Genomic DNA, 144179 nt, shown 5'->3' with positions numbered 1-144179 from the left:
AAAAACATGGTCCAGATTGGTAAGAGCCAGAGCCAGGCAATGGATACTGCAAGATTAGATTTACATATAGTATATTAGCTTGCAGAGACAATGATTGATTAGTTCATAAAGGAGAAGAGTCAACATAAATCAGCTGAGATGCCCATAATTCTGAAAGTGACGCTGAAAAATTATCAGTTCTTTATTTTTTGCTTTTCCCATAGCTAGAGGAAGAGTAGATATAGAGAACAAAATGGATAATAATTTGTAACTAAAAATGTTTCATTTGGATTGTAATCTACCAGTTGGATTCATAGTGCAGCTAGTCATCAGACACTATTATGACAGACCAGTTTTATTACTTGAAGTAACATGGATAGTTCTCCAAGCTAAACTGACGTGCGGAAAACGGACTCCACAATCAGTGAGATTGTAAAGTAGGTATGTTCATTCAGCGCTGGGCCGCACGGGGGGTAGTCCCACCAAAGTCATGCGTGCCCGACTCGGCAGTTTGTCTCAAGTTTATACAGTCAAGTGTTACATATTCTCAATACGCCTATACATATGCATGACCTATCCCCGCTTCATATTAAAATTAGCTCCGAGAGGTCATTTCCATAGTCTCCTCTCAACTGCGCTTGCGCAGTGCCTCTTTATGGTGGTCACAGAGATGAAGATAGGTGAGTCCTCTTCGTCACCGCTAGTAACCTTTTTTCTTGCGCAGGCTCAGTGATTTCTTGGTATTCACCCAAGCCGCAAGACCAGTCTTAGCTGGCTCTTGGGGCCTGCTCCTGCTTCTTATCAGGAGCTGTCTTTACCTCATTGGCTGGTCCTTGGGACTAGCTCTTCTTATCAAAGACTGTCTTTGCCTCAGCTAATTTCAACAATGTAAGCGCTAAACATCATCCTTCATCCCCCCTTATTATGTCTACTGAGATTCTTTTGACTCTCCTTGTCTCAAAACTAATCAAAATAACCTGGTTGTGCTTCATGGCACTGAAAGAGGGGCTGCTGAAATTAAGCATGACATTTTTTGTAAAGTAACATATAAATGGACTTGATAGATATCTTAAGAGAATTTACTGCACCTCTGAATCATCTGTCACTGGCCAGGATTAAAAAAAGAAAAATTTTCATAGGTGTCCACTCTACATAACCAAATATAAGATTGCAGTTTTTTCCTCCCTGCTTATGTCTGTGCACAGAATGTATTTTTATAAACATCACAAACATTTTAAATAGCTTTTCTTATGAGGTAAGTTGAAAACATTGGTCAATAACATATGCATGCTGTAATATTGAAATTAATAATGTTAATAACACAAACACACATTAGCATTGCCTTTCCTTTTTTCTTGTTTTCACTTTTAACAGGCCACTCTGTCCAGTTATGATTTCTATGCCATTCCATCTCAGTTCTTATTTCCATTCCAAGTGATGGAGAAATAGTAAAGGAGGATTAAGCATTTCATTTCTGAATTTGAGTTTTTCATAGACTTAATGTTTTAGGATTTCACAACCCCTCTCCTTTCTTCTTCCTTTAACATTATTATTCATGTGTTTTCTGCCACAGACATTTGCAGGCACTGTATGCTTTTGTATAATGTCTCACTTTTTACTTTATTCTGCTTTTTAAAAATTCATGTTCTGATGCTGTTGGATTACTGAACACTCTTCACTGACAATAAGGCTTTCTGAAAAGACCTGACAAATTCTTTTCCCACTTTTAAAGATTTTTAAAATTATGTTAACATAGAATGAAGCTTTCTGATTTTAACCTATGTTGTCATGAAAGCCAAAGATTTTTCCACGACCACGTCATTAACAACAGAGACTAGCAGTATTTCCATCCTATGCTGTCTGACATAGCCAATAAGGAAATGAGCTCACTTTATTTGTATTGCAGTAGGTATGCAAATACGTCCTACACAAACCTGTCTACCTTTGAATGTTACTTGGAGCCAGATGGTTTGGAATCCCAGAATATATTGTGCGTAAGCCAATTATATTTTGTGACTTTCTTAAGGCAAGCATATAATAAAAATAATTATTTTAAAATACCTGATATAACTGAAACAATGGAAAACAGAAGCAAGTGAAGCTGCATGTGTTCACAAGGCAATGGGACACAAGCCTTTCATATAACATGGAAATTATTCTTTAGCATATGTTATGAAATGTCTGTATTAATTAAATTAGAGTTTTGTCCAGCTGTGGTCTCAGTCTGCCAAAAAGCAAGTTTCCCCTTGTAAATAGGCTGAACTACATAAAACACTGTAATCACTGTATCCCTAGAGATCTAAAGACTTACAAGGACCTCTTTGAAATTCTGGAAATGAAGAGATAAGCAGAAGTTTATCTTCTGTTTGAAAGTCTGTTTGTCAGAGAAGCAGCTGATCTATTTTTCAGTAGAGGAAGCTGCTAATGCTTTTGGACTGTTAATAGTAATGTGTTTGTAGCAGCAATGGTAAGGGTTTGATGGTGTATCTTCTCCAGCAGCAATGCTGTTAAGACATTAAGACAGTCCCAGCTTCCTGTCAGCTCTCACTGATTCCAGCACACACCAATTCTTCCTTGACACCTATTTGTGGAGCTGCACAGTAAGCTCATTCAGCAACACCCTTTTCCCACAAAAACAGTAACAAAACAACATAAAAATCCACAATTTTTCCACTTGTTTTTTTAAAGTCTGCTTGTTTCATGATTTGGTTTGTAGCATGGTGCACAAACAATCTTGAAAGTAGAAAGGAAGCAGGGCAAGTGTGGGGAACACCACAAACAGAAATAACATGCTGACTAGACAATACTGCCTGCCTACCCACAGCTTAAGGATATAAATGAGGCAGAGTTTATAGGAAAAGGTGGTAACTTTTATTACACCTATTAGTGTTTTTGTTAAAACCCACAGGTATGCTTCCAGGCATGTAGGGAGAGCCCAAAGTTGGGTTCCTGACCTTGAAAGCTTACTCATTTTTCAGAAATGTCAACAGATTTAATAAAAGACATTGCTTTTTGTTATGAAGTACTGAGATGCTGGAAAAGGGACAATTTACATCTTAATTGTAGAATAAATGGCTGAAATGAGTTTATTTCCCCTTCAATAAAGTTTCTTGGACAGGCAAGTGAGGTCCTGTGGTAGTTCAAGAGTAAGTTATTTAGCAGATATACATGGATGATACCAATAACAGGGAGAGCTAACTATCCTCTCCATTCCTTCACAGGTCCCATAGGAGGGTAGATTACACAAAACACTTTGATCATTGAACTCCAAGGGAAAAAACAGCAAAGGAATTGGTGACTGACACCACTTGTTTCACACTAGAGACAAACTCCAGCCTGAAAGAATTTTTTTTTTAAATGAAGGATTTCAGCAAAACAATTGTGCTGAAAAGGAATTCAAGCTATACTATTGTCACTTAACTAGATCAGATCAATTCACTATATATCAGTCACAAAAGGTTTCAGAGACAACCACTTTTCACAAAAGTGTTTCTACATTCTCCTCTTCTCTGCACAGGCAAAGGTTTTATTTTGCTTTGACTGACTTCTGTAAATGGAAACTCAAGACTTTTTAGGAATTCCTTTCTACCTGGTCCGAGAAGATACCTCATTAGAGAGGTAATTAGGTAGGAAGAATTAATTTGGTGTGCAAGTTAAAATTGAGTAAGAAAGGATGTATAGGTATAGGTTGAGAAGTACAACAGCTGAAATATTTCAGCTGCATTGCGAGAGTGATTTGGCAGAAAATGAGGCATGAAACACAGCTTAATTGTAATTAGAGTAAGTCGAGTGCTCATTTTGGCCCCATATTGAAAGATGTGGAGATGGAGCTTTCAATGAGCTGAAAACCTAAACTGAAAACGGAGATAAGGGTGTAAACACACTGGAAAAATTCAGCATGTATTTTAAGCATGAAATTTTGGCACATAAAAATAAATATATTTATAAGCCTGTTGCTAAATATCCAGTTTTGAAAATGTGAACAAATAGATTGTAGGATGTTTTAGGATTGTGCTGCTTTATATATTTTTTCCATAGTTTTATTTCATTCAGGTAATTTCCACTCAGTTTGGAACAGAAAAAGCTGATAGACTATATGAAGATCTGGCTGGCATGGAAACAAACAAATGATGTTAGTCCTCTCCTCAAACATAATCTGTGGTAACCTAAGATGGAAGGACACAGTTGTAATTTACTGAAAACACTAGCATCCCATACTGAGAGCTGAGATTAAAAGCTCAAGAAACTGCACAGTCAGCCACCTGGATAGCTTGACTTGGGTGCAATAAGCAGTCTAAATGTGGAAGCTGTATAGCTGTATAATCATGGCTTGCAATACAGAGTACACATCCTTCCCAGGAGCTCTGCCTTGTTTTAAAAATAAACCTAGGATACTACCTACCCATAAAATTATTTTTATGGGTAGCGGTTATCTGTGGCGATTACTCATATCAAAGTCAATAGGTCCTTTCAGCTTCTCTGATCTTTTGTACAATCAGTAAGGTTTTAGTGACCATCATTCTATTCAAGTCTTCCAGAATATCTTTTCATTTCCAGTCTAAATTTGCTTTTATGCACATTTTAAAGCTCCCGTGCCTTTGTGTCTTTGAATCCTATCAGTGCTTTTGCATGCTGAAGGCACTCCATGAGCAACACTCTCTTAATATGAAAGCTATGAGTCTTTCTGACTTTATGACTTGTGGACATAAAAAGGAAACTGTGAAGAAAGTGTTCGGGGTTTTTTGTGTTGTGGTTTTTTTTTTCCTCCCTTTTAATAGTTTGAGATGCCTTTCTAATGTTTAACAGCTTTTTTTTTTTTAATCTGTCTTCCATATGTTATAGAATGTGTAGTATATATGCTGGTAATATCAATTTTTGTGACTGCTTTCTCTGTTTCTATTGTTGCAAGTGGTAATCAAATGTATGTACAATCTTGCCTGTACTTTGTTATAGGGGAGTTTTTGAAAGATATAAATATTCTTCGTTCTGTGGAATTCCCTAATGTATTTGAAAAGGCTGAATTAGACAGGCAGCTATCAGGCTTAAAGCAAGAGAAATAGAAATACCAGGATTGTATTATAGCAGATAACATTTCCCATGGAAATCAAGATAATTATTTTGAAACAAGTAAATGCAAAATACTAATAAGTGTCTTATATCCATCTTTTATTTATCTCATTTGAAAAGAAGAGGATATTACATTTGCTTTATAACTGAAAAGACCACTGTCTAGGTTTTTTGATGAAAAAAGTGCTCTGTCAGGTCTGGACAGAATATTGATATCCTGATTTTAGTGAGAGGAGTTCAGTAGATAAATAAGTATTTCGGAGAGGTCATTTTGGTTTACTGTCAAAATTGAATTATTTTCTGGCATCATCAGAGGAAGGATTACTAATCATTTGGAAAGTCTGAACTTCTGAAACTTAATGGCAGAGCCATTGTTACTAAAGTGTTAGTAAAGTGAGTTAACTCACTTTACCTTGTGAGAGCTAGTGCTCTTAAATGAGGAAGAAAAAGCAACTAGAAGGTCCAAATATCCATCTCTTCACAGAGCCATTAAAAAAGTGAAAAAATAAAAAAAAAATTTTTAAAAAGGGAACAAAGACAAAAAGTCAAACGACTGCCCTTAAAATCAGATACATCTTTATATATCTGTGCATGTATGTGTATATAAATGTAGGTAAATGTCTTGTAAGAACGTGCAGATAAAACAAGCTACAATTTATGTAAGCAGTGAGTAACTCAAAACAGGGGACTTAAGAAAGAAGTTTGGAACTGAAAAGTCATGATCTGGTCTGTAATGTACTATAGGCAATGTGTTACTCTTCTAAGGATCCTTCTTCAGAGCCTAATCTTTCAAGAGTACAGCATAGGTCTCACCCCTAAAATGCTGTAAATTTTCAAAAAATGTTGGCTACTGTAACAGCTTAACCAAATGCAAAGTTCAGGGGCTTTACAGCTTTTCTAAATGGCCCTCTGGGCACAAACTACACTTAATCACACATTGTGCAACAAACTACTTAAATTGCATAGAATGGCACTGAATGACCAGAGATTCTATTTTAAAAAGTTGGAGGGAACAAACCCAAAAACTAGTAAGTGCTTTTCATGCAGAAGAGCTGTCAGCTGGAGAGGTAACATGAAACAAGGAACTCAAGATAATTATCTCTGCCTAATAAATGTTAAATGAAGGGTCACTCTATGAATCCAAAACACATTTCTTGATTCTCTGGACAGAAAAGTGCATGTTGCAGAGACACCTCAGTTAATCTGGATGGAATCAGTGAGATCTAGACATCTTGACCCCTGGCCAGTGTATTCAAGGACATGCAGCATCCCCAGGAAAAGGCATGCAGAGATGGTGAGGGGGAAACTTTGTGCGGAAAAATGGTGTAGAAATCTGACCTACTAAGCCATGAAGCATTGCTAATTTTGTCAAGGCAAGCTTTGCTGTAGAAAGATTGTTAAGAAACATAGGGAAGTAGCTAAAAATGGCCACATCTCAAGGATACTAAAGAAAAGCTGATATGCTACAATCTGCTTCTCCATGTTTCTCCTTTCTCTTCAGCCTTCTCTAGAATTTTCTCCTGCAAACTCCACAACAACAATGTATTTTGAATAGCAGAGAAGATAGAAAACAACCTTTGGATTAAACAAAGTTCAATATAATTTGTCCTTAAACCCAGAAGGAAAAGTTCTGAATCAAAATACTTTTCTTTAGAGGAAAATAACTTGTACAAGCAGATTTATTAGGAAATGTCACATTGAAGGAGACTAAAATGGTTACACAAGCTCAATTCATGTCACCCTTTTTTGTGGAATTAAGCTCCCAAATCATTATTTATCAAAGAAATATCTTTTACTTTCATAAACCATGTTAAGTATGCATCCTCCTCATGTACATATTTGTTTGTTTCTTCTTCTGGGGATTTAAATGTCAGGAAAATGTTTGGAAGAAGAATGAGGACCTCATTACCAAGTTTGTTGGTCTTCATGTTTAAAAACTTTTTTGCCATGCTTAAACAAAAAACCTAGTCAAACCCTCAGACTAAGAGCAGAAGCACCATGTAAGTATGCCACAATCTGTTCTCTCATTTAATATTCAAGAGGCTAGGCTGGCTGAAATCCTCAGTGTAAACTTTCCATTTCCTATTTCGTGAAGCTTTCGTTCACAGTAGGAACTTTATAGCTTATTCTACAAAATAAAAACTACCACAGCGATGCACTGAAATGTAGTAGGCTGGTATAAATTCCCTCTGAAAATTCAAACATTTAAACATTTCAAAACATTTAAAGTAGTACATTCAGTGCACTAAGGCTGACAACCTCTGCATATAAACTCTGTATCATGCAACCAGTGGCACAGGGCTGATCAAGATAAAATGCATATTGCTACTTGATTTAATAGAGTACAGTTCCAGTAGTAATGGAAATGGAACCATACACTTGTTCTTTTCTTCAGTTGAGGTTTTTGATTCTAATAGTTTTGGAAATATAACCTGTAATCTTTTTTTCTATATCAGAAACAATTATTAATTATTTCCTCTTGGTAACAATTTCTGAGTGTGGGCAGACTGTGGACATGAGCCAGGCTACATGCCAGGCATTTTGGTGAGATTAACCTCATCTAAATTTAGCTGTCCAGATAAGAAATACCTGCCTCCCCTCTATATTACCATCTCGTAATCAGTCAAGAGAAAAAATACATTCCAGAGGAAGATTCATCCAGTCCTGTGAGAAATATCTGATAGAAGCCAGACAGGATGTTCTAGAAGACTTTTCTTTTTTTTTTTTGTTGTGGCACACTGTGAAGTCAAAGGTCTTTAAATTCAGGATCCAGAGAACTGGGGTTTTAAACTAGGGTTTAAACTGTTTTTTTAAAAAGTAGGGCTAGAGCTTAAACTGCTGTTAATATATATTGCAAATATAGCAATAAACATATATAGAAATATCAGATTTATGGTCACTGTTAGTTAAAACTCTGTTAGATCATTAAAGCATATAGGAATGTCTGTGTGAATGTCTGTCTTATTAAAAGAATTGTTAGACCAGTTCCTGAGTTCATGCAAAAAGATGAGTTTCTACTTCTGATGTTTGGTCCTCCATGATAATGTCTCCAAGTATGATTATTTCATCTGAATGTACATTATTATTATAAGGCACAACACACCACAGGAATAGTTCATTCCAGAAGTACTTTCCACACCTTTCTTTAAAAATACTTGAAAGGACAGACAGGATTCTTCATTTAATCTATATTTATTGAATGAATTATTGATACCGATTGAGAACCAAGGTAATTTTTGACAGAGCACATTTGTGGTGGAGATGAAAGATTTTTTTTGTCCTGCATAGAAATAATATAAATTGTTTTGCCACATCTAAATAATCACTTAGAGAAGAGAAAATTGACTTCTTAAAAAATCTGTGCTCACTGAAGTTTGAAAGGAGTTGAGCATTCTCTCAGAGGTGGTCAACTGTAATTTTCATGGTTATGACATTCTAGCAAGCAAACAATATTAGAAGAAACTTGCCATGGCTATCTCAGTCATGATGGGAAGTATGCAGCTGATGTTTTCTTTTCACCTATTATTTTTTAATATTATAGAATTATGGAACTACTTTACCTGTCATTCCTGTCTTTGTCAACAAGTGGTGACAATTATCTTCTGGACATGAAAAATTGCGATCAAATATTGTCAGCTAAGGGTTTACTCTGCACAATTTTTGTGAATTAAGTGTTGAATAGTATAATTATTTTTTTTTTAGCTATTCATTCACTTGTGGCTTCTGAGGAAAATTGTAAATGCTGACAATGAAAAACAGCTTGTTAGACAATGAGCCAACATTCTACTGCTCCTTGCAGTATATGGCTGGACAAGGTTGCATTTGAGTAGAAGTTCTAATTATTACCACCCTATTTTGACTGTGGACATTTCTGCTTGCTTTTGAGCAGATATTTCAATTCTTTCTTAATCCAGTTTATTTGTTCTGTGTATGAGTCCTACAGGAGAGACTTTTCATGCATAACATCAAATATTTCCACCCTTTGAGGTCTGCTGCGCAATAATTGGTTCATGCGGATTTGTGGTTACTGTGATCCAGCAATGTTTGTGGTGTCAAAATAGCAAACAACAAGAATTATCTGTACATGCTTGTGTTAATAGCAGAATAAATAAATATTTGGCCCCAAGATATCAGCCAGGATTATGTAGCACATCATATTTTTTACTTTCATTTCTTGCAAGCTGATTAATAAGAATGTCTCAAAAAAAAAAAAAAGTTTTTCTCTAACAGTAGTATTTTGCATTCTGAATTTTGCCCTCTTTAGGACCTTTCACGAAACCCTTTGAGCTTATGCACATGAGAAGAGCTGCTTTTGAGATAATTTTTCCTCCCTGCAATCTCCAAGAGAAGCACTTCTTTCTGTATCCAGGACATTTTTGTTGAATATTGATCTTGGAAGTGATTATATAAAAGAGAAACTATTCATAATAGGTGGATATCCATATGAGTGTGACTGAAATGGAAGTTTCATTTTAAACAGAACTCTGATTACAATATTATACAATATCCACTTCATATTTAGAATTAATGAAGCTCTACTTGAGAATATTGGGGGAGAAAAAGAGGAATTTTTTTTTGTAAGTGTAATTTTCTGGATATAATTCTGTTTGCTTTCTCTCCAGTTTTTGTACTGTTCTTCAACTGCTTTGCTGCAGTTTGAAAAGATGTACCTATAAACAATACATCAACAATTATGACAACAAGAGTTTTGTCAAGTAGTTATGTGACTTATATCGTTTTTCATCATCAGCAAATAAAAGTAGAAAAATATTACCCATTTTGTTTCCTGTTATGTTTGTGTTACGGTATAAAACTCAAAGTACAATGCTAGAGCAGAAGTTTGAATTCCAAATGAGAGTTCTAATTCCAGATGAATCCAATTTTACTTTTTGAACCTCATGTGAAGATATGTCTAGTATCAGTCATGATAAAACATTTAACAGAATGAATACTAAAATAAATATATTATGATGTCCGTTTGCCAATTAAAACTATTAAATAAATCTGAGCTTTATAATAGCAGGCTATTACAGAAATCAGAAATTATTACATACCATGCAACTGACATAGCTGGTAAGGTTACAAAAATAAATTTTAAAATATTTGGGACCAGTAACTGCAAAAAATCTGAAGTTTTTGAAATATTCTCACTCATAAGTTTCTTATATTTCAAGAACAGGGCTGTGAACTGTTGTTTATCCAAATTATTGGAAACAAACAGCTTGTAGATAAAATGAAATTAAATCTTTCAGCTTTAAAGACAGTCCTCAAAAAGAAATTAGTAGATCTTGAAGCCTTGGTGGAAAAACTAAAGGTGGATCAAGAAAATGCTGATCAGATACAAAGAACTGTTTTGGATTATATATGAGATAACATGTTACTGCTCAATAACTAACAGCGGAAATTTTATATTTAAGGATGAGTAATTCTGGGCAATATGTTTTTCTTTATGTGACACAGTAGAAAAGAAAGTCAACAATACAAGAATAAGCATTGGCATGGGAGTCTGGGAGGGAAAGGCAGCTAGATATCATATCACCTTTTTCTGTGCTGCTGTTTTCATCAGCATGACTGTTCCTGTGAAAGGATGACAGACTTTAGAATGCTGCTTTCAAAAAAATTTCACATGTGTTCTTTACTGGTGCTGCCAGTAAAGAAATGCTGTCAGAGTAGAACTGGCAGTGAGGTACACAGGACTTGGCTTGGCTTGCATATCCTTCACAGTTGTTTATGTTGGGGACAGTGGGGTCTATCCTAACCAGGACATTCAAACTCATTAAAATCTTAGCTGCAATGTGCAGTGGTGACAGGATGCTACAGATACTTAAAATAACAAGATCATTTGAAGTGATATCATATAGATTATTCATCAGCAAGATAAAACTATCAAGATGAGCATAGGTAATTGTTACATATTGAAAAACAAAGTAGAGGAATTTTCTTCTGTAAAGGGTCGTACAGCTCTCTCCTATGTGCCTCTTTTTGCATTCAGCCCAAGTTGCTACTTGCTAGGCTCTGTGAGTTTGGGAGTAACCAGAAAAATCCTCAACAAGAAATAATTTACAACAAGAAAAAGCTATTTACAATATGTAGATTTGTTTTTTAAAAAATCCATAGCTTTTCTTTTGTTTGTTTGTTTGTTTGGGGTTTTTTGTTTGTTTGTTGGTTTGTTTTTTCAAGTAGCCCTTACCTACATGTCTTATTTTTGTGTGTCTGTGTAGTGAGGATTTGACTGGCTATCCCCAAGCTTGTGGAAATTCACCTGTGTCAAGTCAGGCTGACTGTGAAAAAGGACACATAGGAGAAAGTTATAAGGCCAGCTAAGGGTAATTCTTTTACATTGTCCAGCATATAACAACTAAATATTCTCATCTTGCTAATATGATCCTGAAATTCATAACTTGTACCTTTTTTGTTTTGTGTAATGTTGCTCTCTTCTATTTCCATGGTCTTATATGCAAGGACACATGCTTGCATAAAGTATACAACAAAATTTACTTTTGGTATTGCCCACCAGCTAACAAGCATGACAGCTGCTAATGCTGTGAAATAACAACATTGTATCCTAATCATCATCTCAGTTTTTCAGTACTTAATGGCTGGCTACAAGGAGCATGGAGGTTCTTTCTTCAAAAGGCACCATATGGAGAAGACAAGGGGCAATGGGTGCAAGTTGCAGCAGGAGAAGTTTCATCTTGATAAAAGACAGCAATTTTTTACAGTGAGAACAATTAATCACTGGAACAACCTCCCAAGGGATGTGGTAGAGTCCCCATCACTGGAGGCTTTCAGGATGCAACTGGATGGGGTGCTAGATAACCTCATCCAGGCTCCCTTTCCCATGAAAGGATGGTCCAGATGATCTTTGAGGTCCCTTCCAACCTGGGCAGTTCTATGGTTCTATGTTTCTAATTCTCTAGTGGCTGCTGCTGTGCATGTGGAAGGAAATAAATAATTGTTTCCCCTCTCTCTCTGTACACTCTAAGTGGAGCAATGAACATTAATAGTGAAGAATAAACTCTTCTAAAAAATACTGCATTTTGAGAAATCTTGACTGCACATTTAATTTCAGGTTTGTTGTGTTGTTCAGGAAGATGAAGCTATTGCTAAAGCAGAATAGACTCAAGCAATAGCTAAAGATTCTTTGAGAAACCTGGATGAAGTCCTCTCAGCTTTAGAATCTGTAAATAAGGCTTTTGACTCCTTAGAGAAAGCATGCATTTCTGAAATCGGAGTTTTTATGAAACCACCAGTTCCTGTCATGACGGTGATGTAAGCTATTTGTATTCTTTTAAATGCCAAATAAGCTGTTCAACATTTCTTACTGCTTTCCTGTCTTTCCTATTGGCCAATCACCCTTACATTTAGTGTGCTGCTTGTGTCTATCAACACCTTTCATAGCAAAAATTACTCATCCTATATTTATTTTTCCTCAAGCAAAATACCCACTAGCCATTTAAAATGAAAGATGGGTTTTTTTCACCATGCTCTATTCATTTATGAATGGATGCTCCTGGACCATTGAACTTAAAAGAAATTCAGTATTGACATTCAGCACATCTAACTGGCCTCACTCAGATATGCAGGCTTTCTGAACTTCACAGACATTCAGAACAAGCTGCCAACTTTGTGGCTTACCTTCCTCTCTAATTTCTAGGACTAAATAGGAACAAGAAGATAGAGTAATCTAAAAAAATTAAATGTGTATGACATGCATTGATGTCTGTTACATTTTGGTTTGTCACATTTTGATTAATTTTCACACATAACATTTTCAAATAGTCTCACACTTTGATCTGTATGCACTCAGCTCCACTTTCTTGCTCTAAATCAGCAGTCATTTGGGACTGTACTGACAGAATGTCTTAGGAAAAAATTACAACCAGCATCTGAGAGGTAAGCAAACCTCTTCTGTCAGGGAAGTGTCATTAAAAAACAAAGTGCAGGCATAACTTCTAGTTGATGATATTGTAAACAATACACATTTTACAAAACTGAGAACAACAGAAACCAGAGAAAATAAAAGACCCTTTTTTAAATATGTGTAGCAGTAGGGGGTTTTGTTTCTTGAAGTTTGCTATACTTTTTTAGTTTACCTGTTCATAAACTACATACTCCAAGTGTTTTTAAATACAACAACTGTGGTATTTAATTTGACTAAGTTATTTGTTTACATTGTTTACCGTGTTAGCGATTTCTCATGATTTGGCCAATGTTATTAGGATGGTCTTTTGTTTTCACATAAACCTATTAAGTTTTTAAAATGTCTTTAAGAACTTGTAAGAAAGTCTAAATGCATAATTTTCAGTATGAAAAAGGGCTTGTTTATTTTCTGTTTGTGGGAAGCATGATTAGACGTTCATGAAATTTTTGGAATTAAAACGAATGTCCAGTTCTTTAGTTAGCAGACTGTCGTGAGAGTTCAAACCTGTTGTGACTGGCCTGAAATTTCAGTATCAGAAAGCCATGAGGCCCATTCTGCTAGTGAACAAGCAATTTTGGAAGTTTGCCTTTGAAATGTCTGCATTGATTAATTAAAACTAGAGAGGTGATGACTGTACTTCGGTTCATGCTTTTATGAAGCAGTAATGTCTGAAATCTTTCCCTGCTTGCACATCTGCTGTCTTGCTGCATATAGTATCCTTCATTTTCCTCAGGAGGAGGGCTGCTCCTCAGCTTTCAGATGTCCTAAAGCAGAGAGGCAATTTTAGCAAATTTATATTATATCTACAGTAAAATAATTTAAAAAAAAAAAAAAAAGGCCCATTGTCTTTATCAAGTATTTGTTGTGGTAAATCACTTCAAAGCACTATACATGAAATCACTCAAAATACGCAAGTCTGTTTTAGTTAAAACATTGTTTTCTAATTTTATATCACTGGGTTTTTAATTTCATCTCTTAAGCCTCTTATCCAACTTCTTGGATATGCTGATATTCTTAGAAAGCTTTTAGAATAAGATAAAGAAAATGTAAAGCCTCAAATATTGTCAAAAGCTGCAGAGATACATCAATAACCCAGATTTTGTACCTGAAAAAGTAGAAAGGATTTCAAAAACATGCAGGTCCATGTGTATGTGGGTGAGAGCTATGGATTTTTTCTGTCAGATACTCAAAGAAGTTGAACGAATGAGACACAAATTTAATGCTGCACAGGTACTCAATTTATCTTACATATGATTTATTTCTTCCATGACTTCATGACTTTTTAGTCATGAAAAGATGAATTATTACATTTAGTTATGTAATTTAGCAGCATGGTCACATTGAAAGCTAAGATAGCATTTACTCAAGCCTGCATGAGCAAATACAGAGCTGTCATTCTTCACTGAAGCAGGTCACAGTCAAACACAGACATTCTCACCTCTGCTTTTCCTCCATCCCCTGGACCCCATCCCTGGGCTGCTGGCTTCTCCAGCTAGAGAAGCTAATTCTGGTTCTAAGCCTCATGTATCCCATTTGTACAGAGTAAGAATTTGCATGAGGAGACATGGAGGAGCTTTATTATTGGGACAGAATCACCACAGCAATCCACCTGTGTATTTGCAGTGATATTGTGAGCTAGTTTTTCCAGGTTGGGTGGACAAAATGATCTCAAGATGAGTTTCTGAAGATCTGTGGTCCAGAAGAGACTTTTTCCCTTACCTCTATGCCAAATTTCAATAAGCTATTGAAAAGAGCAGCTTGACAAATACAAGCATGAGAAAAGACATCTGTCATTATGAGAACACTGTTTTACAGACAGGACAGAAACTGTCTATATTACAGCCATTTGACTGAGGGCAGATTTATTTCACTTGGCATTAGGCTCCTAATTACATCTACTATTTGTATATGTGACCTGTCACCCCTGTTAAAGGATTCTAAGTATCAAGTCAATGGTCTGGGATATCTCATCCCAAATGTTTGCTCTGCCATCTTAGGCTGAACTTAATGCTACAGTGTCTAACCTTTAAGATGAACAGATGAAGCTGAGACAGGTGTAGGATCAGAAAAAAGCATTCCAAGGCCAGTATGAGAAAAGTCTTGAAGAGAAAGCAAGACTTGGTGATCCTTTTTTCTTTAAGCCAGAAAAACTGAAACTTTCATTTTCATACTGCCAGCATAGAGCTAGCTGCCCATGCTCACATAAGGCTGTAAGAGCTCTGCATTGGGCAGTCCTATGATATATGGAATACGCAGTCAATGGTAAAATATCTGCATGCATGACACCAAGAATTCACTGGTGTGGTACTTTACTGGCCCTTACCCTTTTTTAAAATATACACTACTGTATTTGAGAAATCCAACAGCCAACAGTTTTGCAACTTCTTCCGTATCCCCTCAGCAAATGTTGTTGTATATTAGGGACTGAAAGAAACTGCTAGGAATGTGAAGAGGAGATTAAATGTATGTATGGCTCAGTGTCCTGGTTTCAGCTGGGATAGAGTTAACTGTCTTCCTAGTAGCTGGTACAGTGCTATGTTTTGAGTTCAGTATGCGAAGAATGTTGATAACACTGATGTCTTCAGTTGTTGCTCAGTAGTGTTTAGACTAAAGTCAAGGATTTTTCAGCTTCTCATGCCCAGCCAGCGAGAAAGCTGGAGGGGCACAAGAAGTTGGCACAGGACACAGCCAGGGCAGCTGACCCAAACTGGCCAACGGTGTATTCCATACCATGTGACGTCCCATCCAGTATAGGAACGGGGAAGTGGAGGCAGGGATTCGCCGCTCGGGGACTGGCTGGGTGTCGGTCGGCGGGTGGTGAGCAATTGCACTGCGCATCATTTGTACATTCCAATCCTTTCATTATTGCTGTTGTCATTTTATTAGTGTTATCATTATCATTATTAGCTTCTTCTTTTCTGTTCGATTAAACCGTTCTTATCTCAACCCACGGGTTTTGCTTCTTTTCCCGATTTTCTCCCCCATCCCACTGGGTGGGGGGGAGTGAGTGAGCGGCTGCGTGGTGTTTAGTTGCTGGCTGGGGTTAAACCACGACACTCAGGTATGTCTCTCCTTGTCCATAACAAGTAAGGGAAAACTGCCAGTCAACAGTGCCCTTCACTAACCTACTAATGAGATTGGGAATAAACATTAGAGCAAACAGAGAATACAAAAGGAGGTAAGCAGGGAAAAAAAAATCTCTTAGAAAATAATCCAAACCTTGTATTTTTCAATTAGTTACCAAGAACCACCACTCTCACTCAAGCTCACCTGACTTGAGCTGGAGAGCTTATAGCTGTGCTGGAGGTGGGCAGGTTTGATGAGATGAGAGCATGAATAATTTTGAAGATGAAATTTCAAATATCATAATTGAATGTGTTCAGAGCAGCCACTTATGTGGCCTATTATGGAGCTTTTAAAACTCTACAGAGGAAGCTTGTAAGTAAAGTTAATCTTCCTTTTCTTTCTTTCTAGAACGTTCTTGTGAAAGGTATCCAAGATCAGTTTGTATCCATTTAAAATGAATTATTATATCCACATGTGGTGGGCTGACCCCAGCCAGTAGCTAAGCTCCACACAGCAGCTCACTCACTTCCCACCTTTCAGTGGGATGGGGGAGAGAATTGGAAGAGCAAAAGCTGAAAACTCGTGGGTAAAGATAAAAACAGTCTAATAGGTGAAGCAAAGCTGCATGCACAAGCAATGCAAAACAAGGAATTTATTCACTACTTCCCATCAGCAGGCAGATGTTTAGACACTTTCCTGGAAAGCAGGGCCTCAGCATGTGCAATGGTTACTTGGGAAGACAAATGCCATAACCACAAACATTCCCCCTTTCTTCTTTCCCCCAGCTTTTATTGCTGTGCATGAGGTCATATGGTATGGGATATCTCTTTGGTCAGATGTGGTCAGCTGTCCCAGCTGTGTCCATTCCCAATTCCCCTAGCCTGCTTGTGGTGGAGGCAGAGTAGGGAAAAAAACCCAAACAATACAACCAAACCCAAAAGATAAAACCTTGACACTGTGCAATCACTTGTCAGCAACAGCCAAAATATCGACACTGGTTTAGTCACAAATACAAACCAGCACCATATAGGCTGCTATAAAGAAAATTAACTCCATCCCAGCCAGACCCAGTACAACACTAAGCAGTCCTACCCTTCTACCTAATGTTCCTCAGCCTGCTATTAGTTCTTAATAATACAGTCTCAGACAGATGTCTTCTCTGAAAGGAGGTGAAGCCTGTAATTTTCTAGTCCTGTTCATGGCCTTTCAATGGCAATAGTTTTCATTCACTATGTACTCGTATTCAACTGTTTATTGTTACAAATCTCTCTAAGGAGTACCTACACATCTTGTTTAACAACTAATATTTTTCAGCTGATAGACTGCTGTATCAAGAAATGCCAAAATGTAGAGGTTCCAGTAAGTCTGGATTTCAGTCTTATAAACATATTGGGAGATCTTCCAGATCAGGCGAAATGTATAAACAAGCCGAACTGATTTAGTCAAAAGCTGGACTCCCATCACAGGGTATTGAGAGTTTCTAAAAGTCAGGTGAGCCCAGATCTTTAGATGTTGTAACATGATAGAGAGGTCCAGTGAAGTGAATTCAACTGTGGATATTAAAAACAGCTGAATTTTCAGCTCCATACTTTCAGAATACTAGATGAGTGACAAAAGTGGCTCAACAAACTGAACAAAATTCTATGATGTATCTTTTCCATCTTATGAATTCCAAAACCCAGCTAATATAAATTGTCTCAGGATCACATTGCCTGCCCTAGAAGAGGAATGGTATGTGCTTTCAACCAAAGAGCTCTGAAACACTATCTTCCCCCTCTCTGCCAGGTTGCATCTAGAGGGTGTCTAAAATTAACGGAAAAATACATTAAGCTAAGAGTTCTGCATATGTGCAGAAAAGCACAAGATTTGCCTTAGGGTAGTATGTTCATAAGCACAAATCATTCGAAAAGTAGCATGCAAATTCCCATTTCTTTTATGTCCATTTGAAGAATTAACTGCATAATTTAGTGTGTCCACTATCATAATGTGTTAGCTTCAGAAACCATGGTCCAGTGGAACTCCCCTCAAACCAATTCTCTTTTCAGATTAGATCTGTTACATGATTTGGATGACCTGAGTCTGCAAAAAGGAAAATGTAGGCAATATAAAGAAAGTTGAAGATCCCAAAGCGTAGGATAAAAACTGTAGATTTTAGGGAGGCGGGAAGAGGCAGTATCATCTGAGGAGGCTTAAGAGAGAAGTGATGTTTAACAGAGAAGTGATGCTTAACAGAGAAGTGATGTACTCTTCTGATAAAACCCCCTCATTTTAATAATTGAAATTTTGATAATTGTGGCAATATGGTAATTTCCCTGACTTTAGCGATGATTATTCTATTTTCTATGAAGGCAAACTGTTGGATAAAACCCAAAGAATCTAAAAATGGCTTAAAGATAATTAATCTTAGTAATTCTAGCTTTCTGTGCACTCTTGAGAATTTGATTCATTTGGGCTGACCTGTTCTCCTGGACGAATTTTTTGTCCATAAATTTATATTATTGTTCTTGTATTTCAATTTTTAATAACATGTTGCAGTTGATAGTTTCTCTTATATATAATTCCACAATCACCACATAAAATTTTCTTCATCTTAATTGTATTATTCCTTTCAGATGTACCAGACTGAAACAAAAATAAAAAATAAATGAAGGTATTTCAAAAAAGCAGGCAAAAACCTTTGAAATTTAAAAAGCACAGAAATTATTTTATGTGAGAAAAACTTAGACAGAACCATAACTCAATATCTTTTTGTTTTGTTCTGTTTTCCCTTTAGGGCATTATATTCCATTTGAATTTTGATATGGGTGGGAAATAAGCACAGGAAATTTTGTTAGTAGGACAAGGCAGTTTTGAAAAATTCAGAAAACACATTATTGTTTTTAAAAATTCTACTACCACTTTTTCATCATAATTCTACCTGGTTTTGCATGGGAATGCCAATTAATTTCCTTTGCTGTCCTTAGAGATCATAGTCATCAAGCTCATGAAAAGAATGCTGAGGTACCAGAGGATGAAAAACTCAATGCACGAGTAGAAAGAGAATGCTTTGTTTTAGAGATGTTAAGGATAAAGAATCTGAAAGACTTAAGCATACCTTATAAGATATGCATCTACAGAAAGGTCCGATATTGAAAAGTGTCACAGTTTAACCCCAGTCAGCAACTAAGCACCATGCAGCTGCTCACTTACTCCCCCCCCCATCCCACAGGATGGGGGAGAAAATCAGAAAAAGAAGTAAAACTTGTGGGTTGAGATAAGAACCATTTAACGGAATATAAAAAGAAGAAACTAATAATGATAATGACAACACTAATAAAGTGACAGCAGTAATAATAAAAGGATTGAATTATACAAATGATGCACAGTGCAATTGCTCACCACCCGCCGATCAACGCCCAGTTAGTCCCCGAGTGGCGATCCCCCCTCCCCCACTCCCCCCAGTTCCTATACTAGATGGGACGTCACATGGTATGGAATACACCGTTGGCCAGTTTGGGTCAGCTGCCCTGGCTGTGTCCTGTGCCAACTTCTTGTGCCCCTCCAGCTTTCTCGCTGGCTGGGCATGAGAAGCTGAAAAATCCTTGACTTTAGACTAAACATTACTGAGCAACAACTGAAAGCATCAGTGTGTTATCAACATTCTTCGCATACTGAACTCAAAACATAGCACTGTACCAGCTACTAGGAAGACAACTCTATCCCAGCTGAAACCAGGACAAAGAGAAAATACAGATTAAGGGCCTGATCAATGGGAAGTAGGCCCCACAGGAAGTGGCAAAGTACGTAGCAGGGAGGGGATACTGGGAAAGAAAACCCGAAGCCTGATGTTTTATCAAACAGACCATGAGCCAACTGTGAGAAAATGCCAGAGCTTAACACTGTTATTCTGGAAGCAGACTTGGAAGAAGAAGATTAATTTTAAGACAGTACAGCAGTGCTGTTTGATTTTGTGTTGCTGTTGGCAATCCCCAGAGACAAGACTACAGAGAGAGAAAAAGGTGACAAAGCCTCTTGAAACCTTCTGAGGAGGACAAAGAGGCAGAAGAAGAGAAACTACAGAAGCCAGAGTTATGAAAGCCAAGGAAAGACAAACTTTTGGAAGGAGTGAGTGAACAGAGAACAGTACATGACGGCCTCTGCCCTGGCGTTACCTGTTGGACAGGCTGCAGCGAACTCACACTCTTTCACTGCCTACCCAGCAGGTGGCATCAGGAAGACACGAATCACATCCAATTTCTAGTTTCTTTTTCCAAACCACACTAAGAAACTGCTTCTTCAACTCTTTGTCTTCACCTGCTTCCTTGGAGAGAGATGAAACTAGTTTTGTGACTGAACTTTTGACTGTCTACTGTGTGACCTCGCCCTGTACCACAGCAGTTATCAAAAAGAAGAAAAAAGAAAAAAAAATTCCTCTCTGGACTAAGATTAACATTATACAAATGGGCATCCTAATGCTTACCTTGCAATTGGTGTAGTGGTAGGTGTATACCAGAAAAGCACTTCCTCTCAAAACACTGTTGGGATCAAAAATATGAAGTATTCTCCAGAGACTCCAAAAGCATCATAAATGGTGTAGGGCACGAGAGGACTTTGTTACAGTAACCCAAGATAATTCAGGTCCCATATCCGAGTATGTAGAGTCCCAAGGACATTTTATCCCATTGTCATGGTAACCCAGGATCATTCCCCCCCCCATCTGCACCTACTTTTGCATGGGCGCCAATGATGGCAGCCAGCTGTGGATCTTGAAATTTGGACAACAGCAGCTGCACTACTACATCAGCTGAATTTGCTGATGAGCAAAACAGGACATTGCATGTGTATGATATATTAATCAGCACAAGTTTTATTATCCACCCCTGCGGTGCTTTCCCTTCAGCTTTACTCCTGAGCAGGGCGCTGCTCAGGTTGGGTCCCCATATGACTGAATTGGCATCCCGGGGCTCCCACCGTCATAACAGTAGGCTTTGATTAAAGCCAAAGCTTTTACTTGCTGAGTGCTGTGCCTTGCCCCTGAGGAATCCTCACCTGCTTTTCATTCATAACAAATGGCCGCACAGTTTTTGTCCTTTTCTGGTGGTTGCAATACATAGATAAAGCCTCATGAACTGACAGCTTTAAATCAGAAAGAAATAATTTGTGTACTCAGAGACATTTCTCTTTGGTAATTGCTAACTTTTTAATGAAGACATGCAATTTGTAACAAAGGCTGTGTTTGCAAATTCAGAAACTAGAATGGAATTATGTCGCAGACTGGGATTAGCCAACTACTTTATCTATATATCTAATGCCTAGGGAGAAAGCCTGTCCAGCAAAATAAATGAAAATAAATCTGCTGAAATATAATGAAATTTAAAAACAATATTTTCTGCCTTTTTGGAAACATGCAAAAAGTTCTAAGTCAACCAGGCTACTAATGTTTGATTAGGTAGTTTTAATACATGGGTACCAGAGCTCATTCCCTATTTATTCCCTTAAATTTATTTTACACAGAAAATTAAAAGTCTACTGTAAAGCAGTTTCCATCATGAGGTTTACTCTTTGAAGTCCATTCTATGTGAAGATTTTGCAGCACATTTATGCCTGTTGTCCATAAATCACTTCTTAATTTCTAAGTCTGAGACATGTTGCATATTGGTTGTTCCTACGCCATTGCTATGGATGATTCTTAATGCTGTGTATTTCTCATTTTTTTAATGGAATTTTAAATGTTTTTAATTTTATTGTTAATGCTGTGTCATTTTTAGTACGATTGACATAGGTTTCCTATGCGTATGAAGGATGTAGTTCACTGAGTTGCTGCTTGCCAGGCTATTGTTTAGTTGATGTACTTTTTACAAATGCTGCATAAGAGAGGCCAGCTAACAGGAACAGTTGAGAGGCAGCCAACAGACGCAGCAGTTTGCACAGCAGACTGCACAAAATGGGGGTCAGCAACTTGGCTTAGAAAAGCACATGTGTCCTCAGCAATGGTGTTGCTGCACCACAGAGCATGGTCCCCAACAGCTGTTGGAGTAACTGTCCCTGCAGCATCTGAGCTGTTGAGCAGGTTGGAGCTCTGGAGGTTGGATGTTGCCTTCCATGACAGCCTGAGGCCTCTTGCTGAGGCTAGGGCAGTGGGAGAAGGCTTCCTAGGCTGCAGGAGGTATGCCCTTGTTGAGAAACAGTGTTGCCAAATAAAGAAGCTGCAGGAGGAGGTCAGCAGACTGTGCAGCATCAGAGATGATGAGAAAGAGGTCTTCTCCAAGACTCTGCAGCTTCAAGAGCCTGAACCTAAGTGTACTGAGTGCAACACAGGTAGGGTCTGTACTTACTGGTTTGGGAAATAGACACTCTTGTTACAGCAAGGGGTGGAAGTTTAAGAGTTCTGGCATCAGGAGAATGGCTTCTGCTCCATCTGCAAATTTGCTAATACGGAGTAGGTGCAATGCTTTTGTAGCTGTCAAGGACTGACAGCTCTGTCAAATGAAGCTTCCAGTTGGGCTGAGCTTGAGCTCTACAACAGCACCAAGATGAAGTAACAAGTGATGGTGGTGAGAGACTCCCTGCTGTGATCTCTTTGTGACACTTAAGAGGTGCATAAACAGAAAATAATCTGATTTAGTTTCTGTGAGAAAGAGTGAGACTTGCTGGAGCCCTGAACTAAAGAAAAGGAAAGCAGTGATCACAAGTGGCAAAGCAACCAACAGAAATTAAAATCTTCCCTAGTGATGTTGTGCATCTGATGCATAGTGATGTTGAAGATCCAAGAACTCAAATCATTGCACGCACCAATGATGACAAAAAGAATATAAAAATTGAAGACAAAATTCTCAGAAAGTTTTTTGTTTCTTGTGGAAATGTCCTGGACAATGAAGAACTCATCAACCCACTGCAGGAATTAAATGCAGGAGACATGCTTGCAGTTCCTGGTCAGTAATCAGAATAAATGATTGATGTGCTGACTTTTGGTTTCATGTTTCTCCTGGAAACAATTGTTTCTACAGAAAATATCATCCAGCTTTTGAAAATGTGACCCATTAATACCACTAGTTAGAATAAAACTCTCTTTGAAAATTGACATGAATTGCACACAGTGCTTCCTTACAGTGTATTTTATTCATGTTTTCAAATCATCAATATTCAGGCTTTAAATATTATGCTGATATGGTTGTCATTAAAACCACTATTTGTCTGTGGCTACAGTAGCTTATGATGTGCAGTAAGACAGCTCTTCCCCAGAACAGAGAAAAGCTGTTAATTTTGTAAAGCCTGTTCAAAACCAAAAACTTTCTGTATAGCCAGTTTGAGTATATCTGAATTGCAGTTTCATATTATTTGTTTATTTGTATTAATGGTAATGTTTATTTTGTGGCTTTATTAGGCTCAGTAAGTTTTATTCTTGCCATGCTTGTTCATTGCTAGCTTTATTTTATTGGTCAAATGGGGCTTTTGACGGAATAAGAGCAAACATGACATTTTTGTGGTATTTATGATATACAGATGGCTGTTTGCTATGGAACTCTTATGCTGACCTCCTAATAGACCAACGGTCTGCACTACAAAGTCATTCCAACCAAGAAAGGTAGCCAGCTTGTGTGTAGTCTCCACATAAATAAGGGAGCCCTAAAGACTTAAGAACCTTTCCCTTTCTCAGAAACTCACTCATATTTGTAGATAATTTTGCATAGATTTCTCCACAGAAGGCATTCCTCAACTGGTAGAATCTGGCATAATTTAATTGACATTTTGAGAATTTGTGCTGCCCCCTGCAGTTAAAAAGAACTTTGAGATCTCCACACTGCTCAGAAAACAGTTGAGAAGTTGCTTTGCTTGACTAGCAGTCATCAACTGATTATTTTTAAAACATTCTGAACCTATTATATACTTTCCTGTCTTCCAGTCGGAATTTTTGATCAGAGAGTCAGACTCAGTTTTCATGATCTGCTGGGATAGTGCCTGTAGAATAAATGCTAACTAGTCCCTTTTCTTGGGATTAACTTGTGTGGCTCTGAAGGCATAAAATGCTAGAGAGACCTCTTGTTTTTAAGTTTATATTGTTATTATGTAATAAAAGTGCACAGTATCCAAGACAGGAATATCCCTTGGTCTTGAGCTTCCACCTGTGGCAAACAGAAGAGCTAGACAGCAGCTGAAGTGGAGTGAGGTCTACTTCAGCATGAGATAACATTTATGGACCACTAGGGAGTTACGCCCAGTCGAGCTGTCCTGTAACCATTGGAGCCTTGAGAGGAGAAAGTTTTCTCCATTGTCCCCAGTGTTCAGTTCCAGTTGCAGAAATGCTGCAAAAATGCTGTGAAAAATGTACTTCTTTTCATAGAACCATAGAATCGTTTAGGTTGGAAAAGACCTTTAAGATTATCGAGTCCAACTGTCAACCCAACACCACTATGCCCACTAAACCATGTCCTGAAGTGCCTCATCTACATGTTTTTTGAACACCTCCAGGGATGGTGACACCACCACTTCCCTGGGCAGCCTATTCCAATGCCTGACCTTTTAGGTTACGTCAGGTGCTATTATGGCAAGGCTGCAAGAGGCAGAAGCAGTGTAACAGAAAATAAGTGCTGCTCATGAGAAATACTGGGCTTTGCAACTCAAGTATCTGTCATGTACTTTGTAATTGCAAGTCTGCCAGAGACAGATCACATGTATCAGTTTTCTTTGAAGTATTTTAAGCAGGTTAGGTTAATACATCGTTTAAGAAAATAGCATTTTGGATTACACATCCTTAAAATGCCCTAAAATAGTATCTTATTAAATTGCACTAAAAATTCCACAGTTGCAAACTAGAATATTTGTAGAAAAAAATTTAAAAGTGTTTCTCAAAAGATGGGATTATATGGATCTTTTGAATTTACCCTGAAATGTAGATGAAACTACTTTGTTCTATACCTCATGAAAGCATTGTCTTTGAAATTAATAAAAGTCATTAAAGTTATAAAAATGTTTATGCTTTACTCCAAGTGCAGATTCTTTATTGAGCCTTAGTTTAGGTGACAGATAAAAATTCCCTCATTTCCAAAACATACATATATATATATATGTAAATTACTTTTTAAGGTCAAGATACTTAAATAAACCTTAGAAAATGCTCTTGGACCTTGAGTGCACATCTCCTGTTCCAAAGCAGGGCTGGAGATGACTAGATCTCTTCCTACAGGCATTTACTTAAGCTGTTATTAGTAATCTTCACTGACAGAAATTCTGCAAGTTCCTCACACCATCTACTGCCATGCCTGATTAATATTCATCACCTTTTAAAATCAGGTCATTTTTACTGTGAGGTGAATTAATTTAAGCCAAGTATCAAGCAACATTTGACTAAATCAACTTTCTTGGAGGTCACACAAGAACTTTCTAGAATGGACCAGGTTCTTCTGCTCCTGTTTTCCCCAGTATTTCTCTTTGTTTCTCTCCAGTGGGGTAGTGATTTATCCACATCAAAACAAAAATAAGAATATATAACCTTGCAGCTGTCCCCATATTAAAACAAGTTAATTTTCTTGTCATCTTGCCTCCCTAGTCATCTTGTGACATGAGTTTGGCATCTAATACACTGCTACTTCTAGAGAAAAAGTAAGGGAGTTACTAGTGAGAAGTGAGGACCTATGAGATCTTTAGTTTAAACTGTGATCTAGCATATGAAATCGAGTAAGAATAATGGTTCCAGACAGTCTAGTGAATGACTCCAGGATTCTACTATAATTAATATTAAGTTAATGAGCTCATCTAAAACTAATCTGGTTTTCTTTCAACTATTTAGTAAAACTACTAAGACTTTTGAAAAGAATGATAATCTGGAGCAGCATTTGGTAATACTGCTTAGTCAGACTCTCTATGTGATATACACCGATGTTTCTCCAGGCCTTTCTGAGTAACACAAACTCCTGTCTAGCGTTATGCTGTGTCTTGAAACCCTGTGGCAGAGAGAAGAGGTTACAGATGCAGAATGGAGTTCTGCCTTCAGGGGCCTGCTGGCTTGGGTTAAGGTACCCTTCAGGAGGCTCGGGTCAAAGACAATTGTCAGAGATTAGATATCTGAGGTTCACGACAGTATTTGTAGATAGGGGAGAAAGAAATTTTTCCACAGTTTAGACTTAAAAATATTGATATGTAGGACCACAATTAATACTTTTCCAAGATATGGTATCCTCTAAGGCATGCATGATTTTAAGCTATTTGCCATTTGCTGGCCTGAGTCCAGGAAATTATACTCAGATTAGCACTTCAACATGTGAGTGGAATGTAAGAATATGTTTATAGATATGCTTAAAGGGTATCTTCAGCTTAGCAGTTAATTTAAGAATGTATTTAAATGCCTTTTTGAAATAGGAAGTTATTTATAACGCTGTTTGTTTTATAGCACTTGTATTTTGCCTATTGAAAGTCATGCACTTCCTAAACTTTTGTCTGCTTTTAATTTTATTTTCACTGATTATTCTCTCTACTGAAGAGCAATGCCTTCTTAAACTGGATGTGCCATGGCGTGAAGACACCATGTGATTTATGTGCTATAACTGAAATGAAGCACTCCCAATGGAATTCAAAAGGACAGGATTTGTAGACCCATCTTCATTAAATTAGGTAACAAAAGAAACTAGAAGTTAGATTGGAAAGATCCTTTTGTGATTGCCAATCCATTGTCTTAAAGTAGATTTTTTTTATACCAACACTGCCTCTTTTCACTGAATCTATTTTTGAACAGTTTCAAAGACAGTGACTCAGCTCTGTCTGTAGGTGGTTTCCTAAAGATCATTTCTCTGTGTTTCCTCTACCTCGGTGAAAGGCTCTTGCCACACACTTTGACAGGACAGTATGAGACTCCTCTTCTGCCTCCACAGAAGCAATATGGAAGAGCATGGGGAGCACTTCTCCCCTCCTCCCTTCTTCCCACATTTTCCTGTTCCTTCTCCCAAACTCAGTCCGTATCAGTGTTTGTGCCCTGGTTTGATGAGGTGTGCTGTAGTGTTCTCTCCACACAGACAAAACTTTCTCCAGCAGTAAGCTGAGTAGGGCTGTCAATCAAATAACAGTATAATTCATGTCTTCCTTAAATCAGCAGGGCAGGTTATCCCTTCCAGTAATATTACTTGCAGGATTTATACTCAGCTCACTCTTTCAAGCATGCTTTGTAATTCCAGGGTGAAGGATCTATTTGTTATTACAGAATCACCAAGGTTAAAAGAGATCTCTAGAGATTACCCAGTCTACCCCCCCTGCTCAGAGCAAGGTCAAACACTTATATACTGATTTTTATGCAATAAGTGGCTTCTGATAATTGTTTTATCCCTTAATCTGTCTCAGCATGTTCCCAAGTGAACGTGATAAAACATATGTGTTCACTTTGGGAAAGTTCAAAGGGATTTTAGCTTAAAAGCACAAAAAATATGTTTGTTATATTTGTGTCATAAATATGACCTAGGTGTGCTGGATTATTGATATGGCATGGATTACAAATTCATGGCACAGATAATGGTAGTTTCATATGTAAAGTACCTTGAAATTCATGTTCATCCAGAAACTTCGGGACACTACGATTTGGAACCATTTCATGTGGAGCAACACAAGGAAGAAAAAACTGAAAATGTGACAAAAGCTTCCTGAGACTTGAGACTGACCATGTTTCAGAAATTGATTGTGGTAAAGTTCTTGCAGAAAAGTTATAGTTCCTCTTAAATTCTACCTGCTCCAAAACTCCAGTAATTGTCTGTGAGAAGAATCATGAAATAGGAGTTCTGAAACAGTGAGACATGGGCTCTCTATGAGCCAATTCAAGCTGGGTGTTAAGGTAGAGCCAGACTAGCTTGTAGCTTCATAGCTGTTAAGGAGGAACATAGATGTGCAGGATGGTTCCTGCCTGTACTTCCTGCCACGAAGAATAATTGGGCTTTTTGCAAATTGAAATACCACCAGTGCCATTTAGTCTTTTCTTATGAATGCAGTGGGAATTGTGGCTTCAGCAAAACTACTTGGAAAGACTGCTCTTTTGTAGTTCAACCCTGTGTTAAGGAAGAGTTCCAGCTTCCAGAAGCTGCCCTCAATTTCTTGAAGCATTTATAGTGTAAAGATAATATTATTAGAATAAGTAGCTTGCAGAGAGCTCTTTCTTCTGCTTGTGGATACCCTGAGGCAGTTGTTTCTAGATATGATAAGTTTTCAGATTAGTATCCTAGGTGTCTGATTTTTCTTTTCATTCTTGAATTTTTATTATTTGTATCTTGATGAAAAAATAGGATACATCTGATTTTGTCAGGTATTATACAAGAAGGAGTGGATTTGCTACTGAAGTACAGCTGTTTTCTCTCAGCTTTTCTACATTTATATACTACTGCATCATTATTTTCTCTGGTGGCGTCTGTACTTGCTGAGTTTGCAATAGAGAATCTTGGAAAACAATTCATAGAGAATTGGACTTGGACCTCTATATGAAGACATGTCTGCCTCAGCTGCACTAGTGCTTGTTTTGAGCACAAGCTATGACCCAGTAAGAGCTTTTCAGCAGTTTGAGGAAGAACAAGGGTATTCAGAATGGTATCAATTGCAATTTTTCATTGCACATGCTGCTGGGCAGGTATTTTCAGATATCAATATCAAATATCTAAATATTTTAGTGATATTTAGAAAATTAATTCCTTAGGCTTATTTAAAAAAGAATTCCTGTAGGCCCCTTTGAAATACCAGTCTCTTCTAAACATATCTTTATTCTGCTAAAATACTTAATTCTACATTACCCATGCACAAAGTCTTAGCTGTGTAACAATTGATGAGATTTTTACTGTTGACTTAGAAGAAGCTAAGATTTCATCTGCATAGTCTAAGTGTAGATATATACTTCTATGTAGTTTATGTGTGCTGCGTACTTCTTTATATTTGCAAAAACAGTAACAGTTTTTGAACAATATGCCTAAATTCATATACAAAAATTAAATGCCTAATGATCATAGAATCATAGAATCATAGAATCATTTCAGTTGGAAAAGACCTTCAAGATCATCAAGTCCAACCATTAACCATGCCCCCTAAACCATGCCCTGGAGTACCCTGTCCACTCGCTTTTTGAATACCTCCAGGGATGGTGAATCAACCACTTCCCTGGGCAGCCCAGTCCAATGTTTGACAACCCTCTCAGTAAAAAAATTTTTCCTAATATCTAACCTAAATCTCCCTTGCCTCAACTTGAGGCCATTTCCTCTTGTCCTATCTCCAGACACCTGACAGAAGAGACCAACACCCACCTCACTACAACCCCCTTTCAGGTAGTTGTAGAGAGCGATAAGATCTCCCCTCAGCCGCCTCTTTTCTAGACTGAACAACCCCAGATCCCTCAGCCGCTCCTCATAAGACTTGTGCTCCAGGCCCCTCACCAACTTGGTTGCCCTTCTCTGGACACGCTCAAGCAGCTCAATGTCTTTCCTGTAGTGAGGGGCCCAAAACTGAACACAGTACTCGAGGTGCGGCCTCACCAGTGCCGAGTACAGGGGAACAACCACCTCCCTGCTCCTGCTGGCCACACTGTTCCTGATACAGGCTAGGATGCGATTGGCCTTCTTGGCCACCTGGGCACACTGCTGGCTCATATTCAGCCGGCTGCCAACCAGCACGCCCAGGTCTTTCTCTGCCGGGCAGCTTTCCAGCCACTCTTCCCCAGGCCTGTAGCGCTGCAAGGGGTTGCCGTGACCGAAGTGCAGGACCCGGCACTTGGCCGTGTTAAACTTCATACAATTGGCCTCAGCCCATCGATCCAGCCTGTCCAGATCTCTTTGTAGAGCCTCCCTACCCTCAAGCAGATCGACCCTGCCTCCCAACTTGGTGTCGTCTGCAAACTTGCTGAGGGTGCACTCAATCCCCTCATCCAAATCATCAATAAAAATATTAAACAGAACAGGGCCCAACACCGAGCCCTGGGGAACACCACTCGTGACCCACCGCCAACTGGATTTCACCCCATTCACCACTACCCTCTGGGCTCGGCCATCCAGCCAGTTTTTCACCCAGTGAATAGTGCACTTATCCAGGCCACAAGATGCCAGCTTCTCAAGGAGTATGCCATGAGAGACAGTGTCAAAGGCCTTGCTGAAGTCTAGGAAAATAACATCGACAGCCTTTCCCTCATCCACTAGGCAGGTCACTTGGTCATAGAAGGAGATCAGGTTGGTCAAGCAGGACCTGCCTTTTGTAAACCCATGCTGACTGGGCCTGATCCCCCTCTTATCCTGGAGCTGCCGTGTGAGTGCTCTCAAGACAAACCGTTCCATAATCTTTCCCAGTACCGAGGTCAGGCTGACAGGCCTGTACTTCCCCGGATCCTCCCTCCGACCCTTCTTATAAATGGGAGTCACATTGGCAAGCCTCCAGTCCTCTGGGACCTCCCCTGTTGACCAGGAACGCTGATAGATGATAGAGAGTGGCTTGGCAAGGACCTCTGCCAGTTCCCTCAGTACTCTTGGATGGATCCCATCAGGTCCCATGGATTTATGAGTGTCCAGATGGCGTAACAGGTCCCTAACTAATTCCTCCTGGATTAAGGGGGGTATGTTATGCTCTTCATCCTTACCTTCCAGCTCATGGGGTGGAGTACCCTGAGGATGATTGGACTCACTATTAAAGACTGAGGCAAAGAAGGCATTAAGTACCTCAGCCTTTTCCTCATCACTGGTTGCTACGTTCCCTTCTGTATCCATTAAAGGATAGATATTCTCCTTGGGATTCTTTTTACTGTCAACATATTTGTAAAAACATTTTTTGTTGTCCCTTACGACAGTGGCCAGATTTAGTTCTAGCTGAGCTTTCGCCTTTCTAATTTTCTCTCTGTATGATCTAACAAGATCGCTGTACTCCTCCCAAGTTGCCCGCCCTTTCCTCCAGAGATTATAAACTCTCCTTTTTTTCTTAAGTCCTAGCAAAAGCTCCCCATTCAGCCAGGCCGGTCGTTTTCCTCGGCGGTTTGACTTGCGGCACATGGGAATAGCCTGGTCTTGAGGTTTCTGGTTGTTAAGCCACTACAGCCAAAGTGATGGGCTTAAAGATTTGGTGGTGCTTAGCTCTTAAGAAAATTGAGTCACTTTCATTTTAGGTCTAAATATGAGAAACTGGATTTCAACACCCAAGACCAAAAATGTGGTCAGTGTCTGTTTTGGGTTTGTGTGGTGGGGTTTTGGTAGCGGGGGAGGGGTTACAGGGTGGGTCCTGTGAGACACTGCTAGAGGGTCCCCCGGCTCCAAGTCAGACCCGCCGCTGGCCAAGGCTGACCCCATCAACGATGGTGGTATTGCCTCTGCAAGAACTTACTCAAAAAGGGGAACCTGCAGCAGAGAGAGGAGTGGGATGTGAGAGGAACACCTCTGCCGATACCGTGGTCAGTGAAGAAGGAGGGAGAGGAGGTACGCCGGAGAAGATGATGCCCCTGCAGCCCCTGGTGCAGGCTGTCCCCCTGCAGCTCATGGAGGTGAATGCTGGAGCAGATGCCCACCTGCAGCCTGTGGAGGACCCCATGCCCCTGAAGATGGCCGTGACTCCATGGGAAAGCCCACGCTGGAGCAGCCTATGCCTGGAGGACTGCAGGCTGTGGGAAGGACCCATGCTGGAGAAGTTCATGGACAACCATCTGCCATGGGAGGGACCCCACGGTGGAGCAGGGGAAGAGTGAGGAGTCCTCCGCCCTGAGGAGGAAGGAGCGGCAGAGACAAGGTGTGGCGAGCTGACCCCAGCTCCCATCCTCTGTTCCCTTGCGCTGCTGTGGGGAGGAGGTAGAGAATTTGGGAGTGGAGTTGAGTCCAGGAAGGAGGAACGGGTGGGGGGAAGGTGTTCTAAGGTCTGGTTTTACTTCTCATTATCCTGTTTTGATTTTATTGGTAGTAAATTAAATTGATTTTGTTTTTTCCCCAAGTCGAGTCTGTTTTTTGCCCGTGACCATAATCAGTGAGTGATCCCTCCCTGTCCTTGTCTCAACCCATGAGCTTTTCTTTATATTTTCTCCTCCCCATCCCACCAGGGCCGAAGGAGTGAGTGAGCGGCCTTGTGGTGGTTTGTTGCCAGCTGGGCTTAAACCATGACAGTGTTTTTCAAAATGGCAAATCCCAAAGCTTCTACTTTTTAAAAAATGACCAAATACAAAATTGTTCTTAGTATGAACACTCATAAAATTTACTCTCTGTTGCAGACTGAAGTCAGTTTCACTGGGGTAAGGCCAAGGATCTATTGCAGAAAAGATGATACAGGATCCAATAAAACTGGGAAATTGAGTATTTCCAGAAAACTGTCTTCTTGCAATTTCATGGATGTTAGCTCTATGAGAGCTTGTAAAAAGTTCAACGGAGCCAAGTATGTAATTTTCATGCTTCATTATCATTTGTTTTCACAAAGTTTGTGCCAGATCAGAATTGTGCTTTTGTAGTTCTCACTTATAGTATGGGGTAAATAGAAGGATGCTTTAGGATTAAAAAGCTGCCATTTGCTATATTGTTATGCAAAATGTAATCTACACTGTAGTGGTCTTCAGGTCATTGCCACTTTTGCGATTTTCAAAGCTATACCATGTTACTTACCTGTGGTTCTTTTATCAAAGAATGAATGACAATCCACTGGACAACTGGGAACTGTTATCCCATTTTAAAGCCTGGGATCTGAAATAGAGGACATGACACATAGCAAACTGTCATTTTTCCAAGATCCACTCTTCTGCTGATATTTACTTTCACTAATGTAGCAGGTGCTAATTTTGCCTGCCCTCACCACCTCACCTTGCTTACACATCCATAGTCTCTGATTCCTTTGTTATTAATTTCATAATTTTGTACTTTTTTTTAATAGGTATCAGTGACATCTGAAAGGGATGTCAGTATTCAAGCTGTGGTGATATAGTTACATACAAAAGAAAGATCATTTATGCTGTGATACAATTGCACAAACAACCCATAATTACTGTCTTTGCAATTCTCAGTAATTACCTTCTGATTTTAAGTTTAATTCTTAACTGTTGTCTCCCATAAGTTTCTGTGGTTTTGGTACTCTTTGTTATTTATCCTGGATATTCAAGCAATTCCAAAATGCCCGATTCCAATTGGGCTTTCAAAGTGCAATTACAATATTGCTTATTCTGTCTTACAGATCACAGCTAGAGAAACTACCATATATTACTAAAGTACTCTAATAATGTAATTCATTTAGTAATATCATGTTGGTTAAAATTTAGTTAGTGCACTAAACCAAAGTTACCAAGAGAGCAATCTATTCACGTTATTTGTTTTTTCAGATATTTCAGTTCGTGAGAACTTCCTGCTCCATTTAAGCTCTATGCTTTGTGAAGCCCCTCCTACCCCTGTGCTGCCAAATCCTGCCAAGGTAATATGTTCAGAAAACACACAACAAAATATAAAACAATTTCCTTATAGAATCTCTCAAAATATTTATGTTGTTTTCTAATTAATATACTTGTGGTTGATGATTTTACACACTGGTATATTTGTGTCTTTGGTTCTTTTCCTTTGTGTTGTAAGACACACCCTATTCATAAATACATGAAATAATGGGATGAACTGACTGGCAACATTACTGGTGGTCAAGACTTCAAGAATCCAAAGTTCCAGCAAATCACAATATTTTCCAAATTTAGTGTTTTATTTACATTGTGGTGCCTGTAAATATGACTGTTAAGCGTGTACCTGTATCAAGCCTTACAAATACAAATATAGGTTCTGAGGAAATGTATAGTAAATGCCTATCCTCTTCTGCTTTTCAAAAATGTGTTGTGGGTGCGACTCAAAGTACCACAGAGGAAGCTGCAAAGGCATACAAAATTATGAATAGATACTTTTTCCAATACACCAGAAGACAGAATTGGAAATCTCCAGTGAAGTAAATGATCAAAGAACAAAATGGTTGTGCCAGAAAATATAAAGTGCACTTTGCGTTTGTACTTACGGCAGATGAACTGTAAGTAATTCCAACCTGAAACCTCTCTGATGTGTCTCAAATTTTAATATTGGCAGAAGTGATGTGGGTAGAACATATTGATATATTTGAGAGTTGCAATTAACAAGGACACAGTGGTATTGACCCCAAAATTTTAGAGGAATGCAAGGATGAAAAAAGTGTACTAGTCTCTTGCATGCAAATAGACCAGCTCAAATTGCCTTGGTACCAGCAGTTTGCTGTGTGACTGCAATTTTTAAAAAGGATTCAAGGGGCATTCTCGGGAGCTACAAACCAGTCTCTGTTGAGAGAGAGAGTATGAACAAACTATTCTAAGGAATAGAATTAGTGGGAAAAATGGGTAAAAGGGCAGTCCTCTGGGGAAGGGCCATGGTATAAGGGAATTCCCTTTTGTAAAGGGAAGTAAAGCCTCACGGAGGTCTTCGAAAGAGTCAACAAGCGCAGAGTGGTTGGATGGTAATACTCTTGGCATCCAAAATATTCAGCAAAATCTCCAACCAAAGACTGGTAAAGCACGTAGTCTACCATTGAATAAGAAGGAATGTCTGTACTTGGTTAAAACCAGAAACTGAGGACAGAAATAAATAATATCTATAGTGATGCAAGTAAGTAGGAAAACCCCATTAATCTCTTTGCTAAGGTCAGTGCCATTCATTACATTTGTAACTGCTCTGTAAAAGGTGATGATCAACGAGGTGACACTATTGAAGATATTCAGAGAAATAAAACCAAAAGGAAACTGAAGAACTGCTGAAGAATCTCGTGCAGTAAAATGGGTAATAAAAAGTGGCAGATGTAAATCAGTATGGATAAACTTAAAATAATGTATGTGGGAAAAAATTCTAACTCTGCCTATAAAGGAATCTGATCGGGATGTTGTGACTTGCAGTTCTGTGAAGACATAAGAGCAACAATCAGGAAAGGACAAAAAAGCCAATAGAAAATAATTGAAATGAGTATAGATCTACACCATGCCACTGTACAAATCAGTGGTGGTCCCACATTTTGAGTCCTGTGTGCTATTCTGGGCCTCCTCTGTCAAAAGCTGCATCATTAGAAAAGGTTTAGAAAAGAGCAACAAGCATCATCTCAGGTATGAAACAGCTTTTTTAATGAGGAACAATTAAACATACTAGAAAACTTCATGCTGCAAAAGAGATGGATGAGAAAGAAGTAAGAGAGCTCAATGATGAGAAAATCAAGGGAGTCAGAAGAGAAACAGCAGAGTAGTTGAAATGAGAAACACTTTTCCCCAGAAAATGGAGTTTGGGCATCAAATTAAGCCAACAAGCTAGCAAATTTAAAAAAAAAAAAGTTCTGTGGTGCTTTAGGTGAAAACATTGTGAAGGCTGAAAGTTTACATGGTTTCAAAAAGCAATTGGGCATATTTCCAGGGAAGAATGTGCATTTACAACTACTACATGAAATCTAAAAAGCAAAGAAACCACCTCTGGCTGAGGAAAACATAAGGCACAAATCATGGGTGCCTAGAAGAATATTATGAAAAACAAATATTATATGATCTCTCTGATTTTATACTGTCTCTTCATACTTACTGCACTTGCTTACCTTTTTTTAACCAAGATGCTGGCCATTCTTTCTGCCAGGTAGCAGAGACAGCTGCTCAACCAGCAGTTGAAAATGGGATGTTATAATAGCTAAACAAAGCAGTTAAATTGTAATAGGATGTAGTCAGTCAACTTTCAGCTAATTTACTGCATGGTTATACCCTTTTCTGCAAGACCATTTCTTTTACATCTTTTCCTGCTCCAAATCTCTTATTTTCCCTATTCAAATTTCACAAATTTTTAATTTCACTTGTTATATAATCAGTATGTTCATCTGACTAAACACTAAAACCTATTGTAGATAAATCTGCTCCATTGAGAAATATAGTTGACATATTGCTAAAGCCCATCTGTTAACTTCACAGCACTGCAGTAAAAAACAGAAAGCAAATTTAAATATATAGTCAGCATGTTTTGTTTTGATTCAGATAACCAATGAACCTGCAAAAGCACTTCATGCAGACATCAGGTGAGCATTCAAACAAATGACAGCTACATTTTTTGAAGAAAATATCCTTGGCAAAACAGAGAAAAAAATTTTTGGCATTTGTTTTTTTCATGCTGTTATCCAGGTATGTCTGATGGTACTGGAGCACATAGGAAGAGGCAGTTATAAAACCCAGTTGTTCTGCCTGTCTTACATATTTAGAATATTTCTTTAAAGAGTGTTTCACAATCATAATAGCATTTTCTGCAAAGTTTATATAGTGACTAGTTTAACAGAATCAGTACTGTATTATTTTGTTACTACAAAGCCTCTCATCAACTGGATTAATTATGATTCAGCAGAAAGGTCCATGCAAAACTTGTTACAACTTAAAGCTAACTTTTAAATATACAGTACAAAGGAAGGAAACAGTTAAGGAAAAAGTCATCTCTCTGTTTCCAAGCAGCTCGATGAATAACTACATATTTGAAGTTTAGCCTCACAGATTGTGAGTGGACACATGGTTATATATGCTTCCATAATGTCTATTTTCATCCTGATTGTTGAAAGTGTGTTTAAATAAGAATACCATTAATGTTTTTTTACTGATTTTTGCAGTAAGTATTTATACCAATTTCCACTAAAGCCAGCAGGAGTTTACTTGTAAAAGAACCAATGTAATTTTACTAAGCTTCATCCCAACCTGGCAGGAATTTCTCTCTTATTAATTCTCATAGTTACAAAATTATTTTTCTTCAGTGATGCAATGAAAGCTTGCCAAACTAAAATATGTGTTTTAAGACAGAAAATAGATAATAAAACGCCCTTTGTTTCATCTTAAATACTTTTTTCAAAAAATGTCCCATTGCTTATCTCACTGTGCACTGAAGGCTTTAGAAGCTGGAAGCAAAAATCTGTTTTCCTTCTAAATTTTTTTTAATGTTTTCTTCAGAAAGTTGCTACTGTCACATTTAATGAATGCTTGCATGTTCATTTGCATTCACTCCTCCTAGGAAAAAAATCTTAGAGTCTATTTTGGAAAAAAGTGTTATACAAATGTACAGAAGATTTCCAAGAAGGATGATTAGAAATTGTGAGAAAAAAACATTATTAAGAATCATGAAGAACTATTTCAGAGTCCAATCCAAGTGACCAGTATTCAGGTAGAGATTGAGGCGTTCCACAGTTCCATGGCCCATTTAAGCAATTTTGCTAGTGCTGAACTGTTAGCTTCTGCTTTTTCAAGACTAATGTAGTTGCAATTCAGAGGAATTTTTCTGAGCATTAGTGTTTTCAGCCAAAGCAAATGAAGAGATCATCAGCTATACCCCTCTCTGCCTTAGGGGACAAGGTATGATCTATGCTTCAGTCATTCTATGTTTTCAGAATTGGATGAAAACAAATCCACAGAACAACTTACATTTTACATTAAATGTAGAAGGAAAGGAAGAAGTTTGCATCTCTTGTTTGGAACATCTGGTATGAATTTAATGGCAGTGATACTTTACTGAAACCTTTATTGTGAAGGTGGGGAGATGCCATGGGATGCCCTCACTTAGATAACAGGCACAGCACTTGTGGTGTGGTGTCTTTGGCTGTCTGCTTCCGGCATTTCTCAGAAAAGAAGGAATCTGGAGGCTGCGTGTTACACAACATGACCCAGAATCTACACGGCCAACTGCCTGCCAGCTGAAGCTGCAAAGCATTTGCAGAAGCCAAAGACCTTTTTGTCTTCTAAACGTGGCTTGTCATGGCAAACAAGGGTAGTGTGAGTGTTAGTTACTGACAGGCAGGATTATTTCACTCAACTGTGGCATAAAGTTTGAGGTCTAGTCTCTGAGCTGTGCTTCTAGGATTCATGGCAAGAGGAGGGAGAGGGAGAAAGCAGAAGGGGGAAAGACAGCTATTCTGTAGGCACAACATTATTCCATTTGTTTTACACATTTATTCCATCTGTTTTAGATATTCTTCCTGTTTTATTATCAGATAATGACCTTAGTGAGGTACCCTTCTCACTTCATTGACTGGGGAGGATTCAAGATAGCAGGTTAACAGAAGGCACCTTACTTTCTGAAGCCTAAAATTAGGTGAGCTGAATTGTACTTACTCTATGAAACTGAAGCACCTAGTGAGACAAAGGGTGTAATAAGTGAAGTCTAGGGGCTGCAATCACTACTGATCTCAGAGTCATAGATTAATGAGCAAAGATTGTGTAGCTTTGAAATGTTCTTAATATCACTCAAAGTTTTTGATTTTTTAAACCTCTTTGTCCTCAGGAAGGTGAAGAGCTTTCTAACCTAAAGACTCCACTCAGTGTAGACATGTAGTCCTCATACACAGCTCAAGACTCTTGCATGCTGCCTATGAACTCATAGGTACTCTTCTTGAAGTCTCCTATCCAAAAATAAGTATATTAAAAAAAGTTAAATTTCTCACATTAACAGATAGCATTTCTTCAGATTATACCCCGTCCGTCACTTTTCCAAGATGAAAAACAAATTTCCCATTTTTATCTTCTAACACAAAATGCAGCGTCTTTTCTTTCTAACAGTAAGCAGCTTTCATAGCTCACAGTTTTCACTCACAGTCCATACTGCTATCCTCTTTGAACTCTGCTGTTATCTTGTCCACTGAGTGTATTAGCCACCACCCAGCTGATTATCTTCTTCTTGCTTTCACTGAAAGAGCCACCATATAGCATAATCTTCATGTCTTTTCAGAGCAGATAGCAGCAGGACACCCTCACCCTCTGCAACAGAAGCAACCCACAATTGCTCGAGTTCATACCTTCACTGCATTTACAATGAAATGCTGTCTGCTTATTTGTATGCCTGAAGTTTTTTCCCCCATGGCTGGCCAGGCATCTGTTCCTTGTATTGAGGGAGTCAATGAACAGATTTGCACAATTTATTTCTGGCACCACAAGTCACTGAAGAAGGCACTCATAGTACTGCAGTCACTTGTACAAGGTGATTACAGTTTTTCATTCTTACAAACACGTCTCCTACATTCTGCTGCAGAATTGGTGGTGTACTAATCCCCTCAATTATCACAGTCTTTGTACCTGCCAACATTGATGCTAAATTCAGTTATAGCTTCCACCTATGATACTAATGGTAAGTGAATCTTATAGTCCAAGGTAACTGTTCTCTCTCTTACTACCATCATGAAAACACTAAAAGGACTCAGTGTTGACTTCAAATATGTTATCATCATTTAGTCTATATTTTCTACTCTTTTGATTGGAACATTGCTTTTATTTTTTTTAAAAATATAGCCAAGGCAGACTTATTCTTCCATTACATTTCTCTAGCTTTCTAAGTTCATACCTGTATGTCTCTAACAAATTCTCTCAAAGCATTAACCAACTGCAGCCTGTCTGTGAGTCTTGTCAACAGGAATGCGTAGTACATATAAGGTGCTGATTGCCCAGGATGAAATTCTTTAGCCATTTAAGATTTCAGCAATTCCACCAAGAACATTTTTTATAAATTCTGGAGAGTCTGAGATGGTTGCTTCCCTGATTGATATTTGCTATATGTTGAAAAACAGACATTGCAAAGCCTTCAGCGCATTCATTCCCCATTTTTCTCATCTGAAAAATGTTGCAGAATTCATACGATATCTGACAAGCTTTCTTTCCCTAATCTTCTGTGCATCTCCTAACATCTTACATGACCAAAGGTTATTGTGCCTTTTTGTGTTCATAAGCGTTCCTGCAAACTCTTCTTTCTGCATACCTCTTTTCAGCATATTCTTGTTCCTAATTTCTCTATCACCTCTTATTAGTTAGCATACTTTCAAAATTATCCCTCCAGGTGTTATTAGTCAATTCATCATTAGTTTGCAGAATGTGGCATTTTTCCTAATACAATGTTTTGCACTTTCTTTTGTATTCACTAAGTTGCCTTGATGAGTGTATAAAAAGATTTTTTCTCCTTTGTCAGGTATGAAATTCACTGCAGACTACATTTTTTAGCTACTGCTGTTTTTCCTTTGACATAATTTTATACACTTGTATACTGAGATAAAGGTTTGTATATTGAAATAACGGTTTTCAAGATCTTCTTTAACAATGAAGGAAATAGTAAATCTTTACAAATTGGCAAGTTAACAAATATTTGTTAACTTATGAAGTGCCAAATATAGTACTAAATCCTCTCTGCAGCAGCATTCTTTCTAGTTATGAAAAGTTTTCTATAATTCGTAGAGTCCTGAATCTCCCATGAATCACTATGTTGATCTCATAGTTATTAGGGCACAAAAGTGAAGTATCATTGTTGTGGATACTCCCTTCAATTTTTGTAGATTCTAGATTATTTCTATATTTAGTTAACTATAATTTTAATTAATTAATTTTTAGTTGTGAAAAAAATCTTTTTATGATCCTGACCAGCTGTGATTAATAGATTTTACTTTGCATTGTATCAAACACAGGAAACAAATTCGGCAACCTGTGATAATAAGAGGAGAGTGGGATGTGATATAAAGGAATTTACTGTAACATATAAAAATAGCTGCAAAGATTTAGGGCAATGCACATTTGTCTGATGAGACAGATCTTCTATTCAAATATGTCTCCCAGATTTCTGTTTAAATATGAAAGTGCTTTCTCCAAATCTACTTTGTTGCATTTTACACCTTTTTATATAATCTTGTGTAGAGAAATTCCATGCGGGGACGGACGACAGCACACCAATATGATGATCAAAGTCGCCAGTTTATTGAGCATAGCAGACCATTCTTATACAATTCTCTAAGTTCCTCAAAAGCTCTGATTGGTTGCTGTGTGCAAGCATACAGTGTCCATGCGCATAAACATAAAACATAATTGGTTATACTACTCTGTACACGTGCATAAACATAAGGCATAATTGGTCACACCACTCTGTACACGCGCATAAACATAAGGCATAATTGGTTATATCAAGCAAAACATGCGAAACTTGTCTCAATCTAATTGGTCAAGATAAACCGCCGAATTGAGGTTGTTTGTGCCAAGTTCCCTTTATCGTGGAATGTGCACCTGTGTTCTTCTAATTGGTAACTTTCTTTTTTTGTCTTCTTGTTTACCCTGTTCAAGGCCTTCTAAAGGCGTCTGGAATGCTCTCGTGTACTGTACTTTCAGACCCAGTCACTAAGTTCCATATAATTGACTCCTACAATCTTGTATTTATCTAAAGCCCTGTAATTTGTCTGTATTTCCACTACACTGAAATTGCTTTTTTTCATTAAGCAAATACTTTAAAAGATAGATACCTGAGTATGACACTTAAACTTCTATTTCTGCCCAGTCTTACGTATTTTATATTAGTTACCTTTCCTATACACTAAGAAATACGAACCAAAACTGGGCATATTGTTCTGAACTCTTTCGCAAAGCTGAAGATTAAGACTCATGTATTTGTTGAAATGAAAACAAGTGCTTTCGAGCATCTCTCCTAAGCAAAATCCTTTTTGATTTGCAAACTGTAGCCCAATATGAGTTGCAAAAGATTTGTTCATTCACCATCAGATAGTCAATGCTTGTTTACAGATGACCGATTTTATTTTGACATCAACATCACAATACTTTTGACAATCTTTTTACTATATTAGGGTATATGCATGAATGTTTGATTCTTCCAATGATATTTTTTATGCAGAATGAATTGTCTCCTTGGTTAAAATCTTAAAATTTTGCTTTTTTTTTTTTTTCTTCTATTCTGTCCCTTTCCCTTTTGAAATATGACTAGCCCACTGTGTTACTTTGGAGTTTTGTAGTCCCAACTCCTAAACTAGTCTACAGAAAAAGGATAGCTTTTGTTCCTAGGCATTATCCGAGTATTTCAAAGAGATGCTACATCCATGAGAATATCAATGCTGTTAATCTGGTTTTTTTGTTAATTATCAGACCCTAAAAAATGAAAAATCTACTAAAGCCAGAAAAAAAAAATGTGGAAAAGCAAAACCACAAGGTAACACAGAACTAAACTGTAAGAAGCAGATGTATCAGCCCTTTAAGACAAACTCTGCAAAGCATCTGCATATTCCTTCACTACACCATGTAAAGGTTTCTTGGCTTGGTTTTCATTCTGCTTCTAGCACTGGTCTTGAAAGCAAATTAATTCTGTCAAATTTAGGAGGTAGAATTATAGCCTTCTCATATTCACTTCTTTATTAACTTCTTGTTTACTGTGTCACAGATATTTGCCTTTTGAGATAAAAGTCAGAGCACATAATAATACCTGTCTTCATTTTTCTCATTCCCTTGAAAATGTTTCTGCTTTTAATTTGGCAAGCTAAATGAAAATGCTTTTTGATGTCTTTGACAGAGTCTGTTCGTGTCCACGTATGTAATTAAAAAGTGATGATGTAACATTAGTTTTAGAAGGTTTGTATGCCTGCTAAGTTTTATTTATCTCTTACTAAGAAACTAGTATTTCTGTATAGAATTTGAAACCCTTTTTCTACACAGTCATTATTTGAAATTAAGACAAAAATATTTCAAGAACGTTGAATCACGCTAAGGACCAGAGTTTGAGGCTGCAAGTGAAAAAAGTGATAACAAGTGTTTGTTTTGCACATGCATTAATTCCGTGTAAGTAGATGGGCAAAATTAGCTGTTCATCCACATAGGTAATAAGGCAAAGAAAGGATATACAGTATACATATGCAGCTGCAGCAATAACCATAGTCAAATCAGGTATGCAATTTCTTATGTATGATGTTGAAAATTCAATATCTACATGATTTTTTACTGCTTGACATAGATATTTTCTAGTACTACTAGTACTGGTTTGGACTTTAACAACTGAAAGGAACTGATTGTGATATAAAAGAACTTCCACTTCTATGTATATGACAAAAAAAATCAATCATCTCACCTAGATTCTAGAAAACAGGAGATTTGGAAATACAAAATATTATTTGGTCTTTTTAATGTTCAGTAGAAATCTGTCAATACTGTAGCTGAAATTACCCTGAGCTAGGGAGGGCAAGGTACTGTAGCTAGGATAAGAGATGTCTTTGTACAGTCTTAAAGAGATTTTTTTCTGACACATTGAAAGATGATGACAAATATACAGAATCAGATAAATATACCTCAAAAAAAGGATGAAAGTTTTTCAGTTGACTGAAAATCTGAGTAGAAGAATTCATTCAGTCTCAGGTATTATGTTTGTGCTCCATGAATGTGAATGATTGTGTACTTTCATGTTTGTTTTATGTGATATACAGAAACAAGAGCCTTCAGCTAGGATCAAGCTCACCCCATGCATCTAAGCAATATGCTAAAATTCAGTTTGATTCTTTATAGCTATTTATGGAGAAAACTGCTGTTTTCTATTGTAAATTATATTGGTGGAGTCCCTCCTTTCCCACATGCAAAGCTTTCTGATCAGTAGGCAGAATTGCAAGGAGGCACTCTTGACTCAAGCTTGGCATTATTTAGTAATTTTCTATCATGAATCTTGCTTGTAGATTCTTTGAGCATTACTTTACAAAGTATTATCTGCAGATAGCTAAACTGACCTAATTGTTTTACTTAATTCTTTCTTCATGTCAGAGAGTAGAAGAATAATAAATAAACCCCCTCCTTTTCAGTGACAGCAGGTGGTTCATTTGGCTCAGTTGCACTGTGGGTTTTAATTTTTAGTGTTAAAATTTGAAACAGATCCTGGGATTTCTAAATCTTTTATGGTACCTGTATTTTGTGTGCAGAACTGTTGGTATGTCTGACAGAGTGGCAAGCTTTGTATTGTCCTCCATAGTCAAGGCAGAGTATTCCAGAATGACAGCTGGAGTGGGAAATGAAGACAAACCCCTCCATTTCAGGCTGTATTCTGAGAATGTTCTAGAAAACTCAAAAGGGTATGCAGCAGGTATGATACTCCACTGATGGTTTTACAGAGCAACATTTTAGATCAGAGTGAACCTGATACGAAAATCAGGAAAAAAGTTAACAGATCTTCAGGCTGTATGGATACTAAAGAGATTATTGTATATTACACATCCTTTTTAGTCCTTAGAGATCCTGTTGGATTTAGCACAACTATAAAGATTACATATTTCTGCAAGGTTCAGGAGTTCTGTGTATCCTACTACCAGTGCATTCATTTGATACATCTATTCTTTGACTTGGCCAAATTCAGAGGGAGATGATACCCTTAAAGAATCTGAGGCCCACAAAACAGTGGCATGGTATATAACAGCATATTCAGCAGGTGGCTGAGGTGGACTCCACTACCTAGCGTGGGGCTGCAGTCACTGCACATTGTTGACTTTCTGTATGTGAAATACATGCCTAGAACACAAGAACAGGACTTGTGGATCATGAAGGCAATGTCTTGTTTTGGAGCAGCTGTACTACTTCCTGCCGGCAGCTGTCTCCCCATCCCATGGCAGTTGCTGATCCACTGCAGGTTACTGTCTGATGAGCTAGTACGGGTTGGTTTTTTCTTTGATATGACAGGCTGTAATTATAACACATCCAGTTGTTTTGGCACAACAGATAGGACAGCAGCCTGTGTTATGGAACAATAGAGCAAAAGGGAGAAAACGAGCAATGAGGGATGGCTGAGTAGGGAACTCCACTATCTGGTATGGCTGCTGAAAATCACATTTTCTGAGTTAAGTTATCCAGGATGCCTGGGATGGAGCAGTTTCAGGTCCGTGTCTCCCAGTACTTGAACAGGTGCTCTAAACTTCCCTACCCATGCGTCAGAATAATGCAGCTCATCTGGAAGGCAAGGCAGACAAATGATCAAGATATATAAGCTGATTCTTGTCAGGCTTTTAGCTCAGCAGTCAGGCTTTGGAAAGCTGTATTGTTCTTTTTATTTTGTGTATGATTTGTTTTGTGTAAATGGTATCACAAGCCACATATTGCATCTAGCTATTATTTTTACATTGTTCCCTCAAGCAATAATTTGGTTTTCAGTTTGAAGTGTAAAAAGAGGGAGGAAATATTCTGTCTCAAAATCTTTTTCCTGAAATGCTAATGCATTTTAATATATTACACATGAATGTGAAACTTTAAAAATTTTGTTTAAATACTGCTTATGTTAATTTGAATATGTCAAAAGCTGATATGTATCTGTCACTGCCTATGAAAAAAGTTTGACATCCATGTGCAGTTGCAAGTGTCTTCCTACAGATGTTTTCTTATGGTGAATTACATATATCTTCAGATACTTTAAACACAATCCTTCGTTTATATTGAAGTTATATGTATAGCCTGATACTTCATTTTTAACAATTTAAGTCACAAGAAAATATTTTAATAGGTATGTCATTAATATGTATGTGTACACACACATGTATTTCTGCAACAGGTATGTGTTTTGCCCATGTGGATGGCACTTTCCAAGATTTTAAAGCATACATTGAAGCCTTCCTCTGACTTGATTCAGAAATCCTCAGAATGCATGGGAATGCCAATTTAGTGTTTCAGGTTTGTAGGTTTTTCTTAAATATATTTCTAAACTAATTATGTTAAATGAATTATACTTTGTAGCTTAAAGGGCAAATTTGATTCAACAATCACTGTTAAGCAGAAATAATGAGGAATGTCTGTAGTACTCATTAGATCTGGCTTCTCTTGTGTAGGTTTGTAACACAGAATTCTTGGATGTTCTCTTCAACCCATTTCCTATCAACTCATGTTTTAACGAATTACTTCTTAGTATTTATACATTTTATGTTATATACTTACATATATGTTATACATGGTTTTGCACAAATAATCACTTTTCATGGGCTAGTGGTTTTATACTTTCTGATTTCACAAAGGAACACTTTAAAGGAATACCAAGAACCTGTTCAGATCCAAGTTCTCAATATTATATTTGTTAAATCTTATTCATTTTTCCTAGGGGGACCCCAGTAATCCTCTAAAATCTGCTTAAGCAGGATATTTATAGCAGCTGAACCAAAATAATATTATATGCTTAGAAACATTCAGGATAAGGAAATTTGAGACTTTCAATACAAACTAATGGATGCATAAACAAGAAGGAAAAAATAAAGTTAGTTTATGCTTAAGGTTTTGGAGTAGAACTACAGTGATTTTTTTACAATTCTTGATTGTGCCACAGATCCCCTGAGCAAGACATTTGGCCTCTTTTTATCTTTGCTTCTGCTCATCAGAATAGATGACAAGATTTACCTTCTTCCTATACCTGTTCTATTTAATTTGAAAACTCTTCACATTGATTGTAGACAGCTAAGTACATAAGAAACAAATTTTGATTGTTTGCTCTGAGTGCTTCTGTCTTCAATAATGACAGCCCATGAGTTCAGAAATACATGTTTGTTAATATGCCCTGTGTCATTCTGAATAACCTGATATGTAAATCATACTTTTACTATTTATCTGCCAGTTTCTACAACGTCTCTAATTCTTTAAATTTCTGTTCTAAATCCATCAGGCAACAAAACACATATGAGTTCATTTGTGAAGATGGTATCAACTTCAACTTTTAGAACCAGTTTTTGAACCAAATCAATTTACTTGCATCATAGCTCTCTGTTCGGGAAAAAACTCCAGTTTGTGTAAGTAGTATAATATCAATTATAAAAACTAGAATTCTATAGCGATAAACTGAAGTACTAGCAAAATAAAGGAGATCCCTCCCTTAGAATATAGGGAAGATAAAGAACAAAATATTTAATAAACTTTGCTCCTCTGGGCTTGAAACAAGGACTTAATAACACCTAGTACTAAGATAATTAAGTAACAGCATTAAAATTTTAATTAATTTTCTTATGTTTAAAGTCTCATTCAGGGATATACATAAGGAGTTTAATGGCAAAATTAGAAGCATACTGAGAAGAATAAGCTTCTTTATGTAGGAAACTGAAAATTGTCTTTAGAATGATCAGCATAAAGTATTAATAAACACTTTAATCTAATTTTAAGCATCTATCTTGAATTTAAATAGTATTCATAGTCTACAATTCAATGTAATAGATACTGTGCAGAATTTAAAAATATATTGTATATTAATTCCTGGAAATGAAATTTAGGAAATGTGTTTTTCCTGGTAGTTATTCTTTTACTAACTAGCTGAGAGAAAGTAGACAGTTGGTGCAGAATAGCAGAACTAAATTTTGGAGTGAGCCATGTAAATAAGTTCATAATGCCAAATATTCTGTGGAAGTATTTCCTATGAGCAAAGAAAAAAGAAAAGACAAGATGAGGCTTCTGGTGAAAAGTGCTCTGAAGGATTCCTATTTTCTATTTTCATCCCTCTATTCAGTGTAAAGAGATAAATACTTTAATTATAATAATCCTTGAGTTGCAGCCATGAACAATGGCATAAGGATCAGGAAAAAGCAGTGACGATATTTTTCAAGCACTTGCTAACACCATCTTGTCCAAACTTCCTGGTATGACAGTGTCACTTCTATCCTTCTTAGTGCAACTGTTCTATATTGTAAAGATTGTTGGTTAAAAAGAGTGAAAATCGGTTCACTCTTAATAAACTCACTTCTAACAAAAGAGTACTTGTGGTGAAGCCAGTCTTATCTAATGAAATAGTAAATATACATATAACATATAAAAAGTCAAAGCTTCTAATATTCATGTAAATTTTCTCTACTTTGAATGCTAAAAAGTGAAAAAAACCTTGATCATAATTCATGATTAACCCATGGAAGTTGTTGCATAAAGCATCATTAAGCAACAAATTCTCATTTGCGCTTTTGAACATCTTCACAAAGGTGTTTTGACTGGTGAATATGAAACACATAAGATTAATCAAAATAGATATTTTTTTATTATTATTTTTAAGAAAAGTCTTCTTTTGCTAAGTATAAACAACTGCCACACAGCATAAAGATTTGGGAGTAACAATTCAAATGCCTCAGGAAGTAAGACCTCCAGGGAGTAACTGGTTAAGAATGATAATTAAAAGCATACTACTGGGACAAATTTTAGTGTTGAAAGCCTCTGTCAAAATGCCCCACGCTGGTCAGTGCTGTAAACAGTATACCTGGCTAGACGGAACCATCAAAATAGGTGGGTGGGATAAAGCAGTGCATTGGTTCCCGCTGACCTGCTGGTCTTGCAGGCACAACAGGAAATACATAGTCAGCAACAGATCACAACTTAGAAAAGCATCAGGAGAGAATTTCAATGCATGGTAAATTCAGTTTGCTGAGCACCTACTTTGGGGATTTTCTCAGTTCCCTTATTCAGAAAAACCTCCTTGCGTTTGAGAAAATGGTTCTTAGAAAAGGGTAGTGCGTGAAAAATGTGATTAACTTAGGTTCAACTCCTTCACTAGCTGAGCTCTTCCCATCTCTTTTGTTTTCCAGAAGCTACTGTTTGATGGGCCCACAAACTGTATGGGAAGAGAGAAGGGCGAATGGATTCCTGGGGCCAGAGCAAGCACTAGGCATTTTATGGTACAATAATAAAAGTCTTAGTGCTGGATTCTGGCAAGCTAATGGAACAATTCCCACTGAATTAGGTGAAACTGGATGCTGTCAAACACCAGGTCTCTGCAATACATCAGTGTCAATCGAAGCAGGCAAAACATTTCACCTGCATAGTTCTGGCTCCCAGGTGAGCATATAAACAGCTGTGAGATTTATGCATTTTAGGTGATGTGAGTGTTAAAATTTTCTTTTAGAAAATAAATTAAAATAAGAGCTAAGGGAATGTGTAATAAAAGCTGTTTGCCAGAAAAGAATGGTATTTTCCCTAGTGGAACAAAAGATTTGAACGCGGCGTAACGGTCAGCAGCGTTCAGTCAGCGGCGAGGCCAGCGGAGCCGACGGTAAGTCGGCGGCTAAGCGCTAGATTGAGGCGGACAGGGAGGTTCCCGAGGCCCGGGAGCGCCGGGGAAGGGCGGAGGGACCCGGCCGGAGCCGGCGGCTCTCGCGGGAGAGGCTGACGCGGCGTGGGCGTTGCCAGGGGCAACCGCGGGAGATTTGAACGGCCCTGAGGAGCGCCAGCGACCAGGAGCGCGGCGACCAGGACGGGCAAACAGGGCGTGGCGCGGCAGTTCGTGCAGGTAGGGCACAGCCCCCCCCTCTTCCCAGCTCGAGAAGGCTGCTCAAGTGGTGGGTGTCGGCCCAGAGGGAGACCCAGGTATGGTTACCACTCGGGGGAAAGCCATTGTTAGGAAAAATATGGCAACGCAGACAGAGGTCCCACGTAAACATGCAGCTGTCCAGGTCTCTGGCTGCAGGGAGTGCCTGAGTCTATCAGAAATGATGGAGGTCAGTGGGGACACCTCTTGTGTGAGGTGTGACCAGGTGAGTGATTTGCTCAGCCTGGTGGTAGAGCTGAAGGAGGAAGTGGAAAGGTTGAGGAGTATCAGGGAGTGTGAGAGGGAGAAGATTGGGGGGCCCACACCCTACACACCACACCCACACACCACACCCTACCATCCCTGAGGCAGGGGCAGCAGATGGAGGCTCCGCAAGAAGCAGAGGTTCCCCTGCCCTCCTGCCACCAGGCAGGAGGGGACCTAAGAGATGGAGGGGAATGGATACAGGTCCCTGCTCGGGGAGGCAGGCGAATCCGCTCCCGGTCTCCCTCACCTTCCCAGTTGCCCCTACTCAACAGGTATGGGGCTCTGGAACTGGAGGACCAGGCCAGTGAAGATCAGGGTGTAGATGAAGCCCTATCTAGGGAGGTGCCTAAGCCCAGTTGGGCATCCCCACGCATTCTCACATCCTCAGAAAAAAGAAAAAGGAGGGTAATTGTTGTAGGCGACTCCCTCTTAAGGGGGACAGAGGGCCCAATATGCAGACCTGACCCATCCCACAGGGAAGTCTGCTGCCTCCCTGGGGCCCGGGTAAAAGACATTACCAGGAAACTCCCTGGTCTGGTTTGGACCTCTGATTATTACCCATTGCTGGTTGTGCAGGTTGGCAGTGATGAGATTGCAGAGAGGAATCCAAAGGCAATCAAAAGGGATTTCAGGGCACTGGGACGATTAGTAGAAAGATCGGGAGCACAGGTAGTGTTTTCCTCAATCCCTTCAGTGGCAGGGAAATACACTGAAAGGAACAGGAAAACACACCTGGTCAATACGTGGCTCAGAGGCTGGTGCCATAGGTGGAATTTTGGGGTTTTTTTGATCATGGGGAGACTTACACAGCACCGGGCTTGCTAGCGACAGATGGTGTCCAGCTGTCTCAAAGGGGTAAGAGAATCCTTGCTCATGAGATAGCAGGGCTCATAGAAAGGGCTTTAAACTAGGTTCGAAGGGGGCAAGGGATAAAACTAGGTGCACCAGAGATGAGCCTGGGGGCAGCGTGCCGATGTTAGGGGTGGATTCGATGACCCAGCTCAAATGCATCTATGCCAACGCACGCAGCATGGGCAATAAACAGGAGGAGCTGGAAGCCATTGTGCAGCAGGATAGATATGACTTAGTTGCCATCACGGAAACATGGTGGGATGACTCCCATGACTGGAGTGCTGCAATGGATGGCTACAAGCTCTTCAGAAGGGACAGGCAAGGTAGAAGAGGTGGTGGGGTGGCTCTTTATGTTAGGGAATGTTTTGACCGTTCAGAGCTACATGATTCTGATGACAAGGTGGAGTGCTAATGGGTGAGGATGAGAGGGAAAGCCAATAAGACAGATATTGTGCTGGGAGTCTGTTATAGACCGCCTGACCAGGTTGAAGAGACGGATGAATCGTTCTACAAGCGGCTGGCAGTAGTCTCAGAATCGTGTGCCCTTGTCCTTGTGGGGAACTTTAACTTTCCAGACATCTGCTGGAAATACAACACAGCAGTGAGTAAACAATCTAGGAGGTTCCTGGAGTGTGTGGAAGATAACTTCTTGACACAGCTGGTGGGTGAGCCAACCAGGGGAGGAGCCTTGCTAGACCTGTTGTTTACGAACAGGGAAGGACTGGTGGGAGGTGTGATGGCCAGAGGCCGTCTTGGGCTTAGTGACCATGAAATGGTAGAATTTTCAATTCTTGGTGAGGCAAAGAAGGTGGTCAGCAAAACCACCACTATGGACTTCCGGAGGGCTAACTTTGGCCTCTTCGAGGCACTGGTTGAGAGAGTCCCTTGGGAGACGGTCCTGAAGGGCAAAGAGGTCCAGGAGGGATGGACATTCTTTAAAAAGGAAATCTTAATGGCTCAGGACCAGGCTATTCCCATGTGCCGCAAGTCAAACCGCCGAGGAAAACGACCGGCCTGGCTGAATGGGGAGCTTTTGCTAGGACTTAAGAAAAAAAGGAGAGTTTATAATCTCTGGAGGAAAGGGCGGGCAACTTGGGAGGAGTACAGGGATCTTGTTAGATCATACAGAGAGAAAATTAGAAAGGCGAAAGCTCAGCTAGAACTAAATCTGGCCACTGTCGTAAGGGACAACAAAAAATGTTTTTACAAATATGTTGACAGTAAAAAGAATCCCAAGGAGAATATCTATCCTTTAATGGATACAGAAGGGAACGTAGCAACCAGTGATGAGGAAAAGGCTGAGGTACTTAATGCCTTCTTTGCCTCAGTCTTTAATAGTGAGTCCAATCATCCTCAGGGTACTCCACCCCATGAGCTGGAAGGTAAGGATGAAGAGCATAACATACCCCCCTTAATCCAGGAGGAATTAGTTAGGGACCTGTTACGCCATCTGGACACTCACAAATCTATGGGACCTGATGGGATCCATCCAAGAGTACTGAGGGAACTGGCAGAGGTCCTTGCCAAGCCACTCTCTATCATCTATCAGCGTTCCTGGTCAACAGGGGAGGTCCCAGAGGACTGGAGGCTTGCCAATGTGACTCCCATTTATAAGAAGGGTCAGAGGGAGGATCCGGGGAACTACAGGCCTGTCAGCCTGACCTCGGTACTGGGAAAGATTATGGAACGGTTTGTCTTGAGAGCACTCACACGGCAGCTCCAGGATAAGAGGGGGATCAGGCCCAGTCAGCATGGGTTTACGAAAGGCAGGTCCTGCTTGACCAACCTGATCTCCTTCTATGACCAGGTGACCCGCCTAGTGGATGAGGGAAAGGCTGTCGATGTTATTTTCCTAGACTTCAGCAAGGCCTTTGACACTGTCTCTCATGGCATACTCCTTGAGAAGCTGGCGTCTCGTGGCCTGGATAAGTGAACTATTCACTGGGTGAAAAACTGGCTGGATGGCCGAGCCCAGAGGGTAGTGGTGAATGGGGTGAAATCCAGTTGGCGGCGGGTCACGAGTGGTGTTCCCCAGGGCTCGGTGTTGGGCCCTGTTCTGTTTAATATCTTTATTGACGATTTGGATGAGGGGATTGAGTGCACCCTCAGCAAGTTTGCAGACGACACCAAGTTGGGAGGCAGGGTCGATCTGCTTGAGGGTAGGGAGGCTCTACAAAGAGATCTGGACAGGCTGGATCGATGGGCTGAGGCCAATTGTATGAAGTTTAACACGGCCAAGTGCCGGGTCCTGCACTTCGGTCACGGCAACCCCTTGCAGCGCTACAGGCTTGGGGAAGAGTGGCTGGAAAGCTGCCCGGCAGAGAAAGACCTGGGCGTGCTGGTTGGCAGCCGGCTGAATATGAGCCAGCAGTGTGCCCAGGTGGCCAACAAGGCCAATCGCATCCTAGCCTGTATCAGGAACAGTGTGGCCAGCAGGAGCAGGGAGGTGGTTGTTCCCCTGTACTCGGCACTGGTGAGGCCGCACCTCGAGTACTGTGTTCAGTTTTGGGCCCCTCACTGCAGGAAAGACATTGAGCTGCTTGAGCGTGTCCAGAGAAGGGCAACCAAGTTGGTGAGGGGCCTGGAGCACAAGTCTTATGAGGAGCGGCTGAGGGATCTGGGGTTGTTCAGTCTAGAAAAGAGGTGGCTGAGGGGAGACTTTATTGCTCTCTACAACTACCTGAAAGGGGGTTGTAGTGAGGTGGGTGTTGGTCTCTTCTGTCAGGTGTCTGGAGATAGGACAAGAGGAAATGGCCTCAAGCTGAGGCAAGGGAGATTTAGGTTAGATATTAGGAAAAATTTTTTTACTGAGAGGGTTGTCAAACATTGGACTGGGCTGCCCAGGGAAGTGGTTGATTCACCATCCCTGGAGGTATTCAAAAAGCGAGTGGACAGGGTACTCCAGGGCATGGTTTAGGGGGCATGGTTAATGGTTGGACTTGATGATCTTGAAGGTCTTTTCCAACCGAAATGATTCTATGATTCTATGATTCTATGTACATTGCTGCTATGATACCTCATACACTCAAAATTTGAGCAGTAGAGATGATTTTTCTTATCAGTTAAGGCTTCCAAATCCATTTAGACATACTGCTTTCTTTTCACAGGCAGGCACTGCAGTCAATATTGTACAGTCAATACACAAGCAAGTCAGGTACAGTCACTATCATGCCATGTTTTTCTTGTGAACATTTGCCCTTGTATGCCTATAGGAACACTATTTTTGGCTTTATCATAATTTTGAAGGCTTTTAATTTATTTCTGTTTTGTAATGCATTTGAAAGAGTGTAATCTTAACAGTTCAATGTTTTCTGCTTAGAACATGATGAAAAGCATTTATTTTGGAACACCTTTAGGAAACGTCCCTCAAGTTTATCTTTGATTTAGAGAATAATTTTTTAAAGCCAGTTCTCTGGTCACTGTGTAACTTGTAAAGTGTTAAATGCAATTCAAGAGTCACCAGATCCCCTGCTGAAATAAATTGGTATGATTCCATGAGCTGATGTTTAGTTGGCTGACACAGCATGAGAGATCTAGTTTGGGTGGGTTTTTTTGTCTTATTGTACATGACATGAGAGAGATCGATATCTCTCAGCAGAGATTGTGCTTCCCTACAGCAACATAGCTTTTGACAACCAGATAGGAAACAAGTCCCTGCTGCATGCAAGGATTCTGCACACAGATACTGAGCAGACATTCAGAGGCAGAGTGAAGCTGGGAGGTAGATAGCTTGGTATTCCATCAGCCGTTCTGCTTGAGTGATAGAAATGAGAGTGCTGAGAGCTACTATCCACTGTGCTTGGGCAACAGGTGGATAGAATGAACAATCTACATGAACTGTTAAAAGTATGGCAGTCAAGTAGCTCATTTTGCACTGGGTGACAGCTGGTGTAGGTGTCATAATCTGGAGATAAGTTTTGAACTGCAAATAATGATTTGTTAGAAAAGCAAAATGGAAAGTGGAAGATGCTTTTGTATTACTCTGCTATTATACAAAGCTTTCTGCCGCTGGTAGTCGTTTGAACTCATTGTCTTAGCAACTTCAATGTCCAACAGACACCAAGAGCTCTTTCATCCAGTCTCCATAGCAAGTACATCAAGATTTCAGTCTACTGCTTACATATTATACAAATATTTTCACTTGTGTTTTGCAATGACTCACTGAATATTCCAGGTTAATTTTACTAATGTGAGCTTGCATGGGTTCCATAAGTTGTTGTTGCAAATGCAAGATGAGTGTTTCCATACAAAACTGTAAATTAGATCTAGCACATTTTCTGGAGGTCCAAGTATTTGAACCATTAGTTTAGATCTGTGGAAAGCAAAGGTTCTGAAGATCATTCAGAACAAAGATGATCTGCATTTAGATACTGAGGTGTGAATGTAGACACCTGTCTGGAAGCTCCCTATTTAAAATCACCCTTCTGATGCCCTTAAGAAGGGAAAGCAAGGACCCACATTTCACTCGATACGTTTGTACTTTGGTAGCTGATCCTCCTTGATCTCGAAGCTATTTTAGCAATGCTGCTTGTAAGCAACAAAACCAGTGGGATTTCATTACATCCATTCAATTGGTAAGAATCATAGAGATGATCTGCCATTAATGTTTCTTACAATGGAAAAGTACAGGAACAAACTGGCAGGTATTGTGAGCTTAAGTGTTTCTCACTGTGCAAATCACTCCTTTATCGTTCATTCAGTAACTTGACATTTGTAGTGTTTTTACTGAAGTAATGTCTCATTCTGCTGTGAGTATAGACAACACAGTCTCGCATGTCTGTCTGTCTTTACCTGGAAACTACACTCACCACAAGTAGAGGATCAGCTGAAAGCATGGCACCTGTGTCTTTGTATGTGTTTCTCAGCTGCAGTTCTCTAGTAATGCCTATCACAGTATAGAAAGATTTTTTTTCTTTTTTCTTTTTTTTTTTGTGTCAGTCAGTCTGTATCAGGTAGCTCTGGGTCCACCCGTCAGAAGGGCTCCATCTCCATTAGAACCGCATCACAGGTCACCACGATAGAGTCTTTCTCAGTTAATGTTCTCCATGTTAAATACAAACAGAGCAGTGCACAAGCCAACACCAAAACCTACACTGCAGTCAGAAAAGAAGAAATGTATTCTACTTCTGTGTATGTTGTGGGGAGAAGAATTACCTGTTCAGATAAAAAAAAATTACAGCCACGACTAGTATTTGTAAGCCTTACTTTTGAGACTATTTCATAAACTCAGAGAAGGCCTAGAAAGGATGGCTGAATGGGACAACAGATTTAACCACAGCTCATTATTTTTAGAGATGTGTCGTTCCTTAATGGATTTTCCTGTCAGGAAACTTTCACCTTTACTCCTTAGAAGGTTTACAGATACTCAGTGATATTGGTGTTGAGCTTGGTTATGAATAACATCCGATGTCAGCCAAGGGAGCTTGTCACTGCCTTGATGGGTGCAGTGTTTTGTGAGCACAGTGAACCGCTGCTAAATATTCAGTAGATGCACCCTGTACTTAAGATGTTCACTGTGCAACAGATTAGTACTCCCCTGTCAGGTACCTGCCATAATCTCAGCTCTGAGCTCAAGATAATACAGAACTCTGAGTGAGATTTCCTCTGATGCAGAGAAGAACTTTAGGAGCACACCAGGGAGTTCCTACTGTAAGGGAGTTAGTATGTTGCACTTCTGGGAAGGTGTAATAACTTATTTGCCCTCTGCCCTTTAGAAGTGGTGAATAGTATGGCAAGAAGCTGCCCATGATGAACACTGAACCCTGAACAGCTGGTTCTGCCACTAGCCAAATGCCCTGTTTCACTTGTCACATTTGTCTGTTTTGGAATTCCATCAGACAGACTTCAGTTGTGCCATCTGGAAAAACATATCTCAACTGAGAGAAACTACACAGTCTGTCTGAGAGCAAAACCCTTTGTCATCTTGCCAAGAAGACTCTACTAATATGTGGTAGAAAACATATGGTCACTGAGCTACAAAAACTGGAACTATTTTGTGCTGGTCGGTCAATGAGACAAAAGCCAGGCTTTTTTGATGTGTCCATGGGAAGGAAGCTCATGTCCAAAATTAAGAATAAAAATAATGACAACAGCCACTATATAGTATTTTTACACCACAACTTGTCTAAAATGACAAACAAGGTTGTTGCTGTCCAATCATCCACAGTGCCTACCACTTCCATCTTTTAACAGCCATGGAAGAAAAGCATTGACAGATGTATGGTTGATTTTTTTTTTTTTTTTTTTTTTTGTCTCATCCAGTTTTGGAAGATCAGTTAGTCTGTCTTTATGTGCAGACAAGCTACAGGCCCTGACATGCATCCCCAGGAACTGTGGAAAAGACATTTCTCCTTACAAAACAGGTGTCCCTCTCTCTTACTACTGAACTCTGCCAAGTTCACAAGAATCTTCAGTGCTTTGCAGATGCTTATCATTGACCCTTAGTTTTCCAAAAGCCCAGATTTTCACTTCGCAACCTTAGTTGCCCATGGTGTAAATCTGTCTGCTTCATGCCATTGACATCCTCCCCCAAATACCCAAATACCAAAAGTTGAGACTGTTTTTTGCATAAGAAGCATGTTATTCTTATCCTATAGAGGCAACTGTTGCAAAAACATAGCTATGAATAAGGGATAAGTGGTCCACTTCTGATTCTCTGACAACACTTCTAGATCTTTATTTTAGAGCTCTTTGGAAACCCTCAAAGAAGCTATTGCTGGTTTTGTGGTTATGTCAGAAGAGACAGAGAACACCTACAGTAGTTTTCTAAGCAACCAGGTTCCTGCTCTGTGGGCCAATGCAGCATACCCTCTGAAGCCTTCAGGAAGCTGGGTGCAAGATCTTGTCCTCAGGGTAGCCTTTCTAGATGGCATGGGAATTTCATGCTGAACTTGATTTCTCTCAGTTTTAACTATGGGAGCTGCTCAGAGATATGAAAGAAGAGGCTGGCCCAAATTTGCTGTGTAGTCCTTTATCCAAAGGTAATTTGGAATTAAAATCTAAAATTCACACAGCACACCCACTGAAAAGTCTGCTATTTGTTATTACCATTACATTAGTTGAGTCTGTTTCTGGACACTTAGTTTCAATCTGCTGCTATTCTTCAAGGCTAAGACTTCTGGGCAGTGGGAAGAATGTGCTGAAGCACGGCCCTCATGGCCCGTGTGGTAGTCAGCACCTCCACAGCTTGAGCCTTTCAGGCGATTGCACTGCACCAATCTCTGAGATCAGGTCATTCCCTTCATCTGTCTGACCTGTCAGGGGCTACAGTTTCCCTTTCCTCTTTGAATAGCATGTGCTTAATGGTGCTTTCCCAGGCCTGTGGTCTAGCAGGTTTCTGACAGCAGCATTCCAATTTACACTGATGTCACCTTAAGATAACTAGAGAGGACTAAGTCTCCAGCTGTCTTCCTTGTTACCACAAACACTACTTGCCTTTCAAACATCTCCTGCTAACAACCTGAAACTCTGGCTATCTTTTCTGCTGATGTTACATCTGTTCGTGCTGGCATATGCTGGGTCACTTAATCCCAGAGCACAGTCTTTTTAAATTCAGCAGCAGCAGGAATTTAGCAGGGAGATTTGCTAGAGTGGCAGTATGCAGTGGACACATCTTCAAAGAATACTCAAGGGACTTTGACAAACAGGGCATTTCAAATGTTGCGTTTGGAGCTGGGCAAGTGCTTGAGATTCTGTACGTTACACAGTCCTAAAACCTCAACTTCTCCTGTTCAGGGTCTTGTCCACCCTATCACTAATGTAGAAACTTCCCTTTTGTCACTTCCACTTCCTTCTGCTTATTATTGTGTGCCTATGCTATGTAACATTAAGCACACTTCCACAATGAGAGTTTGACATTTGATTGCACATAATTATAAAATTGGAAGCTTTCAGAACTGGTGAAAATCTTTGTGCCTCATCTCTGACTTCCTTGTGAAGTCAAAGTATCTTAGGATTCAGAGTGCTGAGAAAATGCATTATAGCAATACGCTGGTCATATGCAGAACTGTTCACATTAGCCATAAACATGTTTTATATTCTCAACTTCTCAACACATACCATGTGGCCTGTTAGATTCATTAAGGACTATTAGTTGCAAAGCTGTAGAAACAAATTTCAGTTTAGGAAGGCATAGTCGGATCATAGACATTATTGGTCCTGTTAGAAGTTGGATACTGGGCTAGAAGGGTCTGTCATCCACCCTACTAAGGCTGTTTTAAAACTACTTCAGATGGGCTGAACTTAGCCATAAACTTCTAAGTTTAGCAAGTATGATTTAAATACGATTTAAGTACACAGTGTTAAATTTTGCAACTAACATTAACTAAAATGCTCAGATTTTATAGTCTTGGATCAAAAAAAGGTCACCTAAAGTCTTTCTGGTTCTCTGATTTTTCTTTTCCACAAGTATTTTTGACAGGTAAAAAAAGAAAAAAGAAAAGAACAAACCCCAACATCCTATACGGAAATACATTTGTTTGCCACAGAGTTCTGGGTCATGAGTGCTAGCTGCCTGTATTATTCTTCTGATAGGATGCCTCTTTTTCATTGCCCCTAGCTAAGAGGAAAAAGGGAGCCAGCAGCTGCCATTTTGGATAGTCCTCATGGCCTGACAGACTCTCCAGAGATGTAAAGGCCATTCTGCACCACTCTTCTATTGATTCTAAAATGAAAAACCTGGGGGGTTTGCTTAGAAATTAAAAAGAACCTTTTCTCAGGAAAAATAGGCATCTGCAAGTTTTGGAGGTACTTTTGACATTTGTTACCAGAGTTATCAAGGAGTAATTTTTCTTAATAAAATAAAACTGACAGTGCTAATCAATTAAAAATAACTTCTTAACTCCAGATCACATGTCATCTTTGGAGCTCATAAAAACTAGGGAAAGTTTTTTCATCAGAATTATTTCTAACTAAAATGAAATTTAGAATAATTTTGGTAAATCTATTTTCAGAATTTCTGTGGCTTTGACCTTTTCCCTTCCTTCATGAACTTCAATATTTTATGCTGAGTGCATTTTTAAAAATTATTTTTGTCTGTGACATTTTACTCATGGTTTCCACTTTTTGATGTTCTCATCAGTGGCCATGTCCTGAAGATAGTGTATTCGTTCATGGGATGGTTTTGACTGCAAGTCCTTGGGATGATGAAGAAATGGTTACAGGATATGCCTTACCTAGGCAAATGAATCCATTGTTACCAGTGATCTATTTTGAACTGCAGAACTATGAAGCTGATCCACAGCAGTACCATTCAGCACTCTGTAAGTGGGGCCAGAGCAGGTACACTGTCAATCACAGGTAAGCATTTCTTTGAAATTCCATTTTTCTGTTCAAAACCTTCAGTTGTAAAATGTACATTTTTAATGCACAAAAGATCAAATCTAAACTTTCTGTAGGATGTTGAATGAAAACCATGCTATAAGCGTTTCCAAAGAAATCTCTTTATTTATGAGAAATACATATACTAGACCTCTCTCTCAAAACAGCTTAGCTGTTTCCCTGGTGTTAATCTCCAGGCGTTGTGACAGAAGCTGCTGCTGTGCATTATTCTAAGGACCCCAAGATGCTGGGAATGTCTAGTTTGGATCAGCTGACTACTCATTAGGCTTTTCAGAAGCACTGGGAAGGGTGCAGATGGTTTCGTTTCAAGATCTGTTTTCCCTGAAATGATTTATTCTAAGCAAATAATCCAGGGACAAAACTTGGTGAATGGACTGGAGCTGTATGCTCTTCCTCTAATACTGGTTTTAATGAAACTTGAATGCATAAAATCAAGGAAGCACGCAATTAAGATGTATTAAACCTTATCAGTGTTGCTTTAGAGTTGGTGATAGTTAAGAATTATTTGTAAGTATACTAACTGCATTCACTGGTAGTGTAGCTACATTAAATAGTGAAGAAATTAATCCAAATAGCTTAACAGAAGTAATGGGATACAAAGTGATCTGTGAGGGCATGATTCTTTTCAACTACCAAGCATGTGATAAAAGGCAAAAGTATATGTGAGACCTCCCTCCTCTCCATTAAAGAACTCACCTATGTGAGCCGTACTGGGAGCTGCACATCGGTCTTCTCAGTGACAAGGTGAGACATAAGTGAAGTTTAGAATTTACTGCACCATGTTAGACAAAGTGCAGTTGTAAGTATAAATATGTAGAAATATGGCATACATTTAGTATAGTATTCAGTTTTGGACATTAGGACAGGTAGAACACAGAAGAATGGTGTTAAAGTTGCTTTTAGGACTTGCCACATGGGGTCAGAGTTAAATTTATATCAGTGTGTACTGTAACTTTGTACTTCATAGATTTCAGAAATCTGTACCTGAAATACCCTCAATCCTACTGTTTTTTTCCTGGAAGTTTCACAAAATATCACAACATAATTTTTTTGGCTTTTTTTGCTTGTACTTTTCATGCCTTTTTTTTTTTTTTTAATGAAAAAAGGCCTTTTCATGCCTTTATTTGACATGAAATTTCTGACAAACAAACCCAGTGTTAGTTGTTGGCTTTTTAAAAGACACAGCTCTGCAAAAATAGCTGAATATACAGCTGTAATCTTGAGGGATGCAGACAGTTAAAGGATATTGGGATTCCTAAGCATACCTTCCCCTGATTAAATATGTTCTATCATTGAATGTAAATAATGGTTGTGCCTTGAAAATTTTGGAATGCAATGTCGTGTGTCTAAAAGTCAAGTATGTCACAAATATGATCTTAAAAATTATTTTGATTACAACTCAGTGGACATCTCACTGTACTGTGTTGTGTATACTTTCACTTTTTGGTTGTTGTATAACCTTGCAAATTATTTCACCAAAAATAATTTTCTATGTAAGGAAATAGAAACTCCTAAAGCCACACTGCCATATTCCTGTACTTGGGCTGAAATTTAGATCCTGCTTTCTCTGATAAATGGATTTAAAAAACCAAAAAGATATAATGCTTGTAAGAGATAAGCATGTGTCCTGAAAATGCTAATCTTTAAAGTTCTCTTTTCTGCAATATTAGCTCTTTTTAGAGTTTACCATCAGAGTGACTGCACAGTTTTTTTCCTAGTGTTCTGTCCTTTTCCTACATTCTAGTTGTATTTGCATTTATTTTGTTCAAACACTTGTCTTGCCAATTTTTTTCCTTTAGTCAGACAAGTCGACCTAGTCTGTGTCAAAACTGCATTTTACTTGGGAAGGTCTTCACCAATTTCTTCCATTAAATGAAAATCTACAGGGGCAAGGTGTTGATAGCCTGCATAACAACTCAGAGGTTTCTGGTCATGAAAGAAATTGACTATATGTTTAAGCACTAGGAAACTTTTTCCTCCAAAATCATAACTGTGACATGATCAAGATCTTCGCAATATTAAAATAACTGTGTCATGATGGATGATCATTAGGACTTTAATTGCTAATAATGATCATGATTACCACCATAAAAAATTTTTTTTACTGATACTGAGTCTGCTAATGATCTTGACGCTTTGCCTTCTCATATGAAAGGTGGGTTTTAAATGATTGAGTCTAGTAGATTCATTTATATGCTAGAGATTAACAAGAAGTGATAAAATATGTCAATGATACATTAGGGAAACCTAATTCTCTGTTATTGGAGGTTTAAGATTAAGCATCTGTTGAAAGCACTTGCGACACAGCTGCTCTTGCTCCCATACTGGGACAGGAGAAAGACTGTGTGAATGATTTGTATGATTCAACAGACTTGATAAGAAGTTGGAGTTAGAGATCTGAAGACCATCTTAAATGGTGACAGAAAGCAGTTGTGATGGGGTCTAGCTTTAAGAGCTGTGGTATCAAATATAAACCCATGAGACAATTCTAGTCTTGTCTGTGCAAAACCTGTACAAGTAGACCCTTAGTAGCCTCCAGTTCATTCAACAGGAAAGAAAGGGAGCCAGCTTTCTGAGCATGTGCTTTCTTACTAAATTGAAATTTGGAGTTTCATGTGTTTTGTGTCCTTTCTCCCTTAGTCTGCATGTCATCAAGAGGAAAAAAAAAATAAAAAAAAAGACTAAGAAACCTTTGTTTTGCTTATAATTCCAAACTGGATATATAATTCTGGGAAGAGCAAGTCTTCCAGACAAATGATACTGCTCAGCCCAGCCTCTTAACCCAGATATAGTCTCACTGAGTGTTTTACAGAGTTTCAAATTTTTCTTCCAAATTCTGCCAAGAGGAGCCTCACAAAAGGGAAGGGATTTCAACTGGTTTCACCTCTATTTCTGTGAGGATTTCACAGTATTTGATACTCTTATTGACTAAAATCCCAGATTAGTCCTGTTCTTCACCAACATTCTTCTGATTTATACCATCCTGTGCACATGGTAATTTAGAATAAGAAAATGGTTTTAGCTCATGATCCTCTACTTCTTTATTATAGTGTCTACTAAGAAGTTAAAGCTCAATGGAAAAACTATGTACTGTAGTAAATAAATACTTGATATTCACTGTTGGAAGTTATACAGCCATATTTCTCATGGTGGCATAAAATAGCAAACTTTCAAGGGTGACTAAAATGTTCTAAAAATAATGGAAAACACATTGTTTCAGGTATATCTTGGTATTTCAGTCAAGATAGTGAAGTCACTTCAAAAATCTGGTAACCCATGAGTCAAAGTTAAAATTATGTTCTATAAATAAATCAGGACAGATTCCCATCTTCTTATGCTGAATACCTCCATACCAGAAATCTGCCATGCCTTCTGAGAAATAAGCTACTCCTCAGCAAGAGGAAGTGCACAAAGATCTTTACTATCATGTTTCCGTGTTACCGGGGGAGGGTAAGACCATCACTCTTTATGTAACATTTGCTTGAGTACTTGGATTTTGTAAAGGTTATTATGGGTTAGTGTCTTTTTGCCATTTACCCTTTGTAATCGATTTGGGAATTTTTCCTTCTTTTAGAAGTATATAATACCTTGACAGATACTCTGTGACACTAACTAGTGATGCCATGAAGAGCTGTGAATCAGTATATACAAATGATGCATCAATCTTTCCAAGTGTACTGTTGTTCTCAGGAAAATCTTAAATGCATTCACACTTTATTCTGCAATGCTCTGTATGTACAGAAAGTATTTTTCTGTGCCATTTCATACAAGGTCATTCTACTTGTGGTAACAGTGTTATTACCTTCCAAAAGGCCAAGTGACAACTGGATATCAAAAGGATCTGCCTTAATTTGTCATCTGAAAAAGAAGCAACAAGCTTACTTACACACAATCCAGTGTAAGGACTTGTGAACTGCATACCCCTAACACAATTTGAGGTTTGCAATATTTCTGTAAGAGACAACCCAGCCCTGGCAATTTAACAGTAGAAGGTAGTAATCTATAAATGGAATTTTTTATTTGCACTGGCAAATATTTTTTCATAAAATAGAAAAGTGATTGAAATTAATTTTCCACTGTTGTTTTCAGACAGTTTCCATCCTCCTTCTGATCCTAAGATGTATGCATCCAGTTAAAAATACTCTTACACAACAACTCCGTGTTTCATGTAACGAAAAATGCTTTGCATTAGGATGCTAAGTTATTGTGACTGTGTGCTTTAACATTAGCTCTTATCTTTTTATCCTGTCACTGGAGATTACTTTCAAAAATGGAGATCTTCAAGAAGAAATATTAGTGGCCCTTGAACAAGAGTTCTAAAGTTCATCTAATATCCTGCATCACAAGCTGCAGAAGTAATTGGGTATTTAGGCTTTTTATCTACTGGTTGTCCCATAACTAAAGCAATAAATTACAACGAGCATTTTAGCTGCTGTCCAAGGGCAGAGCCTGATATCACTAAACCAAACCCCGAGACGAGTTCTGTTGTTCAGTTAGATGTTTCTATTAGGCAAACCCCTCTTGAATTGCATTCTGTACCACAGCAAGGCCAATTTTTTAAGTAGAAGCAGCAAAATGGGCAGGAGAAAGAAGCAGAGATCATGGGAGTTTTCTCCTGCAGGCTCAGAAAGAGTTACTTAGAGCACTAATGCTCCTATGAAGGAAAACAGGATCTCTCTGAAATATGGATTGAATATTCAGTAAAGGCTATAAGCCATTGTTACCCCTTTGAGCTGCATGCAGAACTAAGTAATTGCAAGAAGTGCAAAAGCTAAGTGAAATACAAAACAGGTCACTGTAGTCAGGACCTCCAATAGCTTTTACATACTTTTTCGAACATAACTCCAAGCAGTGTGATAAATCCATTGGAGTGATGATCTAATCTTACAGCTACAGAGGTAACATTCATTACAATGAAATCTCTACTTAAAGGGAACCATCACCACCTAATGAAGAGCAACGGTGGAAGAGCTCAAGCACCTTATGCTAAAAGAAATAGTTGCATATTCCTTCAGTCTGTAGAACTATGCTTCACCATCACCTTTTAGATGGAATTACTTTCCACTGAGTAGTAGCACCCTGATCTGCTTCTTTCTCTTCAACAGTGATGGTGGGAAGGATCCCATCACGCAGATATGGGAAATCTTAATTTTGGTACACAAACACTGGAAGAACAGAAAGTTGAAAGTCAGCCAGAGAAGATAATAGGTTGTTGTTTTCTTTTAGTGAACATTCAGAGAAGTGCTGCATTAGCCCAAAGAGGAAAGCTGTCTACATCAGACCATGTCCTTTTGTAGCTCTGCTGTGCTCAGTGAGCAAAATAAAAACACACAAACAGAGGTGTCATTCCCACCCACAGTACTGAATGGAAAGAAGCTGCTGTTGAGAATAATGCTTTTTAGCCCTGATCTTCCAGGGAATTGGCATAACTGCATTATTTTTAATTAATATATAGACATTATATCAGGGTACTTATGGACAGCAAATTGATAATAAACATTGCTACATTAAAATATAGCAAAGTGAAATTAGTCTTTTACACTCTCCTTTTAACAAAGCCATACTGACCCAGTTGGAAAGGGGACTGTACTAATAGAATTTTCCAAAAGTACTACTTTAGTGATGTAGACTAAATATGAAATCTGAGCCCAATGAAATCAGTGGCAAATTTCCTACACATTATGCAGAGATAGGATTTTTGACCTAATTACACAGAGTTAGTGTTAGGTTGGCAACCATGTCCCAGGAGATCAGTGATATTTCAAATTAAGTAGAGTTTCAAGATGACAGCAACAGTTAAGCAGCGGGAGAGCTAAGGCGGCACCATTAATGATATATACGATTGTCAGCATGGAGAATGAATTTTTTTTTTAACCTCACAACCAACATTTCCTAATTAAAAAGAAAAAAAAAAAGTTATATTCTGGGAAAAATACATTCTGTTAACATATTTACTGAGAAAACATTCCAGTCAATGCACTAGTAAGAGCTAACATGATGATAGTTTATTTTCATAAATACAATATACAGGATCATAAGACTCTGGACATATGTCTGCCAAATCTGAGAAGTGAATGTCACAGCCACAATAAACAAAAATGGTAAACCACAAATATACCGAAAACAACAAAATGCTGTAAAGCTTATAGTCAACAATGATCATTTAAATTATTAACAGTATCTAAAAGTTCACAGATTCATAGTAACACATTGATGCTAGTGTTAACTTGTAATATTGTAGATTTGAATTCTTGTCTATCATTTGTCACAGATCATGACATAAGTACACAGGGCACTAGTCTATGAAATAAGTAACAGAGCTCAATATGTTTACTATTCAGTAACTAGAATCACTAACATCAGGAATAATTACCTCCTGAAATTATTTTCATCCCCATCTGTGTATGTTAGCACATATAAGTACACTTCTCTATTTGAGTTAAATTACCTAGCAAAATTACTGGCAATACTAACTTTTAAATTATCGTGCTCGTCTTTGAAATCCTTATGCAAAATCCTTTGAAACAGCTTCTATAAAATTTGGAGCAGACATGAGTATTGTAAATGTGCAAATGATGGCAAAAAGGGTAAATGCAACCAGGCATAATCTGTCTATGACAGCAGCTGCAAACTTCCACTCACTGCAGATCTCTTCACCTTCATCTTGTTTCCTGAAGCGCATTGCTATGAACTGAACTTCCTCCAGGATCTTCACAATCACTGGAATAGTATCCATTAAAGCTTTCTTTTGAACAAGCTCCATATCTTCTGGTAAGGGGCAAGTAATCTTTCCACTCTTGCTACCCAGATCATGCTTCTGGGGGCAGCATGGATTATCCATTGTGTGGTACCGATAGATCGTGTTGCCATTGCTGGACTGGTGCCCAGGTAGGACATTCATCTCCATGCTGTTTACACTCAGATGCTCCTTGGGATAGCTGTATTTGCAAGAGAGGAGCTTTACTTTTTCCCCAGGTTTTTTCATTCGTAAAAACCAAGCACACCAATTCAGCAGAATGACACGGACCTGAAAGAGAGTGATCATAATAGAAATAAAGGGAACTTTTCTGCATTTTAAAAGTTCTTGAAACATTTCATGACTATTATAGTTAGTCTGTATGGTCCTTTAGAAAGACTGACTGCTCTCTGTGTTTTCCAGCTATCTGCTTTCAAATGGGATTTTTGGGGGTCTGGCTTCTTCCCAAGAATGACCTTTTTTGGGGTATGTCTTGAACATAGAGGTGTTCAATGCCCACTTAGCTTATAAAGCAAAAGCAATATAAACTCTTACTTTACAATATGATTCTTGATCTTTAGCAAACAATCCCAGATCTCTGTAATTGAGCAGAAGGCACAAAATTGGCTGCATGATTTTTAACCATTTCTCAGATAGCATGGAAAGAAATACACTTAAATATTTGGAGGGCCAATGTTTAGATTCTGCTGGAAAAAAACCAATACAACAGACGAACAGCTGTTTTTAGCACATTCTCCACCCCCATCTCTATTGTTTAAGTCTAAATAAATAGCCTTGGTTGATTTGTTTTGTTTGTTTGTTTGTTTTAATTTGAAAGCCTTTTGAAGAGTTCAGCCACATAATACAGCAGGACTTTTTTCAAAAGAATACTAGTAAATCAATTAAATTGGGCAGTTCAAAATCTGAATGCTATTATGAACTGCTGTCATTTCCCTGTGCTCTGGTGTACAACTGTTCTGGTGCATCATGAGAGCACTCTAACCTGCACATGGCAGATTGTGCCCCATATGTTTCTTGTCAAGGTCATCAAATGGGCTAACTTCAGAGAGCGCATCCAGCATTTTTTCCCCATGAATTGATCTTCAGATGTCTTGTCTGAAATCTGAGCCTGCTATGATTCTTATTGTTAACATTGTTTGCTGTGAAAGGCAGTAAAATGCTGTGAAATCAGTAACATCTTGTGTGAAAGGCAGCAACCTAAATCAGTAAAATCTTGTAATTATAAAGTCCTTCAGGTACTGTATATACAAAATGGACATTTGCAATGTGCTTATGAGAGTCCCTCTGATTGGTGACCTCTTTAATGACTTTATCATTCTGGTTGCAAGTCAAATAATCTGATGTCGAGGAGAGAACAGACGTGGTCTTTGGTTTCAGCTCTGATCCTTGGCCCGGGCTCCCCTGTGTGATCCTGCTCCAGTCACTTCGGCCATGTTTGACTCAGGACCACACTTTGCCTCCAAGGTTGTTTTAGAAGCGGGATGAGTTGTCTCCTGTGTTTGCACAGTACAGGTGCAGGGATGGGGAAATTACAGCTAGCACTTTGAGTTGCTGCTGTAATGACAAGCATAATTTCAGAAAGGAGGCGGCATTAATTACCACAGGTGGGAATAATAATTGTAAAAGCAAAACCAATGACCAGTGGAAGATGGTTACACAATTTTTAAATTCTGCAGTGTGAGCTCTTCTGGGTCACAGCCCCATGCCATTTTCTGTGAGCCTTTCTGGTGTTCTCCAACTGATGAATCTTTTCTTCTTCCTCCTGAAAGACTATTTTCCTGTGATTCATATTGTTCTCTTCTCATTGGGGTCTTTAAATATTTCGTTATTTCCTCTGTGGTCACCACAGACAAATAGAAAACTGTAACATAGCAGCCTAAAAAGTCGATCCTGCATTTAATTGAACTTACTTAATTACAATGTCCTCTGACTGCTTATGGACATAAAATGGAACATAATAAAGGTCTTAATTGCTAGGAATATTTCAACAGTGTCAGTGGCAAAAGGGAGAGAGACATTAATTCTGCAGTACTGTGAAATTCCAAAATACTAAGCCAGAAAAACTTTCTTGTTAGAAAATCTTAATATGTCTGCCTTAGCTCTGGAAGGAGATGTGAGGTGGAAAAGATCTATTCTATGGGAATGCTACTTTTTCTTTCAAGACAAAGTGTTTATTGCTTAGGGAAATTACATTTATAAATACAGCCAAACCCATTTTCCATAGAATAATAAATACACAGAAGACAGCAACACAACTTTTAATTTTCTTGAACTTCCAAATGCCCTATTTCCTTGAAAACACAAACACTCAGGCATCAGTCTGTTCTTGTCATACCAATTAATTCAGGAGACAGCTGCAGCATAGGGGTTGTTGGAAAACAGCCCAGGCATGATGGTATGAATCTATGTTCTCACCTGTGTTATCATATCTGGGTTTCTGTGAAGAAAGGACATAGGTACAGCTGTCCTCAGACTTCAACATCCTAATCTCGGAGGTCCCCCCCTAACCATTATACAGCTGTACTTCTAGCTCCCATCACAGCCACCTGCCTGTCCTAGTCCAGAGGGGAGTCTCCAATTAAAGCTGTCCTGAGCAGGGGCATCAGCACCTGAGCAAATCTGGGCATGTCCAGGTTCAAAGCACATCAAAAGAAAAGCCTGAAACCTAGTGAACCTGATTTAGGCACAGCAAAGAGCCAGAGTGCTCTTGCCTTTTCCCACAAAATTCTTTCTTCTCTCTATGCTTGGTTTCTCCATATCTCTCACCTGTGCAACAGTCTTGGTTGTCAGCAGAGGTAGGTTGATGGAGCTGTAACCCATGCCTGATGTTATCCACTCCCAAACTGCTCCTTAGCTGGACCTTCTTTAGTGCTCTTTTCCATGCTAGCTCAGCAGACATCATCAAAAATGTTAAGTAGTCAGCAGCTCTCACTTCTCAACTGAGTAGCTAACAAATGGCCTGACAGAACACCTTGGATTTAAACTCTCTTGGAAAAAGTTGGCTTTAGTAAGTCACCAAAGATTAATAGAAAGGAAGGCACAATTTTCAGCAGTGGAGTAAGGGAAGAAATGAGCACCTACAGAGAGGCTAAATACTAATATGCACCTGTCCTCCCTCTTCTGATTCAAAGGCCAAGCACAGAGCCCTTGAGAGGAAGGGAAAAGAGGCTGCTCAACTGTAAATAGTTTAGAAAGTGAGTGTTTAGGTAATGTGGTCAGTTAAATCTTCTAGGTCTGGAACTGCTCCCACACAAGCCCAATGCCTTCCCCTGCAACTTACTCCAGCAGCTAATTCCATTTAAGCAGGAGGTGAGAACAATCCTGTAACAATATCCAATTAATCAGGGTTAGCGCTTTGCAATAAACTGATGTCTGACTCTGCCAGGATAAGGAGGGTGTGGGAAGTAAGTAGGTGGTAGGGGTATCTTCTGGGACTGGTAACTGCAGAGAGCAAATTTCAGGTAAGCAATTTCCTTCTTTCTGCAGACGGCTATCTTGGATTCCTGGTTTTTAATGACCAAAAATTTTTCAGGGTGTCTCTGTATGAAACACCTGACATAGGTGGAGAGGAAAAAAAAATTAAAATGAAGACTTTGCCATGAATCCTAATGACTGAGTCTTGCCCGTGCCTTCCAGAGGACTAGTGCCACTTTTGTGGGGTCAGCCTGTTCTCTACACACCTGGCATTCACCCTTTTTCTCTTACGATCGCTCAGCCCTGTCAGCTTGCCTGGTCTACAGCTTTCACAGTCTGTCATCTATGCTTCCCAGTAATGCTTTCCACACTCTTTGCTTCCTCATGGTATTTTTTTAATGTATGCCAGTTCAGCTGTCAGATCATTGAACAAGGTTCCTCAAAAGTGAGAATTTGTTGCATGCTGTGTTTCCAGCCAAGACAGCAAGACACTGGTAGAGAGCAGGAACTGACTTGCAGGGCCTGTGAGCAGATTTAACATAAGCCGTTGTGTCTAGGCTCCTCAAAAAGCAGATGAAACAATAAAATTGTCCATGGGGACTATTATGCTGCTGCATACGCTGTCCATGTAGACATCTGAAGCAAGTTTACCCAGATTTGTGCCCTCAGATCCTGCTTATATGCAGGTTGATCCAGAATTCACGTGCTCTGCTGTCTTGAAAGTAAGATGATTTTAAATGATACAGCACTGCAAGAAATAATTGTTAGTATGCTTAATTCTACTGGACTTCTTTTTTTAATTTGCATTGATGCTGCAGTTCATTTTTAGAGAGGCTAAATTAGAAAGCTGTCTGTACTCAGGCTGACATGATTCAACATCATGTCAGGATAATTGTCTAGCATGACAAATGTGGTGAATGAGATACCAGAGGATGCTGTACAACCAGACTTCTGTGAAACCAGGGTGGGTAGATAGTTGACTGACTATTTGTACCTGCTACCGCTTTCATTCCTGTTCTTTTTGTAAATACAAAGCATACCTTGCTTATTCTAAAATCTGTTCTTAGGAAAAGGAGAGAGGAAAAAATATCATTTTTCTTTTAACTTGAAAATCTAAAGGAAACACATTCCTCCTGAAAGTCAGCTGGCATTGGTGCCAGACCTCACTGGGCTAACAGAGACTGCTGCTGTAGAGAAAAGAGGGAGAACACATGCTAATGCACTGAGAATTGATGAGATGGCACCAGACAAAATTGTTTTTCCATACAGACAAGTGGATGTGGCTTCAGCAGAAGGCAGATTTCCAAGCCAGGGAAGTCCACAGGTCTCCTCAGCCTGAGTCAGACTGAGTGCAAAAGCGTTGCCTTTCTTTTTTTGCTGGTGGTGCAGTGGCAGTAAGCTCCAAGCTGTGAGAAGCATAGCTGAGTTCAGCATTCAACACCCTCACTACACTGAAGTATTGGGGTTCCTAATCTTCCAGCAACTCGCGGAGCCAGCTCATAACTAGAACAGTTGCAAGACAGAAGTAAATTGGCTTCACCTCCTGTCTTTGTTTTGGGAGATTACAGCTCTGTCATGAACTGAAAGGGAACAAAGCAGACAAACTGCCCAGCAGAGACCAGTAAGTGTTTGTTTAGTGCTTTGAATTGTCACGTTTTATCAGTACTGGTGTCTGCTGGATAAGAAATCAAAGGTATTGCCCATGGGGTTAGCACTTGTAAAGTGGGTGCTGAGCAAGATTACTCTGCCATGACTCAATAACCCCATTGTAAGTTTAAATAGAAAACTCAAATAGCAGATACTGGTTTTATAGAAAACCTAATTTAGTGTGCTTGTTCTTTCCCTCCAATAGCAAACCTAAGTGTCAAACATACTGTCTGTAGCTGACTCTTCAGATTAATGGGGCACATCTGACCCTCATCTATAATTAGTTTACTATAGCTTTTAGATTAATTTTTTCTTTCAGTTGGCTGTTGAATATTTACCATTAAATCTGCTTACCCATTTGGGCATCTTTCCTCCTTGTGGGTCATGATGGTGAAACTGCAGAACCAGCACTGTTACCACCACAGACAGACCAACGATGACCATGATGCTAGCGAAATACTGAGCTGTAATTAAAAGGAGGACTTGGTTAGGAGGGGAAAAAACAAACAAAAGGCAAATAATATTCCTTGGCCATGCCTCAAGATCTACATTTGAGAAGCTCTGCATCACATTCAAACATCCTTTTCTCTTGTCTTTCACACTGGAGTATTTGAGGCCTTTGAGCTTTTCGGTGTATCTGCTCAGCTCCCTCCTCTCCAGCAAGGGAAGGGCTAGAACCGGTGAAAGGCATAAACTGTCTGGGTTTTGATCCCAGAGAGGAATATAGGGCCTGCTGCTAAGGACCAGCTCCATGCCAGCTGCCAGGACAGCAAGAAGCTGAGCTGACCAGACCCACTGAACACCAGCATCCCCAGTCCTGCGCCACACTGCGGTACCAGCAGAGGTGCTGGAGGGAAATGCTGTCCTCATGGTGTCACTGGACCCTCTCAGAAAGTGTCACCAGACCTCCTTCCTTGCCCCACCACTGCTCACAAGGGGTTAGGCATATTTTTCGGCACCCTCCTCAGACCTCAAGACCACTTCTTTTAGTTCCTACGAAAGCACACTACACCCTTGCTGAATTTAAGCTTGCCATGCAGGAAAGAAATCAAGATCTTGAAAGCCAGAACTGAGACTTGAAACCTTATCTCTGAAGTGGCAGTACAGCTTCCTCATGCCAGGATTGACGATGATGCACTGGAGTGTGAAGCAGAATTACCCACAGGGCTAATGACATTTGAAGGCTGCTGTGGCAAAATACCAGGGAGCATTATTGTTGGCTGATACAAAGGGGCGATGTGGGAGAGCATGTGACACCGCCGGAGACTGCAGCCTCCTCCTACCCCCCGCCCTCCCTCCTGCACCTTGCAGGAAAAGTAAAAAATTCAATACAAGCTCCAAGGCAAGTTTTGTTCCGGCTCAATTTCTTAACACCAATTCCTACTGCCTCAGCAGCAAAAAGCTTGTTCATAATAATGACGTTCTCAGACCTTCCTGAAACCAATGCTGCAATTACTTCAAGAGGTAGGCATGGCTTTCTGCGGCAAAATGAATTATGCAGCTGGATTAGAAGAATAGTCCTGAGGGTGAGGTGAATTGAAAGGTCTCTGTTGCACTTAGTCATGAGAGAGCAGAACCAACAGTCAGGCAGAAGCAGAGCAAACCAGGAACTCAGGTTTCAGGGAAGCTGGCTGATCTGATTCCAGTATGCCCCATGTAACAGAAACACAGCAGTGTTGATATCACTGGTTTAATTACTGCCATAAGTCAGTAAACAAATTCAGTAAATTCTACACATTTTGATGCCACCAGACTTCAAAGGCCTGAAGTGATCCCTTTAAAATGGCTTTGGCTAGGATTTTTCACAGATCCTTGGAAAATTAGTCACCTGGCTGAACTTTGAAACAACTTGGTATCATCTGACTCAAGATCCCAGCCAATGATTTGCAGAGGAATTCACACTCTCAGTTTTTTTGTGCTGTAAGACAAGGAACAAAGGTCAGGAAACTGCTGTGGAGCCCTGCTAGTAAACAGGGAAAACTGTTCTCTCAGGAACAGACTGGGAACTGTAGGGGACTTCTGGACCCATAAAGAAAGATGTTTTATGTTTTTGCCTGGTGATAGGCAAGAAAGATGGCTGGGTGTGCATCACCTGCATTTTGCGGGGGGGGGCCCTTCTGTTAAAGATACAGTGAAATTTTCAGTTGGAAAGTAAGGATGGAGGAAATAGGGCATAGTACTTCAGCCCTCTTATCAGTTTCAGGCAATCAAATGTCACAAGATATCTGTGAAATGAGAACTGGCAGGTAGACTTATGCAGCCCTGGTAGGTGCAAGTGCTGTATTCATTTCAGGGGCAGAATGACCCAAAGCCCTGGAGCAGTCCAGACCTACTCTAGGGCTGGGTTTTGCCAGCCCTGAAGAACGAGCAATGAAAGGGGAGAAAGAAAGTAGCAAAGGCTGGCACACCTGTCACGTTAGCCTTTCACTTCTCTAGTTGGAGATATGATGAAGGCTGTTGCCTCCTTTCCTGTGGCAAGACAAGGTAGACCTAATAGCCATTGCTCACAAAGGAATTGCTAGATCTTCTGGCCATGGGACTCTTTGATTGACAACATGACTCTGTGCTTACAATCCAGACCCTGCATTGGGGCAGAGCCACAGGCAGGGATGGCCAAGACCTAGCTGGGCCTGGGTTCAGTGACAGTTCACCTGTAAGTGAAGGAAAGGCCCCAGAACTGAGTGAGTAAGTCCATGAGGCAAAATGGTGTTGGGTCTGAAATGGTTTCCATAACCACTCAGCATTTTCTGATCTTTCCTTCCAGAGTTTAATCCTACATCCTGTCTTTCCTGGCAGCAGTTAGGAGAACTGGTGGGGAAGACTCCTGTGCTGTCTCCCATGCTCCTCCCTAAAAGCATGGCTTAATCCTCCTCCAGTCTGCTGGCTTGGCATCTCTATTCTGGCGTGTCTTTTGCCCTCATGCCAGCCAGATCAAACCCATCACTTGGTGAAAGCTACAAGGGCTGACGTCCATTTTCACGTCTAGCACCCACTCTGATATGACCACGACTTGATCTTCTCCAGCAGCGCTGTGAGCAGAGGAGCCTAGCTGCTGAAAGGATCAAGATACAATGTGCATGGATAATACTTTCCTTGGAGCCATGGGACTGAAGTCTTCACTCACCCTACCCTAGCCCCACACAGCCCTGAATTAGCAAACTCTACTCCTGGGCCTCCACTGATGTTGCTGAGAACAGAAATAGGATGCTGTCCTGTGAGATGTGGCATGGGACACAAGCAGTGGAGTAAGAACTGAGCTTTGGTCTCCCAAGTGGCAGCCACAGCCCAGCCACCAGACTTTCTTTGACAGTATTTTAGGGTCCATCCTAAAGCCTACAGCACTTAGGCAGGTAGGGCTTTGAAGCTGCCACTCCCACAAAGTCTACCCCCACACGTGTCTGTTGGCAGGGGTAAATGCAAATTCGATTTTACACAGAAGTTCAGCCCCTTTCATTTTCAGCTTGGAGGCTTTAACAAACTACTTCATCATGGGCAGTGTCAGGAACAGCAATCTCAGACTGGAGTGCATTTGAAAGAGCAGGGGCCCCATTGCTGTACGTCAGCTGCTCCAAGGCACAGCTGGGAAGCGACTGACCCCTTCTGGAGGGGAACTGGCTCATTCGCACTCTCTGCCCTGGACAGCTGCCACAAGCCAGGAAAAGGGTCCAGAAGACCTGTGTTTGGAGCCCCTCAATGTGCCTTACACAGCAGCATTCCCCACGGATACCGAGGTCTGCACTGGTCACTGCTAGATGCTCTTCATGTGTTTTCAAACCTGCATGCTGCTTTCTTCAGCAGTTCTGTGTGAACAGAAATGCTGTTTTGGATGCTGGGTTGATCTCTTTCAAGTTGTATGAAGTATTTGCGCTTCTGCAATTGATTTTCTTCCCATTGTTTGCCAAAGAAGGCATGATGTAACACACTACCTGGACAGCTGTTTTAACATCTGGGAGTTGTCAGCCTTTGTCTCAGCACTGTCAGAAGATGTTCAGGTCCTGTTGTCATAGCATATATGGATCTAATACAACCACAGATATCCAGTAAGTCTTTTTAAAAAATCAGTGGCAACAGCTATTTGTTCTTGCAGGCATTGTCTGGCATCACCTGTATCAAAAGGATGGCAATGACTTGCAATTCATAACTTGAGGGTCTTCCAGTACCATTTTTGGACCTTCTGTGCCACTATCTGGTGTTAGAGAAGCACCTTAGGGTTATTTTAGAGATATTTTGGAAGATCCACTGCTTGAGTGGAACTGGATTAACTTTAAGGACTGATTAGGAGAAGGGTAAATAAAACAGAAACGCTGAGAAGAGCAAGATGATTCCAGATGAGTGCTTTGCTTTGTTGATTTTATCACAGAACACTGACTGAGAAAGCAGTATATTACCCAGATTTGTTAATACAGTTAATCATAGGAAAGGCAGAGCTTCTCCATTGTGACCAGTTACAGTCCTGTTGTTCCTATGAAATAGTGGGGGAAGGAGGAATGTGTCATGCTCAGGTATTCACAGTGATCAAGTTGGATACCTCCCACTGGTGTTCCTGTTTGTATTCCTTCTCTGTAGAAAATGTCAGGTTTCACATGTGAAATGATGGACTGGTTTAGAGCTGCTTTATGTCAGGTCATTTCAGCAATTCAGCGCTGAGTGCTTTGTGCTTCTGGCAAACTCTCAGAAAATGGTAGAAATGCCCCAGAGCATGTACAGAATGAGATATTCACTGCTCCCCCTTCTGGAAATGGTCCAGGTTAAGGAACTGAAGCCTGTGGAGGATGCAGGAAACCTCAGACGCCAGTAGAGGGGCTTCCAACCACCCTTCTGTTTCAGAAATAGTGTGGCCAGCCAGAGCAGGGAGGTGATTGTTCCCCTGTATTCGGCACTGGTGAGGCTGCACCTCGAGTACTGTGTTCAGTTTTGGGCCCCTCACTGCAGGAAAGACATTGAGTTGCTGGAGCGTGTCCAGAGAAGGGCAACCAAATTGGTGAGGGGCCTGGAGCACAAGTCTTATGAGGAGCCGCTGAGGGAGCTGGGGTTGTTTAGTCTGGAGAAAAGGAGGTTGAGGGGAGACCTTATCACTCTCTACAACTACTTGAAAGGAGGTTGTAGTGAGGTGGGTACTGGTCTCTTCTATCAAGTAACTAGTGGTAGGACAAGAGAAAATGGCCTTAAGTTGTGCCAGGGGAGGTTTAGATTGGATATTAGGAAAAATTTCTTTACTGAAAGGGTTGGCAGGCATTGGAACAGGCTGCCCAGGGAAGTGCTGGTGTCATCATCCCTGAAGGTGTTCAAAAAACGTGTAGACAAGGCACTTCAGGACATGGTTTCGTGGGCATACTGGTGTTGGGTTGACGGTTGGACTCTATAATCTTAAAGGTCTTTTCCAACCTAAAGGATTCCGTGATTCTATGATTCTTTTCTCCTATGGCAGGGACGAGGGCTGGTGCTGGGCAGATGCTGTAGCAGTCTGCAGCAGGTGGTGGCCGAGTTTCTCAGAGACCAGGGAAATGAAAAGGTAGAAAGCTCCCTCACTGGCTAATTTATTGTTGTACACAGACAGCAAAGAAATACAGAAGAGGACATAAGCAGGAAAACAATTTCCATTGTTGTCGAGATTTGCTGTAAGTGCTGTCCATTAGCTCTCATTGGCAGTAGAAAGCGAAGAGCATCATCTCAGTCCAGCTAGTTCCTCAAACATGAAATGTCTTAAAAGAGTGAGAGACTTCAGGATTGGATGCTGTGTCTACATTTTGGTTATGATACCTGTAGAAGGCACGGGCAGTGTTTTCACAGTGTTTTCAAACTCTTCTCCTCCCACATGCTTTTGAAGAATAGAACTGGGTGTTTGAAAAGTAAAACTGTTCTCTTTTTTATTAATAAAGAAAAAGCATCCAAGACTCATGGCTTTGGGAAAAGCACCATTGATCACAGGGCACGAAACTGTAAGAGCTGCTGCGAATGAGAACTTCTGTTTCACGGAAGAGGCTGAGCAGGGTCCTGGTGCCAGCAAGGCACCAGGCAGGAACATGAAAGGGAGGAGGGGAAAAGCACTCCACAAAATCAAAAAAAGATAGAGCAAAGTGAAGTGGCAGCAGCTGAGAACATACAGGCAGATGACAGAAAATGTAACAGGAGATTAATCTCATTTTCTCTCTAGTCAGAACGACTAATGCCTTATGCTCATAACTCAATCTGTAACTCCTGGAGGTGGCAAAGAACCACATTTCTTCCTTGTCTTAGTAATTCGCAGTCTTGTTTGCTGTATGACTAACTGTAAGAAGTCACCCCAAGCATCTGCTGCAAATGTACAGCGTAAAACCTTCATTCTACTGAAATAACATAGGCACGATAAAGAATGGCAAGGAGGGGACACAGCTGAAAATAAGTCATGATATTAGAGCCCCAAGGGGCAAGTAAGTTTTGTGATTTTTAAAGCAGCAAGCAGAGGAGCTCAGCAAAAGAAGAAAGAGAGAAATGCAGCTTTATTATCTGGAGGTGAAGATAACTGCATTTTTATTGTGCACTATTTGATATGTCCAGCCAAGGAGTCAAGCATCATGTGCATGTTAGTCATAGGAAGTGACAGTTCCTCATATGCATGAGTCCCATGCTCCTCTTTCAAACACTCTCTGCACATGTCAGCTTTCAGGTATTCCACACTTTCTGCTATAAAACTCCTTTTACAGGAAAATACAGATTCTTGATCCAAAACCAATAGTGTTATTTTGGAGAGAGCTGGAAGGAAATAATGATTTGCAGCACTTTGGATTTATTTGGGCATGGAAAAAAAATCAGAAATTATTAAGCACTTCTGTGCAAGGGATGCCTTGAATTTCCAGGTGTAAAAAGTGATTATGGAAGAAACAAATCATCTGACTGGCCTGAGAGGTCTGAATATTTCATTTCAAGATTTGGCTTTTGGGTAGAAGCATGCCTTATCTGCTTTGACAAAATACTTTGAAAGTGATGCAACCTCAGAGAGCTAGGTGGGGTAGAGGGACAGCAGCCAACTCAGAGCTTATTGCAGCTTTGATCTCAAGCTCAAAGCATCCTGCTGTGGGTGCTCCTAGCTGTTTCTCTGTGTAATTGTACTTTCTGTGCCACCTGGGGCCTGAACTCAAAGACTGCAGTAGCTTTGGACCGATAAAAAACTAAAGAACTGGGTGGGGTTTTCAAAGTAAGCATTTTAGGGTCTGTCTCTGCACGGTGTCACCCCGTTCTCACAGTGGTGGGACTGCAGCACAGTAAACCAGAGATGAGTGCAAGGTGGATGTGGATGGGTGGAGGAAGGACCCCACAGCCTGTGTCTCACTGCTGAGTGGAACAAGAGGTGAACCTGCTGCTTACTAGGGCTGGGGTGTTTTCTTAAAAACAAAACAGCTGGTGGAAGAAGCAGCCAGGATCATGGAGGGAGAGGGAAAAGTGGGGACAGCAACAAACTTTTCAGTGCCATATGGCCCTGAATGTTTTCCCTCTCTGGAGGTGATATTGCAGGCGGGGAGAAGGAATAGTGCAGAAGCTGTGCGTGTTATGCTCATAACTGTGTTGCTCTCAATTTTCCAGAGCAATGGCTTTTGGCCATGTCTGACTTTAACATGAGCTGTGGATTGATCTGTCTTTCTGAAAAACTGGCTGGGTTTGGTAGTGACTAAACATTACATTAGGAGCTGAATTTTTTTAAGCCCATGAGTCCGAACTAGCAGCTTATATTGAGACATTGATTTTTGAAGACACTCCTACAGCAGCGCAAGATGAATAAGATTCTGGTCACTGCTTTATCAGGTACCACTGGTGGTGGGTAAGCATAACCACCAACTGTGTAATCTTAAGGAGGCTGTAGTCAAAGGCTAGTCATGAAGGTGAAGAGTTACAGGTAAGAATCTGTCTTGAGTTAGGACAACTCGTTCCTTAGTGACTTCTTAATGCATGATTTCCTAGCCTTAATTACAAGGTTGCTTTCAAATGCAAAACACAGTTTAATGAAACAGGTCAGGGATATGGAGACTGTAACACAGGGAGCCACAGTGCTCTTTAAAAAAAAGAATTCAGGCGTACGCTTATTGCCTAAGGAAGGAAGTTATCCTTTCTTCAGAGATGGTCATAAAACCATTACCAAAACGGATCTGATTATCCAGTGCTATTTACATGTATCACATTGTCTTTATAGAAATAAAAAAAGCCCTTCCAGTTTAGATCTAAATGCCTCAAATGTTGCTCTTGGATGAATTACCTAAGCCTTTAGTTTCAGTGGGCAGGACCTGAGCTTGTACAAAAGCTCTAATTGAAGTAACAGTATTTGTTTAATTTTGATTTGGTCACTGAACCAGGAAATCAACATAGTGGGACATGAATATCCCTTCTTACATAATGCATGACACTGGGTGCAATGGTGTTATGTGGTAGGGGTAGGAAGATGCATGAAATCCCCCTGAAATTATTAGCATTTATACTGTGAAACAGATCTGTGCATAATTGCATAGGTTTTTAGAAGCAGAAAGAACAATTATTGTCATATACCTGAGCTGTTTCACACAGGCTTTATGATTTTACCCAGTGATTAGTGCACTCAAGCCAGTAATTTCAGGTGTGTAACACATCTGGAGTTCTGTGCATTTCTGTATATCCTTTCCTCAAGTAATGAACTCCAGCTGTCTACTTACATAGACTCTTGATAAAAGTATTTTTAAAGAGAGAAATTAAAAGTAAGTCAAATCAGAAGTGCAGCCAGACACACTTCCTGTGAGGCATGATTAAGCTATACTGGAAAGGGTAAGTTTAGGACACAGCTGCTGCTGTATAGTCATGGTCTGAAAGTCTTTTCAGAGCTAACCTCTATAGATTTTAAGTGCCAGGAGGTACCTCCAGGACCCTGTAGTAAAACAAGCCTTGTTCATATAGTTGACTTGTGTTGGATTCTGGCCAAACTGTTGTGTTTGTAGATGTCATGGGACTTTAATGCTTTTGATCCAAATGGCTGAGCTCGTTTCTGTTGCTATGGGTGGTTAATGCTTTAAACAGAAACAGAGGCATCTTTGCTCTCGTTCCCAGCCTTCTCCTTCCTTTGGCATCACAGATGAGTTTGCAGAAGGGCAGGATTCAACTTTTGAAAGATTGTGGTGCCTTGCTCCACACATACGCATGCTGCTGAAAACAGGGCTTTGGAAATATCTTGTTCCCCCAAAAAGGGAGGCTCTCTTGGAGAAGGACAGGAGCAGACATGCTGCTAGGCAAGGAGTGGCTAGTTACTGATGTGAATGCAAGCCCCAACAAAGCTGAATGAGAGCAGGAGGCAAATGTAGTGACCAGCCTGTCCAACTGGAACATTTCTTGGTGTGGAAAGGGGCTGGCTCATTGTGGAAAGGAAAGCTCTACCCACCATGCTGCAGTGTAGAGGAGCAGCAGGGTCCTGGTGTTCAAATGTGTTGAGCAGCCTGCTGCTGATTTCTAGGCCAAGCTTTGTTACTTGGTCTTTACAGAAAAGAATTTGGCTTGTTTTTAACATGTATTAACACAACAGTCAGTAGGCTACATAGAAATGGGAGTCCATTGTGTGGGGAAGTTTCATGTGTGAAGTAAGTCTCTGCTCTGGGCAGCTTCGCGAACAGACAGACAATGCAGAGGACATATCAAGGAAGAGGGGAACCACTTTGCTTTTTTCTACCTCTCTTGCCCCACCTGCCTCCTTGTGATTATTTAGGCTGAGAGGTGCTTCACTTACTGTAAATGTAAGTTGAGGTCAAGAGGGAGTGTCCTCAACTAAGAACAATCAGGATATGATTTCCACATTTCTCTGCAAATATACCAGACCTCAGAAGCTAGTTCTTTTCTTGGTGTGATATTAGACAAGCCTTCCTTTGCTCCCTCAACAAAGATACTCCAAACAGTAGCTGTGAGAATTTCCCATGTTATTACAGTTCAGTAGTTAAAGCTGAGGTCAGAAGGTGGAGAAACATAAGAGGTACAGCATATTAGGCACTAGTGGTTTTGTACTAGCAAAGGCTGGGACTGTTCATCCAGGTCCAGTTAGGTGTGGATGCATGTTTGTTTCTAAAAACCCAGATCCTAAGAATATAATGCAGATTTTTAAAGTGCATGGGGTCACGTTTTCAGAACATCTCTGCTTCCACATGCATGAAGACCAGCAACAGTGGCTTTTCTGCAGACCAGCAATGGATCTTTCCACTTCAAGATCAAATTACTTGCATCCTTCTCAAACCACATGCTTTAGGAGATTTGTTTATTCCTGTAACTTGGCACTAACTGTGCTGATTCTCCAAAAATTGAACAAGCTGTCCAATTGTCCTCCTTTTCCTCACACTCATTCCTGAGGATTTTCAACTGAACAAGAGATCACACTGAAGAACTGTGATCATGACCTGGTATATCCAGTTCAGCAGCTAAAATACCCCATTTGGGTTCACCTATAAGATCACTGTGGAGAGATTATGCTGTCCTACCCTGTTAGAGTAAGGATAAGGTTTTCAGAGCTCGAGATCATGCAAAACCACACAGCCCAGCTTTGAGCACTTCCTGAACAAGGGCTGTTTGGGTGCAGAAGCCAAATGGGTGAGCAGTCTTTCCCTGCCTGTTTGAAGTGGAGCAAGGAGTTTGGAGCAGGCCTTTAAACTAGGAATACTGTGGAAGGGAGATTACAAGCCAAATTTAAATGGAGAAACAGTGGGCAATCATAGAATCATAGAATGGTTTGGGTTGCAAGGGACCTTAAAGATCATCCAGTTCCAATCCCCCTGCCATGGGCAGGGCCACCTTCCAGGGGCAGGGACACCTTCCACTAGACAAGGGTGGAAAGAAAATAGTGCTGGGTGGCCAGAGCAAAAAAGACTTCAAGAATGGTGAAACAAGACAGAGGGGCTCACCTCCAGAGTGAGCAGATGCATGAAGTCTGGGAAATACACAGGAGCAACTGGAAGTCTGCATGTGGTCGTGAAACAATAACATTGCTGGAACAACCGAGATGTGGAGGGACATCTCTCACTACGGGAGTGCTCTGATGCATAGGTACAAGCTCTTTAGGGGGAACGGACAGCGAAGACAACATGGGTTGCCTTCTGTGTGAAGGAGCCACTTGGATCTGAGGGGCTCCTCTGTGGGATGGATGAGAGCTGCTGGAGAGCTTACGGGTCAGACTCAGTGAAGAGGCCAATGAGGCTGATGCTGTGGTAGGACTGCATTATAGACCACCCAAACACAGTGGATATGAGGATGGGGCCGCCTTAAAGCAACTCAGGGAAGCCTCTGTATCACAGATCCTGGTTGCCACAGGGGACTTGGTCCTCCCTGATGGCTGCTGAAAAGGCAACACACTGTAATGCAAGCAGTCAAGAGGATTTCTGAAGAACGTCAGCAATAACTTCTCGATACAAGTACAGGAGAGGCCAACCAGAGGTGGTGCACAGCTGACTCTGCTCTTCACTAGCAAGGAAGAGCTGGTTGGGAACATGATAATCATTGGCAACCTAGGCTGTAGTTATTAAGAAATAGTGGAGTTCAAGACCATGAAGGGAGTGAGGAATGAGCACAGCAGACTGTAGACCTTGGACTTAACATGAACAGACTTCTCATTTTGGGGGGAACCAGTAGCTGGGATCCCACTGGAGAAACCTCTGAAAGATAAAGCAGCACAAGAAAACTGTGAGGGCTTAATGTACAGCAGCCTCCAAGTGCAAGAGATGTCTCTTCTATTACTCAGAAAAATAAGCAAACACATCACGAGATAAGCATGGCTAAGCCAGGAACTCATGGTGAAGCTCCAGTGCAGAAGAGGAGGGGATGCAGAAAGCAGGGACAGGCTGCAAAAGAAAAATTTGGAAGCATTGCCTGGGCATTGGTGTTGGTGTCAGGAACGTTAAAGCTCAGGAGTTGAGACTGCCAAGGGAGTCAAGGGCAACAGGAAGAGTTTCTACCACTACACAAACAGTAAAAAGCTGAACAATGAAAATGTGGGCTTGCTGCTGAATGAGGAGGATGACTTAGTGACAGCGGACAGAGATAAGGACAAGACAGTGTGTACTGTGCCTCAGCTTTTGCCATCAAGGTCTCCTATGTCTCTGTGCTTAAAGACATGGTTCAAGGATGAGGAAAACAACCAGCAGTGGATGAGGATGGACTTAGGGATTGATTGTGAGATCTGAACCTGCCCAAGTCCACGGGACGAGATAGGTGTCACCAAGAGTCCTGAGAGTATTGTTGCAAGGCCATGGAGATGGGGTAAGATCCCTGACAACTGGAGAAAGACAGACAATGCACTCATCTTCAAAAAAGTCTAAAAGGACAATCCACAGAACTACAGCCCTGTCATTCTGACTTTGGTCCCTAGGTAAATTGGGGAGCAAGTCCTTGGGGAACATTTCTGGACACTTGAGGGAGAAGGTGGGGACTGGGAACAGCTAGCCTACATTTAGCAAGGATAAATCATATCTGACCAACATGATTGCCTTCTATAATAAAATGACAATATTTGCAGGCAAGGGGAGAGCAGTAGATGTCATTGACATCAACTTTAGCAAGGCTTTTGACACAGTCTTCCACTTCCTGAGGTCCTTTCCGACATGAACTATCTTGTGATGCTATGAAACAGGAGATTCCATTGGATGGGAATGGTTGAGCTTCAAAGCATGCAGCCTCAGTGCACCTCAGTGTGTCAAGATTCAGTTTGCTTTTGGGCTGCAATAGGGAAGCTTCAGATGACAGTAGCCACAGGATTGGTTTAGACATCCCTCATCTGGATACCTGAAGTCAGTCTCCAGGGTGTTACAAAGCATCCATGTGCAAATACTATTCTTTTACAGTGTTTCACAATATAAAATTTGTCTAATGAACAGATGAAAGAAACAGACTGTGTTTAACCTACATGACAACTTTGAGAGGTGTGTTTCTAATACATTTGATATGCTCTAATTATTTGGGCATTAGGAAAAAACTGGCAACAATACACGCTGTTAACAAGGCATACTCGTGAGAAGAGAGTCCCTTATTATCTCCTTCACTTTGTGATCCAAAAAGAGTGAAAAGATGTGAGAGGTTCTAATAGTTGAGGCAATATTCACCTGGAGAAGGGGGACTTGATACAACAGGGTTCCCCAACACCACCGCCCTTCACCCTCTCCTGACATGTGATGTTCACGTAGCGATGCTGCGATAAGTAGAAATTAATCTGTTATTACAGCATCAAAATCTGTAATAATACATAACTACCGATAGCTTTTCCTGTTACAAATCTTACCTTCTATGATAGGGGACTGTATCAGTAGAAACTGGTCTGCTTAAAGCTAGTGGACTGGGCATAGGCAAGTGTACTCCTTCACTAATTCCAAACTGCTTTTTTTATGTATTACACAGAGCAAAACTGTGTGAAGACTGGTCCAAGATGGTTTGTGCCTCCTTCCTACAAACGAAGTTTCTCTTAAAATTGTATCTGCCTCTGTGGAGTCCTAGATATATGTCCAGGGAGAGGTTTTGTTAGTTTTTTGGAAGCTCCTGTGTGACTCAGAGGCAAGAGTCCTGCTGACTTTCAATAAGATGATGAAGTTATTTGGAGGCTTTCAGAAACTCTTGCTTATGGGAGTTGTTGCCCTTACTGTTGCATAGTCACCCTCCTTCCCCAGAGTTAGGTCTGATGTTTTAATCCTTGCAGTGAGATAATGAGGTTGTCTAAGTAAATGCTCTTTTGTCCTATTCATGATATAACTTGTGTGAGGCTTTAAGTACACAATGGTGAGGTGTACCTTCCATCAGCACCTAGATATATCGTTGAATATTTTGTTTATTTCTACTGTCTGGAATGGGTACATCAGTCATGATTTGTATGCAAAGACAGACCTTAGCTCAGGAGGTGGTAATTAAACAGGTTCTGAGTTTTCCTGTGGTGTTCATACTTCTTTATTTTGTAAACCAGAACAGATTTATTTTCTCTACCCTGCTATAAGGTCAGGGAATAATGTTTTCTCCAGTTTACAGTTGAGAAACTGAGGCCCCATGAGATCAAGGTAAAGGGATGGTCCTATGAGAAGAGAGGATGTAACAATGCCTGTCTGGCCCATGTTCCCAAGATGATAATCTGTCCCATAGTTTTCAGCACATGTTAAAAATGCTCCAGTGATATATTTGAATTTTGACTGTAGTATCCTGAGTTGCTCTTGGGGTAGAGAGAAGAGTAGAAGGGGGCAGGCAAGGAACAGATGCATAACAGCAAGGAGGGTGGGTGTTGCGGAAGAATAAAAGATGAATTTTCTCCAGCCAGCAACACTGAGATCTTCAAAAGCTCTCTGTGCACACAGCTTCATCCAAAGTGCTGTTGAAGGGACTTTATGGACAGATTCAATGAATCTAGAGCCAGGGCTCTGTCTATCCCAGTATCCCACTCATGCCTGTGCACTGGTGGTGTTGGCTTTGTGCTTTGCCTACCCAAACCTCCATGCTGTGTGTTGATTTTGTGTCCCCTCAGTCCTTGCAGTTACCAGCTTATCTGATATTTCCAGAGCCTTTTTGTATCCCTCATGTAGGTTCTTTTCATACGTGCAAACAGTAAAGCCCAGACAGAGATTTATTCCTGACATTACTGAAATGCAAATCTATAGTAACAAAAAGAGTCAGTTCTCAAATAGGCTTTGGACAACTCTTGAGAATCATCATATATTGTGCACAGAGCACAGAAAATCAACTTACCTATTAGTGGAACTGAGTCAGAAGTTGCAGGCATGATCTCAGCCACAAGCAGCATGAATACGGTAAGGGAAAGCAGGACAGTGATACCTGCAGGGAGTGAACATGGAGGGGAAGGATAAGGAACATGAACTCTGCAGCTGCTCCTCTGATGTCTTTGCTGTTAAATATAACCTTGTCCTGATCTATGGCTAAGCCAAACCCATGACTTCATGTCTGTCAGTGCAAATGAGAACTTCGACAAAGTGAGAGTATTTTCAGATGCAACTATATCTGCTGTCTTTTCACTTTTCTCAATTACACCCAAACCTTTGCTCCTCTTAAATTAATGGAGAAATCTTTCCTGCCGAGTGAAATGAAGCTTGCAGAACTGATAAACTACATTGCTTTTCCAAAACATAGCGTAAACAAAGCCCAGATGGTTATTAAGGGCTAGGAGAGATTTGCACAGACATGAGTCTAGTTTTTGGTTATTGCATATTATATAACACCCTGTAAAGAGCTGCAGCCTGTTTTTAAAGAATCTCTTTGTTCTATCTGGAAAGACTGTTGCTAAACCTAACTGCCCTGATACTGAGAAATCATAAGGTCGATACAGGAACATTATCTCCTGTTTTTGTGTTAACATTGTACTTCAGCTTAAATAATGCTTTTCCTTGTCTCCATCCTATCTTTCATAGACAGCAATCGTATCCCCCATAGCCTGTGTTTTACTTCTTTTAAGACAGGCTGCTCAGATTCCTTATTGTTCTACTAACACTGGGGGCACTTCATATGATTTAAAGGTCTCTGTCCTGATTGGAACGGTGCACAATTAACTCTTAAGGTCTCATCTGGGCCAGCCTTGTGTATTTCCAGCTCTCCCCTGTCTTGTCTTGGAAACATCGTTCCTGTCTCTATTGACACACAAAATGGTAAACGTCATTTAGCCCTTCCTTGGCTGTCACTGCTTTGCGTTTGGGGGGGACTCATGGCTTTGTGGTTTGGGAGCTGAACTTGGAAGGTGAAAATCCAATGCCCAGCTGCTGCTGCCTACAGCCCTTCACTCTCTGTGTCTTAGTACGTCCTATCTGAAAAACAGAGTTAATCAGCTGTGAAATGCATTGAGACGTACTAAAGAACAGAACAACAGGGATGACAGAGTACTCTCACTGCTGCCTGTGCCAGCAACAAGTTCTACCTCATCCCGGGGTAAAATCCAGAAGATTTGAGAAGTAGTTAGCACAGGATATTTGAATGCCATACAGAAAGCTGTTACCCTGGCTTCTGCAACCAAACAAGTGCTTCTATTGCTCCTCCAGGGAAATCTTTATTCATCAAGTGCCATGAGATATTTATTTTCCATTTTATAGGAAGTGCTTACAAAAGAAATGAATTCTTTAGCACTTACCTAAAGAAATCTTCTCCCCTGAATCAGCTGGCAAAAGGAAAACAAGCAGTGCCAAGCCAGATATGAGAACGCAGGGAATAAGTAAGTTCAAGCCATAGTAGAGGGTGCGTCGGCGCATGGTGATGGTGTACGTCACATCTGGGTATGGTTCTTTACAGCATTCATAGTACATCTCATTCCTCTTTCCTGGGACACCTGCAGAGAGGAAGATCAGAGCAGTGGGGAGAGGTGAAGGACTCCTGGGTGACCGCTCAGAATGGGCCAAGAACTGATAGTTTATGAGACAATGTGTGGCACCTCCGCCACACATTGTTTGTTGAAGAGTGCTTTGAAGTGTCCTGTGGCAATTGATAAGGGAGAAAAGACACGCCCAAATCAGTTACCAGGCAAAAGTAATTTTCTGACACTTGTGGCCAATGATGCACACATGGATGAATAAAGGGGACAAGGACAATATGCTTCAGTTCAATGTTGTTTGAAAGCTGAAATACAACACTACAGGGTTAAATGAGCCAAGGTAACTTTAGTGTGTCAGTGTCTTCAGCAACGTCTGAGGCGACAGTGCAAGACGTCTGCTGTTCCTAGTCCACCTTCTGTGTTTCCTAGGGTTTATTTTCATGCCATCTGAGTCATTAGAACCTAGCTTAGCCAAGGAAGCTCATCTGAGCCAGATCAAAACTGTTCTGAGCATCCGAACCTCAATAAGAAAAGATTTGCAAGCAGTGGCCAAAGCTTAACTCAGTAAAATGTACATTCTGCCTTCCTGCATCCAGGGAATGGTGACAAACAGCTGATGTCATGTTCACTAGCCCATGCAGCAGATTTTCGGTGTGACAAGTGTCACCAGTTCTTATTTTTCTATCATTCTCTTATACACATTTGATTTTTTTTGTCAGGAAAAACAAAGAGGATGTGGCTTAATTTTAAAAAGGGGTGTCAAGTTAAGCTTAAAGTCTGTCATATCTGAAGGTTAAGAGACATAGTTGTCCAATATAGCTGTACTGCAGTGTTGGCCATGGTGACCCAGCTGCAGTAGACTGTCTGAGGTACTGCATGGCAGGGACTGCAGCAGCACAGGACATGTCGGGAGAGCTGGAAGAACTCAGCACCTTGTATCTTGCATGCCACCATTGCTCACCTCTGGTTTTTTTCTGTGCACATTGACAGATGTGACAATGTATATGTTTTGGCAGAAGTGTGGCAAAGTCTCCATAAAGGATATGGCCACAGCTTGCCTGAGGTGTTACTTAAAGCTTTTGCTGTATGGCCTAGCTAAGGGCCTGTTTTGTCCACCCCTGGTCAGGGTTGATGACAGATAAACCACAGGCCAGTCTCTTAACCAGATATGAAATGTTATTGGACAGAAATAACCACTGTAAAGGAGCACTGTCAGTAGTGCTCTGAAATAGATGGACTTTAGGAGGACTTCCCTATGGAGTCCTTCAGATTCTCATGAACCATTATGTTTCTTACTGTATTATTTCTCAGATGCCCTGAATGATAAAACTACTGCATGCAGTTGGTCAGTGACAGTTATTTCCTTTTCTGCATATCCAGACCAGAAGATGAAATGTCTCTTCTGCAAGCTCTCCTTAGAGTGGTCTAAGCTCTATCAATTTACATATAACATTGCTTCTGACTTACAGCTACATAAATGAGTTCAAAATAACTCACAAGATCTCACTCTGAATAACTAGTTCTGGACATAGATTCCTCTTTTAAAAATACAGGTATCTTCCAAAGCACAGAAGAGAAGAGACACATACTGAACTGCAGTTATTCACAGTTATTATGAACTGGTAGACAGTTTGAGGGTTTTCTGGGTGAGAGAGATTCATCTCCGTAAAAGCTCATTCCAGTTTTGCTGAAATAGTGATTTTTACATCAATCAATTTTTGGCTGATGTGTTAGAGTAGATGTGAGAGTAGTGTTCCATGCACCTACATGAGACACATCCAAGTTTAGTACTGACAAACTGCTCGGATGCATCGGGACCAGCAGATTTCTTTTATGTACACAGTTGCAGGCAATTGCTTCAGAACACAGTGTTTTCAGACACAGTTCAATGAGTGCGGCTGAAAGGTTGTCTCTGAGCTGTGAGGTTTGGGGGGTTTTTCTGCTTCTTACATAGAAACTTTTAATTTCTGTATTTCATGTCCCAGTGGGATTGATCATTTCTATATATTTGGGGGTTGCCTTTGAAAATTAGACTAGTGAAAATTTTTAGGCCAGACTATTTACCCACTAAATCCCATTCTCCATTTGAGATGTAGTTGGAAATATCAGCCTCAAGCATCTGCAGGTCAATCAACCAGCCACTGTGAGTCCAGGAGCCAAACTTCAAATCACACTTCTGCACATCAAAGGGGAACCAGCGGACATCAATGTAACATGTGCTCTTCAAAATGCCTATGGAGAGAAAACAGTCAGAATCAAGCATTTGCAGGGTGCAATTCATCTCTACCCTTATCTGTCCAATCAATTGTGAGCAGCTTTCTTCTCCAAAACTCTCTGTGATGTAGTCATGGGGTAACCAAACAAGTGGTGCAGGTGGAAGATGCTGCCATGAGTGGAATAACTTCCCTTCCTGGGGCACCAGTGAAGATCCTTCTCTCTTTCACTGAATCCTTGAGGTAGGTTGCCCAGGACACTCTGGCCACCCAGGAGCAGCCCAGCCTGTCTCCTAGTGCTGGCTGGCCCCACTGGATCACAGGCAGTGCTGCAGGGCCTGACAGGGTGTAGAGTACATAGATGTCCATGCACTGTGGCTGGAAGTACTGTGACAAGCTCTTTGAAAGGAGTCCTTTGTCAGGCCCTGCATTACACCCACAAACCCTTGAAAATACATTATTATGCTAAACCTTGCCTGGTGCTGGCCATTATCTTCTGTATGTTAACCTGGGCCTTGAATTTTACTCTGGATGTGTCTAGTCCACTATCATTATTTCATGTGACATTTTCAGCAGTTTAAGAGATTAATACTTGTATATTATTGCAAACTAATTATTGCCTCTTTTTTGTTATTCAGCTGAGAAAAGAAAAAAAACAATCTAATGGATGCTCCAAACTTTTTTTCTTGGGGCCATAGCTGTGGCTGTGGGACTTCCCCAGCCGTCCAGCAGCATGGAGGGCTTGGGAAGATGACCTGCGCAGCCTGCATCACTGGCAGCTGGTGGTAAAGCGTAGAGGTCATCCCTGCAAACCCTTATTCCCATGGGCCTTCGGCTTTGCAGCCTTCACCTTACCTCACCAGCTCACTGCGTGCTGTCCAGTTCGGAAACACTATGTGAAGGAGAGGCAGCTTCCGCTTCACTGGAGAATTATCTCCAATGCTGCACTTAGACTACCTGTTTGCAGTAATTGTTTCTGTGTGCTCCCTAAAACACCAGCTAATGTGTGAATCCCAGCTCTAAGTCACCTAACTGAGCAGAGTTTGGTGTTTTGCAGTAAGTTCTTGAGCTATGCCTTTTGAAGATAATATCCTCAAAACAGAGATCCTTGGTTACTGTCTTTGCCTGCTGCTGTGAAGGCTGAGGGCATTGTGGCATAACCATGTGTGCAAGACCATGTCCCTGCACAAACACTGTTTCTCTGGGGTGGCTGGGTTCCCTTCATTTGTCCCTTTACATTCTGGGAAGTCTGACTCCCACCATCATGGCCATTTTTGGATGGGCTACATGGAGGCTTTTCTCCCAGTTTTTCCTGAATCTTGGCTCTGCTCCTTTCCTTAACAGCAGACAGCCTTCCCCTTCTTGTCCTTTCTCTCTCCTCCTCCACCTATCTTTTTTCTCTAACGGAGAGCAGCAGTAAGTACAGCCTGCTCTCAGAGTCATGGGAAATAAAACTTTCATGAAGCTTTGGAAACACCACCTTTTCCACTCTTTCATGCTTTCCAGTGTCTTGATTAATCTAGCTGCTTCTGTGAGCCCTTGTTGCCAGTCAGTAGCCTGATTATCAACTTTTTCCTTCTAAAATTTTGCAAAGTAGTTTGGTAGCAGTTAAATCCCTGTAACAAAGGATTTCTTGCACTTTACAGATGAGATTTCTGTTATTACTTTTTCTCTCTTTACTCTTTCCTTGGGTTCTTGAGTAATCAATTCACTATGGAGTTTGTAGATCACCAAGAGATGAGCAGGACACCAGATCTGCCCATATAGGTAGCCTCTGCACCACCTCCCTACCTGGAGGGATGGAGAAGGCTCTGCTCTGGTACATGCCAATTTTATTCCTCTCTCATGTTGCTCCCTGGAGAGCAACATTACCCATGGGTCTTTCCCAGTGAAACCACAGGGATGCTTTAAGTGGTCTCAGGAATAGGCATCAACAGAGGACCAGCCATCAGGGAAGACCCATTTGTTCCCTGGTGGGCTGTGTGGACATGCTTGGGGTAAGTCTGCCAGCAGCTATGACACAAAGTTTGGGCATTTCTTGTCCACCACAGTGAGCAACTGTGGAGATAGCCTGGGTATTTACTGGTAGGTCCTGGCTGCTGGCCCTACAGGCACTGAAGCAGCAATACAGCTGGAAAGCAGGCTGAGACTTGGGTCTGGCTGGCTGGGACCAGTCTCAGTTTGTCTTTTCACCTGGAGCTGTAGCCTCAGCCTGGCAGGGAGGACTTCACTGCAGAAGGAGTGCTGCTCTTGGGTTCTCCTGTGGTCACATGCCTCTCTACTCTCAAGAAAGAACTAACTGGATTGCACATGAAACGTGATGTGAGGATGCACACCACCTTGCTTTAGACGACACCTCAGCTGGGCCTCTGAATGTTCTAAGCAAACAGCTCAGGAGACTGATTTACTGATTTGTGAAGTGGAAATACACCACTAATAAGGGACTTAATTATTTCAGTGAGTCTGTCCCATAATTACACAGTTTGCAAAATTTCCACAGACTGCTTCTAAACACCTTGATTTCATTCATGAACAAGAACTGCTTGTACTTATTTGACTTAAAGCAAACAAATGCTCTCTGTGCCCTACCTGGAGGAATATATTGGCAGGATCCAGAGTAATTCACCAGCACATTTGTGTGAAATGTCGCATCAAATCTTTCATCCGCACTATAACACAGTATAAACAAAACAAAACAAAGAAAAAGCAAACTGATGTTTGAGGTAAGATGTAGTAACTGTCAACATAAAAATAATCTTTTGGCTGAATTTAATGCACAGAATGTCTGAGTTAAGGCCCTACACCTGGATGAAGAGTCCACCCTTGATCACTGTCTTGGCTTCTCATAGACACTGTTGGCCTGCACCCAGGCATGCTGGTTGCACGCTGCAATCTCCTCAAAGAAGTGAGAGGCAGAGCTGTTGGATGTCTCAGAGCAAAGGCAGAGGTGAAAGGAGCAAAAGCATCACAGTAGCTGTACCCAAAGACCGGACAGTCAGGACAATGAGGCTTTTCTGGGGCTGCTGTCAGAATCAAGCAGGTCACAGTGTAAATCAAGATATCTGTTACCCAGATATCTGTTGTAAGAGTAATGGTGGCCTGAGGCAACAATTCTGCAGTCTCTTAGGATGCAGAGGGGCCAAGGGTTTGCTTCAAGCAATGGAGGAAGGCACTGGGGAGTTCTTTTAGATTTAGGCCTTGTAGGAGGAGATTCATTGAGACTCTGTGAGCAGAAACTAGTTGAAAGGGATCAAGAAAAGAGAATTTCTTTAAGATTCCAGCAATTCCAAGAAAAATAAGGGAGTAATGAGCTGGGCAAGGACAAGAATTCTTCAAGGGAGCAGGCCTGGGGGCTTGCTCCAGAGGGTCTCTTGGGAAGAGATTAACTATGGAGGGTTCCCCTGGCTGATGCTGTAGAGCCTTGCTTGTCACAGCTATGTGCAGGTCTGTGTTGCACAACTACACCATCTTACACACCCTGTCTCACAACCAGATGTGGAAAATTCAGAACCTCCGCTCTTCCTGTGACTTGTTCTTTACTCAGGTCTGAGTCCTCAGTCCTTAATATTGTCCCCAGCACAAAACAAAGGGGAAAAAACTGAAAAGACTAAGTGCAGAATGAGTGGTAACTGTCAAAAGATGTAAAAGGCAGCAAGAAGGGTTTTTATAAATGCAAGGAAACAAGGAAAAGACAAAGGACCAGGTAGATCCATTACTTGCTGTGGACGGAAAGGAAACAACAGGGTGCAGAGAACTGCAGTATCCTGCACCCTCTGTGCTTCACTCTTCACAAACTGTGGCTCACCACAGTTAATTCTCACACAGTGGCAGAAGACCAGGGCAGAATAGGGGAGGAACAGGTTAAAGAAGTGTAGATAAGACAGATTCCAGCCGGCAGGGCTGATGAAATTTACTTGTGAGAACTGAAGGTACTGGCTGAAATGCTCTCTGAAGCATTAACAATTATCCCTGAGAGCTCATGGAGGACTGGGAAGGGCTTGGTGAATTAGGGAAGATCAAAGTGAATTCTGTTGGTTTTTTTGTCAAGGTGAAATTATAGACACATCAGCCTAACTTCAAAGATAATGAGGTGGAAACAGCTGGCATAGATTTGTCAAGGGCCAACTGCATAAAATCAATCTAATTTTCTTACTGACTAACTGAGTAAGAGGAGGCAGGTGATGTATCTGAACTTCAGAAAGCATTTGCCACATCATGTTCTTATGAACAAGGTACAGTAATATGGCCCAGGCTGTAAGCCTCCTTTTTAGAGACTGAAAAGGAATAAAGAGACTGTGAGGAGTAAAGCTGAGGTTAAGAACACTTAAACAATCCTGGTCACTCCAAGACTCCTACAGATATCTTCTAGTGAGGGCTTAGAATGGAAAACAGATCTTGGCGCACTGGGGAAACCAACAGAATGAAATTCAATCTAGATGATTAGGAAGTATTACCCTTAAAAATGTCAGTGAAAGACAGATCAGTGAAAATCTAGTAAGACAGCAAGGTTGAAGTACAATGTCTGGAGTTTGTGACAGATCAAAAAATAAGTCCAAGGCTAAGACGTTAGTCAGAGCAAACCAAAAATCCCCTCCTCCTGGAAAGCATTAAGGAAACATCTGTCTAAAGAGCTTCCACTCCATTCAACACTGCAGAAGTGCTGGCTAGAGAGCTGGATTCAGCTTTGGAGGAGGAAAAACAGATTAGAGAGTGTTCAGACGGGAAAAGGAATGATGAAGAGATTTATAAAACATGAGTGATGAGGAAAGTGAGAAGAAAATCTGTTTGTTTAGTTCAGGCAGGAACACTATGGCAGAGACATGATAATCATTTTCCAGGAGAACCATGGTAATTATAAGGAGAATATGGATTGTTTTCTCTCTGCATTCACTGGGAAATGATAAGAAGACATCTGCAGAACTAGAGCAAGGGAGACTTAGATTGGCTATTAGAAAAATCTATTAGCTGGCACTTGTTTGCTTTTATTGTTACTGTTTCAAGAGTAACAGCCAAATCCCCAGATGGCAAAAGCCCCAGAATATCAGTGAAGTGTGGCTGATTTCCAGCATCTAATGGTCTAGTTCTAGGCTCCCACTGGCTGTTGCACATCTTGCTTACCTGTTATACAGAAGAATGTCTGGCACCCAAATCTGGTTGGCTGGAAATCGCAAGTTCTGCACCCCTGGGTATTCATACTGATCCCAAGACAAGTAAACGTCAACCCAGTACTGTTGGCAAATACACACATCAGATTATATGAGCTGGTAAAAGTCTTCTAAGTTTTCTGCAATATTATGGGAACAGAATGGATTTTGCCAGTAGCAATAGCAGAAGTATGATAATAGTTTAATGCTCGGCTTTAATTATTAAGAAAGGTTGGCATATATACTGAGGGATCCAGAGTGTGATGACTGAACGTTGTGAGCTGTATTTTAATTTAGTGTCTAATCTCTTCACCTTGTGGCCTGAAGCCAGGCATCCCAAACCTTTTCTGGTGGGCTGGCAGAAACACTGGCAGTAGGCACCTCCATGAGGCATGCTGGTTCTAAGCTGAGGTGGTTTGAATGACTTGGGTATCATCAGTGGTATGTGGACCATGGTCTGAGAGTCCCTGTTTGGTGGAAACAATTTAATCTGTTACAAAGGTTGGGTGATTCTTTTAATAACCACCTTGGTATGAGAGGCAGGCAAGTGAATTTTATATCCCAAGGGGTTGTTTCTGATTCCCTCTCCTCCACCTCAAGACAAATAATTAATTAAAGAAAGGTGCAGGCACAGCTTTTGTGCTGAACCTGGTGACTCAGAGCAAAGCTCTATGGGAGGGCTGCAAGGGAAACAGTTATAGGTGCTATAACTGAATAACACCTCTGCAAGGGACAGGACACCCACAGGCTCTGTCCTGACAATCCTGTAGTCCTATAGGTTGGTCTGGGTTAGTTTTTGTAGTAGGAAACAACTAATTTCTGCTGCAAATCCTAGCAGGTAGCTGAGGAAGAAACAGCCTGTTCAGCTGCACCCATTAACATGAGATAGTGTTTGGCTGCTAAAGTCAAAGCAGAATTGGTTCAATCATTCAAGTCTCCCACAGGTTCTTCCCTGCAGAGCTGCATCTTTACTGAGCACAAGTCATTAAAGAGATCGGTTTACACACTGTAAGAAAACACCGTATCTCTTGCTGTACACAGTAAGCAGCAGACCTGACAGGAAAGTCCCTCCCCCAAAGCCCTCAGTGAAGATCAGTCTTGCTTATCCTGCATGACCAGTGCAAGTCACTCCTCAGCTGGAGCAGGTTGCAGAAGAGGGAGGAGGAAGGTTTATGGATGAGGTTTGTAAAGCACAAGGGAAGGCAACTTTCCCACTGACATGCCTGGGCACTGCCAGCAGCAGCAATGCAGCATGGGGCTGCTTGCAGTCCCTGGCTACCACACCACTCAGACTGAGTAGTCTCCACATGGTCCAGCATAGCTGCATCACTTCTGTGTTTGGGGGCAAGTGCAGGGGATCTTTGTGCCCTGCTTTCCATAGGGGCACCCCTGGCTCATCGTTTCAGACAGAGGTGGGGATCTTCCCAGAAGCCATGAGTGCAGGGTGCCCAGATCTTACTGGGTGTCTGGCTCCTTCACAACAACCCCCATCACTGGCCTTGGTGAGGGCCTTGAACACATTGAAGAATCTCTCCTTCAGCTACAGTAAGACCCTAACTTTTGGCTGTTACTAGGTCCCTACATCCACTGGCCTAACACCACAGTCGTTTTCACCCTCCAAAGGTCAACAGGTCTGCTCAAAGAATTAATGTAGTCTCCTGTGTTTCATTTTCAATGTTAAAAGGACCACTAGAGAAATTTCAAAGGGCTCAAAATGCCTGCTTGTTTCACATTATAGACAAGTTAAAAGACAGGAGTCTTGCTTTTCAGCTAAGAAATCACATTCAGTAGTTTGCTATTAGAAAGGGGTTTTTTTTCTCTATTGACACAGGTTACTCACCATCTGCAGCCAAGCATTTGTGATCAACACTTGATTCTTCTCGTCCTTTGAACAAAAGCAGGAAGGAAAGGGAAAAGAAGAGAAAAAGGGATGAGACTCAAAGTACAGTTTGATTACAGATGGAAGAGTTTCTGTTTCTTTTAGAAAACCCAGACTCTTGGGGTAAATAAACACAAACTTTATGGAGTAGATTGTGAGCTCAGTGCAAAACCACTGAACTGCGTTATATGGCCCAGACTCTTATCTATCTTTTAAACCTACAGACCTCCTGCATTTATCATAAGTGATCAACAACAAAAGTGAACATAATAGATAATCACTCTTATTTTGCTGGGCACAGACATCTTACCAAAAGCACAAGTTTTTTCTTCTAGCTAGTTGGTCAAAACAAGATGATTTCCAGTACCACACAGCATGCAGTAGTTGGAGAGATTTTATGTTGTATTTGCTGCCACTGCAGAACAATGGTGAAATGGTGCTGGCAGTGCTGTTCCTTTGGAGTGTCGGCATTATGTAGCTTAGCTCTGGCTGAAAGGGAAGGAATGGCCGTGGGTAAATGCTAGCACATGGCAAAAGGACACAAATGCTGCCTGAGAGGGAGCTCATGTGGTGCCTATACAGAGCAGGAGTCTGTAGGTTCAGACACCTGCATGCTGAGGCCACAGGGAAGAAGCTTTGACTCACAACAGAAACAAAGAAGCCCTGACCTAGCTGGTCTCCAAGTGCTTTGAGGAGCCACAGGGTGCCCAGTGTGCTGCAGTTAGCCTGCAGGTGCAGGACCCTGTGGTGTTACTGCCACAGAAAGGATGGAGAAGCAGGGCTGCAGATTTACTGTGGTGCAGATACTCAGATCCACACCCCTGCCTGGCACAGCTCCAAATACCACCACAGGCATGCCCTGCACTTCCCAGGAACTGTGGCTGAGGTACTCAGTGGGGGTGGCTCACTGTATGCCCAGCTGTCTCCACACAATGGGGAGGTGTTTCTTCCTCCTCAGAGCACCACCTGTGTTCAACTCTTACCTCTCCAGAGAGTACCTAGCTTTGACTGAGGTGCATCCTGAAGCTTACTTTTGATGCTGTAGCTGGGGGCAGGCCTGACTAATGCAGCCACTTTCTTGGCCAAGAGGCATACCAGAAAGAAACAGTTTCCTTCTCTGATTCAGCTCAGCTCTCTTGGGCACATGTTGGAAGGCACAGCTTTGGCCTGGCCCAGGTGACTCACTTGTCCACAGCAAAAAGTGGAATACCTTCAACCTGTTTTCTCCTGGATTGCCACACTATGGAGCATTGACTTGACTCCTGTTCCTACAGATAAGTTGAAATAAACTATGATTTGGGCCCCTGAAACACCTCTTTAATTAGAGGCAAAATTTTTGTTTGATTGTTTTCTTCGCATTCTTCCACAGCCAAGGGGAAACATAGCACTCATGCAGAGACCAAAGATTAGCTACATTACAAAGAAGATAAAGACATCTCTGAAGGACAGAGGTCTGATGTTTTAGCATCAAAGCCACTGTGAAACTCTGCAGCAAACCCTGCGAGCTGCAGCCCATCATTGCTGGACTGCAGTGATCAAACCACAACGCAGAAGTAGGGGAACATGGAGGCACCAACAGGATGCAAACACTCATGGCAAGTATGCTGTAATAACAGCCAGACAGGGAGCTTCACCAAGACACAAGATGATGTGTTGGCCTAGCAAATTTCTAAGGAGAATCTCCACTGCCTACCCATGGGTCCAGGCTCAGGCTGTCTCCTGATCAAGTTACTTCCCAGGCTCATGATGATAACTAGCTCCTCTGGATGGCTGAGCTACCTAGTCATGTGTCTCTGTGTGTGTTCATGCCCTAAGAAGCACATGTGGTTGTCTGCAGTGTTTGGAGTGGCAGTTGTTGCACTTGCAGACTGCTGTGGCAGGCATTTAAACCCTACAATGTACCCTGGGCATGCAGGCCCTCCCTGGATATGTCCTCAATGTAAAAGATGAGTTAGCATGTGCTGGCCATTTTCCTCCATGCCAAATGTCTATCTGACTACCACCTCTCCTGCTCCACTTGAGTCCATGCCACTTCTACTGTTCATTGGCACTCAACATCCAAAAGGCCTGGTCTCCAATACCACAAGTTAAACCACAGTCCTGAAGTAGCCTGGGCTTTTTGATTCACTCTGATCCTAAATTACACTATTTTTTTGCAGTACTTATTGGCTAACAAGGTATCAAAGCCAAAACTGCCTTATTCAAATACCAGTCTGCTCACCTCCAGTTATGTTCATGCTCTCTTTCCTCCCCTCCTTCCCTCCAGAGTTACCCTCACAGTATATATGCAAAGAAACTACCACAGAAACATCAGAAAAGATGTGAGCTGCTCAAAAGCAAACTGCATCATCTCACACTGAGTTGCATCACTAGGTGTGTGCTTTCTTCTGTGAGGCCTCTGGGTTTACTTCTTGTTTGTCCCATGCAGGAACTGCAGACTCTCTGACTAATTCATGAAGCAGAATTGCATGGAGAAGCCTCCTAATTACTAATTCCCCAGCACACAGGATACTGGACTACTGGTACTGCTGAACCCTTAGCATGAACCTTGTCTGTGTCATGATGTCCTCTCTTCTCTCACTTGGGTTGTTGGAGCTGCAGAAACACCCCAACCTAGAAAGGGAGACATCAGTGATCAGGAGGATTCCTGGTTGTTTTGGCGCTGTAGGCAGAGTTATCCTCTACAGCCAGGCTCCCAGTCCTGTTGAAAATATTTTGATAAAGAAATTAAAATCCAATTATATATATATAAGAGTTTGGTTTGATTAAGAAGTAGAAAATTGTGATGCATAGGTATGGGAGTGTTAAGTTTGAAATGTAGTCATAGGAACTTAGAAACTTTAGGAACTGTGTTATGTGTGACTATAGGAACCTTAGTATTGTTAAGTTTGAAATAAGCAAACCATAGAAACCTCACCAGGAAGATACTGGTCTTTCTATGTTTTGTTTCAAAAACTAAGGAAACCGTCATGGACACCAGTTTGCTGCTTGGAAACCCCCTTACCCTTCCCATCTCGTAGAGTTAAGTGAAATTGACCAATGATTGTTTTAACATAGGAATATTAATAAGGTGGTGGGATTAAAAGACCAATCATTGAAAAGGAATTAACATTTTGCTTGGAAATCTAGTGAATATGTATAACAGGTGTGTATTTAACTGTATTGTTAGACAAGACAGGTGCACACGATAGGTGGAGCGATCCCCCGTGTGCCCAGCGCTGCAATAAAGGAGTGCCTGCTTCTTAACTTCTCATTGCTGTTAAGGAGTTTTATTCTGGATTTTGGCAACAGTCCCAGGAAAACCAAACTTCAGGCATGAAACAGGCCTTTGTCATAGCCCTCCACGCAAAAATGTCTATTGCACTACCTCCCCTTCTGCTCCTCTTGAGTCCCCTTGAGACCTGCCTAAACTGCTTCTGCTGCTGGGAGATGCCACACAAAAATCAGCTGGAATTTTATATCATGTTATACTGTTCATACATTACCCTTTCACCTCTCTGCTGCTCCCCAAAGTGTGGCAGCAAATATGTGCCTCTCTTTGTGCAATCTACAACCTGCCTCGAGAGACCCTGTCCATCTGCAACTCCCTTTGTCCCCTTGGTTGCAATTGCTAAAGCAGTTGTAAGAAAGTCACAGAAAAACAAGAAAAGAAAAATCACACGCAGGACTAAGCTTGTTGAGACACGTTTTTTAGATGCTGAAGGATTCAAAGGGATAAACACCAACTTGGAAAGGTATAAAATCCTAAAGTGAGAAAAAACAGAGCTGGTAATTGATAGGGTCATCAGAGCTATCTGTGACCTGGGAAATGAAAGCAACCCAGCAACACAGAGGCTGTGGCCCAGGAATCCTCAGCGGCCAGCTCTCCCCCATCTGACTGATGCCTTCCTGGCCACCAATGACTCCTCAGATGTCTTCTAGGGATGGTGAGCATGATGTTCATCTGAGTTGCTCATTAAATCTTAGCAATATTTTGTGTTGCTAGCCAATCAATATTTGCTTTATACTTGTAAGCTGCACATGTCCTCCTTGCAAAGTCTTTCCCCATCTACATTGCACCCTATAGGGAAGGGGGGGAGGGGGCCTTCCTCTTTTTGTTGGCTGAGAGCCACAGGGGGATGCACTAAAGTGCAATGTAGATCTGGGTGCCCTATGGGTTTCCTGCATGTGGAGATGCCTCCTGTCAGGAGCCTTTCACGTGTGGCTCTGGATTTATGAGGAAACTCCCTTTTACCTGGCATAGTAAGTTTATACTTGACAGACTGCAAAGGAAGACATCTAGGGCTGACTCCTGTATTTCACAAAACAGTCTGTTGCCCTTACCTGCTCCTCTGTCACACCTCTGTGAGCTCCTTGTTCAAAGTGAGGTGCTAATGACCTTGATAATCAGCTTTAACTCCAAACAATTCATCAGCCATGTATTTCAGGTAGTGTTAAATTTATTACCTTGGGTATGCTTTGCCTCCTTTTCACAGGGCTACTGTCCTTACCATGTTTGTCCTGCTTCTCAGATTTGTTTTGCAGTCAAGGAAAGCTTGTCTATTAGAGTTCTCACAGGTTTATCTACAGTGTAACCACGCCCTGCATGGACTTCCACATCTTGCCTTTTGATAACAGCAGTCAGCAGAAGCACAATGTCTAACCAGGGCTTTGGGCTGCTTACGTCTCTCTCAGCTTGGGGGAGAAAAAAATGTCACTTCAGGATGTTTTGATGGCCATTCAGAGTCTATTCTCATCCTTGCCTTCAGGCTGTTGAGCTTTCAAAGGGTGTTTGTCTTTATGGACAGCAAAACACAGAAAACGTTATTTCCATATTCAGCACTGATCAACAGATGCAGCCTGATGGGTTGGTCCTTCTTATCACAGGGTGGAACAGAAAGTTTTCCAGACAAGGATCTGAGTTGCTGGAAGTGCCTGGTTTGCAGGAGCAGCAAAGCTCACTTTACACTGGGCAGGCATTTGTCCAGGTGTAGCTCTCTTGCTAAGCCTCTTCTAGAGGAGGACCCAGAGGAGCCTGGCCAGGGGAAGAGTGACTGCTGGGGCTGCCCAAGAGGTGAGAGCTGTGGGAATCTAGAGTCTGAATTCATCCCCTGTTAGAGCAAGAGTCTTTTAAGGGCAGAGGTGTTTGTGGAGCCTTCCATCTTTGCAGGTGTGGTGGTTTACTGAACCATGTAGCTTTGCATCCTGTGAGGAAATAGTTTGGCCTTTGGATGTGGCTGGTTGCTTTGCCTTTCCAGAGCTGCAGAGGAATCACAGCTCCTGCTGTCTTCACTATGACCTGTAGACTGTGTGCATCTCTGAGATACCTGGGCACAGGAGGAACCGTAGTTGTCTGTTACAAAGATACTTACAGACAACCATGAGAGTGTGTGTGCCTTACTCTGTCCCAGGAGGTCACTGGCCGGTACTGCTTTGCCTAAGTAAAAGCTAATTCTAGAGCTTGGGCAGTGCTGGAGGCAGTTTCCTCACTGTGTGTCATTGGTTTGTGCAGAGAGATTTAAGGTTAGTTGTGAGGATGCCTTTCCTCCCAGGAGAAAACATGAACAATAGATCACACTGCTTTTCCTATGCAAGGTTTCTGTCTCACTTCGCACTGTCAGCCTTGGGGATGACCTTCCCTCCATGTTTGGCAGGCTCTCAGCTCCTGGCTCTCCCTGCAACAAAGCAACCAAAGCAGCCATTCTAAGATCCCAGGTGAGGCTGGAGATGACTAGCCCCCAGAGACACTTTTCCAGCAGTCTTCTGGCAGTTCCCCTGGGCTGCAGATGTTCAGCTCAGACAAATCAGTTTGCTTCTGGTATTCAAAAATGCTGGAAAAGCTAATTCTGTGGTCACTAGTTAGTGCAACAGTTGTCCTCTAAATCCTTCCTGACTTTATCTGGGTCAATTTCTACCCCTTCTATCTCCAGCCTGACCCCAGTTAATCCTCTGCCCTAGATATCTGCTTATTCCTACAGCCACCTTTGACCCATGGAGAGTGACAGAGTTAGTTTGGTTTGTTCCAGTGCACATGTTGTGACATCTGAATGCTTTAGTTTGGTTTTCTTTTCCTTGCTCTCAATCCAAAGCTTACAATGTATGTAGGTCTGCCTGCCTTTTGCACCACTGCCTGTCAGCAGATTCTCCCTTTCCAGGCCAACACCTAGATAAAATATAACTGCCCTCAGCCACATAATTACCTGGGTCATAGCACATGGACAAAAAAACCAAAGCCCTTCCTGGTTCCATAGTCACATCATATGGTAACACTTCATCTCCGTAGCAAGGCCCTTGTTAACAGGTGACTGACATGTATCATCAATCCTTGCCCTCCCACAGAGCCACAAAACTGGGAGTTGAATCAGCTATTGATTTATTGCAAGACACTGATCAGAAAAGTCCCAAATTGAACAGGTAACTCTCAGAGGTCACCAAAGGCCATAAGTAGCTACTTTCATTAATTTCTTTTTTTTTTTTTTTTTTTTAAACACTGTTTTTGTGCCTGAATACGAGGAGGGATATGTTCAAGAGACATGGAGACATTGACATGGAGACTTGGAAAGTTCTGTTAGCAAAGGCATTGGTTTCCGCATGGGATTTTGATCAAGAGTTTCAAAAGGAATTGATGAGGCTTTCCAATGCTTGTACACTCAGTCTACGACTGCAGCAGGCAGTCCTTTCCATTGCTGAAACAGCCATCTGCCCACACGTTCAGCTGATTAACTAAAACTTAGCTTAAATGCATTGTATGGTTGAAGTCCCACAAAACCAGACAGTTTGAGGAAAACCCAAGGTTGCCTTGGCAACATTGAGTATGCATCGCTGGACAGACTTTGTATTTCAGGGTCTCATTAAAAAGTTGGAATAAATGTTGCCATGGTAACACCAACTTTGAAGAGATACCTGAAGTTCAAGTACTTCATCTCAATACCTTTAACAAAGCACCCTCAGGAGGAAGATGGGAATCAGAGGGGATGGCCCAGAGTCAAGGTGAAATGCTGGGGAGAGATACAAAAATAGACTTGAATAACGAAGGATGAACAAACATCCACCAATGCCTGCTGAGCATTTCTTTGCCCATCAGGATGGAGATGCATCCAGGCCAGTGTTGTGAAGCCAATCATAGATCACAGAATCATAGAATCACAGAATTGTTTAGGTTGGAAAAGACCTTTAAGATGATCGAGCCCAACCGTCAACCCAACACCACTATGCCCATGAAACCATGTCCTGAAGTGCCTTGTGGACACGGTTTTTTAATATCTCCAGGGATGGTGACACCACCACTTCCCTGGGCAGCCTGTTCTAATGCCTGACAACCCTTTCAGTAAAGAATTTTTTCCTAATATCCAATCTAAACCTCCCCTGGCGCAACTTAAGGTTATTTCCTCTCGTCCTAGGAGGATATAGTTATCCAAGGAGTATATAGTTAAGAGCTCATAGCTGAACACCCACGCCCTCATGCTTTTCTTATTTTGTTGCTTGGGCTTTTTTTCCTATGAATGGTTGGAGGTGATGTCTTGTAGGTGTTTTTCACCTAAGGTTGAGCCACATTCCCATCTGTTGCCACTGGCTTCTCCTTGAGGTCATGCCTTTCTTGGTCGCTCTCCTGTCTTGGAGAGGTACATGTCCCTTCACTGTGGGCAATGCAATCTGCCTTTGGTCTTTGCACTGGGTAGCAGCATGAAGCTGCCTGGTCCCACTGCCTCTAACCACCCACAGTGTTCTCCTCCCCAGAAGAGCATTCTGGAGAGAGTATCACTGCACCCCTATCTGCTGCTTACAGCAGCCCTATGCACGCTTGCTTTTGTAGCAGGAGCTTTACATGTCGGAGGGTCCAGCCACTGTCAGATCACACTCCTCCACTTGCAAACCCCTGGAGCCAGAAGCAATCACTTGTGGTGAGAGTGGAGAGTTTAAGAGAACCCTGTACTGGGAGGGGTACAGAGTTCAAACAGGGGCTGTGTGAGAACAGCCTGCAAACACTGGGGTGCTAGCCATGTTCCTCAGGAAACATAATGCATGGCCAATGAAGTCTGTGAAAGGTGTTCCTTGTGAAGGCCTTGACTCCCTGTATGTCAGAGACCAACCAGTTGCTTTGGTACGGATGTTAAATACAAAGACCTGGATGCAAAAGCTGCTGCTGGAAGTACTGAACCTGTGCATTCCCCAAAGGCAAGAACAGGAGGAAGGAACATGGGAAGAAAATGCCAGTTTCTGCTGCCAGCCAGGGTGTCAGAGGAGGCAGCTCTCCCACTCAGTCCCACAACTGGTGACTGAGAGTCTGCCAAGCTCCACCTTTTTGCCCACATTTTCCAATTCACACTGCCACTGTGGTGAAAAAAGGCAGACTTGTACTTGCCCTGCACATATGACGTGACCTTCGACTACAGCCTGGGGCTGTGGGTACCTGCTTTAGGAAACTAATTTTACTTTTCCAAGATACAGCTTCTCAGCAGTGCCTAAAGATCAGGACTGTTGTGAAGTGTGTCACATTATAGACTCCAGCACTGGTTTTGAGACTGTTTGACCTCAAGCCCTTCAACAAAGACCTGCAAATTCCAGGGACTCCCTATCCCCACACTACTATGGGGTCCTGGGGAGAATGAAGTCACCAGCTTTGTCCCACTGTTTCACAGATGCTTCTCATGGAAACCCCAGGAGCTGAGTCAGAGGGCCTCACATGGCTTTCCAGCACAGCACTACTCTCTGACTGCTTGGATGAACTAACATACCTGCTTGGTTCCTGGGAGAAAGGATGTTATGTCACCATCCAAAAGCAGCCAGTCCTCCATTAAAATCCCAAGTCATCCACACATAGCATGTAGTATATTCTCCAGGGTGGATACCTCATCCTGAAATAGACCCCCATGTGTTTCGGGCATAGTGGGCAGGTGTTTCAATAAACAGGACTAGACAAGAATAGTTATTCCAAGCTATTAATTACTCATTGCCTTTTTCAGCATTTGAAATCACAGGGAAAGCAGTGGGAAGAGGGTTGAGAAAGGTCCCAAAGAGGCCAGCCCTGAGTACTTATCAGGGACTCACACTCAGGCTGTCTGCAAGGCTGCCTTTGCTTTTTCTTCCTGTACTTGCACACTGCTGTGACAGCACAGCAAAGGGGACATAGGCCTGTTCCAAACCTCAACTGAGCTCTTAAAGCCTGTGATCAGGGATGGAAAATGGGGGGAAAGGTTTTCACTGAGGAGCTGAAGTCACTGTCTCTCAGGAGTTACACCCAGAGAACACAGTGTTAAGATACTAACCTTCCAAACACTGAGAAACTAAGAACACTAGGTTCAAGGCCACCCCAACATCTTTGGTTTAACTGCTTTATTGCAACTGGTAGCTTTAGAAATGTGATCGTTTGCAGTGCCCCTGCCCGATGCCAGCTTCCACAGTCCCCTGGCAAGAGTGAGGCATCACCAGGAGAGGTCTCTGATTTCTGGGGACCCTGCTGCCTTTCCTTGAAGGAGATGTGGAAAATGTTTTCCATTTCAAGCAGCCAAGTACTTCTCCAAAGGATGACTTTCTTTCCCTGCCACTGCTATTAAGTTTCTGAGTGATAATCAGAAAAATCTCACTTTAAATAAATTTTGCTCCTGTGCACCTTGGGGAGCTGATGTGAAAGTACTAAAGTCTCTTAAAAATCCTTGATGGCTCAAATTAGTTACCCAAGATTAAGGAATATCCATGGGCTCAAGATTTAAATTCCCACATCTTCAAAGAGCATAGTACAGCCTTTTCACCAGGCAGCCAGAAAATTAGTTAGTTATTGTGAAATGCCCAAACTGGATAACCACCACTGGAAACCTCAGAAGGAAATCAGCCATTCTTTTGCTAAAGCCACAGACACCAAGTACAGCTTGGGGAACCACGCTGAGAGAAAACAAACTATTGAATTGCTGCTCACTAAGTGAGCCCCCTCCACTCTTTGCCCTGAGCCAGGCAGAAGCCAATGAAAAAAAGCTGTAGGTAAAATTCAGGTAGTTAAGGCTTCATCATAATGCTTCATGCAAGTGTGTGCACAAAGTAGTATTAGATGGGAAGCCATAATACCCATGGTGCCTAACTTCATTGTGCTAGCAAACTCACGCGTTGCGTTTTAATTGGTTTAGTGAGACTGACATTTTGATAATGCCTGGCACTTAGAAGGCAGCCAAAATAATAATTCATGGCTCAATTAGCCCTGGCTTTCCTACTTTTCAAGCTCCTTCTACGCTAATGAAGAGGCCAATTTATTTAATTTTTCTTCCCAGAGTTCAAAATTGGTCACACTAAGTGAGTTTTATGACCAGGAGAGAAAGTTTGGGATTTAACTTTAATGAATCTGTTGGTCTAGCAACCTTTCTGTAATTTTTCTGCCTGGAATTTTAATGACTACTATTCATGATCACTAATTACTGATTTTCAGCTTTTATAACGATGTCCAGTCTGTTTTCCTTCTCAGTTACACAATTTTGCATCAGTCTCACTGCTCTGATCTCACTGAATTTGCTCTTGCAAATTGGGGAAAAAACTTTCTGGAAAAATATGTTTGGTAGAGTAGTTCTACACAAGGAGAAACAGAGCAAATGTAGCTCACAAAGGCTATGCAGGAAGCCCACAAATAAATGCAAAGGCATTACTAGGAGAGGAAAAAGAAAGATGCTTCAATCTAGAAGGGTTGAAAGAGTCAGTTTCTCTCTCTAGCACTTATCCATGCTTTGTAATTAAATAAAATTCAGAATACCTGCTTCATAATCCTTTCTTTATTACTTCTTTCTCTTTCATATACTCTGTGTTTCAGTCTTGAGTGGTCAAGCTTACATTGTTGAAGTTATCTATCCATAAAAGATTTGTACAGGATGTACTATCAGGATTATGGTTTAATCTAGTGAATACTGATACTATATTGGGAATAATATGTGAACAGGTGCTTATGTGTACTGGCGTATTTATATTTGTTTTCTTGAATCACTTGTCTGTTGATCTGGGTTTGCTACGTAACACCCAGTGCAGAGATTTGGATGTGTGATGGTGCTGGGATGAAGGGTGGGAGGGGATGCTGTAAAGTCAGTTTAGGAAGGGACATGTGAATTAGAGCTAGAAATTTAACCCTTCAACTTTCTGGCTGTTCAGTTCACCTGCAGAACCAGACCTAGAAAGCCTCTGTCCTAGAGGACAGGATGGTTAGGAGGCTGATAGCCTGGCTTGCCTGGGGGCAGCACCCGGCGCCAGTGCACCTTGCTACCACCCTCCTCTGCCCCACTGGCAGGACCAGTGCCAGCACTGTCTGCCTCGCAGCTCTGTGGCACCTCTTGCCTCCAGTCACACCTCGCAAAGGGGGAAACAGTGCCTGCGCTACATTAACGCTTGCCAGAATTAATAAGCACCTATTCAAATGAGAAGGCAGAGCTGTTTTCACAAGTTGGTGGAGTTTAACAAGGCCCTTCTCTATCTTGCAGCTTATGAAACAAAATCACTTAAAAGCAAATAAATCAACTGCTAAAGGCATTCATACCTTACAGACACTACAAGGGCTGTGTCAGACAGAAGGTACCACAGGGCTGGGCATCACCTTCCTTCTGCCTTCTCACCTTCACTTTATGGCACAGAGTCTACTGACAGGCAGCCTCTAGCTTTGGCAATTCTCACTCAGATGGAGAACTCTCCAGCAAAGACCTCGTTGCACACCAGCTTTTGTGGACTGAGTTTGAGCATCCTGCTGATTAAGGAGCAGATCACCCAGAAACTGAGGAGGCTGATGAGGGCGTCTCTGATGTGAAGAGATGCCTGCATTTAAAAGTTGTTCTCTCACCAAACGCTTCCTCAAAAAACCCCCAACCCCTTCAGGGCTGCAGTCTCTGATTTAGGGGAAAACCAGTGCAAGCTAAAGCTTGACCCCAACAGTTTGATAAGTTACTGGTAGAGAAGATCAAAACTGCTGTGTGCTAAGCTAGTATGCTGCTTATAGTGGTAATGACTGTATCTGAAGGCTCAGGGAAAGTATGCGCAGAGCTTTTCCCCTGGTTTCCCTTCACAGCAAGGCACAGACGCAGTTTTCAGGAGAAAACCTGAATCTTTGTTCTTTGTTACCCCAGTAAACTCTTCTGTTACTTTGTCTTGCTGCTTTCCAAACATGTCAAGAGCTCTGACACACTGCAGCAACAAAATCTACAGTTTAAATGAGACTATTTGCAAGCATGTGATGAGGTTTGGGATGATCCTTCAGTCCCTAGGATGTACAATCATTTTACACACTGTTGAATCAAAACAGTACGTACTAAATTTTCCAGATACAGCGTTTGTTTCAGGTTTGCAGCGCAAAATAGTGTAAAATGATGTATTTTTTGGCTTTTGGAAGTGCAAAATGACTCATGGGTGGTTGGGGTTTTTCTCACTATTTTTGTGGCTTCCCACTGGGAACTCACAGTCCTTTTTTCTAGTCATTAGGCCCTCTGAAACAGGAGGAAATTTCCACAAGAGCACCTGAACAACCGTGTGGCATTACATACTCAGGCAACCTGTCAGCTCCTGGGGTGGTTTTGGGGGTCAGTGGCAGCTGGAAGGTGAACTTGGAGGGGAAAAGTACTATAGGACTTTGCCATAAGCAGGGAGCTGCTCAGCCAGACCTTCGGGGTGACTCTGCAGAAGACAACGTTATCAGGAGCTGTGTGGTGGCTAGGCCCTCCTTCCTGCACGAGGCTAATGAGTGTGCTTAGCAGTGTACAGCCTCTGAAAGCCAACAACTCAGTAGCTACCGGAAACCTCAGAGGTGTGTTTGCTTTTGGAAGGGGATTTTGAGGCATTTATTATCCCTGCAACATTGTGCAGCCACCTTGTAGCACTCTTCTTAAATTAGACTCTTTATTTAGACGGTTTTACAAAAATGCATGATAAATTTCTAGTCTGTTTTTTTCTTCATACTCTTCTGCTGGTTGACTGCTTGGTTTCTTTTTCTCTTTGTACATTTAAACTTGCAGTTTGAGGAAACATGCAGGCTAGAAAGCTAATAAAACAAGCTTTTCCTGTGGACCACCAAGTGCAGTGAGGCTATTGTTGCAGTGGTACTGATGTACTGACACAAAGACAATGGTAAATAGTATCACTAGCAGAAAGAAAGCTGGAAAATAAAGACTGTGTTTTTTTTAAATACCTCACCAGTGCTTCCACAAGAAGGATGTAGACCTCTTCAGATAACGCCCCCTGCAAATGCCAACAGGAGCAATGAAAATCATCACGCATGATGACATATTGTTTCTACCTAGCAGGCTCCTATCACATTGAGCCAAGGGAAAAATACTTCCATTTCCTCTGCTGTGAAATATGTCTTGCCTCATTTCTTAATTGGTCTAGACTGATCAACTGGCTGGGCTCTTAGACAAAATAAGAAGAGAATTCTTGTTCCAAGTACTCTTGGATGTGGTCTACACTTGCTTGGGCTGGCAGGGCTTGCAGGGCCTGACAGTGCTCCGAGGGAAAGATCACCAGCCAAATGCCCTGATGATACACAAGCAGTGCCTGGCTTCTGCCAGGGAAGGGTGGAAGGCAGGCTCCAAGCAAACTTGACGATCAGAAACAGCATATACGTGAGAGAGCTCAGCATGAAGTTGTCTTTACACATAGAGGACAAGGCAAACTGAACTGAGTCCTACTGCTAAAGGGGGTATAAACTGTTCCTCTTTCTGCTCATTTGTTTCCTGGATGTAAGAGGCCTGTCTTGGCTGTAGTTGTGAATTAACATAATTTTGGAAAAAGTCCTAACCCTAATGACAAGGAATCATTCACTTGCATTTGTCTGCCACAACTGTGACAAACAGAGAACATGTTCTTCTTGGCTTTGAGTGTGATGGCTGGCTTTAAGCGCTAAAAACCACACAGATCCTGTGCAGGCAAATACGTGCTGGTAGGAGCAGAAAACCTAATGCAAGGTAGTCATGCTTTGAAATTTTCTTTGAATGGATGTGAGAAAAGGAGGTGAGATTTTAAGTAAAGTCTCTTGTCACTACTATTTGGCAAACCACAGGGACCTCAGAGCTGTCTTTCCTCTCTATGTAGCAAAGTGAATCTAGATTGTCATCAATGCTATTAGAATCATAGAATCATAGAATCACAGAATCATTTAGGTTGGAAAAGACCTTCAAGATCATTGAGTCCAACCATCAACCATGCCCACTAAACCACGTTCTGGAGTACCCCGTCTACTCGCTTTTTGAATACCTCCAGGGATGGTGACTCAACCACTTCCCTGGGCAGCCTGTTCCAATGTCTGACAACCCTCTCAGTAAAGAAATTTTTCCTAATATCTAACCTAAACTCCCTTGCCGCAACTTGAGGCCATTTCCTCTCATCCTATCTCCACCACCTGACAGAAGAGACCTGTTCTCAGTAGGCTGGCTGCAGATGATGAATTTAGATTTTATTACATTATAATGCAGTATGTGTAGGAAACAGACTTATGGAGGCATGTCATGGAGCCTGTCCCACGTAGAAGTGCATTAGATGTAATACCAGTTCTTGGCAAGGGTAAGGATTGAGTTGCTGTGAGTCTTAGTGGCAGACCCCTTCTTCCTTCCATGCAACAATAAAACAGGACACTTATTTTAATCCTCTTTACATAATTTCCTCCTGCAGAGAAACCAGTCCAGGGTCCACTGTCTCACACCCATTGCAGTGACTACTTGCAAAGCATCCCAGTGAGTCCAGCAGTACTGTTGTATGCCTTGGCACACCATACTCCCCTGAGCACGGAGTCCTCGTTGCCTCCCCAGGGAGCATGGTACATGAAGTCCCCTCAGGCTGGAACCTTGCCTAGCACCCTGCTCTGTTACGGTAATGGAGCATGCTGGACACACAAGTCCTCAGAAAGAGCAGCTTTGTGCTTTGTTAGTGCATACACCATTGCCAAGACTGTGATGCTGTCTAGCCCCTTCCCTGAGCAAGAAGCAACTGTGCTCCAGTTGCTTTGTCTTGTGCCAGGCAGGGCAGCTGAGGAGGCAGAGTCTGGTTACGCCTGGCATCCCATCTGAGTGAACAGAGAGACATTTGCTTGATTTGCCTTATGGTGTGTCAGCTAATAGAGGTTACCTCTCCTTTGTACCTTGCCTGCTACTCTTTACATCACTGTGGCTATCATGACCCTCCTTTTAAGCAGACATTTTCTTCAGCAGCTGGAGCATCCAGACACTGCACTCTGTCCAGCCAGCCATGGAGGCTGAGGGCCTGTGTCCATGCTCACAATCTGCTTGTTGCTGGCATATTCCTGCATTGCTTCCTGATTTAGGGACCCATGGGAGCAGTGTTTAGTGGATTTTCAGGCCAGTTGGTTTAGCCACTGGTTGATGCCACAGTGACCTTTCTACTACAGGGACTTGACTGCCAAGGGATTTTCTGTCCCTCCCAAGAGGAGACAGGCACCTTTTTACATCGTGCAAGATAAACACTTCAGGTGACTGGATGGTTTTTAAAAACACCATGAGTGCAGTTTGCAAGATCATGAGCCTGGGACAAGTCATTAATACTCTGGAGCTGATTAACTTCTAGCATCTGTAGTGTGTGCAGAGGTGGAGGGAAGCAAAACTTTGTTTCTGGTATGTATGACCATTTAGATTATCTCTTTCCTATTGTGGACAATCAAAAGGGAAGACTGGAATTAAATTTGTTGTAATGGACATTGACATAATGTAGATAAAGTGCTTAAAGAAATGTTGATTTCCTGAAAGGATGGGTTTCACACATGAATGTGAAACCCAACTGAAAAAATGTTTTACTTAACTCCTCCTGACTAACTGACTCTGAAAATGTACAGTCACAGCCCTAAGGCTAAAAAGTCCCCTTTACCACCCCTAACCTTCAAACTACTACAAGAAAATGCCATCACAAAAAGAAGGGCTGGAGCAAGATCTTTGGAGCTAAGATGCCTCTGCTAAACCTGGAATTTCTTGTTGAAATTTACTTGAAATTAGCTGGAGGATTTCTCTGCTCTTTCATTCATGAGGAGGACTGTGAGCTCCTGCCATGAATGAGTGACTTTGGTTGAGAGCACTGATCTCCTCTCTCTTCCAGCTCAATGCAGTTGCTGACATTTCAAAACAGAAAGCTGCTTACCCTGCCTGACTGGCTGCTGCCTGCCTCCAGGAGCACCACAACTGGCTGGACCTGCCACCTATACAGCATGATGCTGGGGGCTATACTTTCAGGCTCCTGCTTACCCCTCCAGGGAGAACACCGGGTGCACTATGCATTTTCAGAAAGATTGTGAGAGCTTTAAAAAGTTTAAATATTTGAGGCCTCTGTCAAATTGGTTTACAATTGCACAAAATTTTGCACATCTCTCTCCCTGTTCCTTGTTCCCTCCATGACAGTCATGGTTTATTGGCAAGCAGCCCATAATACTGACTATGGAAAGGGTAGGATGAGGAAAGGAGCACTAATGTGTTCAGCAGTTTGCTGTATTGACAGGGTGAAGGTGGTCAAATTTGTTCTTCTGGCTTGTTTTTTCTATGTAGATGAAAGAAATTCTCTCTATATATCATGGTTTATCATACAGAATCCTCTTCATGATGAAAAAAGGGATTTGGATTATTATGTTAAAATTTTCCATGGGTCAAATCTCCAATTCTGAAAAAGCATGTTGCAGTCAAGACAATTAGAGGGCTGTGCCTCCAGGTTTTGCTTTTACTTATTTCTAACCTCATCTCAGGGCAGGGTCCTTCAACTGCAGTGCATGGTAAAGACATAATGGGAGAAGAGGCCAACGCCATTATAATGTCTAATGAAATAAGTAAGTGCAGTGATGCTAGCTTTGAATGCTGCACATGGTCTTCTGTTATTGCATCCCACATAGCTTTGAGAAGAATGTATTATTAATAATTTGTAGTAACACATGGCTTCTAATTTACTGCATTCTTTTTCTGTTTAAAACAAATGGAAAAAACTACATAATTAATCTCCTTGCCGCTCATGTTGTATCAGAGATGGCTGTGCTTTTAGGGGGTTATTCCTCCAAAGTGTCAAAGCATGTACTCCAGCACTTAGGGAGGATGCTTAGCCAAAGACAGTCTGCTTTCACCTCTGATAGCCTGATTAAGAGGAAGAGTATGGTCCCTACACAAGAGACCAGATTTGTTATGCCAAATGGGTAGCGAACAGAACAGCAAGTAACTTACCACATCAATTATCTGCAGCAAAGAAAGCTGGAGCTCGACTACAAGGGGTTGGGAGTCATTCACTACTGGTCGTTCAAGACGATTGTAGTTTCTCAGCAGTTCTCTGTACAAGCGTCTCTGGCTTTCGCCCTGCTGAGACACTAGTGAAAAAGAAAGAAGGCATCTGTCATTCGGGCTGGTCACACTGTCCCCATTGTCTGTTTTGCTGAAAAACCCCACTTAATAGGTTTGTAATTTGAAAGCAGTTCCCCTCAAAGTTCCCAAAATTCTGCACATGGGTGTGACAGACACAGCTTTTCTGCATACATGACTGATGAGCTCTTAAAAAAAATTAACCACTAACACTCTAACTCATTATTAGCACTCAGAATCTACTGAACAGCCTTTGCGGCTCTGAGTAAATGTCCCCCTTCCTTGGTGCCCCTCCTGCTAATGGTAAGTGGAGATGTGGCTCCAAACCCACCAGACAGCTTCCTGGAAGGCAGTCAGAGCGCTTTTATTTGCTTGCTTTTATTTCCTAGAGACTGGCTGCTGTAAGCCAGTGCTGATATTATTTGGATATATAGTGTGTTTACCCAGCATGAGTAACAGGTATTACTTCTTGGACCTGATGTATCAGCCCCTTTTCTGTGCTCAGGAAACAGTAACAAGCCTTCTTCATACCCTCTTCAATTTTGTGTGGCAGTCTTTCTGGGCTTAGGGTTACTTCCCTTGCCTTTTCTCCTTCTGATGGAAAGGATTGCACACTTTGTTAACACCTAATGAGGTGGTGGTATGAAGACTAGAGTATTTGACAGGTATGTATAATGATATTGAATTTCTGGTGTTACATGCTTAACTCAGCTGCTACTGGGAACAGCCTCAACACAGAAGATGTCATGCAAACACATAAGCATGTTAAAGGCTAGCAGAATTTCAGTCTATGCTTAAATTGCAAGAAGCCCCTGTTCCCCAGCTTTGGGGTGGGTATGGAGAGCATCCATCTAACCTGTGTAACCAGGTTTCCTTGCCATAACAACCATGCATGGGGCAGGGTAGCAGTGATGGCTTGGGTTTCTTCCCACAGGAAGGTGAGTACTTTGCTGGGACACTGCCCAGGTGCTTGCGTCCCCCAAAACAGTGTAGGTGTTGGTGTTCTGGCCAGTGGCAGCCTGAGCTCTACCTAAAAGCCGCATCTAACAGTGTGAGGGTCATGGGATGCAGGTTCCCTGAGGCCAAACCAGTCCTGTCAGCATGAGTGCGTATTCCCTGAACTGTAGAAATCCAGTCCCTGGCAGGGTATCTGCACTGTAAATTATTATTACTTTGGACTGAAGCATTTTTTATCCACTGCAGCTCCCAGTCACCGTGTGTGACTTTTTTTAACTCTTGAGTAGAGCTCTGCACATTGACACCAGGACTCCTTTCACAGCGGTTATGATTAATATCTTTTTGACAATGCAAACAAACCATAACAAAAAGTTCTGCCTTCCCCAGACTCTTACTGTGCTCAGCAAACCTTGCAAGCCTGGAACAAGCTGCTGTCCAACACAGCAGCCATGCCTTTCAAAGCTAATAATAAATTTAGTTTATGAACAGTTTATAAGTCTGTTTAATTTGTGTTCTCTTCAATTTTCCTGATACTAAAGGGAGCTTTGTGGCTTTCTGGTATGACAGTGCCTGGTGAACAAGAAGAAAGAGTACTTTTGTTTATTTTGGTAAGTTACACCAACACATCATCTTCATGGGCCTTCTCTGCTCTTGCCTAATACACTACATGCTCATGGTTGAGGATGCTGTAAGCACTGCTCCAATAGCCCTTGCTGACATGTCAATATTGGATGCTATGTTTTTTGCCATCAGCAAAGACAAGCTCTGGCCACAGTATCTCTCCTTCACCAGCTTAAGTAATCTTCCCTGCAAGGCAATGATTTAAGAAGTCCTCTGTTATGGCCTTAGTGCTTGTTTTCCAGTGCCTCAGCAGACCCCAATTTCCTTGTAAGATCCTTCTGTGGAAAGGAAACCAGTGAAAATCACTACACATTGTTCTGTGGAAAGAGACTCTGTGTTTTGAGCAAATTTGCTGTCCTTCCACTCACCTGCTCACCCCCCCTTCCACCCTCCACCATGTTCCTGTGCTTTAGGGAAGAAATGACTGCCTGCACTATTGCTCTCATCTTGAGTACTTATGTAATATTTGCCTTTAACCTTCCTTTTAAACCGGCTGCCTCAGCTTTTACAAGGGAAAAGTGCCCTTCACCACTCTCTGGAAGTTGGCTGGGCTGCTAGACTGCCCTAGTATCATCGCTGTTGTGGTGTATTAAAGCAGCCCCCCCACGAGAGGTCTGAGCATAACCCTTTGCTGTGTGCTTCGGAAAGCTGTCTTTGTACTGTGTGCTCCAAACATGCTGAAGCCAGGCCCCCTTCTCTGTTAAACTTTGTGAGCTGAAGTAGTCCGGTACTGCAATATTGTGCCTGGTTTTCCATCCTTTCTTCAACTGTCCCCTCTGTAATGTAATTGTATTACTTTGCGACCTCTTGTATCCGAAATTGTTAACATAGCCTTAGCTGATCTATTCTTAGCCTGCTGAGTTGGCATTGGTGACCACATATTTGTGTGCTGCATGGTTTTGCTCACAAAATTACATAGATTCAGAAGCAGTGGAGCCTTTGGGGTGTCCTGGCAAATAGCCATGGCAGTTGTTGGTACCATAAAGACCTGGCTAGGCTAGTCCCACTGCCATCTCTCTGCTACAGCTGCTTTGGAGAAGGAACCGAGGTGGATGACAAGTCAGACTTGTATTTTCATAGACTTTTTCTTTAAATTGTAATCTTCACATACTTAATGTTTCATACTCCAGAGAGATTTCTGCTTTTTTCCCCTCTAATGCTTGTGCTAATGTATTGTGACACTACAACTCTATGTGCTAAATGGAGTGTTAGCTGGTGATGGGGAAGTCTGGATCTCTCAGGAGTAGTGGTAGAATAAGTTTTACCACTGCCTACCCCGCAGTCACAGAAATCTAACCAAAAGCAGTGGCACTGTTTCATCTTTTAAACTAGGTTGGAAGCTGGACATCAATATTTTGAGGTTGCCAGGTCAGTCTCCCAAAAGCAATACCAGACTTACTTGCCTATGCATGTTACAGGAAAGTACTGGCAAAGAGCATGATCCTTTCTAGATAAAGGATCTTTGAGCAACAGAGAGCCTCTTATGTCCCACTGCCTCAGACAGCGTCCCCCTTGTTTCTGGATTATCTCTGAAGCAGTAGGAAAATACAATCTCATTACAGTCTGAGGGCAGAGTAGTGAATGATGTTTATCTCAAGTTTAGCAAGACTTTTGACACTGTCTCCAAGAACATCCTCATAGACATTTGTCTATGCCTTACAGGCTAGATAAATGAACAGTGAGGTGGATTGAAAAGTGGCTGAACTGTCAGGCTCAGAGGGTTGTAGTCAGCAGCACAAAGTCTGGCTGAAGGCCAGCCAGCGCTGGAGTACTCCAGGGGTGGATACCGGGGCCAATGCTGTTCAACATCATTACGAATGATGGAGCAGAGTGCACCCCCAGCAACTTTTCAGATGGTACAAAACTGGGAGGAGTGGCTGATACAGGACATGGTTTTGCTGCCATTCAGAGGGGCCTTGAAAAACTGGAGAAATGGCTGACAGGAACCTCATGAAGTTCGATGAAAGGAAGTGCAAAGTCCTGCACCTGAGGAGGAGTAAACCCAGGCACCAGGATAGGCTGGGGGCCCACTGACTGGAGAGCAGGTTGGCAGAAAAGCCCTGGGGGTCCTTCTAGATACCACGCTGACCATAAGGCGGCAATGCACCCTTGCAGCAAAGGCCACCAGCATCCTGAGCTGCATTGGACAGTGCCTCACCAGTAGGTCAAGAGTGGTGATCCTTCCTCTCTACTTCAGCACTGGTGAGACACACTTGGAGTGCTGGGTCCAGTGCTGGGCTCCTCAGTACAAAGGAGACACAGAGTTACTAGACCAAGGACTAGATTGTCCCTTAAGCTTTACTTTCTGAATAATCCAAAATGGTTCCCTAAACTGCTCCTGGAGTTTGCAGGCAATTGGGAGGCACAAGGCAAACCAATCCTCTGGCAGTTTTGTGAAGAGCTCTGTGGACAACAGAGGTATTTGTGCACTACATTCAACTCTTAAATACCTTTCTGAATCTCCTTCCATGCTTCCGCATGTGCAAAGAAGTCTGCAAGAAGCCCACTGATTGATCAACACAACCTACAAACTGCTACCAATCTCTTGGGAATACATGCTATAGCTGAACTTCATCTTTCTTTCTAGGATGGAATTGCTGAGAATTGCACAGCAAGGTAACCTGCCCAGGAGTTATTTCTCTATTACAGAATGCTACCACCTCCCCTCACAGGAGATACAAGAAAATGTCGGTCCCTCCAAATGCATTGCTGTGAGTCCTGGGAACTTCCCAGGTAGGGTGGTACTGTGTGGTATCCTCTGTGCTGGTTCAGGGAGTCCTGTGATGTGAAGGAAGAACCTGCAGCAAGAAAACAGAAGATGGCAGGTTCCCTAAGGTCTTATTTCTGAAATGTATCTGAAAAGCTGTCCTTCGCCTCCTTTGTTCCCCTGCATCATCCTTGCCTTGAATTATTTCAGCAGGAAATAAAGCAAGATATCTTGCTGTTAGCTTACACTCTGAGCTCTGTCTTTCCTTTCACACGCATAGTCTGCATGTGAGATTTCATCCTGTTTATTAAATGCAGACATGTTGCAATGTCCCAGACAGCTTAGGCCAAGAGACTAGGACTGAAACACAGGATAATTGTATATTAAAAAAAAATTTGCAAAGACCTCCTCAGAGCAAACTTAGAAGCATGTTAATAACTGCATCCATGTATTTGGACAATGTGTGGGTTCATAGCTAGAAGCAGAGAGGCACCTCTGTTGAGGCTTGCACAGATGGTGTCTCACCCTGACTGTGAGCCTTCATGGTATCTATGAAGGGGTTTGAATTCTCTGAGACATTGCAGTTAAATTAGATCAAGCTGGTATTTGCTGATGTCAGCTCCAAGTCAGCAGCTGTGCATGCCCAAGCTCAAGCTCAGACTGAACTCATGTCCTATTGCCAGCGATGGCAAGGAGAACTGTCTCAATTGGTCTGCATGTTTTATGGTGACCTAACACATGCTGATCTTGGTGTAACTCAGATATCTGCTCTGGCTGCAAAGCTAAAAATAAAACAAATACCCTAAAACTCTGGGTAGGAAAAAAAATGAAAGAGAAAGAGAAAGAGAAAAATAATCAAATAACAAACATAAAAATAACAAGAAAGAGAAAGAGAAAAATAAATAAATAAATAAAAATATAAATAACAAGAAAGAGAAAAGAAAAAGAGAAAGAAAAAGAGAGAAAAAGAAAAAGGAAAAGGAAAAGAAAAAGAAAAAGAAAAAGAGAGAAAAAGAAAAAGGAAAAGAAAAAGAGAAAAAGGGGAAAAGGAAAAGCAAAAGAAAAAAGAGAAAGAAAAAGACAAAGAGAAAAAGAAAAAGAAAAAGGAAAAGAAAAAGAAAAAGAAAAAGGAAAAGAAAAAGAAAAAGAAAAAGAAAAAGAAAAAGAAAAAGAAAAAGAAAGAAAAAGAGAAAAAGGAAAAGAAAAAGAGAAAAAAGGAAAAGAAAAAGATAAAGAGAAAGAAAAAGAGAAAAAGAAAACAAAAAGGATAAGGAAAATAAAAACAAAAAGACAGAGACAAGAAAAAGAAAAAGATAAAGAGAAAGAAAAAGAGAAATAAAAAGAAAAAGAAGAAAAAGACCTGACTAAAACTAGCAAAGCTCTTCCTCCTTCCTTGTGTGCTTCATATGGTTTCACTGGTTGCACTGGTTTATTCCTTTAGAATTTTACTTGGCCCATTGAGGAGACACAGGGCTCTAGGCATATGGCTGCAGGCTGACAACAAACCTCTTCCACCTTCTCTGTCTGGGTGGGATCCTCTGGGTATGGATTGCCTCTTCCATGTTTGAGCATCATCCCATCCTCCCCATTGTGCCACCATAATACTTCTTGTTTCTTCTGTGGGTTTGGGTTCCGATCCAGGGAGGTGTTTGTTGGGGTTGGAGGCTGTTCAGTGTCGTCTGGTAGGAATGGCTGTCAAAATTGCAGCTAGCTCTGGACAGACTATCTATATGCCATCCCTAGGAAGGCAAGATGCTCCCTCCTTTCCTAGGAGCTGTGCTGTCATGTCTGGTCTTGGCTGGTTGATCCCCCTGCTGTTTTGCATGCAGAGCTCCCTGAGCTACAAGGTAAGAGTCCAGCCTTTGCCCGTTCCCCAGGTTTGCTCCAAAAGTGGTCAGCTCCTTGACTGAGCATCCCTGGTGTGGGCCACATTCTGGCTTGCTGTGCACAGTAAAGAATAAATAATGAAATATTAACAAGAGGGGAGGTGGAAGGACATGGATTTCCAAAAGGTTTTCAGCCATGGTACCTGTATTTACTGACCATTCCACCTCTGGTTCATAGTGATCCCTGATTTTATTTTCATAATCTTTGAACTTTTTGTTGGGCCAGCTGCTAGCTGAATGTTTTCTAGCTGTTGCTCATTTCTTTTGGCAGAGGTCTGAGCCTTACACACAAGTTATTACTTTATTTATACAAGATTATGGGAGTTACTGGTATGTAAAGGACCAATGGTTTTCAGACCAAATATCATATTCTTCCAATATCACTTTATATTCACACATCGGTATGCTAACATGTCTCCGAATTACAAAACATGCCTTTTTTTTCTTCTTCTCAAAAACAGTTCCTAGAATCATTTGCACACACAACCTCTTTGCAGAACACAGTACGTTAAAATCAACAGCATATTCCTGGGCCATCACATTGTTGCTTTTAAATATTTTGTCCCCTGCTACTTCATAAAAGGACCTAAACTGCAGCAATAATGTGGTTGTGGTAGTTATTCATCCCCCTTGTACTTTCTGCATGTGTTTCACCACATCTATGTAATTTTTTTCTCCCTGTATTGTTACTTTGCCACATTCCCTCTGTTTTGGTTGGTTGGTTTGTTTGCCTGTTTGTTTTACTGTTTCCTAAAACAAATTGAGTGGAGTTCTGGCCTTTTTTGAAAAACAGGGTCATTATACTGAGAGGTATTGTTATATTTTGTTGTGTAATGTTTGTATACAATCTTGTTATAACTGAAACATTTACAGAGCAAAAAGCCATTAGGAAAACCTATGGGTATCAGAGCTAAATCCTAAAACTTCCAAGTATTTTCCTAACAACCTGCAGACTCTTCTGCCATAGCTCCTCTTCTCTTATTTATTTTCTTTTTAGTTTATAACTGTACTCTTACAGGGATTTTTAGCTATTTCTTTGGGAATGCAAATAGAACGATCACAGGAAGACACACAGACACGCTCTATTTGCAGTTATGAATTATGGGGGAAGTAACAGGAATAGTATCAGAAAAAAAAGCAGGTTGTTTCACAGGCAACTTCTTTGGCATAAAGAATTGGAATGGCAACAGCACTTACAAAAATGTGGCATGTTCTAATGCTTTGGTAGCTATAAAAAAAACACCCACCTTATTTTGTATATTTTGCAGATTTCAAAGAATGTAAAGCATGTCATTGCCATATGTCCCTTAATCCCCAGAGACACAGATGTGTCCCATCTGCTTTTGTTCTTATGTGCAGCGTTGTTGCTTTTATCTGTGGCTGCAAATGCGTTATTTCTTTCAATGTCCTTTGATTTAAAATGCATGCCATCACACCTTCAGGAAGGAGTAGTCATATGAGAAACAATGGAATCACATCAGCTGCCTCAACCCTGTGTGTGTCTGTGTCTGTTTGTGTGTTGTGTATTTGAATACCTCTCTCATTTAAAACCTCTTTTTAATCTACTTCCCTTCTGGGTAATCTTTGACTCTAATCTTTGGCTCTCACTATGCAGATTGTTTCTGCATCTTACACACAAAACTCATTAGATACCCAGAGGAATGTGAGAAATGCCATGTTTTCATAAGCAAAAAGGACCTAATCTTCCTGATATTGGTCATTTCTGTTCTTTCATAGCAGATAAAGAGCTCCCAGCAGAGAGGGTTATTAAAGGGTATGCTAGGAAAGGTTTCATCTCAAAGATTTTAGGCACATGACAGTATGCTAAAAAGAGAATATAGGCCATTACATAATGAAAGGATGGGATTATATTTTTGGTCCTGCTGGCTTACTGCAGATGTTTTAAAGGCTGAGATATGTGTGTAAGGTGAAGAGACACACATTAAGATATTAACAGTGGGATACCTCTCAAATATATGATAGTTATCTGAACTGCCTCATTGCTCCAGGTCAGAAACATAACTGGCTAGTTAGTTTAACCGGCTAATTAGTGTAATGCTAGTTTACATTAGCTCCGTGCAATATAACTGTAATTATTACAATACTCTATGTCAAGGGAGCACAGGAGGAGGGAGTGTCTTGCTAGACATGTTAGAGAGAGATGTGGCTGTCTGAAAGTGACCCTTGCCAGCCATCCTGGGATTTGTGAGGAGGAGCAATAACGGAAGCCAACGGAAAGAAACAAAATCGTGTGACAAAAGTGAGATACCAGTGATATGGTCATCAGTGTACTGGAGTGGACTTCTGGATTCCCCACTCCCACTGGCTTGCAGAGCAGCTTGTTACATCCCTTCACCTCTACATGTTTCAGCACCCAAACCAGTAAACCAAGGGAAAGCCCTTCTTGAGAAACCACTATGAAGTTCACTAACCAAGTGCTGTCAATGAGGTAGCCATGGCAATCAGCACGGCATTCACAGACAGCTCTGAAAAGGGTCACAGGGGATCTGCAGCTCCCCATCAAAAGCCTGCTCAACAACATGCCAGGCACATGTGGAGAGCTCAGATCTGGGAAAGCTGTATGTGAACAGACAGGTATAATAATGATAATAACGAATAGGCAAGTCTAGTTAGGGCTGAGAAGACAATAGGTAGGAAGAGGGTGTTTTTCCTAAACCCAGTGCAGGTAATAGCAGTGATAGAGGCTGCAATGAAATCTTCAGTTTACTGTGCAACACAGTTCTTCAGGCTCCACTTCCCACCCCAAAAATGTTCCAATATAATGATAAAGAAGCCCATACCAGGGTCAGCAGGACCCTGGAAGAGGAGGAAGATAAGTGCACCCCTTAGGAAGAGAAATTTTGTCCCCAAGACATGAAGAGAGCAAAGATAAAACCCAAAACTTAGTTCTCCCAAGCGCTATTCCTTAGTCACAGACATGCCTTTACCAGGCGGAGAAAGCTTGTTCCTTTTTTCATAGTTCAGAGGGGGCTCTTGCCTCAAAACCATTGCCTCAGTGTGTTGTTACCGAAGAGCGGTGATATTAACTTCTCTGTGCAATGCAGAGGACGGGTTGGAGTGGAAATGTAACAGACAGTAATACTGTGGAAATGAACCACCCAGTGCGCCCAAAGACGTTGCAGTGATTCTTTCCCCTTCCCCCTCTGCAGTGCTGGTCAGTGGCAATAGTTATGATCCCAGAGATGGCTAGTTTCCTGAACAATGACCTTTTGCCTTGCCAGCCTGCCAGCTGTACTTGCATAGCAATGCTAAGCAGCAAAGGTACTGAGGATGCAATTGGCAAGGCTAGTGATGGCTCCTCCTGCACTCTTCCTGCATATCTCAAGCCTCAGCTGTTGCCTGTGAGCAAAGTGAGAGCTGCCCTGGCTGCAAGGCACAGGCAAGGCACAAATGTCCAAAGTGAACATGGATCTGGGAATGCAGAGAAAGTTGCAAGTTTGTCTTTCCAGTATCTGAAACGCAAATGCTGGATGATGTGAAACATGGTGTTAGAGCCCAGTGAAAGGGATATGGGCTACCGTGATGGAAATTGTGACTGCGTCTTGAATGGCTGCTTGTTTGTCCTCCTTTTCAGTGCTTAGTACCTGAACTGGGAAATGTGAAGATACATTTTCTCCAAATCTGAAATAGTTTCCCACTTGGGAAGCAAAACTTACATGAATGTATTGGTTTTGTGTGGCAAGGTTTTGGTAGCGGGTGGGGTTACAGGGGTGGCTTCTGTAAGAAGCTGCTGGAAGCTTCCCCTGTGTTTGACAGAGCCCATACCAGCCGGCTCTAAGACAGACCCGCCGCCGGCCAAGGCCGAGCCAATCAGCGATAGTGGTAACGCCTCTGTGATAACATTTTTAAGAAGGAACAAAAGTTGGGACAGCGGTATTCGGCAGCCGGAGAGAGGAGTGAGAACATGTAAGAGAAACAACCCTGCGGACACCAAGGTCAGTGAAGAAGGAGGGGGAGGAGATGCTCCAGGCGCCGGAGCAGAGATTCCCCTGCAGCCCGTGGTGAAGACCATGGTGAGGCAGGCTGTCCCCCTGCAGTCCATGGAGGTCCACGGTGGAGCAGATATCCACCTGCAGCCCGTGGAGGACCCCACGCCGGAGCAGGTGGGTTCCCGAAGGAGGCTGTGACCCCGTGGGAACCCCGCGCTGGAGCAGGCTCCTGGCAGGACCTGCGGATCTGTGGAGAGAGGAGCCCACGGAGCAGGTTTTCTGGCAGGACTTGTGACCCTGTGGGGGGCTCACGCTGGAGCAGTCTGTGCCTGAAGGACTGCACACCGTGGAAAGGACCCATGCTGGAGCAGTTTGTGAAGAACTGCAGCCCGTGGGAAGGACCCACATTGGAGAAGTTCGTGGAGGACTGTCTCCCGTGGGTGGGACCCCACGCTGGAGCAGGGGAAGAGTGTGATGAGTCCTCCCCCTGAGGAGGATGAAGCGGCAGAAAATAACGTGTGATGAACTGACCGTAAACCCCATCCCCGTCCCCCTGTGCCGCTGGGGGGGTGGTAGAGAATCCGGGAGTGAAGTTGTGCCCGGGAAGAAGGGAGGGGTGGAGGGAAGGTGTTCTGAGATTTGGTTTTATTTCTCATTACCCTACTCCGGTTGATTTGTAATAAATCAAGTTAATTTTTCCCCAAACTGAGTCTGTTTTGCCCGTGACGGTAATTGGTGAGTGATCTCTCCTATCCTTATCTCGACCCACAAGCTCTTTGTTATATTTTCTCTCCCCTGTCCAGTTGAGAAGGAGGGGGAGTGATAGAACAGCTCTGGTGGGCACCTGGCATCCAGCCAGGGTTAACCCATCACAATGAAACATCTGTAGATGAAACTAAGCCATGTTTTAAGCAGCACTGCTGAGCTTTCACTAGGCCAGGCTAAACTTGCTGCCCATCTATGTGAAAGATGCAGTGCTACTAGCTGGCTGGTGATAATTTAGAGGTTTTGGCAGCAGAAGTGGTTGCTATCAAGGGATTTTTTCCAACGGAAAGAAGTCTGAGGCTTTGGTGGTCCAGGTCTTCAAAGACAAAGGGAACTGTAAATAGAGGCACGAAAATTCTCAGCAAGGAGTCTGAATTTATTCCACACGGAAGACAAAAGCTGCTTCTAATACTGTCCTGATGAGGTAAATGACTGGCTCTGAGCAAATTAGACTTGTCACCAATCAAAGGTCTGTGGACATCTAACCTAGGACACTTGAAATTGTAAGAAGTGCTTTCTTTTGGCTGATTCAGCCCGGATTTGCTTATGTGCATATGAAGTGGCTGAGCATGGTCTGTATCATGAAGTTTACAGGTGTTTTTTTTCTCCCAGACTCTGAATGTCACAAGGTCTCAGTGACAGCTGAGCATTGTTTAGCCTTGATCTGTCTGTTTTCAGGATGCTAGATGCTATTGCCTTTTCCTCAGGCACAGGCCTCGAGTCCTGGTTTTGTTGGGATCAGTGGGGATATGAAATATGTGGCTCTCCTTGCTGCACCCTGCCAGCCAAACCTGCATTGGCTGAATCACTGATCCTGACTAAGAGCAGAAATGAACTACAGTGAAAATGAGGTACTTCCAGACAATGATGATCTGGGGAGCCTGATTTTGTCTTAACTTTACTCTGTTGATCTAAAGCTTTGGCAACTTCAATCTAATGCTCCTGAATTATGTCAGTGCAAACAAAAATACTTTAAACAAAATTGGTGCCCCACATGTCCAGGTGGAGTATGGCTGTCATCTTGTGATACAGTAGCAATGCCTGTGGATGCAGGATGCTTGGTCTCTGAGAGAGACCAAAACTAGCCTAAAAAGCAGAAAGTGATCCTGTGCTGTCTGGCCTGCCCTCTTGTATTCCCCAGCATAGAGAGTTCCTGAGTCCGCTAGAGCATTTTGACCTGAAGGGGAAATGGTTTGCCCACTTATGAAGAGGTCTCCTCTGGAGAAGGATGTCTCCTCTCCTTACCCACAGACCTGTTCCCCTGTGATCTATCTTTTCTCTCTCATCCTGCCCTCTCATTGTCATTGTCAGGCAACGTGTAAGTAGATCTGATGATGGCAGGAGTGCTGAAGTGCTTGGGCTGAGATACCAATCCAACAAATTTGAATTATAAAGTAAATGGAAACTGGGGACCCTAATATATTTGGAGACTACATTAGAAGACTTAGACCTTGAACGAAACACTGCTGCAGGCAGCATGCTGCAGGATAGCTGTTTGGCTATAATAGAAAGGCAAGTCTTTTGCTTGGAGCTCTTGAAGCTGTCCAGTTGCCTTTTATGAATTGTGTGTGAAGCCTTGAACAAGAATGGGTCCAAATCAAAGTTGCTGTCCATTTGCCACTTGAAACACTGACAACTGCAAACCATCTAACAACTATTTATTTAATTTTTTATCTCCTCTCCCTATTGTTACAGATGCTCAAGCTAGATTTCAGTTTGCTGATGACTTTTCTAAAATTCCACAATATTCAAGGGAATGTACTCCATCATTTGTCATGACTTGCTCAGCCACTTTGCAGACTCAAGATGATGAAGTTCTTAAAAAAGAGCACAAGATGGCTAAGAATTACAGAATGGGGTTTTTTGCATCATTATATGACTTCCTACGTTTGTTTTTTTTCCCAAACCTACAGACTCAAAGGTGATGAAAACACTAAGCAGCAATCTCTTCTACAGCCAGCCTATAATCAACATCAGTGAGACCCACTGCATGACACACAGTTAGCTCTGTGCCTAATAAAGTCACCCCACAGCAGCACAATATATACACTGACCCTGTGGAGTGAGTCGAGTGGAGGCCACTGAGACAAGGGGCTGCTGGAGCACAGCATGTCTGATGAGACATGGAGAGACATGGCTTTGATCAGCTTGGGGATGAGAAAGCAAGAGGGAGCTCTTTTGGCTGTCTTCAGCTGCAATGAGGAAGGGCTCTATGATGAAGGAGCCAGACTCTTCTGTGAGGTGCACAGGGATAGCACTAATTAGACACAAGTTGCATCATGGGGCATTGCCAGGGTATCATGGAGCCTTTTTTTCTCTGAAGGGTACTCACCATAGAGGACACCACTGTCCTTGGAGATCTTCCCAGCTTGACTGCTCAAGAAGCAACATAATAGAGCTGTCCCTGCTCTGAGAAAAGGGATTGGACTGGGCAACGTCTGGAGGACCCTTCCAACCAAATTATTCTACCAGTCTATGAATATGTATAGATCAGATCATCTCTCACCTCAGCTACCACAGACATATCTTTTCCAATTTCCAACTTAATTTTCTCTCTTGGCATGGTGGAAAACTAAGTGACCAGAGATTCTTCTCCACGTAGCCACAGCTGAGCTTCAGGGAACACAGCGTACAGTCTTGTCAGGCCAGTCTGCAAACTGGTTTTAGGCTGTTTAGGTCCTCAATGTGAAATGAGATCTCCTCAAGCCTGCCTCTTTCCTCGAAGTCCTTTTTCTGCCCAAATCTATGTTGCATTAAGGACAGAAATGAAGACTGTGGCTTTCTCTGCAACATTCTGGAATGAAGTAAGTACTGAAGACATCCATTTCTGGAAGGTGATAAAGATTGCAGACATCCATTTCAGTGCTCTGGTAACCACTGCTTCTCTAACTGAGCAAAGCCAATTGATAGCAAGGCAGGACAGAGTCACCTGCGCCTCACTGTTGACATGCATAAGTACTCATGCTGACTACAAATTATCTTTCTATTGCAATTTACTGATTTAATTGCAAGCCCCAGGTGGGAAGACTGTTATTTCCAAACACATCATCTGGTTCTGGTTTCAGCCTTGTTATCACCTGCTTTGCTCAATGCAATATAAGCAGTTTTGCTGATAAGAAAAACTCTTTCTTCAAGCCATATTTGCTCAGGAGTGTGTCCCAAAACAGCAATAAACTCCTGTCTAGCTTTTTCATTCCCACGAATGCTACTGATTGCCAGTGCTAGCCCTACCTGTCTCAGGCAGATTTGCTCTTTTCCTTAGATTGCACAGGATCTCTAGGCAGTACACATCCTCAAACAACCACATCAGGAGTTATGCAAAGGGTTTTGATCTTCTTTAATCACACCCTAGAACTGGAGAGACTTTATCTCTCCCTCCTTGCTTGTGACATAAAAATGAAATTTTGTACTAACCCTTTGTTCAGGATGTACAGTAAAATTGAATGTTATTTGGGTAGACGTGTTCCCTTGAAAATCTCAGCCATCATGTTCAGTTGGAAATACTTCCTGTTTTGTGGCTGATGTAACCCATTCTTAGACTCTGGAAAGAGTTACTTCATCATGCAGGTGTGAGAAAGGATGCTGCTGTTCACTGTTCTCGCTGCACCACAGAGACATAAAATACCTCTTTCACTGCTTGGAACACTTCACAGTTGCTGACAAAATCATCCAATATGTTACCGCCATCACTAACTCACGTTGTCTTCCAAATGTCTTAGGAGAATAAACCAGATGGAGAAAAAAGGTCTGGAGCTGTCTTTAGGACTGAACCCTGTGCATGGAACAGGAACTTCTGCTCTGAGACCATTGGAAGGCCCCCTGCACTGGAACAAGGCTGAAGGCTCACAAGGCACCATCTGGCATCATCCCAAAGACCAGATGGATGCTACTTTCTCATGCACTGTATCTGCTTCTGGATCCCCCCCTACATGCAGAATGCTATACCAATAGGTGCATATAACAATAGGTGCTGGTGATGTCAGGGCCCAGGTGCTTTTTCTGGACCTTCCTACTTTTTCTAGTGAGATTTGAGGAGAGTTAACACAAGAAGATTTAGCCCAGATCACTATCAGCAAATGTGCATGGAAACACCCCCAACTTTCCTGGAGCCTTTTCCTTCTCACAAGCTTGGGCCAGCTCCACAGTTGCAGCTGTGCCTACAATAACACAGAGCAGCCTTAGAGCTGTGCCACTGAAGACACAAAGATTAGCAACTGAACATGAAGTCTGGTTCATTGAACTGAAAAGTCAATCTCAAAAGGCAAGCATGTACGGCAAGTTACTGTAGCAGACAGTAACTCACAGGAAATAATCTGAGAGATTTGCCTAGGACTCTGCCTGCTTGTCTTATATGTGTTGACACATGTTTCTGCACTAGTGATCTTGATCACAGAGTGACACCTATAAACAGACATGTGTTACGACAAGTACATTTAATCCCATCTGACTCCATATTTATGTGATGCCTTAGCATGCTCTCAGTATCCAGAGTGACCAGACTTTGGTGTCTGTACTCCCAGATATTGTAGTAATGGCAGGGATCTGGCAGTAATTTCCAATCTCTGCAAGGTGCATGTGTGGCATCTTTTTAGCCAATATGGAAGAAAAGTCCTACTAGTACAATCATAGAATCATAGAATCATTTAGGTTGGAAAAGACCTTTAAGATCATCAAGGCCAACCATCAACCGTGCCCACTAAACAAGCAAAGGTCTTCCTCCTATCTTTTCTATTTTAAACTTGCATCAGCTGCATTGTTATCTTTGAAACTGTATATCACTCAGTGGGGTGATACAACTCAGAGCATTAACATAGAGAACATGAGGAACTGAGGTGAATGCAACCTTCAGACCTCAAATTAAGAGTATGAAAGATTCTAAAGGATCTGACTTTAACACCTGGTTCTAGTCTGGTAACATTTATGAGATCTAAAGGTGGAGCTTCTTCACCAACCACCTAAATTACCAATGACATTACATTGTACTCTATTAAGGCACAGGACTTCTCACATCTGTTCAACAGTGTCTCTTTGGAGTAAACCAGATTGATTAACACGGCTCAGTTAATGACTGCTGCAGTTCCATCAGTCCTACCCAGCTAAGGCCTGAAGTTTAGACTCTATATATAGGTATTGAAGTACCAGGCTTGGTTCTTCCTGCTACAGAGATCTCTAAACTCATGTCACCTCAGTCTAACTAGCTCACATCAGAGAAATTGTAGCTTGGCAGCAGAATCTGGCCTTTTGAGACTGTCTTGCCAATGCTACTGCTGCTGCAGAAACAGCACCTGCTTGCATGAAGTGAACCAAGAACAGTATCTTTGTGAGGATTTCGTCCTAGAGATCACCAGTTGTGTTCTGATGTGATCACTAGAGCTCATCTAAATCAGCAAAGCTGTGAGAAGGCATGAAATGAGTGTAGTGCAGCAATTCAACTCTGTATTGTAAGCCAATGAAAAGCTGCTTTGCACCAGCTGGGTATACCAAGTCAGGCTGAGTTACTTCATAATTTACATCTTTTAGCTGGTTAGCTTGCTTGCAGCATCCCCTGCCATAGGATTTGTCCCATACTGCTGAGCACTTACATTCCCACCGGACAGCAGAGGAGGGGCTCTCTGTCCTCAGCTTGCTTTTGCCTTTGCTGGGCTTTTCAAAGCCACATGGCCAGAGTATGACCCTGATGTCAGGCTGCACAGAGCAAACAAACTAAGACGTCTGACTCTGCTCTGTGCGGCATGTGTGGCACTTTAGTGGCCTCACTTTAAAAAAAAAGGACATAAAAGCACAGTAATTAGAATGGATGGGTTGACTGGAGACTAGGAAAGTGCACGCTTAACTTCCCTGGATGTTCAAACCTAGCAGGTGCCTGTGCACTGAGCTGAAGGTAATGCTCCTCAGAGAGGCTAGGTGCCCATGTAGTCACTGGGACATGTTTCTGAAGAGAACTCCCTTGCAGGGTCATCTGCACCCTGGTTCCCAGACTGTGCCATGCTCTGAGAAGGGAGCAGGAGTGGGTCTGACCCCTCCCTTCCAATCTCTCCCTGGAGCAGGGTTTTTGAGTCCCTCCACCTGAGATTGTTACGTAGCTGCTGGGACCCACAGGGTCCTTCCATCCTCTGGGTGGTCCTTCAAGGATTGCACCTAGTCTGGAAGGGACATCTGGCTCTGAGAAATTTCATCTGGGATCCAGGGAGGCTGAGAACCAGTTTCCTGATTTTTCCTAGGGCCTGTGTCCCAGGAAAGCATCACTGGCTCCAGGCTTTTCAGGAAGGAAGGCTTCAAAGACCTAACATGAATAACATGTCTATCAGGGCTCCTAGCAGTAGTGCAAGCAGAGTCAAGTTGGAGCAAAAAGTTGTGGAAAGGACTGGAAAAAATGATTGAGTTCTTCATGTTTTGTTTTGTTTTGCTTTTTTACCTAGTCCTTGTCACAACTTTCCTGTTAAACAGCCCTGCAGGATTTTTCAGTAGTTGAGAAATTGTTATGAATTCTGTTGAAACAACTTAGCATTATGTGAGAGTGATGTTAGTTATGATGGACTTGCTGTGACTTCCATGTGGGTGCACTGAGGAATCCTGGGGGAGTTCATTTGGAGCTTACTGTTAAAAGAGTCTGCTACTGGTAACATGCTAAGATCATCTTGACTTTTTTCTCTTCTGACCCAACTGCACAATTCCCGGGGCTTTTTTTTTTTTTTCCTTTTCTTTAAAAAGAAAAAAAAAACTATCCACAAAGCAGAGGTCAAATACAGACCACCTTAATCAGAGGTTCATTTTATCCTGCTTTAGCACTTGTCTATAAAAGTGCATACTTGTAAACTGCTGGTAAAAGCACTTAAGAAAAAAATCTCTGAATTATTTATAAAAGCAGTTTGTGTCTTCACGTGCCGCTCAGAGAAACTAAGCATCCCCTCTGATGAATTAGTGATTAGTCAGTATTTAAAAGGCAGTATTTACAGGATACACAACTGCTTAAAATTGGACTGCACATGAAGTGAGTTATATTGTAACCAGCTGCCATCACCTGCCTGTTAGTTCAGCTCCTGAAGTAGCACAGAAATGTCTTACAAACAAAGATTGCAAGGTTCTTAATTTAGCAAGGTGGGGAAATATTTTTCTGCAATACTATTACTACATTAGGCAGCTGAAAAGTGAAGCTGTAATAATGAAATGCATAGATGTTTTGCAGATTCAGATAAACTAATAAGGAATTATTTGCATGAATAGTCTGGTGCAACATCACATATATGTAAGTTTCCTGTGCCCCTGTGCTTCTGAAATATGCGGACCACTTTCTCTGTTTCAAAAATACAATCCTCCTTTCTCTATGCATAAATCGTGAGTAACATGACATGGTCCCTCACACCTGGAATACTCAGTTTTAGAATTTATAGTTGCTGCAGACATGTATATTTCAGCTGTTAGGGACCAATAAAAGCACATTTTGTGTAGAATCCTGAACATCTTTCAGGACGGTGGCTATTTCAACCTCCCTTCTCATTTAAAAATTCTTTATTGTTAGCCTTGCAATCCTCCATGTTTTGGAAGAATCACACAGTTCCTACTTTTGTTTCTAACGTGCTGAAACTTCAGAAGATAGCTTGTTCACAGGTGACACCTTAGACTACAGAAGCCCGTTATGTTTTATATTGCATGTTTCCAACTTATACCCATCACTGCCTGGAAGGATTCTTATTAAACATAACAAAAAGTTAGAAGAGAAAAACAAACCAGAAATAGTAAATTTATCTATTTTTGCAGCTATAAATCTTCCCAAATGATGCATAGAAAGTAAACAGTTAAGAATTTTCTTCTGGTCATTTTTCTTTGTAGAACAACACCATTTCACCCTCACACTTACAGGGTTTTCACAGCCATCCTGCTCAGCCTGGAGTTATAATCTCCCTTTCCCAAAAGAACACAGATAGATAGGTTAAATTTTTAAAGGAGAGAAGGAACATACTCCTTTTGAAACACAATGATTTCAATTCATTTCTGAAAGTGACAATTACTCACTTTTCCTTAAAAAACCCTCACACCTTTTCCTTTCTTAAAAGAAGGTGCCCAGCACTGTAAGATCCACAAACTTATTCAAACTGATTACAAAACTCAGTGGGACCAGCACTGGACCCTAACAAAGTTTAAACTACAAGCAGATACAAGTCCTTCTGAAAACAGAGTTGGGGTAGGATGTGACTAGCATTTAGAAAAAATAAAAGAAAAACAAAACAAACAAACAAACAAAAACCCTAAACTGGACAACCACAGATGAGCTTACCTTTAAAGAAAGACAGGAACAAGGATGCCCAGAGACATAGTCCAGAATAAACAAATCCCAAGCACTTTTCTGTGAGCATTGTCAAAATAGGCTGGCTATCCTTCCTGAGCAGAGGGAGAAAGAGGACGAAGTCTTGGAGACAGCCTGCAATGACTGATGGATGGATTTGGCAATTACAGTAATAAGGCATCAAATCAGCTTCCCACCAGGAGAGAGAAGTACGTTTGGTCGTGTGCTTCTCCAGTCCCCAGGAGCCAAATCAGCTCTGTGCTGGGTCAGTAAATCCAAACACAAAGGGGCTGGTTACTTTGCCTGGGACTCACATTCCCAGGCACTCTGGGCCTTTTCTTGGTCAGAAACAAATGCTAGCGGTTCCGGCACACAGCTGTGTATGTACTGCAAGAAGGGGGAGCATGCTGCCTGGGAGATGCTTTCCACATCCCCACAGATTGTACCTAACTCGAGACAGCACGTCTGCAGCAATTCCAGTGCTTGCACTCGAGTGCCTCTAGAGCTGTTTCCCAGCAAAATGAGTTTGTGTCCCTCTCTGCTCTCTCTCAGCTGCCAGTGCAACTTGCAGCAAGCACTTGCGGCACAGTCCCTCTGCCATGTACCTGCCCTTTCTTCCAGCAGAGGTGGCTGGGAAGCTTCAATAGTGCAGAAGCTGGAGAAGGTGAAACTCGTCAGTCTCCTGCTCTTTTTGATGCATCCCTTCCTGCAATCACTTTCACCAGAGGCAGGGAACTGCGCCGAGTGCCCTCTTCCCGAGCTGCCCACTGCTGCTGGCTCCACACCGTGGAATTTTGCACACATACTGGCTCCCCTGGGACAGCTCCTCTACCTCTCCACTCTAATTTATTCACCAGCCAGGGAAAGGCAAGGCAAGGCGAAAGCTCAAATACATTTCATGACATTCATCATTTGGGCCTTTTTTCTACTCTTTTGCCTACTCTGCACACTCACCCACTTCTCTTTCACTGAAAACAGGTGCACGACTTTGCACTTCCCCTTTTTGATCTTCCTGGGGCTCCTGCCTTGGCAGGGTACAACCCTAGGTTGATGTAGAGAACAGCACCAAGTTGTGACTCTGGGCAGGAGGAGGGATTTGGCTGCTGCTGTAGCGAGGCTGCACCAGGCAGTGGAGGCTGGTAGGAGAGCAGAGCCCTGGGACATGGGGGCAGAGGGTGCACTGAGGAGGAGGCTAGGCCTGGGGTGATGAGCAGCGGAACACAGGCTGGCCCTGGAGACCCCCAGGCTGCAAACATCTGCCCTTGGACCAGCTGCAGAGATGCAGACCTGGAGCTGGGCAGAACCTGCTTTTGGGGGAAACAACAAAATATTACCTGGCACATGTAGAAGGACCCATCAGCATCAAAATCCCACCTCTCCTGACCAGGGGCTGCATTGCTGCACCCCCTCCCTCACAAGGCTGTCCCCAGCGGCCATAGGGCCCAGCAGACGTGTGAGAAAACAGTAGCTGTAGCACCAGAAAAAGGGGGTAAAATCAGCACAGGTGCAGTTAGCAACACCACCAGCATTGTTAGTAATATTGAGACTTTTTCCACAGTTTTCATGCTTTCATTTTCTTTTATTAAGTGCTAAATAGATTTGGGGTCCAGGACCACGAGGGGCTGGTGTGTGCCCCAGCTGGCCCCTGAGGCACCCTCCCAGTGTCACCGATGGCAAGGTGGCATCCTGGGGGGGCTGGGAAGGGTCCTTGGAGCTGCTGGCCCTCCTCTTCAGGGCTCGCCGGGCCCCCCCACGTGAGCGTTTGCTGCCCCAGCTGCGAGCAGAGAGCCCTGGCACAGCCTCCTCTGGGTCCTCTTGCTGCTCTTCTTGCTCCCTATGGGTGGCAACAGGGGCACAGGCGGGACTGCCAGCACCCCCATGAAGGGCTGGGCTGGGGGCATGAGACCCTCCTTGGGAGACAGCAGGGCTGGGGGCAGATGCAGGGCTGTCTTCCCACCCACCGGCAGCATGTCCATCCCCCAGGCCCATCTGACGTTGGGCCTCCCCACTGCACCAGCGCACAATGCTGTCAGTCAGCTGGTGGACAAAGCTCCTGGTGCCCCTGCCCAGGGAGGCCTGCAGCAGCTGGATCAGAGCCTCCTCATCCAGGCCAAAGTATTGCAGGCTGGATGTGACAAGGCTTTGCACTGCTGCTGCTTCCTGGGCATCCTCGAAGAGCTGCCCCAGCTCCTGATGCAGCCAGGGCAGCAGGGGATGGAGGACAGGGGGGTAGACGCGGAAGAGGAATGCCCAGACATAGGCATGGAAGCTGCCTACTGGAGCCCCCAGCAGAGGCCTTGTGGCTGCTGACCGGGATGCTGGAGCATGATGGAGTCTGTGGGTGGCTGGGTGTCCGGGACCTCCTCCTGTCAGGTGGACAACGACTGGCGGTGCCACAGGTGGTGGGATGACGTGCTCCTCAAAGTTGTTGTCCTCCCGCACTGAGTGCAAGATGGAGCTCACCCTCCTTTTGCAGAGAGGGCACTCGGGCTTGCTCTCAGCCCACCGCAGGATGCAGGTGTAACAGAATTGGTGGAAGCATGGCATCACGTAGCTGGCCTCCTCCCAGCTGTCCAGGCATATTGGACAGTGGTTCTCCAGCTCCATGGCCATGGTCTGCACGTGCTGCGATGGGCTGGGGGGAGCTGGGGATGACAAACCTCTCCCTCTCACTGCCGCTGCAGCAGTGGGTGTCATGCTAGAAAAGGAAGACGGGCCACAATTGTTGGCTGGCCTGATGAGGGGTGGAAGAAATGCCCAGGTCCCTCAAGAAAGAAACCCTCCCAGCTCCCCAGGGTGAGGTTTCCTTGCACAGCTCACCTCTGCTGCTGCAAGCACGCCTCCTGATGCCCTGGCTGCCTGAGTGAGGAAGGACTGGGGAAAATCCTCTGATGGCTCTGGGGTCAGGCACTGAGAGCTGCACTCAACAACTTCCCGGGCACGACCTCAGCACCAACAACAGCCTTGCACGACACTCCAAACCTTGCATACTCGCTCAGCTGGAGTGTGGGCATGAGCCAACTGGGTGAGACTCAGCACCCGAATGAAAGCAGCAAGGGATGCATCATAACAATCCATTGCTCAGGGATGTCACAGTCTATCACTTGGAGGTGTCACAGCCCATCTGTCAGTGACATCAGAACCCATAGCTTGGTGATGGCACCATCCATCTTCCCTCCATTCACCCATCTCTTGCCTTGTGCTCAGCATTGCTGTTTCACGCCAGTCACCGAGACCTCAGCTGTGTCTTCCCAGGGCCCTGTCTGGTCACTCTGGCTGTGGCAGATGTCTCCAGGCACATGCAACAAGAGGGTTAATTGGATAACACCTCGTGCCTCTCTTAGTGACTGCAGGACAAAGTCCCACAGGCTCTCCCAACAACCCAGCACTGCTGGACAGCCCTCTGGCCTCCCCTGCTTCCTCCTGTGGGCAATCAAAGGCAGCACTTGGCTTGCTTTTGGGGATTTTCTACTTGTTGAGCCATCAGACCAATGCCTCTAGCTCCAAGCTGTGGGTGTCCATTTGCCGAAGGTGGTTGCACCCCTCATCCCCATAGAGACACCACAGGATGCAGTCACTTCTCCAGATGGGTGTTTGTGTTCAGCTCCTGATGACCCTTGGGCCAGGGTGGACATAGTGCTTGGGCCCCAGCTCAGATGTGGGGCTGGATGGTGCCCAGCATCCCCCTGTTGTGGTCTGCAGGGTGATGGGGTGAACACTGATAATAATATTACTGACAGACCTTGGACTGCCTGGTCGTCTAAGTTGGAGGACCATGACTGCAGGAACAGTGACTTTCCATTTGTGGACACTGAAATTATAAGGGACCAGTTGTATCAGTTGAATGTTCCTAAGTCTATGGGGCCAGATGGGATTCATCCCAGAGTACTGAAGGAGCTAGTGGATGTTACAGCAGGACGCCTCTCAATTATCTGCCAAAGGTCTTGGGAGTCTGGCGAGGTCCCTGCTGACTGGAAGCTAGTCAGTGTTATTCCAATTTACAAGAAGGGCATGAGGGAACACCCAGGAAACTACAGACCCTTTAGTCTAACCTCAGTACCTGGAAAAACTATGGAGAAGATCATACTGGGTGCTGTTGAGAGGCATTTAAAGGACAATGCAATCATCAGGCACAGCCAACATGCGTTCACAAAGGGAAAGTCCTGTTTAATGAATTTGATATCCTTCTATGATAATGTCACCCACCTAGGGGATGAAGGGAAGGCAGTGGGTGTAGTTTTTCTGGATTTTGGTAAGGCTTTTGATACTGTGCTTCACAGCATCCTTCTGGACAAGTTATTCAACTGTGTGATAAGCAGATACATGGTGCACTGGGTGAAGAACTAGCTGAACAGCAGGGCTCAAAGTGCTGCAGTGAATGGGGCTACATCTGGCTGGCAACCAGTCACCAGCGGTGTTCCTCAGGGATCAGTTCTAGGCACAGTCCTGTTCAATATTTTTATCAATGATCTGGAAGCTGGAGCTGAATGCACCATTAGCAAGTTTGCTGATGATACTAAACTGGGAGGTGCTGTTAACCCTCCTGAGGGATAAGAGGCCTTGCAGAGGGATCTAGATGGCTTGGTGTCCTGGTTTCAGCTGGGGTAGAGTTAATTGTCTTCCTAGTAGCTGGTATAGTGCTATGTTTTGAGTTCAGTATGAGAACAATGTTGATAACACTGATGTTTTCAGTTGTTGCTAAGTAGTGTTTAGACTAATGTCAAGGATTTTTCAGCTTCTCATGCCCAGCCAGCAAGAAAGCTGGAGGAGCACAAGAAGTTGGCACAGGACACAGCCAGGGCAGCTGACCCAAACTGGCCAACAGGGTATTCCATACCATGTGATGTCACATCTAGTACATAAACTGGGGGGAGTGGGGGCGGGGGGATCGCCGCTCGGGGACTAACTGGGTGTCGATCGGTGGGTGATGAGCAATTGCACTGTGCATCATTTGTACATTCCAATCCATTTATTATTACTGTTGTCATTCTATTAGTGTTATCATTTTTATTATTAGTTTCTTCTTTTCTGTTCTATTAAACCATTCTTATCTCAACCCACGAGTTTTACTTCTTTTTCTGATTTTCTCCCCCATCCCACTGAGTGGGGGGGGAGTGAGTGAGCGGCTGTGTGGTGCTTAGTTGCGGCTGGCGTTAAACCACAACCCTTGGGCAATGATTAATGGGATGAAATTTAACAAGTCCAAATGCTGGATTCTGCACCTGGGATGGAGGAATGCCAGGCACAAGTAGACGTTGGGAAAAGAGTGGCTGGAGAGCAGCCCTGCAGAAAGGGATCTGGGGGTGCTGGTTGGCAGCTGGCTCAGTATGAGTCAGCAGTGTGCCCTGGCAGCCAGGAGGGCAAACCACATCCTGGGGTGCATCACAGCATAGCCAGCCGGTCAAAAGTGGTGATTGTTCCACTGTATTTAGTGATGGCCTCACCTTGAGTTGTTGTGTGCAGTTCTGGGCCCCACAATTTAAGAAGAATGTGAAGGCACCTGAATGTGTGCAGAGGAGGGTAACAAAAATGGTGGAAGGGCTGGAAGGCATGTCCTGTGAGGATCAGCTGAGGACTCTGGGTTTGTCTAGCTTGGAAAAAAGGAGGCTGAGGGGCGACCTCATTGCTCTCTGCAGCTTCCTAAGGAGGGGAAGTGGAGAGGGAGGTGCTGATCTCTTCTTCCTGGGATCCAGTGACAGGACGTGTGGGAATGGTTCAAAGTTGTGTCAGAGATGGTTCAGACTTGACATTAGGAAACCTTTTTTACCGAGAGGGTCGTCAAACACTGGAACAGGCTTCCTAGTGAGGTGGTCAATGCTCCATGCCTGTCAGTGTTTAGAGGCATTTGGACAATGCCCTTAATAACATGCTTTAACTTTTGGTCAGAATATTCTACTTCTATTCTATTCTATTCTATTCTATTCTATTCTATTCTATTCTATTCATTGCTATTGCTCCATGTGATACCCCAGGGCTCACAGTTCATCCAGCCTGGGAAAGCCACCACCTCCTTCCCCACATACACACTGCTTTGAATAAGACTGTGTAGCAAAAAAAAAAAAAAAGAAAGAAGAAACCACAGCTTTTCACTATGTGTTGATGCTCAGAGCCAGAACTGCAAGGATGTACTGACAACTGTGCATGTACAGAGGCTGTTCCCTGCTCTATAGAGCAGGCTGAGCCAGTAGCGAGGAGACAGTAAATGTAATCTCTTCTGGCAGGCAGAGCCTTCTGCTGCCTGGGGCTGTGCTCTCCAACACTTGTTTGACATTCAGTGCTGAGCAGGGTGCAGGGACAGTGACTTAGGACCAGTTCTGTAAAGGGATTACAGTTGGCATTTGGCACTGAAGAACTGTAGATATCGAAGTTGTATTTGCTCTGGGCACAGCTTTGTACAGCAATAAACACTCAGTGGCACTGGCATAAGCTTAGAAACTGGCTGTGCTGAGACTCTCCACAGCTACACCTCAGGAGCAGCTGCCAGTGCCAACCCTGTGCAGAGCCTTCCCAACCCAAGCAGTGACGAGAGAGATTTGTTTCCAGGGAATCACATGCTTCCTCACTACTAAACTTCCCTAGAAAAGGAAGAGCTTGGCACAAGGACATGGGTAATGTGTATTTCTAAAAACAAATGCAATGTATTAATCAACAGTTTTATCCAGCTTTATCTAGTAGGTCAATTACAATATCACCAGTTTGGTAAACCACCCAGAAAGTTGCCATAAAAACACAAACAAAAAGTTGAAGGCAATACCCATTGACCTTAAGATCACTGTTGATCCTATCAAGTTCCATCATAAAGCAAATCCAAAAAGTTGCATCAGTAAAACTGTGAGGCATTAATAATTTCCTGCTGGCTCAGCCCCAGGTTTTTTACCCATTGTAGGTTTGGGTTCTACTTCCTTTGTGTATATTTGATGTAAACACGGTGAAGATTGTTTTATGATCAGAAACTTCAGAAATTTGCTTCCCTTTCTCCACTGAGTCTAGTTCAGAGACATCGTGTCGTTTCCCTTGCCCTTGGGCTTTTACTCTGCAAGACACCATAATATGGTCCACTTCTCAGTTCTAAGCAGTTTTAACAGTCTTGATAATCTGTAAGTTGCAAGGTGGAAGACAAATAAATAGGCCAAATGACGGGCTGATGGAGCAGCTGAAAGGCTGTTGGTTCTCCATACAAACATTTCCAAAAGTCATAACTAGGAAATTGTACCTTGACTGATTCCTACTGTTTTCTTTGTTGTACCTTGACTGATTCCTCCTTTGAAGCTGAGTGACTTGCTTTGACAGCCCCTGCTTAGTTTTAGTCACTACTTCTACGTATATCCAGCACTGGCCAAACTCAAAATGCTGATGAACTGCAGGAGTCAGGACAGAGAAAGATATCCACTCTGCCTGCAAGCAAGTGCACCAGATAAGCAGCCTTGCTTGCTCATAAGACCATTTAAAACCAAGTTACAACATGTAGCAGGCTCTCCAGTTCATAGAATCATAGAATGGTTTTGGTCGGAAGGGACCTTTAAAGATCACCTAGTTCCAACCCTTCTGCAATGGGCAAGGACACCTTTCACTAGATTGGATTGCTCAAAGCCCTATCCAACCTGACCCTGAAAACTTCCAGTGATGGGGTATCCACAGCTGCTCTGGGCAACCTGTTCCAGTGTCTCTTCACCCATAGCATAAAAAATTTCTTCTGTATATCTAATCTAAATCTACCCTTTTTTAGTTTAAAACCATTGCCCCTTGTCCTGTCACTACAGGTCCTGCTAACAAGTCTCTCTCCATCTTTCTTACAAGCCCACTTTTATACATTCAAAGGCCACAATAAGGTCTCCCCAGAGCCTTTTCTTCTCCAGGCTGAACAACCTCAACTCTCTCAGCCTTTCCTCATAGGAGAGGTGTTCCATCCCTCTGATCATTTTTGTGGCCCTCCTCTGGACCCGCTCTAACAGGTCTGTGTCTTTCTTTTACTGGGGAACACAGAGCAAGACACAGTACTCCAGGTGGGGTCTCATGAGAGCAGAGAAGATGGGGAGAATCACCTCCCTCGATCTGCTGGCTATGCTTCTTTTTAGGCAGCTCAGGTTACAATCAGTTTTCTGGGCTACAAGCACACATTGCTGGCTCATATCTAATTTTTCATCTACCAATATCCCAAAGTCCTTTGCTGCAGGGCTGCTCTCAATCCATTCATCCCCCACTCTGTATTGACAGTGGGGATTGCCTCTAGGTGCAGGACCTTGCTCTTGGCCTTGTTGAACTTCATGATGTTCGCATTGGCCCACTCCTCAAGCCTGTCATGGTGCTTCTGGATGGTATCCCTTCCCTCAAACATATCAACTGCAACACTCAGCTTGGTGTCATCCACAAACTTGCTAAGGCTGCACTCAATCCCACTGTCTAAGCTGTTAATAAAAATACTGAACAGTACCAGTCCCAGTGCAGAACCCTGAGGGACCCCACTTGTTACTAGTCTCCATTTGGACATTGAGCCATTGACTGTAACTCTTTGGATGCAGCCATCCAGCCAATTCCTTATTGATATACCAGTCCATCCATAAAACCCATATCTCTCCAATTTAGAGGCAAGGATGTTGTGGGGGACCTTATCAAAGGTCTTTCGGAAGTCCAGGTAGATGACATCTGTAGCTCTTCCCTTGTCCACTGATGTAGTCACTCCACCGTAGAAGGCCACTAGATCAGGCAGGCACAATTTGCCCATGCTGAAGTCATGTTGGCTGTTATGCAATAGTACCACAGAAAGAGTAACTATGCACTCTGGAGAAAGCCTTAATGCTGCTGCTTGCAGCAACCCCTCAGAAGGGGAAGATAACACCCTGTTTGGGGGTCAGATCCAGAGAGAGATAAAGACCAAATTCATTACCATAGGACTGCAGATTAGCAAGATGGTTTTTTTGAACCTTTACATGAAAAAAGCAACAACTCCCAAATTACATATTCAGACCTGTTGTGGTTTAACCCCAGCCAGCAACTAAGCACCACACAGCCACTCGCTCACTCCCCCCCATCCAGTGGGATGGGGGAAAGACTCAGGGAAAAAAAGTAAAACTTGTGGGTTGAGATAAAGACAGTTTAATAGGACAGAAAGGAAGAAAATAATGGAGATGATGATGATGATGATGATGATGATGATAATAATAATAATTGGAATATACAAAACATGTGATGCACATTGCAATTGCTCACCACTCACCAACCAAGGCCCAGTGTTGTCTTTCCCTTTGACAACCTCAGGCTTGTGTCTTACCAGGTCAGAGCTCTCCCCGCTCCGGGCCATTGACGACTCAGACACTCATGGAGTAGAAGCAGCAAATGGCGTTTATTGCGTCGCAACAATTACATTTATAGTGTCCAAGAGCGCGCCCTCCCCTTCGTGGGTGTCACCCTCTACCCCCAAGCGCCACCCCTCCGAGGAGGCCGGTGCAATACTTATACTGCATTGCCACTAGTTCCCCACAGTTCCCCCTCCCCATCCTAAAGTGCTGTATCTTCTTGCGTTAAGCGCATATATAAAACGCGATTCTCTACCCTTATCAGCCGTTGCCCTGCTGAGCGTAACCAGCGCACTGCTACGGGTAAAACACAACATAAACATATCCAAGCAATCAATACTCCACCTAAAATCCACCAAATCCACTCCCAATTCAACAACAACAATAGCCATTGCCATACTGAGTCAAAGATATTACCCAACCATTCCCATCCCCCTTGTTTTGCCTCTACGAGCTTAATTATTTCTCGAGCCATGTCCCTCCACCGCGACTCATTAATGGCAAGTTGCTGATAGTCGTCAGTTGTGAGACAACAAAAGGTGGTGTTGCTTAGCACCGCTGCCTTGCAACCCCCTTGCACTATGACAGCGGCCAGCACCTCTATCATCTCCCGGTGTGCCAGAAGAACGTGCTGGGTCTGCTTTGTGACTCTTACCGTCTCATTTCCTAACCACTCCAATACTTTCCCTTGCTTTAATACTTGACATGTTATGCCTTGCAAAGCTTGGGTATTCCGTACCCCAAGCTCAAGCTCGGACCCAGTACACTGTAACGGTGTCTCGCCCCTAAAGCCGCCTTCCGTATTGAGAGTCACGCAACACGACCAACCTCCTGTAGGTAGCTCGCTATGGTTGAGAGGTATTGCTACCGAGCAGCTCTGTGTCCCCAACGGCACACACACTTCCCCATAGGAACGTTTCTGCGCCACGTGCCGTAAGGCTTCCATAAACTGTCCTTGTGCTCCCCCAAGCACGGCCATAAAATAGCCGAGCACCCACACTATCCCGCTACCGCCGAGCCCACCGCCCTGCCCTCCGCTTCGCCTGCTGGCGTTTGACCTTCTCCCAGTCATTTTCCGCAATCTGCCAAATCTGCGGGACCCAGATGTTTCTCCGGCACTCCACGCGGCTTCCCCACGCGCCCAAAGCGTTGACGTGGATGACTTCAGCGGCGGCATCAGAGGCGGCATCTTGTCGACTTTCATGGTCTGCTGACGCACCTGCTCTTGACTCACTTAGATGCTGTAGGCCTTCTCTATAAGACACAAGACAAGGCCTGCAACGAGTTAACAGCCAACTGGCGTGCAGCCAAGAGCGTTTCCCACAGTCAGGACACTGCACAAGCAGCCAAGGGGCACAATCTCTGCAGTCCGGGCACACCACCCGGTTACGTAGGTACCACACCTGTAAAAGACACAGTTACATTTGAGGTTTCACGCACCGTGCTGGTACCCAACGGGTCTGCCCCGTGTCGTCTTGCACGGCAGCGTATCCACGCCCCACCGTTACCAGCCGATACCCCTCCTCCCATTGACCGGTCTTCAAGTCCTTAACGCGCACAGGCGGCCCGATCGCTGGGGATGCTGCCGCCCAGTGTCGGGCCATCGGGGCCCCTGTGGCTCCCGAGCGGGCGAAAAAATTGAGAGAGTAGAGTGCTCTCGCTAGAAGTGGGCCTTGATGTGCCACGGGAATCCCCTGGGAGAAACCTTCCCCC

The 144179-nt window shown here is 42.1% G+C and overlaps 1 protein-coding gene across 6 annotated transcripts; it reads right to left on the bottom strand.

Annotated features, from left to right (window-relative positions):
- Positions 1 to 65425: 65425 nt before the first annotated feature.
- LOC128137434 (neuronal acetylcholine receptor subunit alpha-7-like) lies at positions 65426 to 133660 on the bottom strand. Of its 6 annotated transcripts, none has more exons than XM_052778364.1 (11): positions 133371 to 133660; positions 133165 to 133268; positions 113872 to 114011; positions 96704 to 96748; positions 94838 to 94947; positions 92309 to 92388; positions 89571 to 89738; positions 87330 to 87524; positions 85943 to 86029; positions 71615 to 71724; positions 65426 to 66469 (listed from the first exon to the last, which is right to left on the bottom strand). In XM_052778364.1, the coding sequence occupies exons 2-11, from the start codon at positions 133241 to 133243 to the stop codon at positions 65948 to 65950; spliced, it is 1536 nt and encodes a 511-aa protein (XP_052634324.1). In that variant the 5' UTR covers positions 133244 to 133268; positions 133371 to 133660; the 3' UTR covers positions 65426 to 65947. The 6 variants fall into 6 exon arrangements, with proteins under 6 accessions (XP_052634324.1, XP_052634323.1, XP_052634322.1 ...); XM_052778363.1 differs by having other exon boundaries at positions 133488 to 133660; XM_052778362.1 differs by having other exon boundaries at positions 133165 to 133660.
- Positions 133661 to 144179: the final 10519 nt, after the last annotated feature.

Source organism: Harpia harpyja, chromosome Z (assembly GCF_026419915.1).
Source record: "Harpia harpyja isolate bHarHar1 chromosome Z, bHarHar1 primary haplotype, whole genome shotgun sequence".
NCBI lineage: Eukaryota > Metazoa > Chordata > Aves > Accipitriformes > Accipitridae > Harpia > Harpia harpyja.
Note: the sequence above shows the minus strand (reverse complement) of the source record. Positions and strands in the feature narration are given on the sequence as shown.

Excerpts from the sequence above, each read along its gene's own strand:
- LOC128137434 (XM_052778362.1), bottom strand. The coding sequence starts at position 133,354 with ATGCCTTATTACTGTAATTGCCAAATCCATCCATCAGTCATTGCAGGC. Across the intron at positions 114,012-133,164 it reads GTTCCTGTCTTTCTTTAAAG|TGTCTCAGCAGGGCGAAAGC; the intron begins GTAAGCTCATCT and ends CTTTTTCACTAG. Across the intron at positions 87,525-89,570 it reads TGGAGAATGGGATTTAGTGG|GTGTCCCAGGAAAGAGGAAT; the intron begins GTAAATAGTCTG and ends TCCTCTCTGCAG.